The 133,405-nt window shown below is 40.2% G+C and overlaps 7 protein-coding genes across 17 annotated transcripts in view; 4 read left to right on the top strand and 3 right to left on the bottom strand.

Annotated features, from left to right (window-relative positions):
* The first annotated feature begins 16,631 nt into the window (after nt 1-16,631).
* Nucleotides 16,632-40,862, top strand: LOC137283674 (uncharacterized). 4 transcript variants are annotated; one of them, XM_067815318.1, is made up of 2 exons: nt 16,632-17,054; nt 38,324-40,862. In XM_067815318.1, exon 2 carries the CDS (start codon nt 38,392-38,394, stop codon nt 39,274-39,276), a length of 885 nt encoding a protein of 294 aa, XP_067671419.1. In that variant the 5' UTR covers nt 16,632-17,054; nt 38,324-38,391; the 3' UTR covers nt 39,277-40,862. The 4 variants fall into 4 exon arrangements, with proteins under 4 accessions (XP_067671419.1, XP_067671421.1, XP_067671418.1 ...); XM_067815320.1 differs by lacking the exon at nt 16,632-17,054 and adding an exon at nt 31,360-31,426; XM_067815317.1 differs by lacking the exon at nt 16,632-17,054 and adding an exon at nt 34,203-34,482.
* LOC137283673 (uncharacterized) lies at nt 17,434-31,317 on the bottom strand. 4 transcript variants are annotated; one of them, XM_067815316.1, is made up of 13 exons: nt 30,911-31,317; nt 30,208-30,331; nt 28,826-28,924; nt 28,641-28,706; nt 28,136-28,201; nt 27,264-27,355; nt 26,539-26,636; nt 26,085-26,272; nt 24,700-24,774; nt 22,923-23,042; nt 22,588-22,719; nt 20,174-20,304; nt 17,434-19,266 (listed from the first exon to the last, which is right to left on the bottom strand). In XM_067815316.1, exons 1-13 carry the CDS (start codon nt 31,021-31,023, stop codon nt 19,158-19,160), a joined length of 1,413 nt encoding a protein of 470 aa, XP_067671417.1. In that variant the 5' UTR covers nt 31,024-31,317; the 3' UTR covers nt 17,434-19,157. The 4 variants fall into 4 exon arrangements, with proteins under 4 accessions (XP_067671417.1, XP_067671414.1, XP_067671415.1 ...); XM_067815313.1 differs by having other exon boundaries at nt 26,539-26,648; nt 27,264-27,385; nt 30,911-31,254; XM_067815314.1 differs by having other exon boundaries at nt 27,264-27,385; nt 30,911-31,254.
* Nucleotides 40,863-65,098: 24,236 nt separating the features above from the next.
* LOC137283411 (uncharacterized) lies at nt 65,099-72,986 on the top strand. The gene is made up of 2 exons (XM_067814884.1): nt 65,099-65,982; nt 72,413-72,986. The coding sequence occupies exons 1-2, from the start codon at nt 65,099-65,101 to the stop codon at nt 72,984-72,986; spliced, it is 1,458 nt and encodes a 485-aa protein (XP_067670985.1).
* Nucleotides 72,987-79,545: 6,559 nt separating this feature from the next.
* LOC137284566 (high-affinity choline transporter 1-like) lies at nt 79,546-94,826 on the top strand. 4 transcript variants are annotated; one of them, XM_067816413.1, is made up of 10 exons: nt 79,730-79,873; nt 80,338-80,407; nt 87,445-87,635; nt 87,961-88,068; nt 88,988-89,143; nt 89,652-89,800; nt 90,019-90,165; nt 90,927-91,056; nt 92,285-92,502; nt 93,825-94,821. In XM_067816413.1, exons 3-10 carry the CDS (start codon nt 87,473-87,475, stop codon nt 94,383-94,385), a joined length of 1,632 nt encoding a protein of 543 aa, XP_067672514.1. In that variant the 5' UTR covers nt 79,730-79,873; nt 80,338-80,407; nt 87,445-87,472; the 3' UTR covers nt 94,386-94,821. The 4 variants fall into 4 exon arrangements, with proteins under 4 accessions (XP_067672512.1, XP_067672514.1, XP_067672511.1 ...); XM_067816412.1 differs by lacking the exons at nt 79,730-79,873; nt 80,338-80,407 and adding exons at nt 81,993-82,072; nt 85,651-85,762 and having other exon boundaries at nt 93,825-94,826; XM_067816411.1 differs by lacking the exon at nt 80,338-80,407 and having other exon boundaries at nt 79,546-79,873.
* Nucleotides 94,827-96,523: 1,697 nt separating this feature from the next.
* LOC137284567 (high-affinity choline transporter 1-like) lies at nt 96,524-113,532 on the top strand. Of its 2 annotated transcripts, XM_067816415.1 has the most exons (9): nt 96,524-96,601; nt 97,075-97,250; nt 97,688-97,795; nt 99,230-99,385; nt 99,705-99,853; nt 100,611-100,757; nt 111,961-112,090; nt 112,298-112,515; nt 112,727-113,532. In XM_067816415.1, exons 2-9 carry the CDS (start codon nt 97,088-97,090, stop codon nt 113,279-113,281), a joined length of 1,626 nt encoding a protein of 541 aa, XP_067672516.1. In that variant the 5' UTR covers nt 96,524-96,601; nt 97,075-97,087; the 3' UTR covers nt 113,282-113,532. The 2 variants fall into 2 exon arrangements, with proteins under 2 accessions (XP_067672516.1, XP_067672517.1); XM_067816416.1 differs by having other exon boundaries at nt 96,524-97,250; nt 112,727-113,519.
* Nucleotides 113,533-116,792: 3,260 nt separating this feature from the next.
* Nucleotides 116,793-122,496, bottom strand: LOC137284626 (high-affinity choline transporter 1-like). The gene is made up of 8 exons (XM_067816517.1): nt 122,334-122,496; nt 120,740-120,847; nt 119,635-119,790; nt 119,119-119,267; nt 118,465-118,611; nt 117,817-117,946; nt 117,449-117,666; nt 116,793-117,353 (listed from the first exon to the last, which is right to left on the bottom strand). Exons 1-8 carry the CDS (start codon nt 122,494-122,496, stop codon nt 116,793-116,795), a joined length of 1,632 nt encoding a protein of 543 aa, XP_067672618.1.
* A 10,151-nt stretch (nt 122,497-132,647) lies between these two features.
* LOC137284230 (high-affinity choline transporter 1-like) overlaps nt 132,648-133,405 on the bottom strand; it is a 19,539-nt gene continuing 18,781 nt past the window's right edge. Inside the window, exon 9 of the mRNA XM_067815962.1 lies at nt 132,648-133,405. This exon is cut by the window's right edge and continues 186 nt beyond it. Coding sequence (XP_067672063.1) covers nt 133,031-133,405 — 375 coding nt within the window. The 3' untranslated portion in view covers nt 132,648-133,030.

Here is a 133,405-nt window from a genome sequence, read left to right as displayed (position 1 = left end):
GGCATGCTGTCTAAGCTGGATTATTTCTTCAGTTCTGACGAGTGCCAGTTTAGACAGTTTCCACTGTATTCGATATCTGAGGATACTTGTATGGGATTACTACTACCGTCTAAAGTCATTCTTCCACATTTCCATTTTGTAACCAGTAATAAGTATTGCAATGTCAGATAGAAACATTTTCTGTGACTGAAATAACGGTTATGCCATTTGATTGTGATGTCATGGTAAACAATGAAATCACAATGGTCTATAAAACATAGTGATACAATTACATTGCATTGACATCTAGATCACTTGATCTTATCCAGGTCATGTATCCAGGGGAGGCATGGTTTGGATCATAACATGTACTTTCTATAGGTATCCATGGTGTCGGAGACAATATAAGATTAGTATTGTATGTACAGGTAGATCTTTCCAAAGACGTATTTAGTTTTCTTGTATTCCTCATTGTGGTGCCTATTTCCTTCCCAGGTGTATATATACCAGGCCTGTATTAATGTAGTATTTACAGTTGTAGGCCAGCCACAGTCCTTGAGGTGATGACTCTAGCAACACAATACCTCAGTAATCCTCCAAGACAATCTTCTTCATCAAACATATAGCTGGAATACTGCTGAGCACGGCTTAAAACAGAACTCACTCACTCACCTCTCATCAGTGACCCCTGCAAACAGGCCACGACATGAGTTAGAGGTTTTATGAGTGCTTCCAGCACTGCTGATTTCTCATGTGCCATGTATTTGGTTTATGTTGTATATTTGAAATATGACTCTTATGAATACAAATTGACAGTGATTTATGTAGACTGTCAGGGCTTTATAGGAGACAGTGAAATGGGGGAAGGTTAATGTCATTTTCCCACCATCTTGGTGCTGTCTCTGTCAGAAGGGGTGTTGGGGTAGCCAAGTGTTTAAAGTGTTGGCTCATCATGCCGAGGACCTGGGTTCGATTCCCCACATGGGTACAATATGTAAAACCCATTTCTGGTGGCCCCTGCCATGATATTGCTGGAATATTGCTGAAAGTGATGTTAAACCACTCACTCTCACACTCTCTATCAAATGCAAGTGCTAATCTGAAGGACTATAGTTTTATGATTGCCCTGGGATGTGATCCCTTCCTGACACAATTTGAAGAGTGCCATTTCAGTTTTACAATGTCTGTTATGGCAAGTATTTGCTGTGAGTCTACACACATTTGTTCCCCTTGTGATGGTGTTTGGAAATGGAATCCTCTTTAGAATATTTGTTCCAGAGTAATGATGATGCAATTACAAAAAAACAAGCTTTTTTTCATAACCAGGAATATTATGTACAAGACTCATTTGACAGCCATGGCACTGCAGGAAGAGATTACTCCAAGCAAGTGAGGTGACAGGTACAAGATTTAGCACGACTGTATTTCAACTTGAATTCTGTTTAATAGAAGATTTATTTACTAGACTGACAGATTTGAAATATCATTGACATATTTTCATGATATTTATTGTCTTACATATCTCTCCTAAGTTATGCCTCCAGATCTGATCAGTGTAATGAATAAACATAGCTTTCACTTACATGCTGTGTTAAATTGGTGTCTGTAGTGATCACAGATTTGTCTACAGTTAACACTGAGTGAGCGATGAGTGAAGGTGCAAGTTAGTGTTTGTCATGGAGGTTACCTAGACTGCTTCCTCACCTGGCCCAGGTTGTGAAGTCTAATCTTGGGGACAACAGACATCACATTGCTGAAAGGGTCCAGAAATCTCTGCGTACTCTCTCCCCTAAGTTCAACCTTCAAAATAAGGTATAAATATTCAAGTCTGGGCCAGACAACCCAGTGATCAACAGTATGAGCATTGTGCAAAACATTTGTTAGGAACCTGAGAATTTGAGATAGTTAGTCGCATGTATTGACAAACTTTGGCTGCTGAAGAACAGTTCTAGCCTGTATCTTCATGGGTTTCTCAGCAGGAGATAGAGTGTGTGACATGAGATCAGAAGGTGCTTGTTCCATGCACTAACTACATCATGTCAAACAATAATTAAAAAGAGGCTACTTGCTCAGCAGTATGGTATTTCAGTGAACTAGTAACACCTGATTGATTGGACCCTCTGTATTATGTCAGTAATGTGATGTGTCTAGCAGGTAGATCTGATAGACACAGAGGGTCAGATCTCCATGTAGGACGCACATCGAAGTTCACAGCAGTTTCCACAACACAGACGTGTCTGCAGATCCAGCACCAACCTTAGCAGAAGGGCGAGATGCTCTACTGTAAACATGCCATATCTGTAGAGACTGTTAGCACTGATTTGTATACAACCCTTGTCTGAACAACTCACATTAAAACCTGATGCATACCGCCTGTAACTGAAGGTTGTATATCCGTGCCACGAACACTGTGCTTGAACGATGTCTTTTCTCACTTTTCACATACCTGCCTGATCTGTGTGCCCATCACAGCTGTAAGCTGGAGGAATGTACGGTAACAACTTCACATTTGATCACCATGGTAGCTGTGTTTTTGAATACAGTCAGTCATATTCCGCATATGTACATGTTTTAATGAATAAAAGGTCATTTTAAATTCTGGTCTAAACAGTTCTTTACACAGTATCACAAAACCCAATGGATACGATCACGAGCCACAATGGCGCCAAACACAAAGTTCATAGTAGCAGTAGTTGCGCTTCAGTTTTCCGAGCTTTTCGGAGATGACATTGCTATTAAAATTAATTGCTATTAAAATTTACATTTCTTCACATGACAACACGCAGACTTACAGAAAATACACGCCAGTAAGTGACTGGCATGTCTAACTCTTTGAGGTCCAACCTTTATGTCGCTGATGATTTACACATTAAGCACACGGCTCCAGGCGACATGTGAAGAAGCACGCCGTTCATGACCTGCAAGACGAAGGGAGACAACAACCTTGACGTCTAACTGACATGATGCAATCTCATGGCGCATGCCGAACACTTGCGAAGAGAAAGGATAGTTTGACTTTCTCTGGTACCGTCATACCAAGGCTGCGGACTTCTGGTCTAGGGGAACGTCGTTCGATCACACAGAGGTAATGATGTGGTCTCCAGTTGTGGTTCATATAATCACAATAATCATTATTTGAGAACTGTGTAACGGTAATGTTCGTGGCGTAGTCATGGTGACCATGCATCCTCTCCGGCACATGTTTTGGTCTCATGTATAAAAGTGGCCGTGCTTGACTAATGCCCGTTTGTACATATCCATGCTTTGAGAAGAATCATACTGCTCCAACACATCAAAGAATATTGGAATATACCAGAAGTAGTATGTATACATGAGATATTCATTTGATAAGATATTGTGTTATATTAGGAAAACCAGATATATGGATGTCAACTTCTTTATTGCTGATAAAACAACGATTCGGAGCGTATCATCAGGTGATGAAGGAGCAAGCATACGGTCCGAAACATTGTATTATTCGAAACGTTGTGTTATCCAAAACATTGTTTTATCCACAATAAAGAAGTTGACATCCATAAATCTGGCCTTTCTTATGCTTTCCACTTCTAAATGCCCTTCAAGGATTTAATTGTGTTATATTATTCAGGTATTATTCAGGTACACCGACTAAGGGGGTAGGCTGATAATCATAAGAGAGTGACGTGAAGACTTGCTGCATGTTAATCACCTGTGAGCGAGCACCACCAAGTTAGATCCCCAAGTTATGGCTCCCACACCTCCGCGTTAACGCCACCTAATACGCCGAGATCAGTTCCATGGAAGCTCCCACACCTCCACGCTAACGCCACCTAATACGCCGAGATCAGTTCCATGGAAAACGTTCTAGTCGACGTCGGTGGACATTCTGTCATCCATCCATTATTCCTCTAGAAGTCATGTTCCATCATTGAACCCGACTCACAGCCAGTCCAAGCCTGTACCACGTTGCTCTATCGCATATGTTTTCGTCGGTGAAAACGTCCCCAAACAAGGACAAAAGTCGCTCTTGGTGGTTCCTCATTGTGTTGTATGATACCTTCCTCCAACCAGGTACATGTCCCGTAGGCCCTGTGGGAACAACATGTCGATGACGAAGATGTAGCGAACATGTGCAAAGATGACGACGTTTGATTTACCACTTCTCAGAAGTTCCCACTTCACTGAGTTGAATTGAGGCATGTTTACCGGTCCCACAAACGAGATATAGTTGTCTTCTGGTATGTTAAAGTGACGTGCAACTGTAGGTTCAAGACTGCCTATGACGATTTTCATGCTTCCGACAACTCGACAAATGAATCACTAAATGTTCACAAATGTTTGACCTGTAATGTGATCTCATTGTCACTAAACATGACTACCACAACTTGTTGCACATTTCTCTTTTAATTTCCTTTCAGTTACATACTTGTGTTGCTTTAACACATGGTGTATAAAGCAAGAAAGTTTTAAAGCAAGAAAGTTTTAAAACTACTGCGTTCCTGAATCACACCAGTTAACGAGCGTGTCCCAGTCTTCTTATGAAAGAGGCATCATGGCTGATGCGCACGGTTATCATAAAGTCAACATATTCAAAATAGAATCCAATATTCTGATGTTTTCCCTACCCGCCTACATCTCGGCGAATTTTCTCGAGAAATGTGTAAAACAAGAAATGAAAGTAATGTGAATGTGTATTGCAGATGTACCATGCGACGTTCAAGGTCAGCTTGGGCTGCCGTCAATACAGGGCTTGTGAGGGATGATGCACGTTCAGTCTACTGAAGACAAAGGTTACGTACTGACTTAATTACCCTGAACAAGTGCTTCCGTTAGACGTGCCGGTAAACATCATGGTGTATCGTCGTGAACATAACTCGGCCGAGGTGGGCGACAAATTGATCGGTTCTTATGGTCATATAGTTTTGATTAATTGCGTTCAGTCAGTGAGAGATTTCTGAATCTTGGTGCACATACACTAAAGATTGAATATTGACTAAAGACGTTTGCGTGCTTGTGTATATATATGCACGCGCTAGAGAGTGCATGTGAATGCGTTTCTGAGTTCGTGATTGTGCATGTGTTAGCGTGCTTGTATGCACCTGTGTGATCGTGCGTGTGTGCATGTGTGCGTATGTGTATATTTGAGTGCGCGAGCATGCCTGCTTGAGCCTGTGTGGGTAAGTGTGTGCATGTGAAATTCTCACACGCAAAGTTATGCCAGTGTGCAGATTGTGGGACTGTTGGTGTGCGTTTCGTGTGCGTGTTTGTGAGTTTTTGTGTGTGTGTGTGTGTTTCAGCGTGTGTGTGTGTGTGTGTGTGTGTGTGTGTTTTTCAGCGTGTGTGTGTGTGTTTGTGTGTGTGTGTGTGTGTGTGTGTGTGTGACTGCAGGTGCGCTGCTGCACGGGATGTTATAAATCAGGGGAGATAATCCACAACAGGTGCTTCATGCTGTTCACACCGGAAATTCACGCATGACCTGAGTTGCCCCGTGTCCCATTACTCTGTCATATGTACGCCATGAAAGTTTGGGCAAGTATTTTCAAGTCTGAATTTTAACACGAGGGCATGTAACGCTGAAAGCTGCCATGAAGGTATATACTGTCACTGATGGGGGTCGTAGAACTGATACTGAGTTAAAAAAGAAACTTCACAAAATGTAATTTTTGAAAATAATGAATATTTTTTCTCTGATGATACACCTATGTATCCGAAACAGGATCCCTATCTTTCGACTCAAGAAAGACGTTAGCAAAACCCACTCAAACCCATCCATTGGTCGTGCAAATGACGTTAGTGCCAAATCAGGTTTTGCACGTTCAGTCGATCATGTGATCTTCGCATCGACGTTTTCTTCATTTGCACGTGTTTGCATTGGCCTCAAGAATTAAAAAAACTCGTTTAAACCACAGTTCTAACGGTACTTTAAATGCCACGATTGTCAAATGTGCAACGTGAGCGTGCCGTTGGCATGTTGCAAGCGGGAAGATCAGTTATTGACGTCGCAAGAGCAAAGGGATGCAGCCGTCGCACTGTGTATGACAGGCGAGGTCGTCTACAGCAAACTTGCACTACTTCTGATCGCCCAATGTCGGGTCGTCCACGTGTGACGTCACGAGCAGAAGACCACCAAATCGTCCTACGTCACTTATGTGGCAGATTTCTGCCGGCTACACGAACCAGGGCTGAGATGTTTAGAGGTCGACTGTCCTCACAGACCAGTCGAAATCGGTTGCCAGTCTCCATTAATTATTACTGCGGTAGTTGTAATTGGGTCACAATATTTAAGGTTTTAGTGTTGGTTATTATGGGCCACCTTTCCTACAGAGAGTTATTTAAGCGGCACGTCTCTAAGGCAGTACTTTAGAGTTACCTCCCTTTGAAAATCATGTAAACATATATACATACACACATCCATCCATACATGCATGCATACCTACCTACCTACCTACCTACATACTTACATGCTAGTTGCCGTGTAGATATGCATTATACATGGTGTGTGTGTGTGCGCGCGCGTGTATCCACACGGCAACTACATACATACACACACACACATACATACATATATATATATACATACACACACATACACACTCACATATATCCACATGGCAAATAAAATATTTACAAAAACAAACATGAAATGTATTTAACAAAATGTTATTAACATTTTCAACAGTAGCCCCGAACAATTCATCAGTTTCAATATAATTCTAGTGCTGAGGCACACGGTCATTCTAGGCACACCTACGTATACATGTGTTCTCAAGGGTCGGAGACAGGCAAGTTGGTGCTGGCAGCAGCCACGTTATGAATCGTGTATCCTGCGCTCAGAACAACCTGTCAGAAATTGTGGCAAGGAATGGGACGCTCATCATGGACGTGTGTGCATCTGGCAGCGACCCTCCTTCTTCTCCTAACGGGACGTTACAGGAGATATACCTCATGTTCTCTTTCTTACACAACCTATCTCCGAGCTACACGTGTTAGCCGTTAACTGCGGGAAGGTTTTTCACTCATGAGGCAAGCGATTATACACAGCAGTCGTGGACATGTGATTGATAATCCAGAGGGTGAATGGCGTTGAAATTCTTATGATTTCATGGCTCTCTAGGACCATTCCACGACCTTTTTCATTGAAACGCTGTAATTAAACCTTTTGCAAAAACAACATCCCTAGAAAATACAGCTTCCGGACACTCCCCCAACCAGCCGTCTCCCCCTGCGCAAACATATGTGGTTTTCCATTTTAACTAATTGGATTCTGCATTGCCCATGTATCAAGTAATAAGGCTTGTTTGAATTGATCGTATCTGCCATCTGCATAACGGAACATAGTGTGTGAATGAGAGACGGGGCGGGTTCGGATCCATCTATTGGTTCTGTTGTGATTACGTTAGAAGCATGGAAATTTCAACAGAGCCTTTACTTAACCATCTAGTCTGTCTCACAGTCCCTGAACCGCATTATTTTCTCGACTGCCAAACCCTCCCTGCAATGCTAAAACCTTGAATGAAGCACATTTCCCCAGGTTCTGAATCTCTGAATCAGATCAAATGGGTTAATTTGTTACAATCAAACTTGCATTTTCGGAAACAAGGCATTAGTCTGCTAACCACCCATCTGCATGTGAATAGCGAATTATTCTTGGAAAGGAAAGTGTAATCATCGAACGCCTCGGGAAGAGCGGATTATATGGGGTACGCCGTCAAGCTACACAGAAAACATGTGGGGAAAAAACCTCAAAACATTTGAGGGATGTTACATGTACACTGACATTTCCGCAATCTCTAAGTAATTATTTCATAACAGATTTTACAATCGACTTTCTTGATAAAAGGATATGATTTGGGCTTTATGAGATTCTTCACTGTTTAAATGTCCTTGTATGACTGATAAGGACGAAATTGCTGATCAAGAACCTAATCAGCTGAGATTAGTGGATGAAGATCGGAATTAACGTTTCTGTTGTTACATTCGCGAAACACCATTTTGAATGTCTTCCCGTTCAGAGAAGCGTATTCGCAAAAACTACAAGCATGTGCCACCAGTTGCTGCTAAATGACAACGCTGGCATCGAGCAGCACACCAGTCTGTGACACCATGTGGAGGAAACTTACCTTCATGTTAAAATGGTGTCAGGGGCAGCATGGAGGTCGTTCTCAGACACTTGACTAGGTCAGAACTGCGTTTAGTTAACCCAATTTCCATACACATCAACAAGACTTCACATAAATCCTTCTCTTTTTATATTTTCGTGAGGTTATTTTATCTTTGGAATCAGTAAGAATACTCCACACTTAATGAAATGCGTCATGTGAGGATTAAAATTTTAGGTGAAAAACGTATGACTTTTTCCTTTTTCCTTCGTTATGGTATGATGGCATAATTAATAGTGTAGCAAGCTGTGAGCTTGAGTGTGGATGATGTATGGTGTAAGATGGTGGGCCGATCAGAGTAGAAAGACAGACACCTTCTAGACACATTCACCAAGCGGAGACTGCAATGCCCCCTCAGTCACATATCTTCTCGGAGTCACATAAGCGTTATCGCGTTCAGCCATCTGTACCTGAACATGGCGAACAAGATCTGGGTTCTCTCTATTCATCCAATTCTGGGGACACCATCCCGGTGTTATAGACACCAGGTGCTATGTGGCGACATACGCCAATATTGAGGTACAGGAAGTGGTGCAAGGAATAATTGCGACTCAACCAGTTTGGCTCTACACTTTGGGAGAGAAAGAGAGAGAGAGAGAGAGAGAGAGAGAGAGAGAGAGAGAGAGAGAGAGAGAGAGAGAGAGAGAGAGAGAGAGAGAGAGAGAGAGAGAGAGAGAGAGGGCCTATATATCTGTGTTAGTGACTACAGAGTGGTGACAACTATCGACATCGTGCCGTGTCGTGTCCATAACTGAAGGTAACCTGAATACACCTTCACTGTAGATGAAGTGAGTAAGTACAGACACCTTCACTGCATGTAACTGAAGAATAGCAATAGTCGGGTTCGATACACATAAACACCAAAAGAACTTGTCTCCAGCTGAATATGCATGCAGGTTTTCGTGCAGGTTGCTGTACAGGTTCTGTTCTGATGCCATGCAAACGCTGCCTTGGTCAAACACAACTGACCAATGAGGTTCACCATGAAGACAGTTAAGTGTACATTGCACCTGCAGCGTTCCGAGCGTTGCTTCTGTGTTACGGTGTTCAACAACACACTGACTTCCACATGGCCGGCCCTGTACCACTTTACACTATTACACGCTTATTAGAGATCGCTGTTCACCCACCACCATCCTAATCGGCATCCTCCACAGTGAAGTAACGGTATGCTTGAGTATCTGGCAGGAACAGTTGGGCGTATATTCTTTGGAATTGGGGTTAGAATAGCATCAAGCAACCTCTGTTGGATAAACAGATCACAGCAACCTCTATTGGATAAATAGGCAACAGCAACCTCTGTTGGATAAACAGTCCAGAGCAACCCCTTGGTTAGAATATTCCCTGGTAACCTTTGTTAGATAAATAGTCCTCAGCAACCTGTGTTCGTGAGAATAGCCACAGGAAAACCCTGTTGTATAAATAGCCAGAGACAACCTCTGTTGGATAAATAGCCGTACACAACCTCTGTTGGATAAATAGTTACACAAAACCTCTGTTGGATAAATAGTCCTACTCAACGCTTGTTGGATAAATAGCCCACTGCAACATGCTTTGATTAGAATCAACCTTCGCTAACGAAAAAGGCTCAAAGCAACCTGTGGTTGGTAAGAACATTCCCCATCAACCAGTCCTGCTTAGAATAGCTCACAACAACCTGTCCTGCTTAGAATAGCTCACAACAACCTAATCAGGTTAGAACAGCCTTCAGAAAACTTGTGTTAGTTGAAAGTGGCCACCTAATGGGTCGACTGGTAGGGCTCATGGACATGGTTGATGATATGTCAACGTTTCCGACTGCGTAGTTCACAACATCAATCCTGTCACTTATAGGCTGTCGTCATAACGCTACAAGATAAACACACTGTCATATGCACGCAAGCGCTCACGACACTAGTCTCATACGTATACATTCAATGAGTTTAAAAGAACATTACAGATCACTTTCCATGAGATATAATCCAATAAGGGGTTCACAGAAAGGCAACGACACGTGGAACCCATTGGGAGCACGTTTGCTAGATGGTGCAAGTCAGCCATAGAATGAACCGACGTATGGCAGACAGTAACCTTCACGGCATGCACACTTGCTTGTGTTTGTGTTTCGTTTGGGTGAAAAACAAGTACACGTTGCAGAGCAGCTATCCTCCGACGATGTTTCACATGTTCATCAGGCCCAGACATGCGATACTCACTTCTTGTAAACACAGGAATAGTTCCGTACATTGACATGGAGCCACCGGCAACACATTCTCTGCATTATTAATCCCTTTTGCACCAAGGCTTAATTGTGTGAATCGGACTGCCTCAGCCCTCTCTACTGGAGAGCGGATACGGGGGCGCTGGGTAGCCTAGTGGTTAAAACGTTCGCTCGTCACGCCGAAGTCTCTGGTTCGATTCCCTACATGGGCACAATGTGTGAAGCCCGTTTCTAGTGTCCCCTACCGTGCTACTGCTGGAATATTGCTAAAGGCGGCGTGAAATCAAACTCACATGAGAGAGGGTACTCAGTCTGATGTTATCTGTTTTCGTATATTTATCCGTTGCTAGGTCTGGGTAATTTTGTTTGTTTGTTTGATTTATAGAAATCAGCTCTATGCAAGCTATACGTGCAGCGATCTGTGTATAATTGAATCTGAACCAGACAATCCAGTGACTGACATCAAGTACATCGATCCTGACTTTTGGCATATCATGACAATAAGTCACTTAGTGTGACCACCCGATCCATTAAACCGTCCATAACAACAAGCATCGGTTGCTAGGCTCCTGCTACATCCTTACATGGAATCCTCCCGGGTAGTCCGTCCATAGACATTGACTGTGTTTTACCAGGGATACTCTACAACAGGGATAGGTCACTCGCTTGCTTTCTTTACCATTTGTACTAATTAACGTGTGCCTCATCATGCTCCAACGCACACAGTGGCTTAACTCGTTCCCAGCGCTACTTCAGCTGTGTTTAACAGAACTTCAGCCGGTTTATTGTATCAGTCGGAATTTACAATGAATGAATGGATGAATTATAGTAAGAATTAAGAGCAAGAATTCTGTGAATGAATGAAAGGAAGAAACACAATAAAAGAAAGAAGTAGGTGAATGAGTGAAAGAATAAATGATACACCCGACCTTCCCTTCCAAAACATGTTAAAGAACACAAAAGTATCGCGAGAACACATGCGTTAAGTCCAGCTGTCCTTTTTAAAAATCTTCTTTGAGACATTTTTGTTTACATTAGTAATTAATTAAGATATCTTATTCCAAATGGGGAATGGAATGGACATTAACAGAATGTTAACTGACACTGTCACACACACCTCAAAAACAGAAAGTGTAAAACTGTCACAAAGCGTCCTAAACACCTTTCCAGTTTTGTCAAATAAGGAGATCAACAAGAAAGAAAGCACTAATGGAACTATAACCCTCAAGCATCACATGCATCAATGACGGATCAGATCAGATCAGATATGCGATATGTCATATTTTTCTCACACCTCACATACACCTTAATTTTTTTTTTTAGATTATGACACTATGACTATTACTTGCAAACACATTTCCCATAAAAGTATATTCCCCCTCATAAGAATTAAAGGTGTATGTGAAAGATGCTTTTGAAGTAATAACTAGAAACACCCAAACAACGGCGAGTAGTATTTCAATGGCGGCTCAGATCACATCAGCGATATGTCACTTTTTCACCCCCCACCATTTAAGACTCAATCTTAAATACTACGCTGCCGCCATATTGGCTACAGCGCTTACGTAACGACTCGAGACATACGTATGCGTTCCGGGTCTTTTCCGGGAGTTTCTTCTCCCAGTAGGCTCCCTGGTTTTACGTGAGGTAAAGTCACTGTAACTTCAAAGTCTCGAAACAATGAGAAATTCAAGTTTCACTCAATCCATTCAAACCCACTAGGGTCGTCTGCTAACGCATTTCTGGGTGCGTATCCATTTCTCATTTGCTAAGTATGTTCTTCGCGCGTAGAGTTAATAAGTCTGGCCAATAAATACTCACTAACCGATTTTTTTGGTCGCAAGACTCAAAGTTCGATGTGCTGGAAACTTATGAGCGTTGGTTCCAACAACAGTTTTAATTTTGTCACCTCCTTCAACGCACGATGGTTTTACCAGTGTGGACAAGAATTGCACCATTCAGAACCCCCCTTCAACTCGCAACTTAAGTGCACGATCTACGCCTTCACTACAGGCTGACACATCTGCAGCAGATGAATCTGAGCCGGTCACACAGGTTCGAATCCCTGTTTGTTACAAAGTGTGAAACCTATGTGTGATGTTCCCGTGGTGATAAACCTCGGGTGCTGCTGTGAGAGACGTAAATCTCACAACGAGATCCGACTTCCGCCTGCTCTGTGAACAGACTGTGATGGGTCGGCTGTAACACGACCGGCTGATGAGCAGACGATAGGCGCTATTCAGACAGAAAACCTCAGCGTAACTGTACGTACACCGCTGATTGATTCCTACGGTGCAGGTGTTAGAGGTACAAGTAATGTGTTGTGTAATCACTTGCTATTGGCCACGTAATCGTGTTTATTACGCTTTAATTCTAAAGTTTCCGCTCACAGCTTGTGTTCGCTAACGAGCCAGGCCTGGATTGACTTGAAACGTACATGAAGTCTATGAAATATGGTTTTACCCAATACATTTATCTTGTCTGTAAACTTAATATTTTTCATGCTGCTGATTTGGCTAGACTTGATTTTTGTACCCTAGTTTTCTTTTCTTGTGAAAGAATTACACTTCATACACATCGACATTTTGTGTTAGGGTCCTCAAGGGAGTCACTGAACATAACTACATGGTACACCCTATCAAAGTGCTTACGACGGCACTACAAGAGCAAAATTTACCGACTAAATTTATACACAGCATTGTGTTCTGAAATTGAGATTTAAAACTTATTTAGCGTGGATTCTTCGTGATGTCTTAACTTAGAACACGAAATAAGTTTAATGCTGCCATTACGTTTGGATTAGAGGCCATGTGGCAAGGTATCATATTGCAAAATTCATGCCATTGTGGAACAGAGGCAGTTTTTACTAGTTTAGTCTCCGGTCACTCATACGCAGTGGAGAAATATGTATGTGGCATAGTGGAAAGACATACCCCCTCCCCCCTTAAAACCTGGGAACATGGAACGACACGAGTTTAAGGTCTGTATTATTTTAGATATCAAGAAACACAAACCAAATTTGGTAGGCTGTCACTAATTTGAACTACAACTGATCTACTAGCCTTGCACCATCGCCTAACTGAATATATGTATGTATGTATGTATGTATGTATGTATGTATGTATGTATGTATGTATGTATGTATGTATGTTATATAATTATATACTCACCGCTGAATGAAACGCAAAATTCATCAACATCTACCGTCATGTAAATCCACAGTGTTGAATAGGTTTCTCAGTTGTAACTGATTTCATTAAGACGACAAGGGAAAGTTTTTCACAAGATGTTTGCCACAGGCACAACATATATGACGTCACACATTATTAAAATATGAACTCAACTGTTTTCATTTCAGAGACAGGCCGTGAAGTTAGAATTGCATTCTTTGCATGGTGTTCTTGCTTTTACGATGCTACTTAAGGAATGGATATTGCCCAACAGTGAGCAAGCCAGGTGGTGGCGAACGTCACAGAGCAATGGGGAATGTTTGGAGCATCCAACGCGTCCCCAGGCGTTATGGAACAGGTCAGTTAGTCCATCCATCTACAGACTGCTGGACCGCTATGAACACCGTTGCTGACCATTCTCGTTGCCGCAATTGACAGTGGCAGAACAGCGTCTTCTGAAAGACATTTTTGTATCGATACCGCAGACGACAGAATGAGAATATGGCGTCGTGAACGTGAAAGATTCTCAGCATCCTGTGTTTTGGAGAGATATCGTTGGGCAGTGCCTTCCCTCATGTTTTGCAGTACCATAAGCTGTGGACGTCATGTAATCTTTCAGAACAATGGGCAAGGTCGCGTTCAGGGAGTTACAGCGCAACGTTACATCGACGAAGTGTTGATAACAGTAATTTTTTGCTCAAAGACGTCAACGTGTTTTTCAGCAGGATAATGCGAAAGCGCACACAGCAAGACTGACACAGACGTTCCAACAGAACAACAACATCCAGACCATGGATTGGCCAGCTGTAAGCCCGGATTTGAATCTTGCCGAACCCCTCTGAGATGAGATGGAAAGACAAATTCACCTACGACGGGTACGTCCAGTTAACTTACAACTGCAACGGAGTGTTGTTGACGCTTACATCATTCACAGGAGGTTCAGTCAACGTCTCTTCAACAACACGGGGAGGAGATGTGCCGTTGATGCCAGTGGAGGTCACACCCGTTACTGACGTTAACGTTTGCTTCCCATTTAAGGACAATACCTAAAGGCATGCGTTATGTGGTTTCCATATTGACTGACTGGATTTTCATGTCATGTGGAGAATATATAACACTATTCACATTGTTTATGACGGTGAGGCAAGTCTAAATAAGCTAGTTGGCGCTCAACTCAGTCACTGACTTGTGCGTTTAATTTGTGACAAAAGACATGGGAACCCCGTAATTCTCAGAATGTTAGATTATAATGTGGATCGAGTGGTCACAATTCTAGTGATTGTGTGCACCAGCATTCCCCCCCCCCCCCCCCCCCACACACACACACACACACACACACACTGTTTGCCAGTGGATTACCTGAGCAGATTGCTGTGGTGTAGCTCAAATATTGCTGACTGAGGGGTGTGACAACACTCGTGCACTCTCTGCTGCAGTGAACTCTGGTAGTGAACTCTCTTAAAACTACATTATATCAAGCAAAACAACTTCTCACAGATTTTACAGACGCTTTTCGCAGTATGATGTTTCATTTATGATTCTATGGTACTCGTAAACGCCGCACAAAACAATCCAATGTGTGTCATCACGAGCGACGATCTACGTACGTAGGATATGACGACACAAGCTAAAATATCAGCTTAGGTAAGTGTATGAAACCCTTGCCGGGGTGAAACCGTCCACCGTCTACTTCCACATGGATGAAGCATCTATCTGGGTCTACCGCATAAATCCACACCGGTGAAGCATTTAGCTGGGTCTGCTGTCTGCTTTAAAATAGGTGAAGCATCTAGCTGGGTCTGACGTCTACTTTCAAATGTGCGAAGCATCTACCTGGGTCTACAGTCTACTTCAACAATGGTTTACCTTGGTCTACAGTTTACTTCCACATGGGTGAAGCATCTAGCTCTGTCTGCCGTCTACTTCAACAAGGGTTTACCTGGATCTACAGTTTACTTCCACATGGCTGAAGCATCTACCTGGGTCTACAGTCTACTTCCACACGGATCAAGCACCTAGCTGGGTCTGCCGTCTACTGCAAGGGTGAACCATATACTTTGGTGTAGTTTAGGAGGTCAAATAGGTTTTAAACTTTCATTTATTGTACCACCAGGTACATGATTAGGATGATATGGACTCAAATCAAAATATTCATGTGTGTTGTGTTAAAGCTGTGTCGAAGGTTTTACTTGTCTATATATCCTGTTTATTCAGATCGTTCGAGCACTCAGTGTGCGTTTCAATGGAAGGCTACAGCAGCACGTCCTGACCTACAAGCATACATCAGCGCCGTCTAGTGGCATATGAATCCCATTAAGATACTTCATATCTTGAGATAATATTTCGTTTGAAGGTGTTTAGCTACATATTGTCAGCATGTGTCCTTCAGACATAGAAGTAATGGATAGTGTTGGTATAACCCATATAACCCACACTGTCCAAACACAGAACACAAGGAACAAAAACAAAACCAAAGACAAAAAAATTAACGTAAATCTAACACAGAAAGCAACAAACAGTTGTTAACTGCTGTCTCTCAAATACTATCTGGTGGATCAGGTTTTGCAGAGATCATATATCGGTGTACAGTACCCTGTTTTGTAACAAACCTACATTCATGTAGCGGATTTCTATAGTAAAGTGCATTGCCTGTATCGATCAAGTGCGTTACATGTTTATTTACCTAATGCTGACAATTTCGAGTACTGCCAAATGTAGTTAGTTTGTAATCAGAACTATGGGGGTATTGTTGTAAAATATAGTTGTTGTTTCTTGATTCGATCACTAAAACATTGCAAGTCTCATTAAAGTGGAGCTACAAAGTCTCCTGTTCTCTTTTATTGACATTCCAGAGACAAATTCTAAACTTATAAGTGCACAGGGCCAAACGAAGTAGGCCAAATATCTGCTTCTGATAAAAGCTGACCCCATACTAGCTGCTCTAGATACACACATTGCCTGTGTATGTGTACTCTGTGAGATACACGTTCACATACAACGGCAAAGACACATGTTCATGCAGTCTAGTGCTGTTTATAGTTCCCCAGCATACGTGTCACTGTGTGTGTACATAACTGCAACAGTGAGGGGAGAAGGAAACAGACCGTGTTTTCTCAAGTTGAAGTTTTATATTGGTTTGTTTGTGTTTAAAAATAGCTAGCGTCCTGGTTCCGTTTTTACCATCTGGTCTGAAACTTGAGGAGTTAAATCCAGACCAAGCACAGAAATATGCCTAACACAGACCCAGCCTTCTATATTGATCTGAACTCCTCTATAGTGCAAACACCATATACCCTTCTTTCACCCTGAACCTAGATGCTTGTCGTCTACTGTTTCAACCAATCACCTGGCTTCCTTACAACACATGCCGATAACTGTTAATTGAGGTCATAATGACTTCTCCCCATTTGAGTGTTATAATGAGGTGTTTTATATGCCATGAAGATAAACTCTTCAGAAGCTAGCATCATCTTCATGCTTCTTGAAGCTGATCCTGCCAGACATGGTCCGGTACTCCAGGAACAGCGATGTTGTCTCAGACCTGCTGGATGAAACAGAGACTTCAAGGTGAGTAATACAGGGGCCATTAGTGCACATCTTTGTAATGAAAGGCGAGACATGGGTGTGATGGTGCCAGCCAGCCAGTGTCTCTGTTTGTTTTCAAAGGGGGCTGGTTGTAAGTCTTGGCTTTGTTGTGAGAAATTCCCTGACGAATATTACAAGATGGAGGCTAGTTTCACCTTGATCACCTTTCACGACCATTCGCTTATGAAACTTCAGGAAAAGTTCAGATTTTCTCTCGATTTCCTTTACTGTGCATGTGTTAACAAATATTTCATGGACAGTTAGTTACAAGAATGGTTTCATTCTTAAACCAAACACACTATTTGTTACTTTACGTCTACAATACTATCATGATCAAAGTCATGGACAGTGAAGTCAGTAATGTAAATATATGATTTTATTGCACATATTTCTGTCAGTCAACATTTCATCACAGTTATTAATTCTTGAGGTGCTGACACATTCAATAACTTCCTTATGTACAATGTTGTATTTTGTGCACTGTACAAATACATGCAAACCTACTCCATGATTGCAATACAGAATAACACAGAGTATCTCATAATGGTGCACTCGTGTATACTGACAATCAGTCTTCTCATGACCAAAGTATACATTAGACTTAAAGCTATCAAGGGAATATCTGAACTCAAAATATGTTGGGAAAATTGAACATATTAGAAAACGCTTGACAAGATGACTGATTGATATGACATCAATATATGATAACAATCTCAAAGTGTATCCCCTCTATACCCTGTACTAATACACTTAAAGTATTTCATTACTGGGGGCATTGAAGAAAATATGTCTTTAAAAAAATTCTTAAAGAAAGGAATAATGGTGATTCTGACTGTTGAAAACAAAACTGCCTGCTCATAACAAACAAAAAACGTGATCCTTTGAAAGAAGTATATATAGGCTCATTGTTATAATCAAGATGGAATGGTGTTTTAGAGATGACACTGAAAATATTATTGATATCCAGCCTTCACAGAACATCCAATGGTCTGTAAGTACAAATGAACCCACTTCTTGAATCAAACCTTTGAATCATGCTAGGTTATTATGATATTGATACACATCTAGTATCTACATTTATGAACAGACCTGGTTTCAAGATAAAAAGTCTTATCTGATAACTTGCACCTGTCAGTGAATCCGATGTGTGTTTTTATTGAATGTTTTACTTTATCTTGAGGCATTAATGATAAGAAACTCACAAAAGTACTGGGTGACCTCATGTTTGCCATAGTAGAACATAGTAGGACATGCTTGGAAGCAGCCAAACAGCATCAGGAGGCAGTCAGATATTGCTTCATGCCCCTTCATCTGCTGTTCTTTACTATATCAGGACCTGAGGCGGGGTTGGATATGTTCATCGGACACACAGTAGATGCTTTACTGGTGTTGCATAAATAATATTTATTCTTATTGCATTCAATTTGTGGTGTCATTTGTAGTGTATAGGTACTGATGTCATAGTGTATAGGAGAGCTGGAGTGAGTGAGTAAGTTTGGTTTCATGCCACTTTCAGCATAAATGGGGTTATCCATGTAGTGAATTGAACTTATGTCTTTGGTGTGATGAGCAAAGACATGAACCACTAGGCTACCAAGATGAACATAAAACCCGTCGTTATTACGCCTTCAATAGAAGAGACAATATGTTGAAGATAATTGTTTTCTGTGTAGTGTTCGTGCACACATACGCACATGAAAAGTCTTTCTTAAAAAGTCCTTGCATTTGGTTTTGCAATATAAAAATGCACTGAGCTTCCAAGGAATTTGCTTGGGGCTAACTAAATCCATTAATCTGGAACATACGATAGACTTGATACTGAGGTAAACTGAACAATACTATACTGGTAGCTGTCAGGCACCTCACTGAGGGGCAAGGAAGTTCTGGTTCAAATATCATAAACCATGTTGGGATATAACCTTTCCTATGTAACTATACAGTAACCATTGTTAAAAAAAATACATTATTTTACTTTAGATGAAAATTTCAAGTTCATCTTCAAAGTTATGTTGTTGATACAAGCACATTCACAAATGTCTGAAAATAAAGCAGCACAATGTATCCTCAAGGGCCCTGTGAGGTCTGCTAAAATGGTCTTGTCAGTGCTGCAGCCTGTGTCGTCAGTGTCGCTTGTATAGAGTCCAGGAGGCCTTGAACCTTTCCCAACCCCTCCAAGAGATCCATAGCTCCGTCTCTGGGGACAAAACGTCTCAAGTCTGTATCATGATACACAAGGATGTATCCAGACTTGCTCAGAGGCTGATATTCAGGTCCTGAGATCTGTGGCTCTCGTCAGTCTTGTCCTGGCCTGTTACACTCACCTCATATCTGTTGGGTTCTGTGACACTTACTTCATTAGCTGTCTGATCTGTGACCCTCATCTCAAGAGCTGCTGATATCTGTGGCTCATGAGGTGAGAGACACAGAACCCAACAGTACAACTGAAACCGTTGGGTACAATGTGTGAAGCCCATTTCTGGTGTTCCATGCCATGATATTGCTGGAATATAAAAGCGGTGTACAATCCAACACACTATACTCACCTCATGAGTTGCTGAGATCTGTTCTACTCACCTGATGAGTTGCTGACATCTGTTCTACTCACCTGATGAGTTGATGAGATCTGTTCTACTCACCTGATGAGTTGCTGTGATCTGTTCTACTCACCTCATGAGCTGCTGAGATCTGTTCTACTCACCTCATGAGTTGCTGTGATCTGTTCTACTCACCTCATGAGTTGCTGAGATCTGTTCTACTCACCTCATGAGTTGCTGAGATCTGTTCTACTCACCTCATGAGTTGCTGTGATCTGTTCTACTCACCTCATGAGTTGCTGAGATCTGTTCTACTCACCTCATGAGCTGCTGTGATCTGTTCTACTCACCTCATGAGCTGCTGAGATCTGTTCTACTCACCTCATGAGTTGCTGAGATCTGTTCTACTCACCTCATGAGTTGCTGTGATCTGTTCTACTCACCTCATGAGTTGCTGTGATCTGTTCTACTCACCTCATGAGCTGCTGAGATCTGTTCTACTCACCTCATGAGCTGCTGAGATCTGTTCTACTCACTTCATGAGCTACTGTGATCTGTTCTACTCACCTCATGAGCTCCGCTGTTGTCTGAGAGGGACTGTAAGACAGCAGGGACAGTATTGCTCTCATCCCATGTATTCGGATGATGGGGTTGGTGGACTTCACACATGTCTGTACAATATCAGATACATAGGGCACCTGCAATACAATACATGTTAATGCAATTTTGAATAATGTAAGGTTTGTTCTAAATATATGATACTAATGATCTGCACACATAATAATATTAGGATTGGGTACCATGAAAATTTTAGTACCGTGGTATGCCAAGGTTTTTGTTCAAGTACCATGGTATTTACCATCATATATCAAGGTTTGTGTTCAAATATCATGGTATATCATGGTTAATGTTTAAGTACCACAGTATATCACGGTTTATGTTCAAGTACCACGGTATATCAAGGTTTGTGTTCATGTACCACAGTATATCAAGGTTTGTGTTCAAGTACCACGGTATATCAAGGTTTGTGTTCATGCAGTCTAAGTAAACTTAGTCTCAGTGTATTTCATTACACTCCACCACTGAGTCTAACAAAACCTAGGAGAAGGTCACATCAGGTAACCTTTGAGCGACCAATGACCGTCCAATCAAACGCGAGACGGTTAAATAGATTTAACCAATCAGAAAATGGCTACTATTTAGGGATCGGAGCGACTTTCAAAATATCCAGGCCACTGACACAGATGTCTCCACAAACAAAAATCTGCATATAACAGTTATTTGACCTGCAGTATATACGCTTTGGGGTTTCTGTTGACATGGTTACCATTAGCTATTATTTCTGCAAGATAACATCCTTCAATATTGCCAAAACACCATTTTCGGTGACTGTTTACTGTTGTCATGGTTGTACGTATGTCGTGTGAATCACTCGGAAGCGAATGCATGCTAAATATTCAGAATCATTGGGGTACGAACCTTTCCGAAAAAAAGTTCAAAAGGTATGTGTGATTGTGCACCTTTGCGATTTGGTAAGCTGTGTTCTGATTGGTCAATCTCAAAGGTTACTGGACGCGACCTCCCATAAGGTTTTGTTAGACTCAGTGGTGAAGTGTAACGACAAGTACTGAGGATAAGTTTACTTAGACTGCTGTTCATGTACCACAGTATATCAAGGTTTGTGTTCATGTACCACAGTATATCAAGGTTTGTGTTCATGTACCATAGTATATCAAGGTTTGTGTTCATGTACCACAGTATATCAAGGTTTGTGTTCATGTACCACAGTATATCAAGGTTTGTGTACATGTACCACAGTATATCAAGGTTTGTGTTCATGTACCACAGTATATCAAGGTTTGTGTTCATGTACCACAGTATATCAAGGTTTGTGTTCATGTACCACACGTATACCATGCTGCAGTTGTTCATGCAAATTTGTTTTACTATTTCACTATTTAATTTTAAATCCAAACGAAAATATTTGTTTGTGGATTTGTAAGGGCAGAAATGTTGCATCTTTTTTATTCTTAAACAAACACCAAATTCATTTCAAAATAATCCAATCAGATTTATTATTCAAATTTCCTCTCCTGTTCTGAAATACATGTGGTATAATTGTGTCACTTATTTCCCTCCTATTGGGAACGATTCACAGTTCAATAAATAAATACTTACTTTTGGTAATCCCTCTTACAAGCCCAGGCAAAGTGTTCTGTGGCTTCTTTTGGTTAATGTGTAAACTTGTATTTCTAGTACCAACCACATGCTTTTCTGATGCATATTCACTTTGAGCAATAGGGTGATGACGGTGTGACTGTATAATTCCAACATAACCACACTTGGTACAAGAACACTGCAAAGCTTGCTTTCCATTAGCTCTCTTTTTGAGTCCAAACTTCTGCCATATATCACCTTTTGCTTCTTTATTTGGCACAACTTCATAGTTATGTCCTGCCTTTTGTAACATACCAAGTTGTAGCAACATGCTTAGTTAAACCATTCCCATATTAAAAATCATCATCTGGATGGTTGGGCTTTCAGTGTATTGAGAGTAGTTTCTTCATTCAGTCTACTTTGGAAAGTGGCATTTTAAAAAAAACCATATGAAAAACTAGTGAGATCATAAATGTTTTTAGCAAAAATCTTGTCAAAAGAAAAGAGTGTTTTCTTTGAATGACAAAAAAACCCCACAGTTTTCTGTGGGCTTCCGCAGTACGTACCGATTCACAGAAAAAACACATGGTTTACCAGAAAACCGGTAAAGCTGCTGATCTCCAGTTAATATAATCTTCTTATCATATAATGTCATACGATAAGGTAATTTAGAAATGACAAAGAATATGTACCTCAGTGAACTGTTCCCTTTACAGTTGTATGCTAAATGTTTTCTTCTAGCTTTTGACTTGTCACCTACACAGTGTCCTAGACTATTGCGATGAACATGATGATGAAGTCTGAGGAGAATATTGCCACTGTACCAGTTTGTCAGTGTTCTGCTTGAACTTTGAGAAGTTCGCGATGGCACGACCAAGATGTATCTTGAGATCTGAGTTGCTGGGGGAGTTCTGTAGAAGTTGGCACACACGCACCATCAGATTCTGCAGGCTGCTCTGAAGAAAAATTCAAACCCCATTCAATCCTCCCACCTCCCCAATACCTGACTATAGATCAGAAGGGTGGTGGCCTGTCGACATCTTTCATATACTTAATTACCGCCTTGACTTTCGTTAGAGACTTAAGTCTTGCCAACATATTTTAGATTTCGAACGTTGATTTGCACAACAAATTTACAATGCTAAACACCCTGACTTACCTGGTCCTCAGAGCTTGTTGCTAGGTTTGCGATGAGACACACAGCATTACACAGAATCTGGTCATCGGTTGGGTGACTGCTTAGGGCCTTCAGTAGACTGCATCCCGAACTGAAATCTTCCTGGAAATAAAGTTTGTCATCATCCATGAGACTATAATGGATGGAAATACCTCTGGGACATTTACAAATCACATGCATGACTGTGAGAAATCACACAACCAAAACACACAAGCATTTTCCTCAGATCTTAGGGTTGTTGTTATTTTTGTGTGGAGCAATATGTCCTTTTGGTTTGAGATGTGAAATAACCTGAGTGATGTCACATTCCGAAATGATATCATGCATTATATGCAAACACCCAGAAATCTGTTGAAATATCAACAACAAACTGCCTGCATAGTATGATGATAATCTACCTGCATTATGTGATATGATCTACCAGTACAACATCATGGTCACCTACCCATACAAAACCAATGTCATGATAACCTGCCTGTACAATATGATGGTAACCTACCCTTACAATGTCACCACAACCTGCCTGTACAATATGACAATAACCTACCCGTATAATGCCGTAATAACCTGCCTGTACAATGTGATAACAACCTACCCATACAATGTCATGATAACCTGCCTGTACAATATGATAATAACCTACCCATACAATGTCATGATAACCTGCCTGTACAATGTGATAACAACCTACCCATACAATGTCATGATAACCTGCCTGTACAATATGATGATAACCTACCCTTACAATGTCACGACAACCTGCCTGTACAATATGATAATAACCTACCCATACAATATCACAATGACCTGCCTGTACAATATGACAATAACCTACCCGTATAATGCCATAATAACCTGCCTGTACAATGTGATAACAACCTACCCATACAATGTCATGATAACCTGCCTGTACAATATGATAATAACCTACCCATACAATATCACAATGACCTGCCTGTACAATGTGATGAAAACCTACCCATATGATGCCATGATAACCTGCCTGTACAATGTGATAACAACCTACCCATACAATGTCATGATAACCTGCCTGTACAATATGATGATAACCTACCCTTACAATGTCACGACAACCTGCCTGTACAATATGACAATAACCTACCCGTATAATGCCATAATAACCTGCCTGTACAATGTGATAACAACCTACCGATACAATGTCATGATAACCTGCCTGTACAATATGATAATAACCTACCCATACAATATCACAATGACCTGCCTGTACAATGTGATGATAACCTACCCATATGATGCCATGATAACCTGCCTGTAGAATGTGATAACAACCTACCCATACAATGTCATGATAACCTGCCTGTACAATGTGATGATAACCTACCCATATGATGCCATGATAACCTGCCTGTACAATGTGATAACAACCTACCCATACAATTTCATGATAACCTGCCTGTACAATATGATGATAACCTACCCATACAATGTCACAATGACCTACCTGCGATGCGATGATAACTTACCCATGCAATGTCACGATGACCTACTTTTACAAACTGAATAATGCCAGGATAACCTCTTCCCTGAACAATATTATGATGACCTACCCATACAATGTCACAATGACCTACCTTTACAATTTGATGAAGATCTAACTGTGCTATGTCACGATGACCTACTTTTACAAACTGATGATGACCTACCTGTATGATGTCATGATGGCCAGCCTAACTGCATAATATGATGATGACCTACCTGAACAGCCAGGATGACCTACCTGCACAATGCGATGTCGGTGCCATTCAGTGCCATTGGAGAGATGAGCCAGTATTTTGAGGGCCATCGCCTGTGCCTGTAACATCAAGGTACATATGTTGCAGGCTCTCTGTCAACCTATCAGGGTTTTATATCTCACAGGACAATATGAAATACTGGTCTTTGTATTTTTCTTGTCATGGTTTGTTGATTAGGTATCTGATATAGGATTCAACAATTTAATGTGTCTGCAGAGTTATTGCTTGTGAGCTGCCTCCTACTCACTCGTACAGTACCAGGAACAAGTCAAGACTAACGCTCGGTCCCCGAATATATATATTTTTGATAGTAACACATAAACCCAATCAAATTGGAAAGGAACCGAAGTGAGTTGGGAGTCAACCTGACTTGTTTCATCTACTGCTTTAGCATTGCAGGGAGGGAATGGCAGTAGGGGAAATAAGATGGTTCAGGGACTGAAAGACAGACCAGGAACATGTCTGTGATCGTGCTATACGCATTTTTGATATTAGTAAATGTATCCTGTGTGGATCAACTGGGATGAGAGAGGTTTTAACACTGCTATATATCTCGATAGTATCAGTGCTGAGTGTTACAGCTCTTGACTCTGAGATAATCTTATGATGGTGATATCTGATATCAAACCTGATAAGATGCTGCGTACACTACCATCAGGAGAGTTAGTAGCCAGGGTCATGAAGATACTTTAGCAGTCGTAGTTGTCTGATGTAGGTACCACGTTTACAAACACATGTACATATATCGGAAATTCAGTCATAAGAGACTACAATTCGAATTTGAAGTTTTTGTGAAATGAGTTGAACAGACTACTATATGACAAGTTTTCATGACAGTCCCACTTAGGAATGTTGTGTGCCAACAATAAGGTTGTCCATGTGGGACTGGCAGAGTGATTCATTTGTGAAGGTACCATCAGCAAAACTGATTGGAATAATTCACGGTTCACACGTTTGTGAAAAAACAATTTTGTGTGGTATCGGGTCAGCTCAACCCTTGACTTTAGATAGAAAGCAGCTTCATCATAAATGGAGTCCCCACTGCTTCATGACCATGGAGATCTGGGTCAGAACTGATCTTCAGCAACCCATCCTTGTCATAAAATTTGACTAATGTGATCAGTTGGTCTGACTTGGTTGACACATGTCACATTGCTTACATTGATGCTCATGTTGTTGATCATTGGTTGGATTGTCTGGTCCATGTTTGACCACAGGAATACAACAAACCAAAAACCTCAGCTTGATTCATATTAACAGTAGAATAAATCAACATCCCAAACACACCATACACAGGGGAAACTGTATCCTGTCAGATGAAAGACATGGTTGTGAGGCTGTATAGGTATCTGTGTCACTTGGTACTAACCTGCTTGTCTGATGATGCCGTCAAGGCCAGTATCCGGGGTAAGGCATTCCGTGAGGATTCTACTATTGCATCATGGGTATTGGGGTGCTCCACAATAAGGCTGAGTGTGCTGAGGGCCAGGAGTGCCAGGGTTGGGGACTGGTAGGTACACATTGTCAGCACTGGTTGGAGGGCGCCATCGTCCAGGGCTGTCAATGATATACAGAGGTCATCATCTAGTCATCTTGTCAAGGCATGCCTCTGATCACTGGGTTTGATCTAGTTTACACTTCTTTCATCTATATTGTCATATAGTATTCAAGTGTTTATTGCACACATCTATTCATTTCATTCAAGGCTTTTGTCTGATCATGGTGTTTTGGTGGCTTGTCTAGTCATGGCATGCAAGTGGCCATTGCATTTGTCTAGTCATGGCACATGGCACTTGTCAAATGTTACTAACACTAATAATTACCTTTTTTCTTGAGTTCTGGTGATTTACAGAAGATCATGAGGGAACTTATCCCATCAGTCAGGATCTGTTCATCTGCCTCATGTAGTCGAGACAGGGTGCTGTCAAGACAACTAGACATCAGTTAAAGTGACAGTCACATGCGACACTGTCAGCCAAGATCTGGATCAGGGTAGTCATTATGATAGATGTAACTTGAGGATGATGTCAATGGATAAATGAAATGTCATACAGCTTCATATTGCCCACAGAGGCGTTATTACTTCCAGGAATTCTGACTTCCTGCTGATTGGCTAGTTTTGTCACATGCTCATTTATGCTCACTATTTGCAAAGCATAAACCCAAACCAGCACTGTATCCTGACAACACAGTGCCACCAGCACTCCTCCATTGTTCATGATATCACAGTCACATGTAACATATCTTTCACACTATCTGTTCACTGAGTTCATGAGTGCACCTATCAGACAAAACACTATAGGCAATAAATACATGATATAACCCACTTGCAAGTTATAATTCCCACAGCAGTGGTCTGAATTTTGAGCCAGGAAGATTCTTGAATTACATGTAACTTGTAGCTTGTCCTTGTTGGTAGTAGTTACTGGTACAGACACGAGTTGTACATCTCGTGTCTGGTACATCTAGATATGTCACAATCTACCAAACCTTCCCTGAACAAGTTAGTATTTTGGTAAAAGGATGACTACGACCTTGTACCAAATACCTGCAGATGACCTTGATGGCACCAGCAGCTGCCAGTTCCTGATGCAGGGGTTGATGGGTGACCAATGCCTGGAGACCAGACATGACAGATCTCTGAAACACATGGGCTGACATGACAGATCCCTGAAACACAAGGACTGACATGACAGATCTCTGAGACAGAAGGACTGACAAGTCAGAACTTTGAAACACATTGACTGACATCACAGGTCTCTGAAACACATGGACTGACAAGACAAATCTCTGAAACACAAAGGCTGACCTTACAGATCTCTGAGACACAAGGACTGACATCTCAGATCTCTGAAACAGAAGGACTGACATGTCAGAACTTGTAAACACATTGACCTGACATCATAGATCTCTGAAACACATGCACTGGCGTCACAGATCTATTGAATTACACAAAATAGTACATATATTGACATTTACAGAAACTGATTTTGCTCTGAACAGAGCTAATAATGCCAACAGATATCTCCATGTAAAAGCATAGAGTAAAGATATTTCTGTCCAGGTGGCACATACGGTATTTGGTGACAAACCTATTGTTGAATAACTGTGATCAAATTATCACTCCTCATCTACCATTATCCTTTTCTTACTCATCTTGTGTTCTCTAACTTATACATGTTTGTCGCAACACAGATAGGACAGACAAAGCCATTGTAACGTCCAGACTAGAAGGTCTAATTATGAAAAAGTTTCTTGTAGTCAGGTTATGACATCTTGAACAAACACAAACATGATGGATTACACTAACACAAAAGACAACATGCTTAATACTAAGCTTATCTATCCCCCCACTTCCTCCTACCACCCCCATCCACCGTCTGAGTGCAGTCCTTGGTGTCCCTGATGTGAGCTACTCACTAGGATCTGGACATTTTCTGTCTGTGCCAGGACGATGAGAGATTGGATACCGCCAAGCTCCACCACCTGGAACAAGTGGGAATATGTAGTCGATGGAAGCGTGGATGGTGAGGATGGAAATGCTAGTGTCAGTGTTGGTGTGGATGAAGGTGTTGGTTTTCATGTGGTGAGGTTGATGGATTGATTTGAGTGTGGTATTGAGTGTGTCACTATGTAGATGTGCACATGCATGTAGGGTGTGGGTTGTGTAGTGTTGGGAGGGTCTGGGGTACATGTGTTGAGAAGGAGGGGGTTGAGATGTAGGGATTGAGTTGGGGGAGAGTTTTTTCCAAGGATGTACATGATCTCATATAGAGATGAACATTTGAAATTTCAGGTTCCCACTGTTGGGTCCACATAACATGTCAGAACATCACCTGTTGTATCTAAAACACATATAGTTTATGTTCTAGCTGTGAATCATCTTTATTTAGAATGGCAGTGAGATTATATGGAACTGACTTACCCTTTTAATGAAAGTATGATCTTTGCATCTTTCATTGAGACCATTTGCAGATTCCAACTGAAATTGCTGAAACAAAGATTGTTTAAGATCCTTAAAATCCTTACACTACATGAAATACATTAATGATTAGTTAACTTTATAAAAAGAAATTTACAGTGACAATCTGTCCAGTGTAGACAACTCACATGCATTTGTGACCTGGCCTTGGTGATGAGCTGGGTGACAGGTGCGCAGTCATCACAGACTCGTTCAGGTTCCTCAATACCCAGCTGAGGCAGCGGAATCTGGTGACAGCAAACAGTTATCTTACCAATGGCATGAAAATAAGACAGACAAAAAAATTAAATTTAGTCAGCAAAATATCCATCTTTGAAAATTAATGATAAGAACCCACTAAGGTGTGTATTTGAGGAACAAAATTATACTGTACAAACAGAAATAATTAAATGCTATGAGATGGCACAGTGTATTGTCATCTAAATCTGTAAGCCTTCTGACTTCCATATCTTCTCATCCCTGTTTTGCCTTTAAACAAAAAAGACTTATACGGTAAAAAAGAGGTCACCTGAAAACTAGAAGTGGCCTAAATCATTGAAGTTTTGTGTGTATTTATGTGAAGCAAAACATTGTTGCAATGTGGTGATCACTCATGATCATATGTGATCTCATGTCATGTGTATATCAAGCAAAATGCACGATGGAAAGTGTATGATAAAATAATACTGAAACCTACTAAATAAACCTGACACATGGCTGCAACTATAGTTAATGCGCTGTTAAGCAAAATATGTTTTTCATGATACAACAAAGCACATCAATAATCACTTTCTAAATGAACAATCCTATCAGACATACAGTGTAAAAGAATAATTGTATTTCTATCATTATATATACTGTCAAGATTTTTTCCAGATATAATTCTAGAATTATTAAAAAACTTAAATGATATTCACTGAAGTATTGTTTAAACAGCATTGAACACACCTCACGCCCATAACCCTTCTTTGAAGCAGCAGAGTACACGGTAACAAAACACAGGTTTAAGGGAAGACAAGTTTTAGTGGAACCAGGTGTTCAAAGAGATAGGTATTAGTGGGAAGAGGTTTGTAGTAGTGGGACAGGTGGGAAGAGGTTTGTAGTAGTGGGACAGGTGCTGGTATGATATTTGGAGACAGGTGTCAGGCAGACAGGTGCTAGTGGGGGACGTGTCATGGGGAGACAGGTACTAATAGGAAAGTGGGAGACGTGTGTCATGGAGAGGCAGGTGTTAGTGGGCGAGAGGTATTTGGGGAGACAGGTGTGAGGGGATGGTACAAGACAGTTGTGAGGTGAGGACAGTTATTAAAGAGTCAGGTGTTAGTGGGAGATAGTTATTAGTGTGAGACAGATTCAGGGGAGACAGGGGTTAGAGGGAGACAAGTGTTAGGTGGGGATAGGTGTTAGATGGAGGCAGACAGCAGGGGAGACAAGTGATGAAGGAGACAGGAATTATAGGGAAACGGGTGTCACGGTTAGACAGGTGTTAGTGGGAGACAGACGTCAAGGGAGACAAGTACAATTTACCTACCCTTTCATTGCAGCATTTCTTACACAGGACTCGTCCACACTGGCGACAGTGGTGTTTGCGGCGTATTTGGTTGAATTTGTTATTACAGAGGACACAGGTAGACACCTGATTGTCTTCAATCCACCTGTAGACATTTTACAAACATAATAACATAGGTATTACGTATTACTGGTTGTTGAATAGCAGATATGATTCAGCAGTTACATCAATATCACCCTACTCCCTAAGGCTGTGTGGTAGCCTAGTGGTTAAAGTGTTCACTTGTTTTGATTCTGGAAATGGATACAATGTGTGAAACCCATTTCTGGTGTCCCTTGCCATGATATTGCTGGAATAGAGGCGTAAAACCATACTCACTCCACCCTACCCCCACACCACCATTTGACACACTAATTAAATGATCAGTCTCCAACATATTTAAAACTGATAATAAATTTTCATTTATCCTTTAATTTACAAATTCAAATTGATCTTACAGGTCAAAATTTATCTGGATAATATTTGATCAGACATTTTTCTTGCATTTCTTTTACAGATAATATCAATCCGAGAAAGTTGTAGCAAATACTTTGTATATTGTAATCTGCATACATAAGATACGTTTAAAAAAAATAAGAATACACTACAAGAATAATACAAACTTCAGTGCTGTACATATTAATTTTTGACAGATTGATGATTTAATTTAATCTCAGTGACAAACCTTGCTTTTGTCAGAATGAACTTAGGTGACTGGTAGACGTCTGGTACTCCATCAACTCGGGCTGGGTAGACGTCCTGTCCTTCTAGCTTGATACGGCAACCCAGCAGAGACATTGTGTGACAGAGACACCCACTGTTAGATCAGGCCAACTGTCTCTTGTGACAAACACGACATATCCAGTACCACCCTTCCTTTGCTCCGGTTAATAGCATGGATCTAACTAGACTTGTATATAGTGGTATGGCCTCGTTTTACAACGTCAATCGACTATTCGCTATACGATCTTTGTACTATTTGCAAGTCAAACAATGGTCCTATTGGACCCGTAACTGATGCACTAGTATGAGATAACTGATACATATCGATGATAAAACTCACATGGTCGCGAAGAGTTGAGGGGGTGTGTCAAAAACAGAAGACGGGGTTGTCTCCCTTTAACGCGACCGCTTGACAGAGGAGACCATGAGATTATATGGGTTCTGGCACTCACAACCTGTGCTTGAGGTCGACTGATATGTATGTATATATGAGGTCGACTTATTTATACATTCTTTGTAAGCATGTTTATGCCGTTTGTATACGTCTGTTCACCCAGTACAGGATTTGGCCCTGTGGTGCTTAACCGTGTAATACGGATCCCACTAAGTATCAAGTGTCAAGTATATAGCAAGTTTGAAAGCCGGTTAATTATCGGGATTACAAATGTTCTGCCTTACAATTCTTTACACAAATTATGAGGAACTGTTTGGTTAGGTTTGTAAACCATTAACGATTTACACTGTCATGAAAAGGAAGTCCCCCCACCACCAACTTTCTGATTGATGTAGTGATCAAGGTCCGTCATATATACTGCGACTGATGTACGTAAAGCTTTTACATTTTGTGCTTGTACCCTCCCTTCAAGTCGTGGAAATGCATTGTATGATTAACTAAATGACGATTGGACACACGCCGGTGAACACACCAAAGTACAATCGATTTCGCATTTCTTTTCGTTTCACTGAGGTATGAATCGAAAAACCCATGTGCAAACGGCGTGAACTCTATGCTTAAGAGGTTAACCCAGGCAAGCGAGGAAAAAAGGCAAGCGTTTCTTTAAGGATTAGTCTTTTAATATCTTCTCGACTTTCTAACGGTTCGATTACTTACAAATTACTTACAAATTGAGAACACCGGCGCTGTTGTAATCTAACATTCTTTATGGATAACAACTTCTTTATTACATATGATGCGACGTTTCGACTCTTGCTTGACAACGGTATAAGGATCCATACCGAAACATCGCATCATTTGTAATAAAGAGGTTGTTATCCATAAAGAATCTTACCCTCTTATGTAATCGATTGATTTATGGCCACCCCTGCTAACGCCATGTCCGTGATATCAAAAGTACTACATGGAGCTGTGTAATGCATTCCTCAGTGTACAGAACAAGGGTCGAAAGCGCCGACCTTCACGCGGTCTGCATTCACATTATGTAAGCTCAAATTCAGTTCATGATTGAACTCACGCAGAGTAAAAATAACTTATTAGATTATTTTATGCAAAGCGACGCGAAATAGAGTGTTCTTTCTACGTGACATCATTTGCTTATTGGCATCTCAGAATGACGTCATCACATTACGACATATGACGTCATTGTTGGACGTGTGTTGTTGCGACGAAGGAAGATGGGCAGCTTACGACTGATGATTACACTTTTAGTGTTTTCTATTGTTGTCCTCGTAGGGTTCGCCATCGGTTTGTTGGTTGCCGATCATGCCGATTCCAACATTAACCCCGATACGATTGGTGTTTCGTCTCTTTTCATAGTAATGGCGGTGCTGCAGATTGCGTTTGCAGTGTTCGTGATAAAGAAAAGAAGCAATTTAAGTTCTGACACGTTGGAACTACGAATGAGTGATATTGTTGTCACAGAGACAGGTTTTCCTCCTGACGTTATGGCGGATCCAGAGATAAAGGTAAGGATAGGCTCCTGTGGTTAGTTCGGGTAATTTTATTTACAAGTTGATGTCTGGCGCCATCGCGATTTTCTCCCCGGATGTTGATCACTTTACATCCGGGTGTTTGTCAAAGTGGCGTGTTTCTATTTCTTATAGAAGAATTCACATACTTTATCGTACTTATTGAAGCTACTTGAGTACGTGTGTTTCCCGAAGTCAAATTAATAAGTGTTTAAAGAGTGTGTACTTTTGATGATAACTTATTTTTACGACTATAATGGAAATTTATTGAATTAAGACGTTTTATATATGTTACAGTTCGCTTATGACATCAGTCAGTTCGTGAAATGACTAAAGGGTCAGCCATTTGGCATAATATTTGGAAACAACAATCTATATACTTCAGTCATTTCATGAAATTTTACTTAACTCCAAAGTAGATCACAAGTTCATCACTTATTGTTACTAACAGTTAAAACTATTGTGGCAGCGACTGTTGTATTTCACTTTGACTTTGGATCTTTTACACCTGTTAGTTTGAATCTTGTTGTGTCCAGAGCAGTCCACCACATATAGATGAAATGAAATTTCACGTAATGACTGATTTCATAATCTGACTGTAACATAATTAATTTAAAGAAGTTAATAAAGAACGCCAAATGCTTTCATGTTTAAACCGTTAATCTAGGATAGTCTGATCATTTAAATTAAAGTGAACGAAATGGGTGTGGTTTGGAATCACAATTTAAGTTCCCTGACTTGTTTTGAGTAGATCTAGCAGATATCGTGTAAATCGTGCAAGTAACAGCAGTGTTGTATGGACAGAGTATTTGATGTAGAATCTACTTTGAGTTAATTACCTTTTCATTGAGTTATCAAAATCGAAGTACATTTTAGATATAGCTGATACATACAACGCCAGATTACGTAATGTCCATTATGTATTTTTCACAGATTTGATATTAACAGTTTGCGAGTGATAAAGGTTAAAAGCAACAACAACAAAAACGAAGGCAAGAACTAACAAAAACAAGCAAATCCAGAACGTTGTATTTTGTATACTAGTAATGTTTTGCCAACAACCTGTATATCTACCTGTTGGAGTTTGGGGCTCTATTATACTCGGTTATTTTACATTCACCCATTATAATTGATTACTTTTGACTAATGAAATGCTTTATTTTCATTTGTAAGTATCTATTTACCTGAACTAATTTGACTACTATTATTTAATACTACTAGTATTAAATTACGATGTTGGTATGACTAGGGTCTGTATTTATGTCGACTACACGCGAACACTCTGCGCCATCCAACTCACGCCTTGCAGCGCGTGACGACTCATGCGTGACGTCGTTCACTCACGTGACGTGGTAAGACGAGTGTGCTGATCTTCTAGTATTGTTTACCTGCGTTCCAACAGCCGAGGTCGGCAGTAGGTTGTACCCATGACCACTCGCGAGACTGACCCACATATACCCTGGGAGTAATCTTATACAGTACCACAGCGCTACTAATAATCGATAGCAATCATTAGAGGATACTGGCCTGAAACACGCTGGCGACACTCACAGCCAGTCAATGTGTTTTGTGCTGTGGATAGCGACGAAACCCCTCGAATCATGTAAGGTAAGATTCGGGCAATCGTCACATTAACACACATCTGTTTGTCTTTAACTATGATTGTAATGTAGTTGTTGAGTTGGGAACTTAGCTTGAACCAAGCTAGTTGAAACACGGCATGATTAGGTCACAATCGTGACCATAGGTTTTACTATCGTTTGTGTATGTTTACTGAAACAAACACTGCTTTCTACCAGCGGCAGTGCTGAGTCATGTTTATATACATCAGTGTCTTAGCTCAGCAGCAATATCTCTGTCACATGCCAACAAAATGTCACTACCGGGATTGTTCACTTGTTATCACAACATAGCCAACCAGACGTCTTGGTGTCTCAGTCCGTGATGTCGGCAACATTCAGGTTTGAGCTGGTTATTCGGAACGGTATTCATTATGGTCTGTCAGACCGACTAAAGGACCATAGCGATAGAGTATTATAATTAAAGCAAATGGTCATTGAATACTCGTGCCTTTAGGCAGCGTTTACTGCCACCATTGAGAGACTGCTAGGAGACCGTACAACTCTCTCCCATACTCCTTGTAAGGGAATCGATTTAGGCTCTGGGAGGTCAAGTCAGGAATAGCACATCACGCAAGGTTTTTGTGTAGTTGTTTATGTGAACTATACATTTCCCCCCCTGAAAGTAGTAGTTAGAAATCTAAATACAAGCTGATATCCTTCACTTAGATATTGTCTTAAGGCCTTTGTTATAAAAAGAATACTATTAATAACTATGATGTCTGCAGTTGACTTTTGTCGTTCTTTCAAAGCAACGTTTAACGTTTTCGTCTGATTCGTCTGAATAACAAGTTAGATTAACAGAGTGAGGAACAAAACAAAAATACCAAATCATTCCATTTTTCACAACTATCTTGACCTCTAATTTTACCCATGTCATTTCTGTATATAATGCCTTATTGAATGATCATACCAACGGGGAAGTGATCGCTGCAGTTGCAATTTGTAAGTGCAAGAAAAAATACTTGATGTATAGACTGTTGATTTCAACAAGGATGCATCAAGCAAATTTGTGTTTTCCCCACTGCAAAGGGAATTAAATAAAATGAACATAACACATTTTGAAAAAAACGTGATTAAATATTTTTTCTTATCTTGTGGGATATAAAACTGAGAGCATGTATCGAGTTTTAAAAGCTTCCTTCAGAAAATAATACACTTAACGGTTTAACAGTACCGCGTTGACGTAATCCATAACAAAAGAGTAAATAACGAACCCGATCATCCACTTAACTGTCTTGTTAAATAATAACATTGCCTGATCTAAGTGCAGTTAGATATCAGGCAGAGGAACCATTATGTAATTTGTCCAGATGCCTCAAGTAATTTATGTGTTTAGTTTTTGCTTTTATTTATCCTGCGATATTTGCTGATTTATTGAATTGAACAGATTGCATTGTTGAGGGTTAGGTTATTGGGTGGGTATATGCAGTGTGCGATCGTTCTGTTTTCAAAACAGCATATGGTTGTACTAGCAACAGTATCGAAGCGCTATAGACATCAGATTAACGGTCTGCGATACTGCATATTGATTAATAATTCATACTGTTTGCTCAATATACAGCTGCTTCTCCAGATAATAGGGCCCTCAAGAGATGCTAGCTAAAAAGTTGCTCCATGTCATATTTATCTCGTCAGCAGAAAACATCCCTATTGACTGAAGCTATTGATAATATGTCTCATCTGACAAATATACAAGCAGATTACTGAAATGTGTTTTTGGACACACTGTTAACATTTGACTAGAACTCCCCACAGAGTTTCATAATGCCAAACAGTGTAGTAATCATCCGTTAATGGAAGCCATTTATGTATGCTGTGGGACACCCGCGTGCTTCAGCATGACGCCATGTGATTAAAAAAACGGGTTTGGCGCTCTGACTCTAGAGGTTCATATGGGGGTTGCGGGTGCGCACGCACTCATTTGTGTCATGCGTCTTACGTCGACTAGTCTATCGCCAATACAAATCAGTTTACTAATAGTCAGATACTACGTTTGTTTACGATGCATCTTCCCATTCAACGAATGATCTCTTATGGCGCTACGTTATTTACTGAGTCACCGAGCCAGCCTAATGTTCTCAGATCCCTTGGACCATGCATCATAAATAGAGATGAGGCTCACGGTATCGTGGTGTCATACCCTTTACCTGCCACTCAAACAGGGTTGTATTGCGAACAAAGTCACATGCGTTTGGAGAAACCACATGTAGCCTGTATTTACTTGTGAACAGGATCGAACCCTGGACCTTCATGAGGTAGGTTTCTAACTATGTTCAAACATTCACTCTACTACACACCTTGCAGAAATTAGTCTTGTTTGCGACACTGAGATGTGTACAGGACCCTTGATGATGTATTGTCATGACTCACATTGTGTCTCCGGACACGGGTACGGGGGCGGCGGGGTAGCCTAGTGGGTAAAGTGTTTGCTTGTCACGTCGAAGACCCGGGTTCGAATCCCCACATGGGTGCAGTGTGTGAAGCCAATTTCTGGTGTCCGCGGCAGGGATATTGCTGAACTGTTGCTAAAAGCGGCATAAAAATATACTCACTTTAAACTATACACTCGGTGTGAAGGGTGGCTTGTCATTGTCATGTCATCAACCTGACGATGCTGGCACACTAGGTCCCCAGACAACAAAAAAGTACAGCAGGACGGACACATTGACTCACTCACGTTGAGTGTCATTGTACCCTAAAGTGCAGAACGTCCATAATATCAATCTATGATTTGTCTTGCCTGGATTTCATCATCTACAAGTTGCTGACTTGGGCTTTTGATGACTACACCAACCACAAGTGACCACACGGCCAATCAGTGACCGGCCAGATCTAACGTATGAACAGTCAGTCGACGTTCACATGAGCACATAATAATTTAATTATCAAGTTGCTAACCAACCTACACATAGATATTGACCAGTGATAACGTTAATAACAATGATGAAGTGATGACTGTCGATGTTGTATTATTGATGTACTCAATGATAAAACAAAAATAGATGTGATTTGAAAAATGTTGGCGAGACGCCGAGGTGTGTATACAGCTTTGTGTACATAATATTGTATTGCGCCTGCGTGCTCTATATACATAATTCGTGTATAGTCAGCTTTAGGGAGGAGTATCATAGCTCACTGAAAGGCTTGGTGAAAGAGAGAAACGGTGTAAGAAAATCACGAGCGTTCTTGGGGTATACAGTCTCAAGGATAGATACTTGTATGTGGATGACATTGTTTACGTCCAGCAGTGACCTGTGTATGTGAGCATACGTACCATATACTCTCTTGCTGTTATTTGGATGGTATGTAATGCGATGTGATTACGTACACAAATATATACGTGCTCTAATAACCACTTAATGTCTGTATCAGTCAGTAGCTGGAATACGTTACGGCGCTAGTATTTGTAGTGTCAGTGAATTTGTTTAGATAAAAACCCACGTGGTTCAGTGTTATGTGTCCATTCATTTAGAAAACCTGTGTTATCAGGGTTTTATGTGACCTAGGTGTGTGCTTCCAGAACACAGAGACGGACAGAATGAACTCCGCAAAGTATATATTGTGTCCTGAGGGATAAACAATAATATTCTTTGTACCAAATTCTTTACAACAAAATCTGAGATTTCTGTGATTAAAAAAATGCTCAACTGTACGTTCAATGTTCTGCATAATTTCATTACTTTATTGGACGTCAAATGTTCAGTAAGGGCTATGAGGTCTCTGGACCGTTAGTTTTGTAGGTCATGGTAAAACCATGTATGTCTGCAGCATAAGAACAGTCCGCAATGAAAACACATTGATTATATCTGGTTTTCTTTTCATTTCAGGTGACGGCCATTGACTCCCCTAAAGCCGCGTCTTCTGAGCGGAAGTGACGTCAGTAGTTTGCCATGAGATGGGAAAGGAGAAACAACAGCGCTCGGAGTTGCACCGACGTCGACGGCAGAGGAATACCGAAAGGGGGAAGCGTGCCCAGATCCGGAAGGGTCTGGGTGCCTGCATCTTCACTCTTGGGATACCACTAGCTATTGCAGGCTCCATCATTCTCATAGTTGCCAATGTCAAAGAAAACGCTCAAGCTGTCCCACCTTCTTTCCCTGTCCTTGGGCCGGTTCTTCTTACTGTATCCATCATCTTCTTTGCTGCAGGCAGCATCCTCACGGACATGATAAATATCAAACCATGCGTTCAAAGCTGCTTTCCGGATGATCCCAAGGCGTTCTGCTGGAAAAGATGCCCTACGTTATTTTCAGTACTGAGACCCAATGAAGTGACACTGATACACCGGCGGGAGGCGGGCCTTCACGCCCTGCAAACAGAGCCTTCCAAACCAGTGCTTAAAAAACACACCGAGGCCCCCTCTGCCCCACCTGCTCGGAGAGGTGTCAGGTTTTCTGACACCGATGGGGATACGGCACCTGTGAGGATGTCAACATCTTCTGATCTCTCGGATAATGGTAAAGTTGAAAACACTTCCCTTCTGTCTCTGCGACACTGCAAGATTTACCCCAAGGACAGCGAAAAGTGGGGGAGTATGTCTTCTGATCCTGTTGTCAATGAAGAGGGTGTTGAGAATAACGAGGAAGTCTTTACTTTGACAGGAAACAAGACCATGGACAACGACAGTGTGTTTGTATCTCCTAACGATACCGTACATACTACGGATATCGGTAACTCGTGTGATGTGCCAACGGATATTCCAGTCGACCAGAGCCTTCACAGCCAGGATGGGGAACATGAGGTGTTGGTGGTGGGAAATGAACCCCCAGGACAGAGATGAAGGAACCAGACATATATATTATATATTTTTTTAAAGCTGATATTTTAAAGCGTGCTTTCTTTTAGACCGCTTGTTGGAATCCAAAGAAATCTTGTAGCTTTTGAACCTTATGACCAAGAATTCGTTCATGTATCGGATTTAAGATATGCTATTGGAATTTCTGCTCAAGGTTGCCATGGCCATAAGGAAATATACGAAAATTAAGCGTGAAATGACATTTCGTTGAAACGGTCTCCTCTTAAGTTTTGTATCTGAACGACTACTGTAATGTTTTCTGGGGTAATTAACTCTTGGTAAGACTAATAGAGGGGTTATGTGCATTTGAATAACTTAATATTGACGTTTACTCAAACTCGAATTAATCACTATGGGTGGATTCATTTCAGAAAGATATTACTTCCTGCTTTAATTCGGATGTACGTCTATGCTTTCAAACCCATTCCGAATTTATTTCTCTGTACTTCGAAATGGAATGGAATATTTATCCGCGGGTGCGTTCACTGAACAACATTCCATTGTCTACAATATCGACCAGTATCGACCTCTTACCAGTGAACATTAGGTTTAATCAAGGGGTGACCATTTAATGTTGTTGATTATTTTAGGACATTATGTGTTTTATGAAAGGACCAGTCAGTCTTTTGGGATTCCTAATACAGTATTTCTGAGAACATCCAGTAGCTCTAGTCCACTGTTTCATGTCTGCTGTACCGTTCGCCTGACTTTTTCGGGAACGGACATTTTTGTCAAACGAATCCTTCTTCCTCAGATTTTCAAATGGCCCGCTTCTAGCAGATAGGGATATCGTGAATGTCTTCTCTACATTAATTATATACCTCAGTTGTAAAGGTAGACGTACTCAGATTGAAAAACGGGTGATTTTAACCAATGTTGATGTGTATTGGACAGATTTGTCTCGGCAGTCGCTTGTACTGCATACTGCATTTCTGTTTAACTGAATTCGTAATAGTTTGATCTAAAGCCCAATATATTGCAGTTATCCAGTGCCCAGCTGCGCAGAGAGGCCCTATCGTTATGTGCAGCTGCCGTAAACCTGCAAGGAACCTTTGCGGTTCCCCGAGTCGCTACGATGGCTTTGTGCTATGAGACCAAGTTGTAGTTATTTCAGCGAGAAGTAGATTACTGCGTGTAATGGACGTCTTATGATGTGTTACAGTTACAAAGTTGTCGACAGTCGTTAGTGATTAATACGTATATATATTTAGACCATAATATCCATCATGGCTTACAGACTCCATGCCTTACACAGCCTCATTGAGTTATATATCATTATGTTGGTTTTAGTAGATGCTTACCGCATCTTAAACGGGGTCACATCGTTTGCCTCTTGACATGTGTAGCTGTCAACCTGCCTTTACTTAGTCAGCGGTCTCGCAAATATCTGATCTGAGATATCCCACGTGATAAATGGATTATGAATATATATACCCTAGTTTACTGACAGTTTTATTTTTAATATTTTGGAGTTGTGTCCAAGTTGTAAGGATGTGATGTACAATCAGTCATATTTTTCGTGTTGTTTGCACATGAGTGTAAATTTTGTATTAAACACTGTTTTAGTATTGCATATTTGCTTGTCGTTATCTCCCTTTTTAAGATGTTTCTCCCATGTTAAGAATTTGATCCCATGAAGATACAACATCTCTGTGCAGCAAGATTAGGTAGCCTAATGGGTAATGTTAACAACAAGAGAAGGTCCGGTCGATATTCCCGTGGATCCGATCGATATACGATCCCATTACACGTGAATAATTATCAACCATTGACACGAATGCAGGCAATCTGGCTGAAGATAATAACAAGACAAGAAAGAATTGTGATATCGAGTTCCGAGTTGTTTATTGGCGTGTCGGCAACATTCAAGCCATATCGCGGCGAGTTGTAGGCAGCTGAGTTTGGAACAGTCAAGCCTGGGATTGACATCAAAATCATCGATCATCCCAGATGGGATACTAAGACATACATGAACCAAAGCATGACAATCTCTCTAGGGTACATGAAAGTATTTAGAACAATCAAGGATATATGCTGGGCAGGACAGTGGATTCAGCCAGCTGGGTTCTGGCAGGGATGCTGTGTAATGCTGTTGTAGATTATCCGTGGTTCTGGGTTTCTCACCCTGAACTCATCGAACCTACTCAGTATTTGCCATATTTGGCACCGTCTGAATTCCTCTTGTAACCAAACCTGCTAATGTATACCCCATGCAGCTGCAGTTGTTACTCTGTTTTGGTAATGTGTGTCACCTCGTACGTATACGGCTACGGTCAACAAGCACCAAGCACACAAATAATTCGTCCCATACATGCACACTATCAGATAGATTCCCAAAAGTTACGGTTGGTTACATAATGCAGAAAATATACCCATATAACATACGACTGCGTTACAGATAAGCCAACGTTATGCAGGCTTATATAATTTATAACATACGTCCGCGTTACAGACACCTCAACGTTGAGCAGGGTTATATAATTTATAACATACGTCTGCGTTACAGGCAACCAACGTTTCTCATGGTTATATTATTCATATCATACACCTACATTGCAAACACCCCAAAGCCCAGGCGTATACAGACATGCCACATTCAGTCATATAGTGCATCCGACGCACATACAGTTATAGACACAACGGCATCTCAAACAAACATAACTATGGTATAACTCTAAATTGCTACATAGGGGTTACAAAGGTGTTATAGGTGTTGGGATACCCTTTCCAAGTGTATTCATAGTTATTCAAACTGACGAGTTGATCATTCAGGAGAATAACCCCAAATGGACCAGTCATTGTGAGGCTGGCTCTCATCTCAACAAGACCGAGTGAAACACATGCAAATCTAGTTTACTGTGCAAACGAACCAGCCTCATTCAATCTCCTAGATTTACCAGGGAGTAAATATAATTACTCAAACCTGGACCGAAGTCTCCGATTGTTATAAACTCACCAGATGAACTGAAGAAGATTAAGATATATTTTACGGGTGCATCGCTAGATATATCCCGACGTTAGTGATCGTCAGGGGAACAATAATATTACTGAAGTATGAGTACGTGTTCAACTACTGCGGGCGAGACGTAAATAATGCACGCGTCAAAGAAAGAAAGGCAAGGTGCTTTCAGCAGTTCATTTCGATATGATTTTACCGCAATCATGATAAAAACAACTCTGGTTTGAATGTCGTTAATCATGTCGAAGTTTTTTGCGAGCCAGTGCAACCCAAAATGTGTTTGATGACTTTGGTCATAAAAAATGAAAACATACATGAACAATGCATGCAGAAAAAGTTTTCCCACGGATTGCAAGTGGTGCATGTCAGACGTAGGAGATAAACATCATGCGTCAGCCGGAGGTTTCAAATGAAATATTCCCAGGCTTCAAATACTCAATAACAAACGTAAATTGGCCAACACATGATGTTTATCGAAATTGTAAACAAAAGAGTAAACCAAAGGGTTTTACTGTCTGCACTCCTTTACATCGAATACGTGTACAGCGGTGAAGTGTCATCGGCCTACCTTTAGAATACAGCACCACAAACTTTAAAGACACGTCATAATACTACTTTACGTAATTGCATGTGATTTTGTTCAAAAGCACGTTCTTGAAACAATGCCCTATGACGCTGGCATAGCAACAAGGTCGTCAAGCTCAGCGAGTGCGTCTAAGCTCCGCTCATTGATGTTTCATCTCTACCAGCCATGGCATTACAGAAACCCAACGATGTTGAGAGTTTCCAGCAGTATTTCCTGCGGATGCGCAATTTTTCGCAAGCACCCGTTTTAAATATTTGTTCTTTTTTTGGCTAATATGCTCATATTTCTTGGTATTAAGAGGTGCTGAGGTATTATATTTTGTATATTTATATATTTTCTATGTTTAAATTTAGTAAGAATGACTTACATTGGTCACATTGTGCCATGTTTTATTATTCGCAGTTTTGGTCAATGTAAAATAATCTAAATATATTCTGTATTTCGGTTTCAAACGTAACTATTTGGATCAAATGAATTATAACTGTAAACTAATATACGTATATATCTTTGTCATTCAGTAATTTGCAAGGAAATATTTATTTCTCGAAGCGGTAAGAATTCATTACACTGGATACGTCAGCCATTTTCGTGCCGGTTCGGTGAGCGTATTCTATTCATTAGAATTATTCCAGGGTTTAGGTTTAGGGTTAGGGTTAGGGTTTAGGGTTTAGGGTTTAGGGTTTAGGGTTAGGGTAAGGGACCTAATCCAATGTAGTAGGTAAATGCATGAGTTGTTTTCCTTTTCCATTTTAAATACTTTCTTCACAAAGAAAAACGGGAGACCAAAAACGTCATATTTTCGATAATGATTCGAAGTCTAACTCACCAAACATGCCCATGTCTCACTCATTCCTTAGCACGATCCACATTATCCTTACTGTATTCCCTACAACACTTTTCTGTCACGAAAGCACACAATGATTTTTATACAAGCACGCCATTCATGCATGCACCGTGAAATCAACGTCTGACGCCTGATGTCAACAACCGTTTTCAGTTCGAACCATATCGGCTCATTCAACATAGCATGGTATCTTGTAGATTACGGAATAGGACGATCGTGCCAAATGATATCGGGACCATTCGGCAATCGTCAGTAGATTGAAAGCACGAGGCACCAAGTCTACCCGTAACCTTCGTAATTGTCCGGAACCAATTCGACTATTTCCGTTCATTTCCGTGACGTCACAGGAATGACTAGCTAAATTTGCACATTGTGCAACAATGTGTACGTAGCTCAGTCGGTTAGCTGGCGGGCTAACAATCCGAAGGTCGCGGGTTCGCGTCCGACGGGTTCTCACAAACTGGTTGCCTTTCTCACTGACATGTGACCTACGGCTGGGAACGTCCTCACGAGAGGAATTCTAAAGGTGCTTCTTGTCATCAACTGGCCGTTTCATGTCATTCTGACTCTACGTCTCAATATGATTTGAATGACGTCACCACTGTGCATGACGCAAGAAAACAATTGTTTGCGATGTTTCTACGTGTCAATAAGCAGCGAATAGTCTTGCAATTTCCGGGAATCAAATACCATTTGATCATGTTTTTCAACCAATCAGATTACAGAACACGGTTATTTTTGTTTACAATCATGATTTCATTACGAAATTTAAGACATAAACGAAGATCAACAATGCCAAGATAGAATGCTACTGACAGGTATATCGGCACTGGACATTTGGAAGCAGGCGATTCCCAGTCTGTCTTTGATGGACACTTCAACAACCACTACACTACCATATCTCGATTATGACATTCATATACCAGTGTTAATTCGACCCAAGGTCGTCCCAAAAGTGGAAGACCAAGAGTGACCACAGGCGTTTGGTTTAGCGATGAATCGCGTTTCCTCCTGCAATGGCGCGATAGGAGACAATGTAGGGATGGTTGATCAGAGCTAGCTATGATTCAAGTCTATACTACCACTTGTCCGGCTTCCATTTTCACAGAAGTCTCGGTGGCTGAGCGGGCTAAGCGTCTGACTTTGTGTGCTGGCGATTGATGTCTGACTGAGGGTGCGGATTCGAATTCCGAATGGGACTCAACCCAAAAGAAGTACTAGAATTTGTACTTTACTTAGAAAGTGAAATCCCAAATATGACATATGCTGCATAATTCAAATCAGTCTTACAGCAAATCATTACATCCACCAAATCCTGCGACCTCACCTTCTCCCACCTTTTAACCACCAGACGGAAATGTTTCAACACGACAACGCTCGACCCCACACAGTCCATTAACAGGTCCTAACTCACCAATGCAAACGTCAGTGTCCTTCCCTCAGCCTGATCTGAACCCAATGGAACATCTATAGAACGAAATTGATCGATGCGTCCGTAAATGTCACCATCGTTCTCAGACACTTGCAGAGCTCGGAATGGCAAAGAATTTCATAAACAACAATCCGACGACATGTGCAAACCGAAACTAACAATTAGTCTCTAAACTGAACACATATTTCAGAAATAAAGCTCACAGTAATAAAGATAACAAAATCAAAAGAAACCCCGAGACTTCTTAATTTTCAGAAACCGTGGAAATCTCATTCTCTTCCCACAGAGGTTACTTGTCATATCTTCCTACGACTGTGGGAAGAGAATGTGGAAATCTAGACTTCCCTTATTTTCTAGACTTGCTTTGGCTTTCTTGGATGTATTTGCTTCAGGGTCAGTATGACAGATACGTGCAATCCCTTCCAAGGTGGAGTCAAGCAGTGACGGCTGCAAGGGGTGGTGTCACCAGGTTCTGACCTGAACGCTCCATTATTCAGTCATGTGTAGAGCCTGAACTGATGAACTGAGTTAATGCTGAGAATGACAACAGTTGGAATGACAAGTCTTTATGGATGACCAGCTGCTTTATTGTTCAGTAGATACGTACATTGTTTTCAAGCATATCTACAGAGGAGCATCTAAACCAGGACGTCGCCTTGTACAATCATAAAGCCATAAAGACTTGATATTCGCGTCAGTTCCAACTTCTGGAATGCCTCCCATACAGTTCAAATGACAATGAAACATATGTTTATCCGTGTGTCTAATTTCCTTCAGCTATGTTCAATCTGAATCGAATTTCGTACACTTAAAAACGTTTAGTACATTTCCTTGTTTGGGCTTTTTTTTGAAGAGTGTACTAACGGGACAGGGTACAAGTAGTCATCAGTGATGATTCAACATAGTTGACGGGACAAAAGAAACTGGTTGTAGATATAACAGAATAGGTCACCATTCGAACTCGGATCAGAAGAGCGAATTACTCTTGACATATAGAAACGATGTTTTCGGATATTTGCTGTTTTGAGGTATTATGTTTCGATTTTTAATAAGACAGGGAGCATTATTATTCAAATGTTAAATTTATGGAAGAGAAGATGTCAGGTTTCGATGAACATTGTGTTCATGAGTTGGAAGACATGAACTCAACATAATTTATCAGGTCTGAATTCACTATTTTGCAACAGAATCACTAATGACCTACTGTAACAAACATATGAATGGACATTAAGAACATTAAAGAACACCAAATGCATTCGATTACATTTACATTGTTACATTTTGAGATGAGTTTAAAGAGTCTTACTAGTTCTTTTGTTTGATGTAAAACTACTATTTGTTATGCAAGTGAGAAACACACATACACTTATTGGTTTGAATGAATTCGATTTGATTTAGTAGTAACGTCTTCTCTCATGTGACGACCCTCAGAAATATCTGCAATATTGAAATAATACACAATATCACAGTTACAAATAATTGAACAAGACACATTTGAAAAAGGTGACAAATGTTTGCGGAGTCAAATGTCGCCGGAAAACAACTAGGTATACACCGTACATAATATTACCACGAAACGGACTCGTTAATCGTCCCTGATCAATAAGCCTGTTTGGTTTTGCCTGGGCCCGTACAATAAGACGGCGTCATGTGGGACGCCGAACCATCAGAGAGGCATAGATTGGTCATGGATCACACAATTTTCCATATTTCCACTGAAATCTATAAATCGTCAACACCAGGAAATGACAAATCTCGATTACACGTCGAAACATTCAACGTTGGGAGTAAACCGTTATGAATGGATAAATTCAGTGGTGACACCAGGTGTTCACATTCTTATGTGCCAGTCAGCAACCGGAGCATGTTGACTCGTAAATATATCATTTTAACATATTTATGAAAAGTATTCCCATGTGAGGCTCTGATTAATCCATGTATACCTTCCCTTCTCTCGGCAGACGCTCTATCCTCTACAACAGGGAGGTTGCATGAGCGCTTGGACAAATTTGGGGCTTGCAATGCATAATGGCGTGTATCTCCTGTATTGAGTTACTGGGCCTAGATTTTAGAAGCTCTCTTGGCGCTAAGATAGTCGTAAATTAATGTTAATATACGGCACTTAGGACTATCTTAGAGCTAAGAGAGCTTCGAAAATCTGGGCACTGGTCTGGTCCAAAATCGATTATCACCATACCCCTCGAAATAGCCAGAACGTGTCTGACTACGTGGTAAAATAACGCTCCCTCGATTACAGCTGAATGTTTCTTGCTATACCAGTATGTATGCACGAATGTATCACACCTGGAATAAATGCTTTCAAGTGAAATAAGTATCGACAAAATGTAGAAAGTATGCGTTGATCGCAACTCATTGCTGTGCACAAACATTTAGCTGATGTTCCGATCGACGCCAGCAACTAACTCGATCTATTCAGCCGCCTCTCTCGACAAGTCGAGTTTGCTGTCGACCCGACCCTGTCGACCCTACCTCGGTTGTTGCATGAATGTAAATATACAGTGAACACAATCTGTCGACCAAGTCAAGTGCCTGGAAAACAAACTTAATATGTTGTCATGTAGACTCCCCAACCCCTACCCCCTTCCCAAGGTACATGTTTGTTATAATGTTCGGGGTCAGGGTTGCTGCTGAATGGAACTGAATATACGCTGGTTATATCAACACAGGGCCTCACTGTGTTGTGACTAGTCTGGTTCACAGTTCTTGAATCGCGTTATTTTCCCTACTGCCTAGCCCTCACTAAAATCCTAAATGACGCAAGTCTAGATTTCCTCAGGTTCTAAATCACCCAGCTAACTGGGGCTCGTTTTCAATTTAAATGGGTTTATTCGTTATTGTCGATATTATATATATTCAAAGACTATACGTTAGTCTGGAGCTGTGACGGGCACGTCTTGCTGTCGACAGACATTTGTAAAATATACAGCATGTGCTGCTCTGTCAGTCATTGAATACCTTTAGGACGTCCAGTTTTCTAAGCACGAATAATCACCCCAATTCTTCTTCATTATGCATTAGTGTGGCTGTGAGAATTCTGATAATTGTCAACTGAATTTAGACATAGCTTGTACATCACTTATTCTTTAGGACCAGTGGAAGTGTCTGAGATGTTTGAAAGCATGGAAACAGTGCCAAATTAAAGTAATGTTTCAACAAAGATTTCGGCTTAAACTGAGAACAGAATGTAATTGATTTTGTAATGAGCGTGAAATAATAACTAGTCATAAGTTAGTCCAGCACATACAGCTGAATGAGCTTGAAGCTAGTTCGGGTTTCACGCACAAAGCATTGTGAATCACCCCAAGCACTATCTAACCAGTAAAAGCTATAATCTCCAAGCTTGCATTCAGTCTCTGTCATAGATCATTGGGTTTTATGAAAAGAACGTCACAAAGTGAGTGCGACCCGACACAAAGAGTTGTTGAATTTGGACACAAGAAGAGTTCGTTGGCCTGTATGTCGTTACGCCTCCATGACGACGCTATGTAGTGGGAGTAGACATGTCATCACTGGCTGTTCCCAGAGCGGCGTGGGCCAGTTTGCTGGTCGGTAAAGGCACGGTCGATCAATACACAGGTAAACAATCACCAGGTGATTGAGGCAACAACACTCCAACATCGTGGATAACAACAACGCTCGTGGTGGTTCTAGCTGTGCTGAGAAATCATGGGGAGATTCCTAGACTTGAAATACAGAAAAAGTAAGTTGGAAAAGAGCCACACAAGATTTATTATTCATAGATATTGATATTATCCTCAAGCTGTAAATCACACTGAAATTAGACATTGATTTTCATTACCTTTCACGTCTTACGTATGTTGTATGCTTGAAATGAACTGATACAACCACTTAGCGTTGTTTAGTTTTGTAGATGTGTGGGATCTGCCGTTGTGGGTTCCACGCTTGAAAAGGACTTTGGTAACCGCCGTCCTCGGCAAACTGCGCGCACTTCATGTCAGTACTTATGAAATATTCAGGGGTTCTGGTTATATTGGCTGGCGTATCGGTTTTCTGCGCTACGACGTATGCCACTGCTTCCGACACAGGTCTTCCTCCCAAACTGTCTTCAGCAGCGAGGGTCAAGGGACCAGTGCATGTTTTCACGATTACACAGCGAGTGTTGAGGTGATTTTGACTCCCACACCTGTAATGTGCCCAGGATGGGTAGACGTTGTACCGCACGGGATCAGACATGGTGGGATGTAAGGATACCCGTCAGGAGTTGAAGTGGCACCTGTTGCGGCTAGATATTGGATCACCACCCGATGGCCCAGGGTTCCCGCACTTTGACTTGTAACGTCGTGAGTCTTTAGGAATGGAGGGTATGTGGGTGACTGTTCGATGTTGTGCTGGTATTCGTTCGTTGTGGGAATTGTTTCCGAGGACGCTGCTGTTAGTATGAGGATTTCGTCATAACCATATGTCGGTATTCTACTGAGAGATCTCACAGGACGGAAAGCTCAGGTATTTTCGAAATGTAGCTTTGTGTATGATGATGAATATTCACGGTACCAATAACGATGCTCTGAAACAGCGTATATTACTGAGACAGACAGATAGACAAAAGTAAAACATCTGGCCATGCTACAGTCATTCATACATATATGGAACATATGTATTCATATGTATTATACTACACACATTACATCAATTTTACTATACGGGATATAACCCAATACAGACATAAGCTACAATTACTAGCTAAGAACTATCGATTAAGATAGCGTGTTCTTTAGTCAGCACAATTAGAGCGATTATAATCTATAAATCTCTGCCCATAGCACCCAGCTGTACGACTGGGAGAATATCAAAACCAAGAGGATGTGAGTCACTATTAAATGAGCGACTGTCTTGCCTTATTGTGTCACCAGCGGCAAGGGTAGTCATGGCAAGTGTTTATGTGTAAAGATAGGGAATAAGACCTGTTTGAATGGAGGATAGGAACTAATGCTGACATAGTCAGTTTGAGGATAGCTCATAACATAATACCAGTAGCCAGGTCGGTCGGTAAAGGGTCTCTGATGAGGGTGTTAGAGTAGATGCATGGATAAAGCAATACATACATGTGGTGGGCGTAAGGACAGATGCTATAACACATACACAAACGAGGCGAGAATAAGGACAGATGATATAACACATACACAAACGAGGCGAGAATAAGGACAGATGCTATAACACATACACAAACGAGGCGAGAATAAGGACAGATGCTATAACAGATACACAAACGAGGCGAGAATAGGGACAGATGATATAACACATACACAAACGAGGCGAGAATAAGGACAGATGATATAACACATACACAAACGAGGCGAGAATAAGGACAGATGCAAAAACAGATACACAAACGAGGCGAGAATAAGGACAGATGATATAACACATACACAAACGAGGCGAGAATAAGGACAGATGCTATAACACATACACAAACGAGGCGAGAATAAGGACAGATGATATAACACATACACAAACGAGGCGAAAATAAGGACAGATGCTATAACAGATACACAAACGAGGCGAGAATAAGGACAGATGATATAACACATACACAAAGGGGCGAGAATAAGGACAGATGATATGACACATACACAAGCGAGGCGAGAATAAGGACAGATGATATAACACATACACAAACGAGGCGAGAATAAGGACAGATGCTATAACACATACACAAACGAGGCGAGAATAAGGATAGATGATATAACACATACACAAACGGGACGGGAATAAGGACAGATGATATGACACATTACACAGTTATAACCCAATACCCCCATAAAGAGTCTATAATGACATACTTTGTACCACAATACATACATCACGTCAGTCAAAAGCAGGTGACATTTCATACATGTAATATGAGGTAAAGGACGCTCAAACGCATGTGACGTGACGTCATCACATAACCACGACATACCTCTCCTGTAGACACACAAGATGGCACCGACTACATGACACTGCCATGGACGACGACTCTTTTACTGTGACAGCCAGGACCTTTATTTGCGTTTATATTCTATTTAGAAATACCAGACAAAGTTTAGAAATCATTGAATATGTACTTATTTGACCTATTTTTTTAAAAACAAAATTCCACTTATAGTCTATGAAAACAGGAGCACCATATGTAAACGTCAGAAAATAATCGAACTCATTTGGACGCAAAAGGCAAAATAGTGTTGATCAGAATAGTATGTGAAAGGATCACTGAAAACAGCGATAGGACCAGGTGTTCGCACAAAAGGTGCACCTCTGTTCCTCCTCTAATGGTAGCATTCGCTGCAGCAGTTTCCCTGACACCTCCACGTGAACGACTGAGATATAATGTTGAAAAAGTAGACCTTAATATATACTTTGAACAAACTCTATTGGTTGATGCCAGAATGAACACCATTGAATCCCCATATGGTACCCATCGCCACCTAACGGGTTTTCATGGATCTAGTTTTCTGGGAATGCGTTACCAGTGTCCGGTGACGTAAACCGGTGTGGACGTCAACATCCAAGTTAAACACCCACATCAATGCTTGTACTAGAGTATTATGTCCCTTGGAACGCTCTTTACGAGTATCCTATAATGCATCTTGTGATTGAATCCAGTTGGGACTGTCTGATAAACACTCGATACTTATCTTACCGCTGTCACGAAACTGGGATGCAGGTGCGTGCGGCGTAAAATAACAGACAAAGGACCCAGGTTTGTGTATTGTTTACGTTTACCCAATAACACACCAGCAGAGTAAACATTTCTTTAAAGGACACCAATTACCAGGCACATGTCTAGATGGTTGACATAGGGAGATGACCTTAGTAAAGCAAATATGCTACCGACTCTGCGTCAGATTATAATCATAAACCACCCCTTCATATCATAATTGGTCTTGCAGTACTCACGTGTAACAGGACACGCCCGTCCTGTGACCCTAGCTATGTTGTTTGACTTAAGGGGTAATAGAGAGAACAGGTCAGGGTGATCAAGTACACGGTCGAGAAGTCTTACAGGATTTACATGGATCACCTCGCCTCCTACTAACATACATGATTTACATAGATCACCTCGTCTCCCACTAACATACAGGGTTTACATGGATCACCTCGCCTCCCACTGACATACAGGGTTTACATGGTCACCTCGCCTCCCACTAACATACAGGATTTACATGGATCACCTCGCCTCCCACTGACATACAGGATTTACATGGATCACCTGGCCTCCCACTGACATACATGATTTACATGGATCACCTCGCCTCCCACTGACATACAGGATTTACATAGATCACCTCGCCTCCCACTGACATACATCATTTACATGGATCACCTCGCCTCCCACTGACATACATCATTTACATGGATCACCTCGCCTTCCACTAACATGCATGATTTACATGGATCACCTCGCCTCCCACTGACATACAGGGTTTACATGGATCACCTCGCCTCCCACTGACATACAGGATTTACATAGATCACCTCGCCTCCCACTAACATACAGGATTTACATGGATCACCTCGCCTCCCACTGACATACATGATTTACATAGATCACCTCGTCTCCCACTAACATACAGGGTTTACATGGATCACCTCGCCTCCCACTGACATACAGGGTTTACATGGTCACCTCGCCTCCCACTAACATACAGGATTTACATGGATCACCTCGCCTCCCACTGACATACAGGATTTACATGGATCACCTGGCCTCCCACTGACATACATGATTTACATGGATCACCTCGCCTCCCACTGACATACAGGATTTACATAGATCACCTCGCCTCCCACTGACATACATCATTTACATGTATCACCTCGCCTCCCACTGACATACATCATTTACATGGATCACCTCGCCTTCCACTAACATGCATGATTTACATGGATCACCTCGCCTCACACTGACATACAGGGTTTACATGGATCACCTCGCCTCCCACTGACATACAGGATTTACATAGATCACCTCGCTTCCCACTAACATACAGGATTTACATGGATCACCTCGCCTCCCACTGACATACATGATTTACATGGATCACCTCGCCTCCCACTGACATACATGATTTACATGGATCACCTCGCCTCCCACTGACATACATGATTTACATAGATCACCTCGCCTCCCACTGACATACATGATTTACATGGATCACCTCGCCTCCCACTGACATACATGATTTACATGGATCACCTCGCCTCCCACTGACATACAGGATTTACATGGATCACCTCGCCTCCCACTGACATACAGGATTTACATGGATCACCTCGCCTCCCACTGACATACAGGATTTACATGGATCACCTCGCCTCCCACTGACATACAGGATTTACATGGATCACCTCGCCTCCCACTGACATACATGATTTACATGGATCACCTCGCCTCCCACTGACTTACATGATTTACATGGATCACCTCGCCTCCCACCGACATACATCATTTACATGGATCACCACGCCTCCCACTAAGATACATGATTTACATGGATCACCTCGCCTCCCACTGACATACAGGATTTACATAGATCACCTCGCCTCCCACTGACATACAGGATTTACATAGATCACCTCGCTTCCCACTAACATACAGGATTTACATGGATCACCTCGCCTCCCACTGACATACATGATTTACATGGATCACCTCGCCTCCCACTGACATACAGGATTTACATGGATCACCTCGCCTCCCACTGACATACATGATTTACATAGATCACCTCGCCTCCCACTGACATACATGATTTACATAGATCACCTCGCCTCCCACTGACATACATGATTTACATGGATCACCTCGCCTCCCACTGACATACAGGATTTACATGGATCACCTCGCCTCCCACTAACATACAGGATTTACATGGATCACCTCGCCTCCCACTGACATACAGGATTTACATGGATCACCTCGCCTCCCACTGACATACATGATTTACATGGATCACCTCGCCTCCCACTGACATACATGATTTACATGGATCACCTCGCCTCCCACTGACTTACATGATTTACATGGATCACCTCGCCTCCCACCGACATACATCATTTACATGGATCACCACGCCTCCCACTAACATACATGATTTACATGGATCACCTCGCCTCCCACTGACATACAGGATTTACATAGATCACCTCGCCTCCCACTGACCTACATGATTTACATGGATCACCTCGCCTCCCACTGAAATACATGATTTACATAGATCACCTCGCCTCCCACTGACATACAGGATTTACATAGATCACCTCGCCTCCCACTGACATACAGGATTTACATGGATCACCTCGCCTCCCACTGAAATACATGATTTACATGGATCACCTCGCCTCCCACTGACTTACATGATTTACATGGATCACCTCGCCTCCCACCGACATACATGATTTACATGGATCACCACGCCTCCCACTAACATACATGATTTACATGGATCACCTCGCCTCCCACTGACATACAGGATTTACATAGATCACCTCGCCTCCCACTGACGTACATGATTTACATGGATCACCTCGCCTCCCACTGACATGCATAGTTTACACCTAAATGGGCACGAGCACATGCTTTTTTTCTTACAGCCTTGATTTGATCCTAGGCAAACTGAGTGTAGTATCGAGACAATAATGACATACTGTTTAAACATCAATCGTCAAAGGAAGTCTGAGCAGGAACAAGTACTTTCAGTTGTTGCAAACCTTAGTAGAAAATGTTGAAGTTCTGTCTGATAATAATTTGCAACGAACCAAAGATAGGTTTTCTAGCACATCGAGGACTTTGTCCCTACGGGTGTATACGTCTGTCCATCCATCGTGAAAATGAGACCCCATAGATGCAACCTAACCATTGTGAACCGGATATTTCAGTCTGCACTTGTTGGACGATGATATGTACTGTCATGAAATCTTGATCCTTAGGACACTTTGAGTGGTGTATCGCGCATGTGGCATTCTAACAATGAGTTCTAGTTTCCTTCATAACGTCTGTGAAAATACAATCTGTGTCACAGATGGTTTGTATGAAGGATTCATAACTTTGCGAGCTATGTATCAATAAAGTTTCCATCTGTAAGGTAACACTGCCACGGGACGGAAGCCTTCTTTCAAAAGAGAGTATTCCTTGGATATATATCATGAAATCTGAGTTTTGTAAAATCAATGCCACATACTCTAATATGCAATAAACTTTATGACGGAATCTTAATGATTAGTTGAAGCGAAGGGAAACAGTCTATATTTGATCCGTGGAGTAGTAATTTGGTCAATATAAAGATATTAATAATTTAGATCTCTACTGTCAGCGAGTTGGAAGAGCCACTAAAAGACAAGATAGCACTGGGAGCTATGTGAATTGATCACGAAATGTCAGTGATGACGACACATGTTCGCGAATAGGGGAGCACCTGCACTTCGAATGGTTTGAAATATGTCTGTTTGTTGCCTGACGTTACCCATCACCAGCCATGCTACGGCGGTCTGACAAAACAATGATAATAATAATAATAACAATACATAATGTGTCCATTCATATAGCTCCAAACTAGGTATTCTCATAGGGCTAACGGGCAAGGTACAACACCTTAATACCCTGGATAACCCAAACTGCCTGTTAGGCGTTAGAGAATTATAGTTGCATGACGTATTCCCCGGTACCCATTTCCTGCTGGGCGAACAGAGGCAATTTTGAACAAACTCATTTGCCTAAGGTGAGATCACCTGTATCCACCTGCTTCCTTGTCCCCAAACAGGGTCACCCATCCAACACTCTCCGGGCACAACGTTGTTTAAATTCGCCTGACTGTGACCTGAGCTCAATACACCACCACAATCAAGTGACAAATTCAGTGACACCCATTTTCTGACTGTCTTGAAACTAAAAGCAAAATGATATTTCTGAATTACCCCTGCTGTATATATGTTCAGAGCGCTGCTGCCTATACGTAATGGGACATTTGTTGGTGTCAGTTCAATGTCTCGGTCTACTGGCTGACTCTGCATTACTGGTGATGTTGGTGAACTGCTGAGACTCGGGGACTTCAGTGCATCGATAGATACATTGACTCAGTCTAACTAAACATACAACATGGACGCCAAACAATAATCAGTCCCTAATACAAGCAGGAACATATCTATATTGTGCGTTGTTGGAGCAACAGTGAGCGACACAGACAGTAGTGCAGGTTGAGTTGGCAGGCAACATCACACCTAACCACTATTTGATGAGCACAACAATCTACACAACGCTTTGGAGGTTTTTAGGTGCGTCCATGGAGATTACTTAATAGGTATCGACTGTCAAACAGACATACAAATACACATGGCATTCATTCAGTACACACCCCACAGCATTACAGGGTGGCCCACATTCCAATATCGTGGCTGAGTGAGTGACTGACTTAAGTTTTATGCCTCTTTCAGCAATATGCCATCAATTTGAGGCCAGGGAACGAAGATCTTGTTGGCTCAGTGTCTCCTGCCACAAGACAGGGCCTGCTCTTACGTTCACCATGACTTTCATCTCGTGAACAGTGAGTTCATTGTCTTGAAATTACCGTTTCTGCTTTGACAAAAATGATTCTGGACTTAGTGCTGAATATAATAATATGTCTACAATAAACAGCAGCACTGACTGTATGAGTATTGTAAAATGCTAGACTGACAGTGTACAGTGAAATGCTAGACTGATAGTGTACAGTGAAATGCTAGACTGATAGTGTACAGTGAAATGCTAGACTGATAGTGTACAGTGAAATGCTAGATTGGTTGAGTTCAGTTTTACGCCACACTCAGCTATATTACAAGTATATATAGCTAAAATGGATAGAATTGTCATGAAAACGACCGCTCGTTATCAGAAATGAGCGGTCCACTGTTAACTTGATAACGCCCGCAAAATGCTTGACGACGGGCCATTATCAAGCCCGTTGTTAGGTGACGTCATATGTAGCTCAGCTGTTGAAGTTCAATCACCTACGGCTCGAATGAACTTGGGTTCATTATTGACCATATATCTGGCTCACAATCGTCACATGTGCCTGTGCCATTATGCACTTTCCTGCCTGTGCCAACCATAACAACTGTACCATAAATGACAAAATACAGCAAAGAAAATATCAACTTGAAGTCTAACGTTGTTGATGACTGAAAACAATGGCGGCTGGTAGTATGAGCAAAGGTCAAGGTCGAATGTCGTCACTCTCAATAGTGACGTGATCTGTGTTGTTCTATGACGTTTCTATATTTGCAAAATGTGTGTCAGTGACCTTCGTCGCTTTGTTGTTGGCAGTAAATGCTTTTAAACCGATGCCACTGTTTTTTATTCTTATTGTATTAAAAATTCTATTCACTTTAGCTATAATAACGGTAACGCTATTTTTCAGGGCATTATCATTTGCAGAAGCCCTCGGTCTTTTCAACTGCCCTCCTTCGTCGGGCAGTTAATGAAAGACCTCGAGCTTCTGCAAATGATAATGCCCTGAAAAATAGCGTTACCCTTATAATAGCGGCGGTCCGTAAATACTTGAGTCAGGACAAGACAATGCAGTGATCAACCGCATGATCAATGACAATTCTATGACAATTCTATGACAATTCATGTAAACAGGGACCAGCTTTGTCTTCGTGTTGCTATGGTTTCATGGTAATTCCATCAAGTTATATACACCGAAACCTCTGATGTTTTACTCACCACTCTACAACTGGTATTTTGGAATTTGGCTTGTGCAGCTGGGTTTGTCATAGGCTGCACCTGGTGCAAGTAGGATTGCAATTTTTGAATTCAGCCCTGCATACTCTCTTGGAAATATTAAGACCATGCAATTGTTACCTACCGTTTTGTCGATTACAGCATGTAACATGTGACCTGTACCTTGAAACAATGTGCGGCACCCGTGGCGAGCCACCTCCTCGTGGTGGGTGCTGGGTAACGCCAAGAGCTCGCCGACATCCCCGTAGTGGACCCGGGAGGATATTTGGTCCACCAACCCGTTTGCCGTGGGTTGCAGCCCTGTGTCGGCGGAGGAGGGGATCCTGGTGGTTGAGAGCAATAGGAGCTTGCAACCGTGTTCCTGTTGCTCAATACACCACTTCGGCCCTGACTTCGCCTAGACGGGTGGTCGAATAGGCCCGGTTCGACCAATCGGCTGGTCATGCCAAGCCCTGTGCATGGGGCATTATTATATTTATCAATGCACATATATCATTTGGAATCGTTGTAAATTTGGACTTGACTATATAATCTAAAACATTTTGAATTTGAAGTATGTTGTTCTGTAATTTGCCTAGAGTCCTATGCCAGAAGGCGGTGGCTCATGGGCCAATCTGGTAGAATTATTAATCTCTTAATTCTTCTGCTGGAGTATATCATCCGGGTATCCTTGGTGCTGCAAGCTGGAGGCCCGCTTGCTTTAGCATTGTCCTTGTGATACTCCATGGTGGGTGGGGAGCTCGGATGATGAATCATATGACACCAATCATGGCTTATGAAATACCCCCCAAAAAAACCAAACGTCCACTTGAAATTGATCCCGTTGATACTTCTCATAGACCGTCTCTATCGATTGAGTATTGGCCACGTTTCCTCGTTATTGAGACTCCGGACAAGACACCATTGAAGTTGAACCCTTTCGCAGTATCTAAGGGCATTCAAGGTATTGCTGGGGATGTCAAGAACATTAGACGCTTGCGTTCGGGTGCATTACTAATAGAGTGTGGCAAGAAACAGCAGACAACCAATCTGATGAACATTGAATCTTTTGTGGGCATTCCGGTCACGGTCTCTGCTCACAAGACCTTGAACACAAGTAAAGGTATCGTCAGAGATCGTGATCGGTTGTTTGCTGACATGTCCGAGCTTGATATAGCATGCGAAATGAAGGATCAAGGTGTGCTGTATGTGAAGCGCTTTTCCACCCGAAAAAACAATGAAACAATCCAAACAAATACCTATCTGTTTTCTTTTTCATTGCCAAATGCTCCCAAATCAGTAAAGGCGGGTTACTGCAATATCCAAGTTGAAACCTACATCCCCAACCCGCTCAGGTGTTTTAAATGTCAGAAATATGGACACGGTGTATCTACCTGCACATTGTCTGTTGTGTGTGCTCACTGTGGTGAGAAGACACACACAACAGAAGATTGTGACAGTGACTTTAAAAAATGCACTAACTGCTCTGGCGACCATTCATCTTCGTCAAAACAGTGTCCAATATGGAAAGAGCAAATGGCGATTAACAAAATAAAGTTCACCCAAAATATCTCTTTTTCTGAGGCAAAGAAACTGGTGAAGAGATCTGACCTTCTAGAAAGTTATGCTACAGTAGCAAAATCATCATCTGAATCCAACTCTAAAATAACAAAATCATCCACAGGATGCCAAACTACCTTGACTTGGGTCAGTTCCGACTCCCCACAGGTTTTATACCCTGCTATATCATCCCAGACTGAGGAATCACTTCCTACTACATCAAAGTCCTCTGATCATAAGTCATCTTCACAGTCACGCTCTGAGTCTCATTCAACAGCTGATAGACAACAAATTGTTAAAACTAAACCCAAACCTAAGTCTGATGCTTCAAAGCAACAAAGTGGCAGAGCTCCTAAGGGGTCACAAAATAAAATTCAATTGTTTAATAAATATGGGTCTCTTGAAGATATGGACGTTTCTGAAAACGTCCATTCTAGGGCACATAGCTTGTCGCCCTCCAAAAGAGTGCGGGGTAGATCCCCCAAAAATCCCCCCAAAAGATAGTTTATTCCAACAATATTGTACAATGGAACTGCAGAGGTTTGAGGACTAATTTACATGAATTACAGCTATTAGTCCAAGATTTCACACCTTCAGCGTTATGTCTCCAAGAGACATATTTAAAACAAACAGATGCATTTGACCTTCGCCATTTTAATGCATATCATTCTTTTTCACCTCCGGGTGATAGAGCCACTGGCGGGTCATCCGTTCTAGTCAGACAAAACGTTATTCAAAGCCCTGTATCACTTAATACTAATATGCAGGCTGTTGCTGTGAGAATTACTTTACATGTAGCGTTTACGCTATGCTCGCTGTATATTTCGCCGTCTTCGACGTTTGCCAAAACTGATCTGCAAGCTCTCTATGACCAACTCCCGAAGCCCTGTATTATAATGGGAGATTTAAATGGGCACAACCCTCTCTGGGGTAGTGTAAATATAAACGCTAAAGGTAAGTTGTTGGAGGACTTCTGTTCTGACAACGATTTATGTATTTATAATGATGGCTCCAATACGTATTTACACCCTGGGACAGGGACCTATTCTGCTCTTGACCTGTCACTCACAAATTCAGAACTACTTAATGAATTCGAATGGTCAGTCCATGATGACCTCTGTGGAAGTGACCATTTTCCTACTATATTAAAAGCTGTAACTCCATCCGATGTTCCTCCATCATCAAGACGGAATTTTAAAGAGGCTAACTGGACTTTATATGAAACACTGTGTGCTGAAAAGCTTAAACCTGAACGTTTTACTGACGTTCCTGATGCTATTAAATGTTTTTCTGATGAATTGAACTCCATAGCTGATGAGTGTATACCAAAGTCCTCTGCAGTTCCACACATAAGAAAACCATGGTTCAACGATGAATGCAAACAAGCTAGGAAGGCAAGGAAAAAAGCAGAACATTATTTCCGTCGCCATCCTATGGTGCATAATTTGAATAAATTTAAAATTTTAAATGCTAAAGCACGGCGTACTTTTAAACAGAACAAACGCCAATCTTGGCAAAATTATGTATCTAAAATAAATTCTCGGACACCCATGTCCAAGGTATGGAATATGGTCCAGAAAATTAAAGGTAAAGGTACTAAATCTACTGTCAATCATCTTAAACATGGAGATCAAGTACTTACCGATAAATCAGATATCGCAAATAAACTGGGTGAAACCCTTGCTAAACACTCTTCCTCTTCTAATTATTTACCTAAATTCCAGCAGTATCAAAAACAACAAGAAAAGAAAACTATTAATTTCAACTCAGATAATGGGGAAGATTATAATGAAACTTTTTCTATTCATGAGCTCCATACTGCTCTTGATCAAGCTCATGATACTGCTACAGGAGCTGATAACATACATTATCAACTCCTGAAGCACTTACCAGAATCCTGCCTAGAAACTCTCCTAAATATTTTTGATGATATTTGGACATCGGGTAACTTTCCTTCATCATGGCGTGACGCCATAGTAGTACCCATACCTAAACCTGGACGTGATCATACCGATCCATCCAATTATCGTCCGATTTCGTTAACTAGCTGTGTTTGCAAGACCATGGAACGCATGATAAATAATCGACTTGTTTGGTACTTGGAAACAAATAACCTTATAACTGATATACAGTGTGGTTTCCGTAAAAACAGAAGTACTGTCGATCACTTAGTGCGACTGGAATCATTTGTTAAAAATGCACTGATTAATAATCAACATGCTGTGTCTATCTTTTTTGATCTTGAGAAGGCATATGACACAACCTGGAAATATGGTATTTTAAGAGATTTACATGACTTCGGCTTGCGAGGTCGTTTGCCTCAATTTATTGCCAACTTTTTAAATAACAGACAGTTTCAAGTTCGAGTGGGTTCTACCCTGTCTGATCATTACAATCAGGATCAGGGTGTTCCACAAGGCAGTATTCTGTCTGTCACACTTTTTAGCATCAAGATAAATAGTTTATCAAAAGTTTTAAACGATTCAATTGATGGATCGTTATTTGTGGATGATTTTAATATTTCCTGTCGTGGGAAAAATATGCATACCATTGAACGGCAACTGCAGCTTTGTTTAAACAAAATAAATAAATGGTGTCTTGAAAACGGCTTCAAATTTTCTAAATCGAAAACTAACTGCATACATTTTTGTCGTAGATATAAACCCCATAAAGATCCTGAACTGTCTCTAGATGGGACGCCCATTAAAGTTGTGAAGGAAGCCAAGTTCTTGGGTCTAATCTTTGATTCACATTTAACTTTTTTACCACATATTAAATCACTTAAAACTAAATGCCTGAAAGCACTTGACTTGTTGAAAGTTGTTTCAAATTCAAAATGGGGAGGGGATCAAGCTACCCTTCTCCATCTCTATCGATCACTAGTTCGTTCTAAACTTGATTATGGCTCAATCGTTTACGGGGGAGCCTGCAAAAGCAATCTTAAACTTCTTGATCCTGTCCATCATCAAGGTCTGAGACTTTGTCTTGGATCTTTTAGAACTTCACCTATTGACAGTCTCTATGTTGAGGCTGATGAACCTTCTCTTGAGCAGCGCCGTATAAAGTTAGCTTTACAATACATAACTAAATTATACTCTAATCATTCTAACCCTGCATATAACTGTGTTTTCAATCCCCTTTATGAGGATTTATACAACAAAAAGTCTTCTCTTGTCCCGCCTCTGGGACATAGAATTACACCTTTTCTTTCTGCTGCTGGGATTGAGCTGGAAAACATAGCTCCCTCCCGTCTTCTTTCTTCTCCTCCCTGGCAGTTGGTCAGGCCTCAAGTAGACCTAACATTGACCACATTTAAAAAATCAGAGACTAATGAATTACAATATAAGCAAAAATATAATCAATTAAAACATAAATATAGCAATTATAAATCCTTATTTACAGATGGGTCCAAGGATGGTGGCGCTGTGGCTTGTGCCACTGTCATTGGATCCAGAACAATATCTTCTCGATTACCAGTTAGTAGTTCTATTTTTACAGCTGAAGCTAACGCCATATTAACAGCTCTCAAATATATTCAAAGACACCCTAAACGTAAACAATATATAATCTATTCAGACTCTCTTTCTTGTCTCCAGGCGATTAAAAATTTATCATGTAAACATCCACTTTTAATTGACATTATTGAATTGTATAATAATCTTGCTACTGGCCAATACGACATCGTCTTCTGTTGGTTACCCAGCCATGTAGGCATTTCAGGGAACACAATGGCCGATCTTGCTGCCAAGGCAGCACTCAACAAATCTGTGACACCGCTTCTTATTCCCTACAGTGATTACAAAGCCACCATTAGATCTTATATCCGTGATCTGATGCAAAAGAAGTGGGACACCCAAGTGGGTATAAATAAATTACATGAGATAAAACCTTACATTGGTTATACCCACTTGGGTTGTCAATCCAGATTTGAAGAGGTCATACTACGACGATGTCGTATTGGCCACACTAGATATACTCATGCATACCTGTTGAAAGGTGAGGATCCTCGATTTTGCATCCCTTGTGATGAGAGAGTCACGGTCAAGCATATTCTGCTTGACTGTGTTGAATTCTCCATCACAAGGGATAAATATTTTACAGTTAAAACAATGAAGGATCTTTTTACCAACGTTAATTCTCATTTTATTATAGGTTTTTTAAAAGAAATTGATTTTTTGGGTGAATTTTGAATAGTATGTTTCTGTAAATAGATGTATTTTAATGATTGGTAGTTTGAATTAGTAACTTGAATTGTTGGTGGCTGTACCCTCAAAGGGGGTTGAAGTATTGTAAAATTATTGTCCTCCTGAGAGGGTACGTAAGTCCACAAACATTCACAGTAAATGTAAGTCTGCCAGGTCTTTGAATGTCATTTAGAAGTGAAAATACATAAGAATGAAGATTTTTATGGATATCAACTTCTTTATGAGAGAACACAACGTTTCGGAGTTAATGCTTACTCCTTCATCAGGTGACCTGATGAAGGAGTAAGCATTAACTCCGAAACGTTGTGTTCTCTCATAAAGAAGTTGATATCCATAAAAATCTTCATTCTTAAGTCTGCCAGGTTTTTAATTGTAGTATTCATGTTGTTTTAATTTTGGCTAACCTTTCGTACAATCGCCAGCAGCTGAGGGGATGATGTAAATCCAACTAGGGTCCATGCAGGTAGCAAAGGTACTGTAAGTCCCCATGGTCCCTAGTGTGGTGATCTACCTTCAGTTGTTGGCGATCTATAGTCTGTTTTTATTATGTATTGTCTAAATAGTGCTATTAGTTTTAACTTTCCATACTAGTTTTACTTAAAACTGTGATATGCTAGTTGTTTTACTGTCCTCCGTTGACAGATTTTTCCATATGCATATATTTAATTTAAATGTTCTCGTCACGATATGGCTGAGATATTGCCCATGTGACGTTAAACATTAACTCACTCACTGAGACAATGTGCAAATAATCTTAATAAAAAACAAACCCAAAACAACCCATCCACCATCACTGCCAAACCCATCCTTGTCCTGTTCCTCAGCCCTCTACCCTTACCCCCAACAGGGCCTCTTGTATGTATTCTCACGTAAAAATTGTGCTCTCTGGTGACAATAAACTATTTACTGATATCATTGCACAGTATGTGGATATACTGTGGGAAGCATAAACTGTAAAATGTTGAATGTGAAAAGGAAGGTAGAATATTTTCTTTCTAAATGGGTTTGAACAAAGGGGTAACTGATTTATTAATATTAATTTCAAACCGGATTGATGTTCTGGTATTCGTCGTTATCGTACTTAAATTGATCTTTCAGAATTACTTAGTAGTAATTCAATCCGTCATATGGAATGGCTAATGAAACTTGGTCCATTATCTTTTGAATGTTGTCTTGAAGCATGGCGACTTTCGTGACACAGATTTATAATCTAGTTCCTCTTAGACATCTGCGTTGATGGTCATCAATCACATTTTGTGATAAACATCAATTTGACGCTTCCCTTGATCTTGCAAGGCCAAATGTAAAGCTGGTACCTGTAGTGTGAAGACGGTGCCTAGAGAAACCGGCTCATTAATGATTCATTTCTCTATTTTCAGAGAGGTCATGCAACGTGAAACTGGAAATGCCATTCCTCGGCCAGAATGCACAGAACATAATCAACCTTCATTTCTCACGATGTAAAGAAGGAACACCTTAGACCTACCCCTTCCTTTTTTCAGTATGGCGTCCAATAGGGACCAAATGGGTCTGAAAAGGCTGCGCAATGACGAGATAAAGTCTTTGTTGGGTCCCTGTATGATAAGCTTCGCCATACCCCTGTTGATACCAGGGTTGACCATAACTCTTGTGGCCTTCAGTGATGAGACTGGATTTTCGAAATATGGAGCTCTGCACATTGTGGGCATCCTTATATTATCAACAGCGTGTGTGTTGTTGGTAGTCGGGTGTGTTATCAAGTGTACGTGGAAGTCTAAAGTATTTCCTATGATGCAAGTTGCTTCTCACAAAGTAACAACTCATGAAAAGCCAAAACAAGTTGTAGGCGTGACCTTAACTAGAGATCGATTACCTCCCTTGAACGGTCCACTTCCAGGAGGATCTTCGATGCTACGTGACCAAATTCCTAAAACGGAAAAGAGAGTCCCGCCGTGGAGGTTATCTGGGACAGATTCAGGGAGTGATTCTGGTGACATAACAGGTTCTGTCTCGGAAGACAATATATACTCCTCGCGGTCGGAGAAGAGTAAGTTACACTGGCTTCCTTCTAACAATTTCATGATGGAACCATCCAATAACAACACCGATAAAACTAAATCGGATAGAAAAGAAACAACTATTTTGATAGAAAATACAGACTCTGGTAAGTCATATGGCGTAACAAACACTACGACTGCTCTTCAGGATCCCAATGCAAATACGAAGTTTAGCACAGAGGATGATGGACAATTAACTAAAGCTGCGCTAGCGTGTCCTTCCTACACAAACATGCTGCATAACGGCGGACAACATGGGATACAAGAGGAAACCAGTCAGGTATCTCCAGACGAAGAGACCCGAATGCGGAAGCCTGTGAGTGGCTGGGTGTCAAGACAGTCTGACGCCAAGTATGTATGCAGTTGTATTTTCTTCTCTTTATTGTCAAAGTATATTAAGGGACAAGACACTTTCTTCATCTTAAAGAAATTACCTAGAAAAAAACCACTGTCAGTTTGGGGCATATGTATTTGAATCATTCTCCAATGGTGATTGCAGCAGGCCACACAGAAACTAAATCAAGTACATTATCAAAAATACAAATAAAATCCAAAACAAAAACATCCAAGACTTGTTAATATTTCATCCATAAAACAAACACGTGAGCATAAGATAAATGTCAAATGATTTTTCCAGTGGTCCTACAGATTTCTACCTTGAAACTGAATACAAGTGGTGATGATAGGAAAGATCTTTAAAGTTCTGAAATGTATACACCAATGTCTACAGTTATGGAATATTGCCCTTGTTATACTGGGTAGTACACCAACTGGGTAGTTTTATGTCCCTCTGCTTTCTACGGTTTATAAGTGAAATGTCCATTTCTCATATTCCGATATAGGCCAGTACCGGGATGTGACCATCTTCACTGAAGCATATGCTGGTTGACATTGCAACATTACAATCCTGATATCAAGTTATAGTGGTTTACATTTAGATATGGCAATTCCCACTGTAAGATATGGTGTTGGTGTCGGAATTCTGTTAACGCTGAATCGTTTAAATCTGAAGTTTATAACTACAAGAAGATGTATTAATTATTCGTTTCGAACCCACATAACCGCTGACCATACTTTGGGGCTCTTTTCTTACAAATGTTGAATGATTACATTGTTATTGTTATGTGAAGTGGAATATCCGCTCTAGACCTGTGATCAAACTGAGCAATAGTTGTGGATTACCATGTAATGCAGCCTTGTACGTATGACAACTGGGTGTATTTCCATATTAACATACAAAACTACAAGCATAAAATCACATACAGACTCTTTGTAAAATATAGTTCTGATTAACTGATAATCATCTGAGTACTAACTAGCCATGTTTGATGGTATAACGGGGCACTTTTAAGTACACTTTCTTTTAAGTAGATCTATCTATCTATCTTTATCTATCTATCTATCTATCTACCTATCTGTCTGTCTATGTATCTATCTATCTATCTATCTATCTATGGATGCATATATGTCTTGTGGATGTTTCACACACACACACATACACTCGCAAGCGCTCACACACACACACACACACGGACACACACGGACAGAGAGACATACTAAAACACAGGCGCACACACATGTTCCTCTCCTCTTCGCTAAACCTCTTTATCGTTTACAATGTTCCGCTATACGCTATTATTAAGTGAACTTAACAGAATATTCAATTAGAGATGTACAGATCGAACCAGCTTATTGTAAATGTTATGAGTTTTAAGGTCTTAAAAAGTGTTGAAGATTCCGTTGATTGTGTTGTAATTCAGTACAAAGCCAAAGATTACCATGGCAACAAAACTGCCAACACATAAGAACGCCAAACAAACGAAACACCATACAAATCAAACATTCAAACAACCAAGATCAAATATAAAACATTAACGTAAGAAACAACGTTTTGGTTCGAAGAAACATTTAGCTAACCTGATTAGTACTTTGGTCGTGAGGAGAAAGGCGTTCACATGAAGAATAATAATGAGTCAGGGAGAAATACTGTCTAAAGATGTGCAATCCATGAATGAGCCCATAAAATCTCACAGCTGAGTGAAAACAGAGTAGGACAGGAGATGTGTTATCTATACACTCCACATTTAGATGTTGTCAGTGAATATAGCATGTATATTATGAATAATTTAATGGAGAAATTAACTTTCATTTGAATATATATATCATCGTTTGTATATTCCCATAGGTTATCTTTGTGAAATACACTTTTCATGAATATTTCTAATTTCTAAATAGAAACCAACCAGCGATGGCTATCGGTTTTAACGGTAGATATGCTTCAGTGTCAGAAATAAGATAAAGATCATATTTATGGTCATCAAACAGACGATGTGGTGGTATGTGTGCATGTCAATGATAATATATGTGCATGTGTCAGTGATGCCATGTGTGGGTGCATCTATGATGGTATGTGTCGATGTATCTGTGAAGGTATGTGTGGGTGCATCTGTGATGATTTATGCGGATGTATCTGTGATGATTTATGCGGATGTATCTGTGATTGTTTGTGTGGGTGCATCTGTGATGGTATGTGTGGGTGCATCTGTGATGGTATGTGTGGGTGTATCTGTGATAGTATGTGTGGGTGTATCTGTGATGGTGTGTTTGGGTGTATCTGTGATGGTATGTGTGGGTGTATCTGTGATGGTGTGTTTGGGTGTATCTGTGATGGTATGTTTGGGTGTATCTGTGATGGTATGTGTGGGTGCATCTGTGATGGTGTGTTTGGGTGTATCTGTGATGGTATGTGTGGGTGTATCTGTGATGGTATGTGTGGGTGTATCTGTGATGGTGTGTTTGGGTGTATCTGTGATGGTATGTGTGGGTGTATCTGTGATGGTATGTGTGGGTGTATCTGTCATGGTGTGTTTGGGTGTATCTGTGATGGTATGTGTGGGTGTATCTGTGATGGTATGTGTGGGTGTATCTGTGATGGTGTGTTTGGGTGTATCTGTGGTGGTATGTGTGGGTATATCTGTGATGGTGACGGATTACCGACTTGTTGAACTTAAGAAAAAGTACATTGTTTTCACAAAATCATAATTTTATAAATACACCGACTTCATTATATTTCATAAGACAGACATGCATCCGTACAGGTACAGTAACTGAATGCTTCATTATTACCTTTATCAATATTTGTCAAATATTTGATGATGAAATGTATCCGGGTATGCTATATGGATCAGAAATGTGCGGCAACAACAAATATTTACACTACCCCCTATCTAGTCGGTTGGCAAGAGAACCAACTAGATAGGATGTCTATGAAGAAGATTCTGTGGGGCAAGTTATCTCATACCCTGTTTCGTGCAAATATTAGACATCAAGGCCAGCCAATAAACAGTCTCGGTTTTCTGCCGAGATCTCTGAAACTCATTGAAACCACCAAGGTGTTCGCGAAAGAGGTAAGCATGCCCCGCTCCGTCTTCGATATCTGCAGGGTATACGGTCCGATGAATCTCCACCATACCGTGGCTGCATCTTCGACTCGATCCGGTAATTCAGTTGCCTCCCTTGGCAACTGGGTGTATTTCCATATTAACATACAAAACTACAAGCATAAAATCACATACAGACTCTTTGTAAAATATAGTTCTGATTAACTGATAATCATCTGAGTACTAACTAGCCATGTTTGATGGTATAACGGGGCACTTTTAAGTACACTTTCTTTTAAGTAGATCTATCTATCTATCTTTATCTATCTATCTATCTATCTACCTATCTGTCTGTCTATGTATCTATCTATCTATCTATCTATCTATGGATGCATATATGTCTTGTGGATGTTTCACACACACACATACACTCGCAAGCGCTCACACACACACACACACACGGACACACACGGACAGAGAGACATACTAAAACACAGGCGCACACACATGTTCCTCTCCTCTTCGCTAAACCTCTTTATCGTTTACAATGTTCCGCTATACGCTATTATTAAGTGAACTTAACAGAATATTCAATTAGAGATGTACAGATCGAACCAGCTTATTGTAAATGTTATGAGTTTTAAGGTCTTAAAAAGTGTTGAAGATTCCGTTGATTGTGTTGTAATTCAGTACAAAGCCAAAGATTACCATGGCAACAAAACTGCCAACACATAAGAACGCCAAACAAACGAAACACCATACAAATCAAACATTCAAACAACCAAGATCAAATATAAAACATTAACGTAAGAAACAACGTTTTGGTTCGAAGAAACATTTAGCTAACCTGATTAGTACTTTGGTCGTGAGGAGAAAGGCGTTCACATGAAGAATAATAATGAGTCAGGGAGAAATACTGTCTAAAGATGTGCAATCCATGAATGAGCCCATAAAATCTCACAGCTGAGTGAAAACAGAGTAGGACAGGAGATGTGTTATCTATACACTCCACATTTAGATGTTGTCAGTGAATATAGCATGTATATTATGAATAATTTAATGGAGAAATTAACTTTCATTTGAATATATATATCATCGTTTGTATATTCCCATAGGTTATCTTTGTGAAATACACTTTTCATGAATATTTCTAATTTCTAAATAGAAACCAACCAGCGATGGCTATCGGTTTTAACGGTAGATATGCTTCAGTGTCAGAAATAAGATAAAGATCATATTTATGGTCATCAAACAGACGATGTGGTGGTATGTGTGCATGTCAATGATAATATATGTGCATGTGTCAGTGATGCCATGTGTGGGTGCATCTATGATGGTATGTGTCGATGTATCTGTGAAGGTATGTGTGGGTGCATCTGTGATGATTTATGCGGATGTATCTGTGATGATTTATGCGGATGTATCTGTGATTGTTTGTGTGGGTGCATCTGTGATGGTATGTGTGGGTGCATCTGTGATGGTATGTGTGGGTGTATCTGTGATAGTATGTGTGGGTGTATCTGTGATGGTGTGTTTGGGTGTATCTGTGATGGTATGTGTGGGTGTATCTGTGATGGTGTGTTTGGGTGTATCTGTGATGGTATGTTTGGGTGTATCTGTGATGGTATGTGTGGGTGCATCTGTGATGGTGTGTTTGGGTGTATCTGTGATGGTATGTGTGGGTGTATCTGTGATGGTATGTGTGGGTGTATCTGTGATGGTGTGTTTGGGTGTATCTGTGATGGTATGTGTGGGTGTATCTGTGATGGTATGTGTGGGTGTATCTGTCATGGTGTGTTTGGGTGTATCTGTGATGGTATGTGTGGGTGTATCTGTGATGGTATGTGTGGGTGTATCTGTGATGGTGTGTTTGGGTGTATCTGTGGTGGTATGTGTGGGTATATCTGTGATGGTGACGGATTACCGACTTGTTGAACTTAAGAAAAAGTACATTGTTTTCACAAAATCATAATTTTATAAATACACCGACTTCATTATATTTCATAAGACAGACATGCATCCGTACAGGTACAGTAACTGAATGCTTCATTATTACCTTTATCAATATTTGTCAAATATTTGATGATGAAATGTATCCGGGTATGCTATATGGATCAGAAATGTGCGGCAACAACAAATATTTACACTACCCCCTATCTAGTCGGTTGGCAAGAGAACCAACTAGATAGGATGTCTATGAAGAAGATTCTGTGGGGCAAGTTATCTCATACCCTGTTTCGTGCAAATATTAGACATCAAGGCCAGCCAATAAACAGTCTCGGTTTTCTGCCGAGATCTCTGAAACTCATTGAAACCACCAAGGTGTTCGCGAAAGAGGTAAGCATGCCCCGCTCCGTCTTCGATATCTGCAGGGTATACGGTCCGATGAATCTCCACCATACCGTGGCTGCATCTTCGACTCGATCCGGTAATTCAGTTGCCTCCCTTGGCTGGCTTTTTATCCAATCAGGTGACAGTACCAATCACCACGCACTTTCCCTTTTTGAATTATCGAACCGATTAATCATGGCAAGACAGTTCATTCAGAAGAACTCTGAAAGAGGTAGGAGTTCTTGCATAATTTTTTTAAAGTTTCGGACCTGACAGTTTTGTCTGCACTATTTTCTGCGAGCAAATGTCCATAGTTGCCACCGCTATCTTTGTTGCCACTGGCTAGCTCGGTTGTAACGGTGACTTATCTGACTGGTTCGTGCGAGAATGCGGAGCCAGCAATGCGAGGTAACAAATTATCGGGCCTAGCCGAAGATGCATCCACGTTATAGTGGAAATATATCAGAACGTATACTCTGTAGATATCAAGGATGGTCAGGCTCTATCGGTATGTCATTTCGTGTCATGACGTGTAGGTTACAGGTGACTGCACAATGTCGGATGCAAGTTTTGCCACACATACTAAACAGCAAAAACAGCAAAAGAAACGCCACTTTCCAAAAAAAATGAAATCTCATACAAGTAAGCGTTCATGTTTATGTCTTCTATTCAAAAACTTAAGATAAAAATGTGTTTCTTTTGCTGTTCAGTATATTATCTGTACAACGAATGACAATAAAATGATAATGTTTTGATATCATGCTAGTACATTGTATTAACACACGGTATATTTTCCGTGAAAGTTAAAACAAGTCTCCAGCAACCCGTACTTGCGGAAAGAGGCGACCTTCCTGATCGAGGTGTCATTTTCACCAGAGACCATAAAAAGTACCTGTTTACAGTGACGGGGTTGATGCGTCATCGCTTCCCTATAACGTAAATAGATGTTCAAGCTAATGATTAAGATATCAATGACTTGATCGCCGTCATAGGGCTACCTTTTTTTGCTGAATCTGGCGTGAAACAACAAGGGAAAAACTAATAGCTTTATCACCACATTGTCTTTCTAGGCTGATGGGGGCTGCCAAGATTTCATCCGAAACGCTCTCCCACTCGGAATCCTCAGAGGTTACAGACGACCGTGATGCTGATGACGACGATGACGACGCAACACTTACTGAAGCTTCCAGAAACTGCAGTACTGTGCCGGAGATAGCTGATCTTGACCGAGATGATACTGTAGAGGTCGATAGGTTTAACAATGTATGGAGAGGGGAAAGTCAGAACTCTGTTGAAATATCCAGCGTGTTGTCTCAAGAGGAATACTCCGAGGAGTCTCTGTCAGTTGTGTCCAAGGATCAGTTGGAGATCGCCGAGCCGAGCGGGTCTAGGGGCAGAGCGTCCACCGACAGCGCTATGGAGAGCGGAGGTGACCACTCCAGGGCTCTTTCACACAGGGTCAGTGACAGAGTGGAGACAAATGGTCGGTTGATGGAGGATCTTGAGGGTGGGGATGAACGACCCGGACCTCCGTCCCGTAGAGTTAGTGACAGAGTTGAGGCCACAGGTCGGCTAGGGGACAGTCTGGAGGGTGTTCAGTCCCGTCCTCTGCCCCGCAGGGTCAGTGACACAAGCTTCCGGTGATGTCTGAAGAGGAGACAACTCCCGTAACTTAATGCTACATATTTACGCCTACCTCAGGGCAGCACTCAGTGTGTACAATGAGTGGACAATGAACTATGATGCTACCTTGTACATGTCGATTTCAGGGCAGCGGTCGCAAACTACAATGAGCTGCCTAAGTTCTGACCGTACAATGTACACTGACGATATCTACTGGTCCCTTCTCAGGGCAGAGTTCCAGGCTTTTGCTATGCTTCAGGACGTCCTCTTGACGTGTGGGTGTATTTGTTGTGCTTTCACAAACTAGCAGTATTACTTACAACGACACCGCTGTGATACGCAAATCATAGGACAGATTTACCTATTTATCTGTCAACAGATTCTCGTGTTTTATGCCTCACCTTCTTTATACATACTTGTGAAACCAGTGTTATTCATGTACATGCAAAGCAAAGAATATTTTTGTGTATTCAAGATATTTACATCATTCTCATCTTGCCACAAATCAAAGCTATTTGTCTACTGTTAATGACAGATTAGACACACTGAACCCGGGCAATCAGGACCATGTGTCATGACAATTTCATAAACATGGTTTTAAGAATATGAGTTAAACAACATTATGTTATAGGTATCTTAGGTTCAAAAAGGAACATTGTGAAGAACAATACTTAACTGGTCGTGACGAAATGTTCGAGATGATCAGACATTCGAGATGATCAGACATTCGAGATGATCAGACATTCAAATAAAACTATCACTATATATGACCTCTAATTCAATGACGGAAGTAACAAAAAGAGACACTGAAGTTTTACTTCCGTGTTTACTTACATGTATATTATACATATTGTTGTGAAATATTGATAACTGGTATGCATCTGTTCAGTTCTGTTTCCCGATTCTGACACCATTTCTAACATCTGACATTATAATCCCCTCTACACATCCAAAGATTGATATGTAACATCTTTCACTAGTGCCAGTTGTACATATCTACTTTACGAGTGACAACTCATGCGATCCATAGATTGTGAATCGAGTGTGGTGTCATATATCAGTAACTGCACCATTTTAGTATTTAGCCATCATGATGTATACTCCTAGGCCAAATGAAGAGATAGCATCAAAATAAAGTAATATGATACATCCAGCCTTATCACCCATACTGCATATCTTGACCAAGTTGAACACCAGTGCTTGGCACCATCCATTAGACAATGTGATCAATGCTCACTCCACCGGTTTGTCTATGAACATGTGGACACTGTTTCAACAGTGGACTGAACCCAGCTAGTTTTTAGTAACCCGATACCCCCTGTAGCTAGTTCCACAAGAAGAAGAATTTTTCGAGGGTGGGAGTTGTCATACTAATTACTGAATAACACGTTTAGGATTGCCGAGAGATCCTAAGAGACAGGGACTTTTCTAGCATTTGGAATAGGGCTATATCCTGATCTTTATATAAGGTGTTGCGTTACGGAAATTGTTTGAATATTTTTATTATGCGATATCAGTTCTAGAAGTAGTAATGCCGCAATGAAATAAGACACTGTTCAAGGTTACAGTGCTTGAGGGGACCTTCCCAGATTTCATAGGGTGAAATATGTTTATCTTCATTAACATATTTACACTGTGACAAATCTATCTATCTATAGAAGTTACTAATAGTCAGCAGAGTTTTGGGCGAGCAGAAACTGTACCAATGTGAGAGGCGTAAGTCAAGTACAAGCAGAGTGAGATCATTAACGTGTTTATCGGTATCTCATAATATGCTAACTGTGTGATAAATTTACATATCCTTATTATGTATTACCCAAAGACTGGTCTATTGACGCGGCTTGGTGCCATGGATAATATCAACACAGGTTTTATAAAGCTGATGAATAGACAGATATTTCTGTAGTTTGCACAATGTAGCATACGAGATTTTATTTTGAACATGTTTATGCGGATGAAGATTTCGTGTTAGAGATATTTATTAAATTTAATAAAAATATCGATCGTAGCATTTGTGACAAATATCAGAAGGTTATTCCGGAAGGCTTGTCTGTATTGTTCAGCGAAAGTCTCTCCCAGTGGCAGTTGTGATTGAATTCTTGGGTATCTTTATAACTTTGCACATCCATAGGTCATTTTCGCATATGACATTAACGTCAAAGCGTCCATTGCTCCGACACCACTGAGGATTGATACCAATAATACTTGATGTAAATGTCTGCAGAATCTTCACTCCTTTATTATATCTATGTCGAGCAATGCAGGAGTGATAGTACTAAACAAGTCGTTCACTGGTCACGAGCGGGATATGGACTGATGCACCCTGTATGCTAACATAAATAAACACAGAGGCTGAATCAACCCATGGGCCCCGAGGGACAACGTATTTATCTTACAGAACACATTATTGTTAATTTGGAAGGTGTTGAAACACGGGTATTATGTCATAATAAGTACCAGATGCAAATGATATACGTGTCTTGACAGATCATACGTAACATTTTATATCCTGAATGCTCATACGCATATGAACAACCATTGTCAACACACGTACGTTTATGTTGTGCTGTCTACAGAACGTACATCCTGCTAACACCCAAAGAGCTTATACGTTTACATCGTTACTGTATATACCCTGTATACAGTTTAAAACATATGTACTAATATATGCCTGTAGAACTCTGAGTACGTACAAAGAGGGCATGCGTCAGTACCGTTAAATGTGATGTTACGAGTTATATCCTTGTATAAACCCGTGGGAAGCAATACACGGTTCAGGTTTGTTACGCAAAGGCATTGTATATTCTGTTATGACATAAATACTTCAGAGAAGGAACAATTTCGAATAAAAATGTAAACACTTATTTTGTGTTTTCTTAGTTACTTATTAAAGTTTATATACATGTATCCATAATAAAGAAGACCTTACAGTTTTGCTGTTCGTAGTCCAACATTCAGGAACATTTGTTACCAAAAGTTCCAAACTGTAAATACTTTGAACTTTGGTTTTACGCCGCTTTAGCAATACTCCTGTATTTCCAGAAATAGGCTTCACACATTGTACCCATGAAGGGAATCGAACCCAGACCTTCACAGTTACGAGCTTTTAACCACTAGGCTACCCCACCATCCCGAACGAACAAGAACTTGCAGAGTTACGTTGTCTAATGTTTTGAACGCCAACACTATTTGGAAACTGTAAGACTGATACAAACAACGTGTGTCGTACAATTAAATCGTTCCAGGTTACACGGTGACTCGGTCTGAGCGCGGGCACACACACGGCAGACGGCAAGTAGGCCCGGTGCATACTAAACGTTGACATGCATTTATATGAAATACGGAATGTTAACTGACTTGAATATGGGTTCTACAGAAAGGGATAAATAGAAAACGGTGTATTAGATGTGTCCTGCTGGGAAACATTGAGAAGTATTACATGAAACATTGTGCTCTTCTCAGCGCTGGTTCCTCCATCACGCTACTGGGAGATGGGCCGCTGCTCGCTATAGAGGCTGATGCTCGGAGTTCCTCGGTTACTGGGAGAGGTGGTTTTACTAATCTTTTGGTACTGTTCAAGCAAATGGCCTGCCTCAAAGGAGTCCTGAAGCCTGTATAAAACTGCATATCAACACCAATATTTCTGTGGAAGATACTAAAACCTGCCATGCCGAATTATAACTGACTGGAACACTTCCTCTGACTTACTCGAACTGATCTCGCTGTAGCATTCTTTAACGGTGTCAATAAACCCGTTTTCATAATCATGAAATAAAACTCAAATAATGATATTCTCAGCTAAAATAGAACCCATCCGACTAAATAATGAGCATGTGCCCAGGAATCACTAATAATCAGTGGTAACAGTGGTGTTTGTCATCCTGGTCGTATCCTGGGAATGTGCACATTGTAGCTGTATACATCAGGTAAGGTAGCTATGTATACATCAAACAGAGAATGTACACACTATAGCTGTATACATCAGACAAGATAGCTATGTATACACCAAACAGTGAATTGAAGAGTGGAAACAATTACGTATCGCAGTTAAATAATGCTTTAACGTGGCAGACTTAACGACAATTAACACATCAGCCAACTCTCAAAAGCAATCCTGTAGAAACATTTCTCACATTGTAGAAACATTTCTCACCAGGCAGTCGTCTCATTAGCATTGCCCGGCAGAACTAGGGCCAACTACAGGATGTTATGTAACAGCCACATCGAAAGAGAACAACTTTGGATAGCTTGTCTTCAAGAGAGTAGTGGTATGAGCATTATCAAGACAGTCTATATACGTATCAACCTTATAACAGTATACTGATTCCGAACTGCCGTCTGTCCTTCTGTCCTTGTAACTCTAATGTGAGCATTCAAGAATTGTATGGACGTGAATATAGACCAAAGTTTTAAACATTTTGTTTCAAGTTGCACCTGTCAGGGAATTGTGAACATAAAAACCAAGAACCATGTTCAGCTATCTTAGCCCTGCCACGGGTCGCACTGATAACATCGGATATACTAGGTATCAGAGACCGATATCTCTTGTGCTGAGCAGACCGAGTTTGGCTAACATATCCAAGGTGTAATACGTGTGTTTGTTTACGGTTGTGTTATATCGTGACATCCCTGCTCATAGTCACGTGTATCACGCGCAAACACGGTGGAACACAAGTCATGCAGCTAATCTGCTTCAGAGTGAATGCCAGACATCTCTAATGGCATCAATAAAATAAATCATACAGTTCTAGCAAGAAACATCAAGCTCTCAATAACAACCATACCGCCAGCCTAATGAGGTACTACAATCGAGGTAAAGCAATGATTACACGATGCCATTTAGAAAGTGGTCATATGCAACATGTGTCATATTTGGAATTTCACTTTCTTAGTAAAGTACAAATTCTAGCACTTTTTTTTGTTGAATCCCATCCGGGATTCGAACCCGCACCCTCAGAGCCAGCACACAAAGTCAGCCGTCTAGCCCACTCAGCCACCGCGACTTCCACAAAAATGACAGTCGGCTAACTGGTAGTCTAGACTGCGTACTTTGTGTACTCCTCTGATGAGTGTAAATTGGCACGGTTCCCACGGCCGAAAGCTATGGTTACATGATGCCATTTAAAAAGTGGTCAAATGCAACATATGTCATATTTGGGATTTCACTTTCTTAGTAAAGTACAAATTCTAGTACCTTTTTGGTTGAATCCTATCCGGGAGGTAAAGCAAGTTCGTAATACCAACCTTACCGCCAGCCTAATGAGGTAGTACAATCGAGGTAAAGCAAGTTTGCAATAGCAACCTTTTCCAATTACGACAAATAGTGATAGAATTATCTGAGGCAGCTGGGATATGTGTAAATAGGGGAGTCAGTCACAAATCACCCTGTGAGTGTCTGCACAGGGTAACTAGTTTTCTATCTTCCACCATGGTAACCATATGGTAGCTTTAACTATTGTATCTTTACTGTAACTACTGGTAATACACGGAAGTTTATGTTGAAACTACATTGGTGTACTTGTCAAATATTCTGCTGACGAAATATTATATCAGTTCGGTTTCATTCTATTACAATGGTCACCTTTAACACGAGTTGTGTCAGAATGTATGGCGTTTGATACGAAATGTATGCGTTGCCAAATCAGCCACTATCAAATGTAGGCGCCAACCTCTTTCCACATTTCATTTGAAAAAAACATTCGATTGTGAAATCGCCTTGAACCGCTGTGTAATAGAGAAAAGTTGTAACATATTTTTACACTTAAATGAAGTTTCGACTGAACGTAAAGGCGATTGTGCGATTTCCACTACTTGTGCCGGGTTTTTCTGTATCAGTCAACAACAACAACAACCACAACAACAACAACAACAACAACAACTAAAAAAACCCCAAAAAAGAACCCCAAAAAACAAAACAAAAACAACAACAACAAACCAAAAGTACAGAACGTATGGCACAAGTCCAAATCGTGAACAACATCTGGCATCAAGTCACTGAGACGGACGTCTAGAAGTGTCCTCAACAGATCCACCATGAAAGGTACTGAAAGCCCTACTGAGGTGTTGAATGTTGTCAACCTTATCGACCACTGTTGCAGAAGGAGTCACGTGATATTTTATAGAACTTAGCTGGAAGAACATGCATGATGTCAGCTGCAAACCCAAAATGCGGGAAGCGATGGACTTTCACTTAAGTCAGGCAGTCTTGTATGGTGACTGACTAATATGGTGGCTGAATGGGGCATCTCTTCCTTTCACCGAAGCCACCCGCATCTAACGTCACAAGCCCACCACACCAAGGGCGGCGTAAATTGCAACTCACTTAATGTGATAGGGTGTTGCAGTCATTTTATTTTAGGTTTATGATTGGGATGTGGTTGAATGTATGGTATAAGGTTGTCTTAGTGCTGACCAGTGGTCGTGATGAAATCACCTGGAAAAGACTGAGAAACTACGAATGGCGATTGAACCCCCCTTTTGTAGTTGATCATGTGCAGGCAGGACTGAATTGTGGGTAATATCGTTTTCTCGTTGTATCACTTTCTCGCGCAATGATATCACTTTCTCGTCTCGCGTTATCGCTTTCTCGTCTCGTGCTATAGCTTTCTCGTCTCGTGCTATTGCTTTCTGGTCTCCGAATTTTAAGGCGAATAAGCGATAGCCCAAATCAGCCACCATAGTCTGATGCTTGATGTTTTTTGTCACATTGCTTCTCTATAAATAGTACAGATGTGAACCAAACCACACAGCATAACTGGGCCTCCCTTTCTGTTCACGGTGGCTTTTCAGTGAGATTTAGAAATATGCGATGCTCCCTTCTTCTGAATGGTGAAATCAAGCAACTAACAGAAGTTGGATGAGAGCGAGAGCGTGTTCAGCGGTGTACCAGTGTAGGACCCACATCCCAGGTAGATATACTTACGTCTGTTTGATAAAAACATTTGCCGTATATAATATTATTACCCGCTTCACGCATGGACATTACATTTTCAAAGTTTCGACGAACAAGAGAGCAGTCATTGCGTTTTATGTGTACCGTGTTCCTATTCTGTGTACCGTTGTGTACCGTGTTGCTATTTTGTGTACCGTTGTGTACTGTGTTGCTATTTTGTCTACCGCTGTGTACCGTGTTCCTATTCTGTGTACCGTTGTGTACCGTGTTGCTATTTTGTGTACCGTGTTGCTATTTTGTGTACCGTTGTGTACCATGTTGCTATTTTGTGTACCGTTGTGTACCATGTTGCTATTTTGTGTACCCCTGTGTACCGTGTTGCTATTTTGAAGTTTTAGTGGAATAGTTATGGAGATATTTTTACATGATACATTTTGAGCTCAGGAGGCAACATAAATTATACCATTCTGATATTTACAGGACCTGAATGCAAGCACGTGTGTGGAAAAAAAATGACTGATTGATCTGGTTGGTTCTTCCTATTTCATCTGTAAGGTTCATTTTCATTTATAATTATACTCTGTCGAATGTAATCGAGTTTTCAAAACAAAGTGTATGTGATAGTATTGAACAAGTAAACAAACTTCTCAAACCACACGGCCTACAAAAGGACCGCCATTTATTGACTGGCGTATACGCAACAAACACCAATGTACACTGTAGCTGTATACCCCAGTCAGGGGAACTGTGTACATTGTAGCTGTATACACCAGACATGGGAACTGTATACATTGTAGCTGTATACACCAGTCAGAGGAACTGTATACATTGTAACTTTATACACCAGACATGGGAACTGTGTACATTGTAGCTGTATACACCAGACATGGGAACTGTGTACATTGTAACTGTATACACCAGTCATGGGAACTGTGTACATTGTAACTTTATACACCAGACATGGGAACTGCATATATTGTAGCTGGATACACAAGACATGGGAACTGCATATATTGTAACTGTATGCACGAGTCAGGTGAACTGTGTACATTGTAACTGTATACCCCAGTCAGGGGAACTGTGTGCATTGTAGACGTATACACTAGACAGGAGAAAAGTGTACATAGTAACTGTATACACCAGTCATGGGGACTGTGTACAATGTAGCTGTATACACCAGACATGGGAACTGTGTACATTGTAGCTGTATACACCAGACATGGGAACTGTGTACATTGTAGCTGTATACACCAGACATGGGAACTGCATATATTGAAGCTGTATGCACGAGTCAGGTGAACTGTGTATATTGTAACTGTATACACGAGACATGGGAACTGTGTACATTGTAGACGTATACACCAGACAGGGGAAATGTGTACATTGGAGCTGTATACACCAGTCAGGGGAACTGTGTACATTGTAACTGTATACACCAGACATGGGGACTGTGTACATTGTAACTGTATACACCAGACAGGAGAAAAGTGTACATTGTAACTGTATACACCAGTTATGGGGACTGAGTACATTGTAACTGTATACACCAGACATGGGAACTGCATATATTGTAGCTGTATGCACGAGTCAGGTGAACTGTGTACATTGTAACTGTATACACCAGTCAGGGGAACTGTGTACATTGTAGCTGTATACACCAGACATGGGAACTCCATATATTGTAGCTGTATACACTAGGCATGGAAACTGGATATATTGTACCTGTATACCCCAGTCAGGGGAACTGTGTACGTTGTAGCTTTATACAAGTGTACACATTCTTGCTGTATATACAGCAGGCAGGGGAACTGTGTACATTGTAGCTGTATACACCAGACAGGGATCCATGTACACTGTAGCTGTATACACCAGACATGGGAAGTCCATACATTGTCGCTGTATACACCAGACAGGGGTCTATGTACACTGTAGCTGTAGACACCAGACAGGGGACTGTGTACATTGTATATGTATACACCAGACAGGGGAACCTTGTGTAGTTGTATGTATCAAATGCAGAATGGAGAATTATCGCAGTGAAGCACGTCGCCGTCGTCACAAGTGTACGCATATCATGCTGATTCAATGTTCAGCAGTCTTGCTTGTTTAGATAGTCTACTTTAGCCTGTGATATGAGGGAATGGGCCGTGGCAGGTCAAGGTAGCCTCTGTATTCATGTCCTAGTTCGACCCCGTCTTCAACTGGAACTATATGGGTAAGAAAGCTTTATCATTACATTTGCAATATACACAATGTGAAATACACCTTCTGCCCATATCACAGTTCATGTTTGGAGTGGTGTTTTGTCTTGATTTAGAGGTATTTGACGTCTTATTGTGTTACTCTCTCTTGAGTATACGTTTAGCGAACGATGCAGCCCCATAGCTAGGTCCCCAATACAGGAAACATGATATATGTCGGCGTGTTAATCTCCTACACATTTTCTCACGCTTTTAACATTGGTCGCGACAGCCAGGTCAGTGTTCTCGTTAGGTACGCAGGAACGTAAACGAGCGATAGACAACAGTACGAAACAGTACATAGTAAAGTTCATCAATATAATATACTAGTAGTTATTTTTATCATGCACATATCAGCAGTATTTCGGCTCACCACTGTTGCATAGTCCCTCGTATCTACATTCAGCAATAAATACAAGTTGGTAGTAAATGAATGTTCAGATGTAAGACTGAAAACATGCCATCGTTGAAAGAGTACTCTACAGGTAACTTTTCCACACTGAATAATAACGTTTTTTCATCATATCATATCATATACTACCAAATATTACATCATACCATATACCGTATTATGCGTCATATCACACCATGTCATGTCATGTCATGTCATGTCTCATAGCATAGCATAGCATAGCATAGCATAGCATAGCATAGCATAGCATAGCATAGCATAGCATAGCATAGCATAGCATAGCATAGCATAGCATAGCAAATAACAATATAAATAATTTCTATTCGTTATTATGCTTATTTCGTAGAGACAATGCCTGGCAGGTAAAGGTTGACAACTTACAGATAAGGACATTGTCATCAAGACTCATTATCAAAGAAAATGTCGCCCTGTCAGGATATTCATAATAATATGTTGGGACATGTGTTTCTCTTAACTCCCAATGCAATGGGCAAAAAGGAAGTGATATTCATCTTCTACACAATTTAGATCACAAATTGTACAAATTCTACTTTCTCTTATTATTTTATGACATTCCCCTGTTTCGATTGCCTTATCATGTGAAGAACACCTAAACCGAGCAAATGCCTTTCGAAATTTCTTTACATTTAGTGAAAACTGATACTTTTCTCACTATATATGGGATTTAAACATTCTATAACAGAAACATTTACTTGACAACGACAGTGCTGCAATCCATTCTTGTGTATATATGCCTTTGAGTTACATTATTCACAAAATTTGCATGGAGGTCAACATGCTGACTTGGCCAAAAATATATATATGCCCAAAAACCTATTGCATTTAACACTTCTCGAATGTTAGTCTTCCAGTCATCCGGTTAGTCTTCCCATTGTGATCGTACATTAACAACATATCATAACACTGTCTAGGGTATCTATCAAATGGGATATTTAACAGACGTATCCAATATTTTATTACTTTTAATATTTTATGTGTAAGGGAAATCTTCCACAATCTCCATATACCACAGTATTAGGAGTACTTGCTTTCAGTCCTAATAGTTTCTTGCAAGTATATAAATGTATTTTTTTTGCTTACGTCAAAATGATTGAAACCCCATGTCTCGGAACCATACCATAGAATAGAAAGGATTTTCGTGTCAGATATTTTGAAATAGGAATGGTGATCAATATCTACGAGTTTGTGAATGCTTTTGAGAACCCCAATAAGTACCTTTCTGGCTTGTGTGGCACAACATTTAGCATGTGCTAAAAAGCAGAATCATATCATCAACAAACAACAAATAGGGGTGTAGCTGGATACCACGGTTACCATTCTGTTGTATTATCACAGCAAATTCATTAATAAACATTGAGAACAGGAATGGACTCAAAATGCAGCCTTGTCAAAGCCCTACATTGCAATTGAAGGTATTTGAGATTTCATGATTATTTCTTATGCAAACTTTCACATTGTCATATGTCTTCTGTAGCAATCTACACATCTTAGCGCTAATACCATGTTTTTGAATTACCCCCAAAGTATTTCCCGCTGTATTGAACGACAAACAAAGCATACATTTTCTCTCCCTTTGCATTTAGACACTTTTGAACAATTGAATTTAGTGTAAAGATGTTATCAATAGTGATGTCGCATGCCGGCTTGGGATTCATCTATTTTATCCAAAGTATTTGCCCCAAAAGTCAGTCTCGTATTGATGATATAGACAAAAACCTTTCTCAATATGCTTTACTGTCATCAACATTATTAATGTTCCTGCTTTTATGAATTGGAATAATAACTCCAATAGTCCAAGACGATGGGAAGTTACCGCTCTCTAAAGTAGCACTGAAAATTAACTCAAAGTAAGGCAATAGAATATCTTCAGAGTGCCTAATATATTCAGGCAAAATATCATCAACACCTGCTGCTTTATTTACCTTTAAGTGTCTTATACTATCAATAACTTCTTGTCTGGTAATAGGTGAATCTAGAATATCGTTAGTCAATAAGTCAAGGTCAGTTGGTGTGCCTGTATGTACATTAGTGCTCTCGTTGCCAGCGCTTATCCTCGGCTACATCATTGCAAAATTGACGTAAACAATTGTTTGAAATGTTCAAACCACTCACGTGTACTGATATCACATTTAGTAGACCCAGTTTCTAGTTTTGTCTGTTTTTGTTTATGGTAATCTATTCCTTTCTGCTTACACTTAGCGTTATTTAGGTTTCTAACTAGATGATACTCATCTAAGTCTGTTTGTCTGTATAAATTCTGAACTGATTTAATTTCCGGCAACGCTCAGCTTTCAAACGCCTACATTCACTACCAAACCATGGACAGCTCTTCCTAAATTATCTCTGTGTCAGTTTTCGTTTCACACCCATTGCAGCTGAGCACAAAGCCTCTACAATATATTCTATACTCTGATTGATATCACAAAAGGCAGTATCACTAAAGTTAGTCCGGGCATTAAGTCAATGTTGAAAAGGTACCCGGTGGGTACGCGGGTATGTTCTCAACCTTACACCGGCAAGGCTACAACATAGCTCAGTAAACATTCCAACTGTGCTCTGGTGGACGTTACAAGGATAATTTCTGAATGGACACATATGTAGTAAACTATGTCCTACGGTATTATCTGTTGAGACTTGTGCCATCTCAACATCTTTTCAGGGTTCATTCTCGTCTTATGACTGTGAAATGGATTTTATTGCTTGTGTAATTGTGTAAGGTATGTACATAGTTATCACATTGAACAAACGATGTAGCTTGTAAAACTGGCATAAAAATCTCCCGATAGCATTCTACAAATGAGCACCGAGTACAATACCTTTTGCACGACCATTTTCTGATAGTGCTTCAAATATGACCTTTTATTTTTAACAACTGTAACTTCCTTTGTATACTTTATGTTTTATTTATGAATGGGAACTAATGCGACAACGCGACATTTTCAAATGTCAAAGGGTATGGCCTTTCCACACACTTGTAAGCTAATTTGCACATTTTAGATGGGGCCACATATACTGACCATAAACATGTCCGTTTTTCTCATTGTCATATCCTGTTTGCGTAGACTGATCTTTTTAATGGCCTGTCAATGTGTTGTCTGATCCAGACCACATTATTCACAGATTATCGATTTTGACTACATGGGGCACGACACCACTAGAAACGGCCACATAAACTGTAGTAATTGACTGAAACATAACAGACACACGCGAACCGGTCTTGCATTTTACGGCGGTGAGTAGTTCTAACGATTCATAATTACATAACATATGAAATTTGAAGGTAAATAGAGATCCCTGTGTCTAAAATATTCAAACAGGTATAAACAGCAGAGACCATATGATATCTATTATCTGGTATCTGTAAAAAGTGAGACGATGGCGACTGCCAGTGGCGTCCGTATGTTTTAGTTCTTCAGTATAACGCAGACGGTATGAAAGAGTGTGAGTTAAACTCACCCCTCTATAAGTATGCTTGGCTGTGAATATTTATATTGTGTATATTGCACTGGTGTGAATTTTCTTGAATATACACATGCGCATTAATCAAGGAAGAAACACTTGTAATTAAGTACGACAACACCTCACAACGTGTACATACTTTTGAAACGCCATTTCGTGTATTTAAAATGCTAACTGTAACATGTTTTACTTTAACAAAATTATTGCAATGTGAGACGAATACACAAAGATATGGATATCAACAATGCCGGAAAGCAAGGCCACCAATGGCTTCTGCTGTGTTGTGTTGTGGATGCATGAGCCACAAATGGTGACCAGTACTCAGTGAACCACCCCTAGTATGGATAAACAGCTGTCAATCTGGCGTCCGCTTCTCAGCGCCGAAATTCTCTCTTGTCATTCTGAACAAGAGGATCCTTAACTCGGACTTGACGTCCAAGATAGGCATAAATATTTTCAATCGGGTTTTATATCGGGTCTCCTGCCGGACCATGTCCTGTCACCCAGGAGTGGTTTTCCTTGAACCAATACCGCGAGAGACATTTCTGTCCATTCCTGTCTGGGAGCAAGGTACGTCCCCTCATTCTGATGGTACTGTTGAAGTCAGACTTCCCTCTACTTTCCATTGTCAGCGGAGTTCTTCGGCATGTGATTAAGGGTCATTGTTCTTCCGGGTCTTGGACGATCTTTTACTTAACCATTGACTTCTTCACAAGCCGATCCCCAAGTTAGGGCCGAAACTGCGACGGGGCATCAATGCGTCATGCGTACTTTCTGAAAGTCTACGTCATGCCAGTGAATTCCTTTGGATCAGTTCAGAAAACTGTAGCGGACGAACTGCAACTACACAATTTTTACACCAAGTGGCATGATGTGAAACTAAGAATGCTTTGTGTTTCAACTTCAACCTTTCGAGACAGTTCCTTGTCTCTTCTTCACTTCACCCGAAGAAGAGACTAGAAACTGTCTCGAAACGTTGTGAGCTTGTATAATAAAGAAGTTGAACCATAAAACATTTTTAGTTTGATTCCACCAACTTCTTTGAAACAAGAACTGGCTTGATGTGAACATGCAACACACAGCTTTTGAGAGAATGTGTGATGGATGATGGGGCCTGGTCGCCTGTTTATTTAAACGTTGGTTTGACAATTGCCATTGGATGCAGGTGATGCTTAATTCATGCTCGTTTGTACCTAGCAACATAACATCAACTGACTTGTCATATCCAAGCCAGCTTCCTTTACACGGACTTTCGGACCGTTGTATGCACGAACTTTTAGCATGACAAACCACATCATCATAACGCAAAGACTGACGTTGTAGAATGCAAATTTAAACATCAACAAACACAGCATAGTACTTGTACAGATTCTGGACATTCCGTCACAGAGGGAACTTCCCTGATGTTTCCCGTGTAGTTATAATAGCTGTGACATATTTTTTTTGTTTCGACAGTTGACACAAATACATTAACTGCGTCATCATGGCCCTGAACATCCCTGGTCTCATCTCCGTCATCGTGTTCTACATCCTCATCCTCGTCATCGGCATCATCGCCGCCAGGAAGAGCAGAAACAATAATGCCGAAGACTCATTCGTGGCCAATAGAAGCATTGGGCTGTGGCTGTCGTTCTTTACACTTACAGGTTTGCACAGATACTACACTCACTTCATGTGTATGAGTTTTATGCCAATAACAACCGTTGGTATTTCCTTTCATTTTATCCTACAAACTATTTTACTTAACTTTCGACAGAGACATTCTTTATTCCCATTTAATAAGATTCCCACAATACAAGAGGATTTCCAAATGGAATGGCATGTCTGATTACCGTTATCAATCGCTGAAGGTTACTAATATCCACATGGTTTGATCCAGTTGATACTGTAACGTATGCTTGAACTCCCACGAAAGTAAACATGTTTCGTTTGTTCTAACGTGACTGATGATTTACTGTCTCACGTCCTCAGCAACCAATGTTGGCGGAGGCTACCTCAACGGCACAGCGGAAGCGATGGCATACAGCGGCCTCCTCTGGACCAATGTTCCTGTATTGTACTGCATCTCAATCACCATTGGTACGATGAACCATTGAACCACATCAGTAAGATAAACCAACGAACCACATTAGTAAGATGAACAAAGAACCAAATTGGTAAGAGGGACTAATACACCACATTGATAGGATGAATCACGTTGGAAAGATGAACCTAGGGTCAACATTGGTAAGATGAATTTTTAATTCGTAAGATGAACGTATGAACCAGATTGATAAGATGGACCTATGAACCACATTGAGAAGATAAATCACATTTGTTCAGATGAACCTATGAACCATATTGTTAAGGGGAACTAATACTCCACACACATTCAGTGCATAGTCAAGTATCACCTTTTCTTGAATAGGGATGTTGTTACAAAATATTCTTTGAAGAAAGTTGTTGGAGAAAAGTATTCATGTTAGCTCATTCCCACAGCTTGACAAACAGATGTCCCTGAAGTGTTGCTACCATTATATTGGACACAGTTCACGATGAAAAGCCGCTGACATTTCGATTGCAGCACACATACATAGCTGTAGTGGCTTCTGACTGAACGGATGCTTATACGGGTGTTTGCCTTATGTACGTAGAAATCAAACCTATGCCGCTGAACCAGTGGCGTGAATACCGCAAATACTTGCACAGTCAAGGCATCAATCCCAGCAGCACTGGAACATATAACACGATCCAAAACATTGACGTAATTCATTCAAAATAAAGCTCACACTACCGTGAAACATTTGCAGTATGCAAAAAAAAAAAAAAAAAAAAAAAAAAAAACAGAAAAAAGAAAAAGAGAAATGTATGTAGATTTCCGAGTTAATTATAGTTGTTTTCTAGAATCAATACGCTGTGATAAGTTATGTCTTCCACAGCAACAACTCGTTAGTTAATGTTTGGAATGGTTAGCGTAATTTTATTTCAATAAATAAACTGTAGATCAATAAATTTTCAGCTGGAGTGTTCTATGCGCCTAAGATGAGGAGAGGTGGATACATCACTATGTTCGATCCTATCCAGACAAAGATTGGCGATCGTGCTGGGAGCACGCTTTTCTTCCCGCAGCTTATGGGAGATGTTTTCTGGACAGCCGCCATCTTGTCAGCTCTGGGTAAAATCATACAAGTCAAAGTTTAAAGAACATTAATTAAAAGAATTCAAAACATACAAATTAGATGTGGGTGGGAGTGGACAGGTCCGTTTTGCTTTCTGCTTAAAATGGTAGTTACGTTTACCTCCCGAGTGAACGGTCGACCAAGGGCATTATGACAACATTGCTGTGGATAATATAGGTTAACATCGAGGGTGAAATTGGATCATATTGTAGAACAGGAATACTGGTAATACAACAAAGTTTCTCTGCTTGAGTTACAAACTGGTACGGACTAAACATACTGCCTTGGATAATAAAGATTAACATTGAGAGTACACAATATATCTTGGTTAAAAAAAACCCTATTTAACCGTTATAACCGGAGTTTAGAGTATTAGTTATAAAGAATTTGTGATCTCACAGGAGATCAATGCTTGTCTTGTAGAGATGGTACCTGTGGAGCACAACAGGGGTTACATTAAATAATGTTCTGTAACTGAAAGTCCGAAACTTTCCGATGTTATAGGGTCCACCATGTCTCTTATCCTGGACCTGGACCCCGTTCTGTCCATCATCGTGTCCAGCTGTGTGTCTGTGTTCTACACCTTCATAGGAGGGCTGTACTCTGTGGCCTACACTGATGTCATCCAGCTTATCTGTCTTACTCTTGGACTGGTAAAGATATTACACTGTGAAGATATTAATAATAAGAATACTATACCGAAATTGCAGCTCTTGTTGAAATGGACTTAATATTTCAGTCAACAAACATAGTTTCACAGGACCAAGACTGTCCTGCCTGCTTTCCATCTTCTTTTAATCAGTCACTTTATATTAAGCTGGATTGAAATTATTTCGATGTGGAACTACTCAACTGTTTTCATTTTGTTCAGATTGTGTCATGTCCGTTTGCCTTCTTCCACCCATCTGTTGACCTGTCCAGAGTCGAGGACACGTGGGTTGGCGAGATACGCACAAACCAGATAGGTTCTTATGCAGATCTCTGTTTCCAAATCTTATTTGGCGGTCTGCCATGGCAGGTATGTTATACATGCGTTTATACTATCACTTCCAAATCATTTTCGATTATTTATTTCGTGACGTATTAAGCTGACGCTGAAATCACTGAATCCGTCACATATGTCCTTCGTGGAAACCCGAAGGCAGACGACATAACGTGACGTACCCCGACATTGCATAAAGCGGAACGTACGTGTTCAACGTATACACTATACACCGGTCGATAATTTGGTTACAACAAATACGTTGAGAAATAGTATAAATGTTAATTCACACGCGTTTCGAATTGACACAAATGGAAGGTAAGACCGGACCAACTTATGTAATATGCAGAACTCGACTTTCTGGAGTATTTTAACATTAGTAAATGTAAGCTGGGGAAGACGGAATACAGAGATTTAGATCATCAGTTGAAAAAACTTTATTGTTCATTGTGGACAGGCTGAACACTGGAAAGAAACCTTGAGCACACAATAACAAAGGAATTTGTCAGGATGTTTAATAGGTCAACAAATAATGCTATGACTAAAACAAAATATACATGATAATTACTTCTTATTGAACAGAACATTGTGGATAAACAATGAACAGTTTCAAGAGTGTGAAACCACGAAGGCGCAAGCAACCCAGCAATATTTTCACAATTTCTTCAATACAGTTTCATGACGTATCGTCATGTGACTAACCGCTGGTTCAATTGTTTAGTGTGAACGTTACTGATGTTATGTGATTGCGTGCGTATTGTTCTTGTAAATTCAGACAATGAAAATCTGTTTTACAGGTGTTCTACCAGAGAGTTTTGGCTTGCAAGTCACCTAGCATTGCCCGGACAAGTTCTATCCTGGCAGCTGTTTGTAGCTTACTTCTCGCCATTCCCCCAGCGGCTGTTGGGGTAGTTGGAGCCGCCGCAGGTTTCATATTAAAATTCTTATTAATACCGGATTGGTGTGTAAAAATTTGAAATTTCATTACCATGCCGAGTAACTGTGCACAGGACGCGTTGTCCACAAAAAAGCCTGTCTATTCCAATAGCCACTGACATGATGGAAGCCTGCCTGCTTCCAATAGCCAGTGACATGCTGGAATCCATACAGGCTGAGATCACACCCTACGTCAGGTGACAGGTTGAATCATATATGACGCCAAAACGAGTGTATGTATCACCCAGCGGACTAATTCTGTGACGACTATAAACTATAAATTTGCAGAGAGACGTTTAGCAGGGAAAATAAAACGTTTTCTTCACAATACCGTAAACGTTATAGGCTAGGTGACATACTATGAATGATTCATAGAAACTAGCGAGTGTGCTCTGATGTACAACAGCTTTTAACAGTATTCCATTTATGTCAAGACATGACTTTCACGCCCATTCGTCCCTTCACTTCTCAGAAAATCTATTTTTGAGGGTAGTTTTGACTTCATAATTCTTTTGCACATACAGTATAGATTTAAGATGGCAGAAAAAGCCAGTAAAGCATACATTACACGTTCATCCCTGATGAAATTCACGAGAACGGGCATTGTGCTGACAAATAAACCTGACATTCGTCGGAATATTTCGGAATGTTGAGAAATATACTAGCTATCAAAGGAATTTGCCTCACTTAAAGCACTCACTATATGTTATATGCACACACGCAATTCACACACACGCACACTCGCTCGTACACCCCCCCACACACACACACCACAATGTTACATTGATATCGAAGACGAATTTCACCACTAAACTGGAACTGCAAACTTTATGCAGATGAAATGAACAAAGATCATCCATAAAGTTGCTGTAAATATGCAAAGACTATGCATGTGAAACCTGCGATTTGGTGTGAAGCTTGTTCAGAATTCGCGAATTTTTCCACTTTTAATTGAACTTATGGCAGTAATATTTTCAGCGTTACAACTTTAAATAGTATGGAATATGTTTTCAAAATCTAGCTTAGAACAGGTGACTGAAGTCAGTAGCTACATTTACACTAGTGAGTGTGAACTTTTGATGGTATATTTGGAAACTACTAAGTACTTAGCCCTCTTTTTAAACGTCGCGGAATTGTATCCCATGTTTCTGTTTCTGAGCCTGTTCATAACTCATATCATCATATCATATCTCAAACCACAAGCATGTTGTTTTCCCAGATTGGAATACCACGTCCTACGATGGCGAAGTCCCAATACCACAAGAATATCGCAGTTTTATCCTTCCCATGGTGCTCAACTACCTGTGTCCACTTCCGGTGGCAGTGCTGGGACTTGGCGTGGTGGCAGCTGCTGTCATGTCATCTGCCGACTCCTCTGTCCTCTCCAGTGGAACCATCTTTGCGAAGAATATCTACAAAGACGTCATACGTCCACAGGTACAAAAAGAACACATGTCGCCAAAAAGTACACACTGAGTTGGAAAATTAGAGGTATATAACGTGATTATATACCCCTGAATGACTTTGATTAACCAAATCATATAATACCTCTAGCCAAAAGATTCATTTATGTTCCAAGCTTTAAACAACATACGCTCTCCTTTGAGAGATTTCCTAGGCTGTTAAAATATATATGTACAACCTAATATTTTATCGCAAGGAAAAGCAGTAACTTAGACTCCTATATGAGGAAGCAGAAACATTTATCCGCTATTCTGAGACTGAGCACTGAAGCGCTCTTATAATATCAGTTGATAACTCCAATTCAATCTTATCTACGGTCTATAGGAGCTGTCATGATGTTCTATGTATTGTGTCTGTATACCTTGGAAAACCGTACAAAATGTCAGGGATATGGTATTTACAATGCCTGTTATGACCATATTTAGTGTATTTAAGTATTGAAATGGAATAACCCCATAGAATAAATGGGACAAGAAAAAATAAAGAAAAAAGACTAAAACAAAACAGAAAACAACAATCTTCACACCCCCTTCCCCCCTAAATACAAAACAAAACAAAAAGAAAAAACCCAAACAAACAACAACAACAAACAACGAACAAAAACAAACCAAAAACAAACAAACAACAACAAAACAACAACGTGAGATGAACACTCACGCACTTGTTGAAAACCCACTTTATCCAGATATAGGGTTCTGGCGTGATTGTAATTAAACAGTACTTTAGGACACCTTTAACATCAAGTCTGTTTATTATGAATAAGTATGACGTAGAAGATTTGCTTAAAATCCAATATTTTTATGACGTCAGTGCAAAGTTAAGCCACGAATCCTGCAATGCAGATGGGTCAGATGATACTTATGTGGAGTAGCTACTCACGTCATACATGGTAAAGCTACATGGAGGGTACTCATCACATACAAATACAATTTATTGTGCAATACAGATATCTAATGAAGGAAAGAAAAATGAACAACATGGAAACATGAGAAGCAAGTCCTGAAATAAAATATGGGTTTTGTAATGACAAATATGATCATTAAGAAGGCAAACTCCATCAGTCATTGCAAGTTATTCAACCTTATATCATTTGATGTTACTGTGATCGTTCACCATTATAAGAGTAAATATTTATAGTTGCCTTGAAAATCTAAATTATGCCTCTTCTGTGTCTGAATTTTTTTTCTTCTAATTACAGTTAAGGAAATGCCATTTTAAAGTGTATCCTTCATTCATCATAATTGAAATGTAGTATTAGTAGCAACTGATTAGCAAAACCTATTTCTTCACTTTAGGCCAGCGACCGGGAAGTGATGTGGGTCTTGAGAGGTGGTATACTCGTCACTGGTACATTGTCATGCGTCCTAGCCATCATGGTGAAGACGGTATACGGACTATATTACATGTGTTCCGACCTCATGTACGTCATCCTGTTCCCCCAACTCACCTGCGTTCTCTGGATTGGGTTCACCAACACCTACGGCTCCCTCACCGGCTACATCCTCAGCCTCTTTCTGAGAGTTGGGGCTGGAGATGTCCTTCTGGGAATACCACCTCTCATTCACTTCCCATATTATTCAGAAGCTGATGGTCAGTTGTTCCCTTTCAAGACCCTGGCGATGGTAGTCAACTTTGTGGCCACCATATCTGTGTCAGCGTTAACTAGGCATATGTTCCGACGAGGTTGGCTGTCAACAAGATGGGATGTGTTTAATGTGATGAAGAGAGAAGAGGACGCCAAGATAGCTGAAGAGAGAGGAGAAAGCCTGATGATGAAGGAACGAGATGATGGTAACAGAGACCTGGACTACGCACAAAACGAGAAGATGAAACTGAAAGATAACGACATGCAATGATTCCTTTCTTACTCATGACGCAGATCTAGTCTGACCAATGTGTCATTTAGGAATAAATACCAGTAGAGAGCAGCGAGAGAGAAAGGGAGACATGGCCAAGATAGTTTGTATGCAAAGTCTTGTGTATAAACAAGGGCGGTAAGTGTATGTCCCGAGGGCAATTTTCTGTCATGACAGTTAATACTTCAGTGTAGTGGAGTAGTTGACCTCAATTGCATAGGTCCAATGCTTAAACAATGGCGTTTTCCGGAATGTTTCGAATGTTGAACTCAGATACTGACACTGGAAAGTTGCTGAAATGTTGAACTGAGATTGCCCGTAAAGAGAATGATCTCATCATTACCTGCTGCATCCTCTAACTTCTGTTCATCCTGTACTTGACACACATGTTGTCGTAAGCCATGTACTGTGAATATAGTGAGACACTTGTATTCTTGACAATTGTGTTTATGGTTTTCTTTTTTCGTTGAATGTGAATCAAGTACATCTGGACTGCACGTCAGACTCACTGTCAACAGGAGAACAAGTCCAGTAGTCAAACGCCAATCTGGATGCCTTCACTAAGGTCACAATGGCTGCCAGAACAGTGTCACACTGACAGACAGTGTGCTGCCGTCAGTCTGTCATACTGACAGATAATGACTGCCAGGACACTGTCACATTGACAGACAATGGTTGTCAGGACACTATCACACTGAGAGACAATGGTTCACGTCACACTGTCACTCTGTCACACTGACAAACCGTGGCCCCCCGCGACTGCCACAATAACTGAAAATGGCTCCCGGGACTATGTCATACTGGCAGACAAAAGCTGCCATTACAATGTCACACACCAGGCTTTTTCACATAAACCCATCACAGTACCAAAAAATCTTTTCCAACTTCCACCGACAGACGGAACTCTTGATAGTACATCAGTTAAACAGTGAGTGCCTGATTCAGTGGGTAAGTAAGCGAGTGAGCAAACATTTTAAGTCAAATCGGTAATATTTAAAAAAAAATATTGTGACTGCCATAGTTTTATAATAATTAAAAGTAAAGTTTAAACATTTGTCAAGAAAGGACAGCAAAACAACTAGAATATCACAGACGTCATTTTAAAACAAGTAATTAAATCTAAATCTTAAATCTTAACTATGAAGACGATACAGTTTGATAACAGGGTGCACAGTCTGTTTGAGTCAGAAACGGATAGATGAATTGCAAATTTTATCATTGTACAAAACCACATAAATATAAATAGTGCACATGTTTGTCATTTGCTAATACCCCACAGCTTTCTCATATGTGAACATTTTCCGGACTCCAAAAAGTTGTTTAAGAAGCGATCATCACTGAAAACGCAAAAGTTGTTATCTGTCGCGGTGGGATGAAATCGCAGAAAAGAACAGCCAGTCATGGCGTGGGGCATCTCAAAATCTATTCCGAGAGACCCGTCGTTTCCTTGTCTGTCGTAGTGTCATAGTCACGACTTCAAGGGATGACAAGTGGAGCCACAGTTGCCTGTTGTAAGCCATCCCGACACCAGTAACAACCATACTAGGGACCAGTGGGTAAACAGGACATAGATCGCCAGTATGTACCTAAATATAATAAGCTAAAATTACCGCATTTACAGCGTGAACACACGAAATAGGTCAGAGCATCCTGCCAAGCTGTCGACCCACCCTTTGTAAATGTCAGCACCACTTGTTACGAACGCCAAGTTGTGCCACTTCAGTGTCACAAATGTAGCTCTACTAATATTTTGTTTATACTTCAATTAGTCTGGCATAATTTCCTGTTTAGGCGAGAATCAGCTATTTTATCGGCTATTTTTATATTTTGGATTTTAAATAGTCTATTTTGTATATATATTAAAAGACTGAGAAACTTCGATCTTTTCTCCCTTAGACTTATCATTTGGTATTATTTTTCTCGCGCGCGATTCAAACTATTCTTTATTAATTTCAAAAATACATTTGAAATGACGAGGCAAATCGGGAAAATAGGAGTTACTAGAAGCAACTCGACATGTCGAACAAATAACTTGAAATAACAAGAAATTTCGAAAAAGAATTGACACCAAATAAGGCATCATTAAGCTTCCGTAGTTTTTAGCCTGGACATCACGTATAGCTGTCATTAGTGAAACCATTCTGAACATTATCGGACACGCGGGCTGGCGTTAGTATCCCATTTGCAGACGAAATTTCAGGTTTTCGTTAACATTGGTAAGTTTACCTTACAGAACACAGGGCAGGTTACATCAGTATTGCAGATAAGCATGCACTCCGTTTTTTTCACATTTGTACTTTTGCTTCTCCAAAATGCATCAACATGGTAAATAAATTGTTATCAGCTTCCGTTAATCACGTCAGTATTCAGATTGGACTGGCACATCAAGAATACTGTGATCCAACAGTTTTACAGTTCGTTTGTTTGTGATCATGATCTGTGATGTGTCTTCAACCTACTCATGAAGATTCGGGATAGAATTGACCGTCAACACACCCATTTCCTGAGAGGCGACCATAATCATCTGGTGGTCGAGCTCGATGACCTGGTTGATGCATATTGTCGCATCCCAACTGGGGAGATCCATCACGGTCCAGACTCGACTTTTTGCAGACCGTCATTATATCGCTGTAATATTTCTGAGTGTGGCGTTTAACAATCGTCAAACATAAATTCAACATATTGAAAGCAGGTGCGCTGAAATGGCCGTGAACATTCCTGGACTCCTCTGCGTCATTGTGTTCTACATCCTCATCCTCGTCATCGGCATCTTCGCCGCTCGTAAACAAAGGAATAGCAGTGCTGAAGACACATTTGTGGCGAACAGAAGCATGGGACTATGGCTGTCATTCTTTACCCTGTCAGGTACGTCAATATTTCCCATAAATGTACAAATTGGTACAAATTGGTACAAGATGGTACAAATTATGTACTGTTACGAAACGCATTTATTTTATAGTTCAAACTCACATTTAAACACATTACTGTCACTTACAGTAACACACTCCCGAACAGTCATTAGAATTGTAGTTGACTAATACCATTTTCTATGTGTATGCACTGTATGGAAACCCAAGCACTGGGCTCATTGACAGAATGAATGTTATAGGTATCAGAGAACAGTTATTAACATTGGTGAAGCCATTTAACTCCTCCAGTGTGTATATTAACACAGAATAATGTTATAACTGTTTGTCGTTACACATTGTTTTGTATGAATACCCAAAATATATTTACCTCAAATGTCACCATTTTCATGGGATTAGTCATAAAGCTATAATGATATAGAGATACATCTTCAGCAACCAACATCGGGGGAGGCTACATCAACGGCACAGCGGAAGCCATGGCATACAGCGGCCTCATCTGGACCAATGCTCCGATACTCTATTGCGTATCATATGTTATTGGTGAGGAGGATTTAATGACTTTTCCCATCGTATCTACATTCTACACAGCCTGTAAGCTTCAGGAAGAAATTCACAAGTGTATGCTGGATCACCACGTCAAACTCTTCCGCCAAATGTTCCCATTTCCAAAATATGTGAAAGTAAAGCAACGTAATTGTGCATTGTTCAAAGTTTTAAGCTGATTGCTCTTAAGAAATAAAACCGACAATGTGAAACGGCATGCCTGATACATTGCATACAGTGAACGACTGACAATGAATACATAAAGCGTAAGATGACCTATTGTTGATAATGATACAACGTGCCAAGGAAATGATAACTGAATCTTGGTCTCAAGTGGTTATAACTGACAATGTCATAACAATTTGTACAGTTATTGAGATTTTAATTCTGAGATGCATACAAATAGGTGGCTGAGCGAGCGAGAAACCTTATTGTATGAACTGAAAATTTCTACTTTCCTCTTTGACGAGTTAACTGAAGACAGGTGGTGTATGTTCAGTATAGTTTCATAATGTCACTTTACAAAATAGCTCCAAAACCACCGTTTCAAATAATATGAGCATAAAAATTCTTTAAACAGGATCTAAATTTGAATAGTTATATTGAACAAATCGATAATGAGATGAACACATTTATAAGAACTGAAGCACACAGTGTTACGCGTCACCGATTCTACCTATACCACATATAACGGGTTTTCCTTGAAGGCCATTCCTACTTACACAGTGACATACGCACGAAATGAAAGTGAAAGTAACTGGCACTTTATGCAAGTAATTATCATGCATGGCATTATTCTGTATCACAGATAATCGAACATAGTGAAAACATATCAACGATACCACGAAAAGCAAGTTTTTAAAGTAATTAATAGTATTTCTTCGTTTCGTCTCCATTTCATTAATCCATTTGGATGTGTGGCTGAGGAAATCCACAAATGAAGGTGCTAGTTGGAGGCCGGAACTGAATTCAGTGTTTACTTTCCTTAAGGAGCATGTATGGGTCATAAAATGAGACATAAAATGGATTAGGTCATGTTGATGAATGTCCCTCAGTTTATTTTACACACCCCAAGCAGTGCACAAAGTGAAATGGCTCTTAGTCATCAGTAAAACACATACAAACCAAATATAACAGTAGACACAGGTGGCCCGCCACTCACAGGAAGGAGTCTCGGTGTAGCTTGTTGCTCCCAAGGTTCAGGGTCGATTTTGTATCTTGCTCAGTGTGAAACCCTTTCTTAGTCCCCCGACCCTGCCATTACAAGAATATTGTTGCGACATAAATCCATATTCACTCCTATATTCGACAATTCTGACTAGAAAACAGAAATTTACATCCCAGACAACAGCTTACTGTTAAATGAAGAGAGCGGGGTTACAGCGACCTCCATTTCACTTGCATGCTTATATTGTACATATACATCTTCAGCTGGTGTGTTTTACGCACCCAAGATGAGAAGCAGTGGATATATCACAATGCTCGACCCCATTCACCAAAAGCTGGGAGATCTTGCCGGAAGTCTGCTCTTCTTTCCGCAGCTGATGGGTGATATCTTCTGGTCGGCCGCCATCTTGTCAGCTCTGGGTAAGACTGTGATAGCATTTCTACATTTATTTTCAGTATTGGAGGAAAACAAACACTCAAGACAAACGAAGATAATCAGCAAATGGTATTTCTTCATCACTGAGATAACTGACTGGTGAACAAAAATAGAAAAGAACGACTGTCTGTGACAGGGTATCAAATGGGATTTCACATGCATTATGTCGTCTCCTTTCCCACAAAAAGCGACTATTTTCAGTCTAGTACCGTTCGTAAGTTTTCGTAAGTTCAATACTATGCGTATATTTTCTTTTGACTTCGACTCTGTTTGTTTTGACTTCCGGACTGTGCCATGCTTCAGGGTCAACCATGTCAATTATTCTGGATCTGAACCCAGTCTTGTCTGTCATCGTGTCTAGCTGTGTCGCTGTGCTGTACACCTTCATAGGTGGGCTGTACTCTGTGGCCTACACTGATGTCATCCAGCTCATCTGTCTTTGCTTGGGACTGGTAAGGGTATTACAATGCATCTTGCAGGTAAATGTGTAGTATATTATTGATGTCAAGCTTAGGAACACTAACTGGATGTGCATTGATGCATGATATGTATGTATCTGTTAGACTATAATTAGACTATAGATAAGTAATTAGACATAAAACTCTTCATACTGTTATACGAAACTTATCATTAACAGTGTGAAAGTATCCATTCAACTAGGTGAAACTCTTGACGGGGTTGAACCGCCTGTGCGGTGTAAGGAAAAAGATAAGCTTCCAAGGGAAAGGCTGTGTTTCATCCCCTGGTTGCGATAACTAACTCGTAAACCTGCGCACGACATAGAGTCATGTCAACAAGGTCAGGTGGCAAAGGAATATCGATACAGGTTCTGGGTAGGGTAAACAGATTACACCGTGGTTTGGTTTCCAGTTAGCACTATAAAACCAACATTAGCCTAGCAAAGTACGAACTTCCTCAGGTACACGATGGAATAACATTGAACCCCTTATGAATTTATATTTGACATACGTAAAGATAGTTCCCGTTTATTGGGTCGATTTATTATTGAATGTATTCTCATGGTTCCAATAGAGTAATGTTTCAAATATTACATGTATATATTTTGGAGAGGATTCCAACGTAACAATGTCTTGTCAATGTGTACGTCTAATCGCCCTACTATTATTGTCCTTTCATACGAATTATCATGTTTTGATAACACTCAAAGCCATGTTTACATGCTGTAATCGAGGATTCTTTCATTTTGAGGTTGTGTCATGTCCGTTTGCCTTCTTCCACCCCTCTGTCGACATGTCCAGAGTCAAGGACACGTGGCTGGGTGAGCTGCCCACAAATATGATCGGAATATACATTGATTTGTCATGTCAAGTGGTCTTTGGAGGCTTGTCGTGGCAGGTACGTGTTTCATTCTCTGTACGTCAGTAATTGTCACCCAAACTACATTCAGATCGAAATAATAAGGCCTACGCCCATTGTAATCCAACAAATAGCAAGTATAGGTCCTACGAACATACTATTTCAACAGAGCAGCGATGTCACTAGGGAAAGCATATCCTGCCCTACCTGTTTACAAAATAATAATTGTTTTCTGTTGTTTATATTATTTTTCAGTATAGGTTAAGGTCTGGCTATCGCCCTGTAAGAATGTATGGCAATCCCTCTCGGGAGGATCACTCGCTACTGAACTTACACAAAAAGAATGTCAGAATTTATAAGTTATATGTCCATGGGGTGTGAGTGAGTTAATATTGAACGTCACCTCGGCAATATCCATGGGGTGTGAAAATGTACATACAATTTATTGTTGATAAGTGTGACCCTCATCGCATTCAACTGGTTTCTGAAAACGCGAGATAATGTGCTCATCTTGATCATGAGCTTGATCAAATGTCTTGTAAGCACCATATAAGCTTGTTAGGACGATAATTAGTCGTGGACATTAAAATACTGAGACGGAACTAGTCAAGGTCCTCCATGATTTCAGGCGAGGTGTTGATGAATGCAAAGTTGGTATATTAACCCTTCTCGACTGACGGAACTCATTTGGTTCCAGCCGTATCTGCCGTAATTTCTCTGACCAGCATCACGTATGGTGTTCTACAAGGGTCGGTCCTGGGGCCAGTTTTGATCACACATTATATAACAGAGCTCGGAAGAGTAATTGATGAGCACTGTGTCAATAATCGTCAAATTCGCAGATGCTGCACAGGTGTACCCCGTCCCTTACCCCCGACAAGGAACAAACAGCTGTTGCCTCGTCAACCGACCTTATCTAGGTCAGACATGTATCATTTCACACCGCAACACTGACAATACCCGTCAATTCCTGACAACTGACGCAACAACAACACTTGATCTATCATGTCATGAGCAGACTTGACTGGTGTAACTGTGTCTTGGCTGGTTTAACCAAGTCTCAGATGCAGTGAATTAGTGAGTTAATACATATCGTCACATCGGCAATATTTCAGCCATAGTTTAACGAGAACAATCAATTATCATCAATCGGTTTATACACAAAAAAAATGTTGACGAAGGACAGTAAAAATGCTACTGTATCACAGAGAAAGTGAACTGGCAGGTTATACATGAAACGATATCACTATTAGAGAACAAGACAAACATAAAAATGGGCTATAGATCACCAGCAACTAGTGGTAGATCACCATGTTAAAGTCTCAGACACAAAAGCTACAAAGAATAAAGAATGCAATAGCCAGCATGTGACAAGATCCAGGAATGATAATATTTTGTTCAAATTTGGTACCAAGGTGTCGTGGCGAAATTTACCGACACCAGTTGAATATAGTGACTTCGAGATAATTTTCAAGGTCAATGAAAAAGTTGGTTGTGTGTTCAAATGATGAATTTTGTCCAAGTGTGGTACTAAGGTGTCATGACGCGTTTCACCGCCACCAGTTCAATTTAGTGACTGACATAATTTGCATGGTGACAGCAGAAATCTGAGGGTTTTGCCAATAAGCTATTGTTAGCGTGATAACAGAAGAAAGAGTTAATACATTTTGATCCAGTATTATATCAAGGTGTGGGTGATTGAGTTTAGTTTTACGCCGCACTCAGCAATATTACAGCTATATGGCGGCGGCCTGTAAATAATCGAGTCTGGACCAGACAATCCAGTGATCAACAACATGAACATCGATCTGCGCAATTGCGAACCGATGACATGTGTCAACCAAGTCAGCGAGTCTGACCACCCGATCCCTTTAGTCGCCTCGTACGACAAGCAAGTCGCCTTTTATGGCAAGCATGGGTTGCTGAAGGCCTATTCTACCCTGGGACCTTCACGGGTTTATAGATCAAGGTGTATTCGCGGGATTCCCAAATACACCAGTTCATTAGAAAACGTGTGCTCATTTTGAGTTATGCGTTTTATTGGAAGATAACTGCAAGAATAACAAGAATAACTGCAAGAATAACAAGAATAACTGCAGCTTTGTTTAGACAAGAATAATAACTGATGTTTGGAAAACTGATTTAAATTTCCAAAATCCAAAACGAATTGTATCCATGTTTGTCGCAAGTGTAATCCTCACAAACACCCAGACTATTTAGATAACGCACCTATTAAAGTGTTAAAAGAAATGAAATCCTTAGTTTAATGTTTGATGAGCATTTGGCCGTTCGACCTCATACTGAATTGTTAAAAACAAATGCCCGATGGCCCTTTATTTGCTATGAGTTATCTCAAATACAAAATGGTGAACAAAACCCCTCCTCAGACTCAACCGAGTACTTAATTATGGCTCCATTATCTATGTTGGAGCATGAAAAGCATCCTTAAAGTTTTAGATTCTATCCACTATCACGCTCTGAAATTTTGTCTTCGATCTTTTGGTACTTCTCCAATCGACAGTACATATGTCAAGGCAGATGAACCATTTTTAAAACATTGCTGTATCAAATTAGCTTTTGCAGTATTTCCTTAAACATAGTGCCACTGTCATTGGACCCAGAACAATGTTTTCTGGATTGCCCGACAACAGCTCTATCTTTACAGCTAAAGCAAATGCCGTATTTCTAATGCCTTGTCAACATCCAATTTTATTAGTGGATTACATAATGATCTTGCTACTAGCCAGTACAACATAGTACCCGCTTGGTTACCCAGTTATGTTGGAATTTCTGGTGATACAAGGGCCGATGTTGCTGAGGCAGCACTGAACACATTTGTGACACCACACTCAAATCATAACGCTTAAATCTTATATCCAGAAAGAATAAATGGGACACCCATGTAGGTATAAATAAATTGCAGGTCCACCTAACTATACCGGTTCCACCTACATGGATTGTAGGTCAGGATTTCAGGAGGTAATTATGCGACGATGTAGTGTTGGCCATACGCGATATAGACACGGGTACTTATTAAAAGGTCAAGATCCTCCATTTTGTATCCCTTGCGATGAATGAATTATGGTCAAGAACGTCCTGCCTGAGTGCAGTGATGTTTCCCTCCCTATGGATACGTATTTAATTGTAAAAACTGTTAATGATATGTTTTCTACTGTAAAGGTTTATTTAAATATTCATTTTTAATAGTAATAGACTTGTTGAATACATTCTGATTCCTTTTGTAAACAGATAAATATTTTATAATTACTAGTTTAGATTATGACCTGGAATTGTTCAAGGCTGCATCCTCAAGGTGGTTAAAGTACTGTAAAAATATTGTCCTCCCCAGAGGGTACGTAAGTCCGCCAAAACATTTGAAGGGATGATGTTAACCCAACCAGGGTGCATGCAGGAAGCAGATGTACTGTACGTCCCCACTTCTCGTATTGTTGGCAATCTACAACCTGGTTTTCTACTGTCATTTATTGTTAAAGTATTTTAGATGTAACTACAAGTTTTACATTTATATTTGTGGTAAGCTAGATTTTTACTGCCCTTTGCAGATAGGTAAGCATTCTCTATTTTTTGTTCATTTACAAATGTACAACTTTCTTGGTCACGATGTGGCTAAAATACCCCTAGTTAATCAGCGAGCACAGCAAATAGAGAAGCCACATACGTTAAACATTATCCTAGGTTATAAAAATGTATGCATGCTTATATAACCGTATACGTCTGTCGCTTTCCTTGTTACTCATGAGGCTGAACCGCAAGGGGTCGCCACAATAGTTCCGCATAGTCTATTTACATCGTCTACACGGTCTATGTATTTCGACATTTATGACGTCTGAAGACGGCTAGGTTAACATGGCTGGATTAACATGGCTAGGTTAACATGACACGTATCGTAACATACATAAAAAATCTCTATCTTGTATTATATGGCCTTGGCCTGTCTCTCAACATTTTGTTGTTGATCATGTGAGCTAGGTCATGTAACTCGAAACCATCACTGGTAAACACATATTAGATGATCCACGACCTGACAAATGACCCCAATTTGCATACTTGGGAGCGCCCCACAGAACGATCCACTTGAAACAAGAGGGAGATAAATATCGAGAAGTTCATTTTCCCCGTGAATTGTTATAGCACACTCGAAATATGTCCATAATAAAAGACCTGTTGCAAAATTTCACTTCACGTGAATATAATCTTCACACTTGTGTAAAAGTACTGACATCATCATGAGTTACGTTTCGTCAGTTACGTTACACTAACCAAACCACTAACCAAACCACTAACCAAACCACTAACCAAACCACTAACCAAATCACAATCAGCAAAACATTGGTGAGGAACTTTCTCCCATATAATCTGAATGCAACAAGTTGCCATACCTTTCGGGGACGCTCTGCTTCGAGATTTCACACTTGCTTTGATGTTGGCAAAATTCCATTAAACTTTGGTAACTGTTTTCTTGCAATAAATTACATCTGAGCTTAAATCCCATGTATAGATCTTAAATTACACACCGAGATATTATTTTTACGGATCATGAAAAGTTAAGTAATTTATCGTTGTCCATTCTGACTAGGTGAGCAGAGTTGTCAGCATAACATATTTGATGATGTCATCACGTATTTGAGGAACCTATGAATGAGGGTAGAAATGTTTGATTAAGAGTAATCGTATTTATTTTCAATTGCCTCATGTACAATACAACATTTGTACCAGAGAACATGTAAAGACTAACATATGTTTAAAATACGCATTATCAAGCTTTCATGATAACATAGCATATTGGCTGATTTTCGTCACGTATTTGATGCAATTCACAAGTATCTCATAAAATAACGTTTATCAAGCTTAAACGCACACAAAATATAAAACAAATCTATATAGTGTAGATTATATGCCGCAACTGAGATAGGGGAACTACAAAGAACAACCCAGACACATACTAGTGACCAGCTCATCCTGATGAAATCTGTATCAACTTTGATGATGTATATGATAGATATCCCCATTGCGACTGAGGAATCAAAGTGCCAACGTGACACTTTGGAACGTGTGTTGCTGCACTAGCCACAGAATGTTCAGGTTACTGACAACTAACATGAAATGTATGAGGACGAGGGTGACAAGTGTCCAGATGGAGATTAACAGTATAAACTGATTGAAAATGGTGCAAACTGTAATTTACTGTACATAAACAGATACTTGGACATGGTGGAAAGTACTAACTTTAACATGAACTTTGGAAAATTATAAACTTTTGATAAACATAATGTAATTAAAATATTACTACAGGGTCACAACTAACAGATATATGTTTTCTTTTGATGAACATTTGGTAAACATGACGCTGATATAACAACAGGTGTGGTTAAGTGATCAGAGAAAATAACAAAAAGCGCAATCGCGAGTCACTTGATGCAACAATCATTCTCTCTCACTGATTAATGATTAATGCGTTCTTTTTAAATTTGGTCGATTGTTAGTGGCTGTACCCTTGAATGGGGTTCAAGTAGCGAAAAATATTACCCTCCGAAGAGGGTACATAAGACAACATCGTTCTCTGTTTGTTGATCATTGCCACAATTTTAATCGTAGAATGTTTGTAGTTTTAATTTAATCGGTTAAAGTCCCCATGGTCCCTAGCATGATATACCTTCAGTTGCTGGTGATGTATTGCCCGATCTTACATTGTGCTATTTTGAAATGATTTAGCTGTTTACACTCAACTCAGAATAGTTTTTTTTAATGTGTGATAATCTATTCGTTTTGCTCTCCTTCGCTTAAACGCTGTTGTTGAAAAGTATAACCATATAAAAGTCTATATACCTATTCTGAGTACATACCATTTTTGTCGTTACATTATGGCTGAAATATTGCCGATATGACGTAAACTCATTCGCTCACTTGCACATTTCTGATGTTTTTGATGGATGTATTGCAGATCAGTACCAAGTTAAAAATGGGGATCGTGAGGCCTGAACATAGCAAAACAAATTTGCTGTAGGTTGACGACAGATAATATGAAGAAAAAGACAACGTATAAACAGTCGCATTTGTAATCATATTCTGGGTGAGGCTGACTACATTATGAACGGCCTTCGGAGACCACACCCCTCCTCCGTACCCCTAACTCTACAGGTTTTATGTGTGCTGGATATACCCGATAGAGTCCTTCCTCTGTATATGTTGGCAAATCGAATCTCAACAATTTTTTGTCCAAAAAACATGACACAGCTGCAGAGAACAGTTGCAGATTTTATTTCGAATATCATTTTTTTCGTCATATAGTAGGGCTTCCTTGATACTACGAGTATTTTTATGAGTCTGAAGGTCGCCCAGTTCAGTTGGTGTCCGCACATCATCCCAGCGCACCTGGGTACTACTTATAAGCAATAATTGTCAATTCTTTCTAGAGTTATGGGGTTTACAACTTTTACGTTGGCAAAAATCCCTCAGATTTTTGCTGTGACCTTGTCAGTTATTTCAAGGTCACGTGGGACACCCAAGTTGGTATCAATAAACTACATGAAATAAAATCCAACTGTCTGTTAAACCTATAGTCTGGTTCATAATTATTGAGAATTTTTCTTCTTACTTTGAGCTATCCTAACACCTCAACTGATTCACTGATACTTAAAACTAAGTAATGGTATAAGGGAGGTAACTCTTCTTGGCCTACTGAGTATAGTACAATTAGAGTTACCTCCCCTGAATTTGTAGCAGACGTCATTTTCCCCAGCACTGTCAACAATGTCTGTTGAAGATAAAAGAAGGTTGATTTTTGAGTTGTGTAATCAAGGAATTGATGATGTAAATACATTGGCAGAGAGAACAGGAACTCCTCTTTCTACTGTGTATAGGATTAGGAAGAATTTTAAAGAGGGAAAGGATTTGGGGCACCAGAAAGGAGCAGGGAGACCCAGAAAGTTGGACTTCTTAGATCGCGTTCGGCTGGGAATTTTAGCGTCTAAAAAGCAAAGGGCAAGCATCTCCAACATCAGGTATGAAATGATAGAAAGGGGATCAACAGTTGTATCAAAATGTACAGTTAGAAGAAATTTGATTGATCTTGGATGGGAGAAAAAGACTGGGATTCCTTCTCCTCTCATGAAACAAGAACATAAAGACAGGCGTGTTGAGTCGTGTTTGGCACATGAAAACTTTGACTGGGAAAATGTGATTTTTACTGATGAAAGCTCAATATGGGTATATCCCAATAATGTGAAAATATGGACAAAGTCTGCGTCAGCACCGTTGTATCGACGACCTAAATACAGCCCAAAGTTTCATGTATGGGGAGGGATATCCTTATTAGGAACGACCCCGCTGTGTGTGTTTGAGGGAAATCTGACAAGTCAACGCTACACTAACATATTAGATAATTTTCTCCTTCCAAGTGCACATGTGTTTTATGGAAATGACTGGATTTTGCAGCAAGATAATGAGCAGTGGTTTCAGGAGAAAAATGTGACTGCATTACCATTTCCTGCATATAGTCCTGACTTAAATCCCATTGAGAACATTTGGGGGATGATGAAGGAATGTGTGAATCAAAAGGGGTTGACAAAAATTGAAGACATGAAGAGAGAAGTGGTCCGATACTGGGACAGCATAACTCACGAGACACTAACCTCTCTGATAGGAAGTATGCCTACCCGTCTTAGACTGTGCCGTGAAGCTCAAGGAGACTTGATAAAATATTAAATTGTTACCTACACAACATGAAAAGGTCAGTTCACTTTCACAATACATTCAATTTTATCTGATTTGTTCTCGTTTAATAATATGAAATGCTTTAGCTATTCTCAATAATTTTGAACCATACTGTACTTGGGTTGTCAGTCAACATTTGGAGAGGCCATCATCCGACGATGTCGTATCAGTCATACTAGATATATTCAGGCATAGGTGAGGACCCTCCGTTTTGTATCATGTATCCTTTGTGACAAGAGAACCACGGTCTAGCATGTCCCGATTGACTGTGTTGACTTTTTATCCCGAAGCAAGAGTCACTTTTCAGTACTGTTAATTGTCATTTAATTAACGAAAGAAACAGAACCGACAGGCGAAGTCTGATATGACAAGTGCGCTTTTAGTGTTGGTGACTGAAAGTAGAAACTCAACTTGTGAGCGGCTGTACCTTCGAAGGTGGTTGACATAGCGTAAAGTTATTGTCCTCCTAAGAAAGTCCCAAAATATTTGCAGTAACTTTAAGTCTACCAGAATTTCAGTGGCAGAATTTTTGCCATTGTAATGTATGGCTAAATGCAGTATAAACGCCAATGGATGAATGGATGGTGTAAATCCAGCAAGGGTTCATGCAGGTAGAAAAAATAATGGAGCCTAGTATGTTGATCAGCTTTCAGCTGTTGGCTATCTCTAGCCTTTAAATTATGTCGTATTGTCTTCTTTAATGTCAATGTTTTAGTTTCTCATGTTAGTTCTATGTTCGTGTCTGTGATACTCTAGTATGTTTCCTGTCCATCGTCGACTTTTCAAAATGTTTATATTTTATTATATGAATTGTTTTCGACACGATATGGTTGAGATATTGCCGATGTGACGTTAAATAGTAACTCACTCACTCACTCTAGGTCAATACATTCCACTAGTGTCAGTGAATCTCGACATGACACCTTTGTACCAAATTTGAACAAAATCCATCATATCTTTCCTGAGATATCGCTCTAACAAGCTTATATGATGTGAGAAAAGCAACGAAAAACAAACACACGCGCATTCACGAATGATTAAAACAGTTATTACAATTTAAGTAAATATCTATCATATTTTACTAAAATTTACTAAAATTATTACGTGAATTTTTATTACAATTTGCTTATTACAATTTACGCCAATTTGTATTACAATTTGCTGCAATATTACAATCTACGTTTTATTATAATTTACCCATTTCCCTTAGCTTAACTATTGTTGTACCTAAATTTGTGGCCGATCATTTTGAGGTGATTTTTTCATTCAGATTTTGCTGTCGTGCATCAACGTAATGACACAGTGTTGTTCACAGTGTCGGCCTTAAACTAACACCTAGTCTCCGAAATCAATATACAATACTGAAAAAAAACACATTTCATAATAATAATGATAAAAAATAAAACATATGATGAAAAGGAGCCCTGAGACTTTCTTCGAAATCTTTATTCGGTAGTGGCGGTAGTACTTTGGAAAAGTGAATAAGACATGAAATTCATCTTCGATGCTGTAACTATTACGGTATGTCGAAATGATATTAACATTTTCAATATTTTCCCCTTCCTTGCAATACTTACTTTAGAATTGTGCAGAGATATTCTAAATTTGCATTATCTTCTAGATGGTTTACATAGAATTCTATCTGTGTGGTGTATGGAGCCAAAGTCTTGAAACGAGCAAGATATTTTCAGTTTGAAATTTCATCATGCCATGTTTGAGCACACACACCAGTTTCCCGTTGCTTCGGTTGATGAATAAAAAAATCTATATTTCCGACGTCCTGAAAACGTTTGCTGTCAAATATTTGACAGGCAGACTCAAATGATATTGATGAGTATTTTTTGAAAAGACTGTAGATGGGAATGCCGGCTTTACCAGCTTGAGCGGTTGACTCTTACAGTTATTTGTCCATTTTCAGTGATGACGAGAACAGAACTCCAAGATATTTATAATGTGTCGTACATTTTACAGGTTCATCTCCTAAAGACCAGGATTAATGTTTCGAGATTATGCCACCATTTATAAACACAAGTATGCTTATTGCTTATTATAGCAAATTTACTTCAAGTTCCCATTTCCTGCTAAAGGTTGACGATACACAATCAAGTTATTGTAAACCTATGATAATATATGAACATGTCACATCATTGTTTCCAAACAAATGAATCAGACCCTCAATACCATGGTTACACGCACAATAGATTTCACTCACAAGTTCATAGATGTTATAAATAATGGTGCATTTTATTATTAATGTTTACACATGATTTCACAGAGTCCTCACATACTATTGAGGATATTGTATTCTTTCTCATAACACCCGCTGGCAATAGCAGGTAGAAAAGTTTTTGTCTTTAAACAAAATCGAAGGTTTCCTCAATAAAGGTGCGGTAGAGATGACTCTTCGATCTGGATAAGTATTTGTTACAGGGTGTGTCATCAGGCGAATACTTTTCACGGAAGCCAGATTGGGATTCTGCAAGAAGTTTGTTTAGTTCAAACCAGTATCTTAATCGTCGTTGAATAATATATAATAATATATAGTAATATATAATATATATGATAATATACTATAATATATAATAACAGTGAATACTTATCCAATAACACTTAGTAAAGATATTCCACGTTAGTTATTGGGATAATCTACACCTTACTTACATAATGGTATGATAGTTAAGTGTTATTAAATATTAGGTTTATATAGGGAAGTATGTTATTGACAATGTCCGCTGTAAGAATGTCTGCAGGAACCCCATCTTCTCCAGTGGCTTTACTGGTCTTGATTTGTTCAATAGCTTTTGTGATTTCGTGATATGTTATTTCGCAAAATAGGTCCACATTCGATATATTTTCAGAGCAATCATCACATTTATGATTTAGAAGGAGGTCACTGACTTGCTAATCGATGTCATTCATTTTATCGCATTTATCAGTACCTAAAAGTATTTGAATTATTCATGGAATTCATATGGATCAATATCAAATGCACGTTTTTGCACTTGACAAGGACAATTTCACCGTATTCCAGAATGTTTTACAGGGATATTTTCAGCCATCTTTTGTTCATATTCCATCTTTCTGTGTTTTCAGTATTCCTTGACAATGATCATGCAATGATATATTTCTGTAGATTTGTTGTAGACGTGTATTTCCTATATTTGTTTAGGCACTTGTATATTTCAGTCTTGAACATTATACCACATATCTGGCATTGAATTCAGTTCGATATAAGACCTCTAGATCATTCAACTTGTGTAGCTACATGTACATTAAAGTTCCCTTGCTATGGTAACATGTTGACGCTATATAAAATAAGGGGTGTAAAGATACCTTTGGGGATATTATAGAGACTATATACGTACTTCGCTCCCTTTTAAGTTCTTTGTATATATGATTCTATACTAAATGGTCTTTCAGCGAGTATCATTTATGTTCTACAATATTCTATTTTAATGATACTTTGTAGTAGTCACATTGGTAAACCAGATTTACATCTTTCACGCAGGCTTTCTACCAGAGAATTTTGGCTTGCAAGACTCCCAGTATTGCCCGCACAAGTGCGATTCTAGCTGCGATCTGCAGCTTACTTGTATCCATACCTTCGGCAGCTATCGGAGTAGTCGGGGCAGCAGCAGGTCAGGATGTGCATGACATGATGTTGGATTAAATGCCTAAATTTGAAAAGGCTTTCCCTTAAAAGTCGTCCCTGAACTTGGTCAGGTATCATCAAAGTAAGGACGTTTATGACTGAATAAGGACCAGTTGGGATCTTTCTCTCTCTCTCTTTCTCTCATTCAGCATTTAAGGTAAAATAGACTCTTATTACTTTGAGCTTTCTCCAGATTGGAATCAGACAGCATACGAAGGCGAAGTCCCTATACCAACAGAATATCACAGTTTTATCCTTCCCATGGTGCTCAACTACCTGTGTCCACTTCCGGTGGCAGTGCTGGGACTTGGCGTGGTGGCAGCTGCTGTCATGTCATCTGCCGACTCCTCTGTCCTCTCCAGTGGAACCATCTTTGCGAAGAATATCTACAAAGACGTCATACGTCCACAGGTAAAGTGTAAAGAACATGCATGCACGCAGGCACGCAGAGAGACAGACAGACACAAACAAAATCAATACATTGTACCCCTTAATGTAGACAAGATTGTTCGGTTTTTGGTTCTGTCATGCGAGTCATACAGAGTAATATAACATGCTGTGTTCGTGGTGTATTTTAGCAGTAGTGTCTTATATCTAAACACATCCGTTTCCCTTTCTCCAGGCAAGCGACCGAGAAGTGACATGGATCTTGAGAGTTGGTATTCTGGTGACAGGTGTATTGTCGTGTATCATTGCCATCTTTGTTAATTCGGTCTATGGCCTGTTTTACTTGTGCTCCGACCTCATGTACGTCATCCTGTTCCCCCAACTCACCTGCGTTCTCTGGATAGGGTTCACCAACACCTACGGCTCTCTTGCTGGCTTCTTATTCAGTTTCCTCATGAGACTGTCTGGTGGGGACCCTCTGCTCAACATACCGGCTCTTATCCACTACCCATTTTATTCCGAATTTGATGGTCAGTTGTTCCCTTTCAAGACCCTGGCGATGATAGTCAACTTTGTGGCCACCATATCTGTGTCAGCGTTAACTAGGCTTGCGTTCCGACGAAGGTTGCTGCCAATCGGATTAGATTTGCTTAAGGTGATGAAGAGGGACGAGGATGCCAAGAGAGCTGAAGAGCGAGGAGAAAATGTGATGATGAAGGAAAGAGAGGGTGGATACACTGATTTCGCACAAAATAAAAATATGCCACTTCGGGATAATTATTTCCAGTAACTATCAAAATCGTCGTTTGGTTTAACACAGGACCAGTCCCACTCGAAGAGGGGTTCATTGTCAGGTTAAATGATATTCCAATAGCCCAGGCGAATGTTAACAACTGACGTTGTTACACTGAATGAAAGTATTGTCGTGTCAGTGGTGATAATGTAATTCCAATAGCGCCGTCTTAGAAAAAATACCAGTCACTGTTCCGTTTTGTATGTTTTGGTATCAATAAAACTGAATTCGTGTACTTATTTTTAAAACTCATTCGTGGACATCTCCCCATTCTGATTGCACAGGTGTGCATTAATTTACCCTCTGTAATCACTACCTCATGTTTGGATAAAATACTTACCATCTCCTTCACTCATTTCCAAGGATCAAGTGTGTCATTCTTTTCACAATGAAGCATAAGCAGTTCAATACATCAATAGCATCCCGCTGTTCATTTGCGAGATGCGTTCTTGAACCCTCTGTTGCCGAGTGTTTTATCTTATGCGAAGGTAATAAATAATTCACGAACGGTCAAAATTCGATGATGCTTAGGAATGGTTTTGACAAGATGGTCAACTGCGCTGAAGGATATGGTAGCATCTTTATTCAAGGGTTCAAAGCAGTTTGTTGCAGATGCTGACAGTAACAAATAGGAAATCGAATAGGTGTGACATTGCAGTGTTTCTGTAACGGACGTGATTAATAGTGTATTGCTGGATACATGCGGTTCATAATGGAGGGTGACTGAAATACTGACATTACTGTCTAGTAACTCCACCGACGTCATCACTGACGACCTGGCCGTTGGAACTGCAACAGATGCTGACACTTACCGCCTACAAGTTGTCCCAAATCTCTGCCCAAACCATCACGACACGAAATCTTGAAGCGTTTCCTGAATGCGGCCTTGCGTCAATCGTTTCGATAATGTCTACAATTTTGTGGTCAAATGCTCTTTTCGGGTGTATGGCTACTTTGCCGTACAGTTTATGTAAATTGCCACTGGCAGTCGTGTTACCTTGAACAGTTTTGTTCTGAACATTAATCAAAGTTTCGTCAAAGGGATAAACCTCTGTGACTTTCATCCACACTGCCTTTCCTCGCTCATCTACCCATGATGCAAATGATAGACTCTTCAAACTTTGTCTGTTTGTTGTTTAACGCTGCAGTCAGCAATATATCAATTCGGTGGTAGAAAATCGAGTCTGGACTAACCAGTCTAGTGACTGACATCATGAACTCCAGTCTGCGTAATTGGGATGTCTCAACCAAGCTGGAGAGCCTGACCATCCGATACTCTTATTCGCCTCTTACGACTAGGGTTGCTGAAGACCAATTCTAACCCAGGTCTTTATTGTACATAAAACATGATCACAATCACTAACATTTGTTTTAATCTTTATTATGTCTGCTGTTTAGTAAAACTTTATTCCATTAAGTAGGTAAGAATATACTGATATCTTGGCTTTCACAAAAGTCAGGCTCGACTGACAATGCCGAAACAACATAGGCCAGTGTTAAGTGTTGGAGAACTACATCACAATGTACGGATGTTCATTGGAGAACCAGTTATGACGGGCAAACAGCGAACCGTAATTTACGACACAAGGCACTCGATTGGTTCTTGGAATGTGACAGCAGTGGTATATCGGTATCTGTGGACATATGTCCGAACCAAAGTCTGTTCCAAGGTAAATGAACCTGCTGCAAAATAACTGATTGCAACATCATATACTATCCAGACATTTCAACACAATACATTAATAATTAGGATTATTAACACATACGAGTCAACAGTAAACAGTTCTCAGTATTTATAATTTCCAGACAGGGGTGTGGCATCTGCACGGAAATATGATGACAGTTAACAAATGATTTCATTGCTAAAGTGTGACATTGTCAAATGTACAGTTTTACATAATCAAGGATAAAGTTTATGATTAGAAGAAACAACTGAACCAATTGGCAAGCGACCATCTCACCAGGAACAGAGAGAAACATTACCATTGTACAAAAGTGAATCAGAATAGCAACTGGCGAGTCTCTAAGCCCACAAGAACAAGGGAGACCACTCCAAAGGAGTGTGTGAGACGTATTGTAAAAACATACATATAAGAAAAAGTATGTTGCATCAAAAATAATTGATGTATGGACTATAAACGCAACCATATCCACTACTTAAATACCCTCGGACATTTGCGTTGTCTTAGTGAAGCACCAGCCAGGCACAATACACACAGGTACACATCAAGGATGATCCAAGTAGAGAAGTCCTCATCAAGTTTAAAGCACGATTTCACACACTTTCGACAATGTTTTAGCCTATATTATATATCCCGGGTCACATGCACTCACATATGCAATAACAGACCCTACGAATTGCCTGACATTGAAAACTGAAACTGTTCCAGCTTTCAAACAGACAACACTTGCCATTATATGAACGTAAGCATTTGTTGTGTACATTGAAACGCGTTGTTGTCGGGATTTGCCGAACTGTATGTTTTGTGCCAGGCATAACCGTCTGCTTCAGTGGCAAGATTCACAAGATGGAAGATATGAAGGCGAGTTATCTTTGCTCGATAGTTTCTTTTAACTCTTCAAAATACAATTTCAAAAACCTTCAAGTCTTCATTGCTGCCTTTTAAAAATGTTCATAGAGAATCACAGATTAAAATCGCTATTAACCGTCTTTAACGATGGTTTATACTTATTTAGTTACAGTGGTGGAGGCACACCCATGTACATAAACGACCATTTCTAACAGCAAAATATTCTCATACGCTTTGAAGAACCTGTGTTATGATGAATGATATGAAGCATTAGATTTCTATTGATAAGACTGATGTAGAAAATTCACAGTACAGATGCGTGTGTTAGTAATATTTCCACAGAACTACAGAGTTTGAATACATCTCACATGTTCTATTTCATCATATTTACAGATTTTATAACTGTTTACAGAAGTTGGAATGGCTGGTTGATAGTGACAATATATTGGTTAACATCTTGTTAACACAGGAGCTATTGGACGTGTAGGACGCTCCCAGGGTATGAAATAATGCCTTTAAATAGAAGCATCAACACTACCAAACCGTTCTGGTTGTGGTTCTAATGGATAACGTGTATGCCATGAGGGAGTGAGTACTTTAATACTAGTTTTCAAACATTACCGCATACCAACAATTCTATCTATTTTAATTAATGCATGTCGTTATCACTAAGTTTTATCTCCTCATACTGTACGTTGTCTCTGTTGTCTGATACACATCATCTGACATGGAAAATCCAAAAAACACAAGTCAGTATCAAGTTAAATACAGACATTAATTATACGACCTCTGCCTGTGGTTTTAACAGGTTACAAATACATCGAGAAGGAATGAAGTTACCACGCCTTTGTGTTTATGGATTCATATTATGAAGGAGGACACCAACACTGATATCACTAAAGCCATCATCTACTTCCTTCATCATCAGACTTTCTCCTCTCTCTGCAGCTCTCATGACGTCCTCTAATCTCTTTAAGTTATTGCATGTCGTTATCTTTCAGTTTCATCTTCTCGTTTTGTGCGTAGTCCAGGTCTCTGTTACCATCATCTCGTTCCTTCATCATCAGACTTTCTCCTCTCTCTTCGGCTATTTTGGCGTCCTCTTCTCTCTTTATCACATTAAACACATCCCATCTGGTTGACAGCCAACCTCGTCGGAACATATGCCTAGTTAACGCTGACACAGATATAATTCCTGCAAAGTTGACTATCATCGCCAGGGTTTTGACTGGGAACAGTTGGCCATCAGCCTCTGAGTAAAATGGAAAGTGAACAATCGCTGGTATTCCCAGAAGGCCGTCTCCAGCAGCCACTCTCAGAAAGAGGCTAAGGATGTAGCCGGCGAGAGAGCCGTAGGTGTTGGTAAACCCTATCCAGAGAACGCAGGTGAGTTGGGGAAACAGGATGACGTACATGAGGTCGGAGCACAAGTAGAAGAGTCCATATACCGACTTCACCATGATGGCTAGGACGCATGACAATGTACCAGTGACGAGTATACCTCCTCTCAAGATCCAAACCACTTCTCGGTCGCTGGCCTAAAAAGGACATTGATATTAACATTTAGAGTTTAAGATATTTCATAATATAAAACTACGATGCCATATTATACTGACACAATATTCAAAAATACCTGTGGACGTATGACATCTTTGTAGATATTCTTCGCAAAGATGGTTCCACTGGAGAGGACAGAGGAGTCGGCAGATGACATGACAGCAGCTGCCACCACGCCAAGTCCCAGAACTGCCACCGGAAGTGGACACAGGTAGTTGAGCACCATGGGAAGGATAAAACTGTGATATTCTTGTGGTATTGGGATTTCGCCTTCGTATGATGTCGCATTCCAATCTACAAAATGAATTTATAAGTATCTGATACATGTAACGAAAACGAATAACTGTCAATGCCAACTGTGTATGTGCAATTTCATCTTAACGACTTAATGAGTTTGTGGATGACCTCTTAAAGTTGTTGTAAAATTATCATTGACACCCTGACCTGCTGCTGCCCCGACTATTCCGATAGCTGCTGGGGGTATGGCTAGTAGTAAGCTATTAACCGCTGCCACAATGGAACCTGTCCGAGCAACATTGGGTGTTTTGCAAGCCAATATTCTCTGGTAGAAAACCTGGATAAAGAGAGGATGTCAATATTGATATAATGGCCATAGGATCCCAGTTATAACTGATATCAATCTGTATATAGTATCTAATGAAACAGAAAACGCACGATGCATCTTATTCATGCTGGAGGATGAAGCATGAATAGTAGTAGTTTGTCGTAGAAAAGAACAAGGAAGAAAGACACTTGCCAAGACAGACAGAGACCCTTTTGTGGGCAGCTCACTCACACACATATCATGTCGGTCGGTTTGCGACGCTCAAATTCCATTCACATTTAGTCACACTGCCAAATCACACTGATAAGAAAGGATCGAAAGCGTCTGTGTGTTAACAGAACCATTGTACTGCTGGGTTCACGTAATGGTCAAAAACTGCAGTTTATACACAATTGAAGAAACCGCGCACAAGGAGCAACTACACTAGGCTATTTCAACCTTGAGGCTTCCATATTGGACATACTTTCCGGAAATAAGTAGTCGGCGACTATGATTTGATATAGGATGTAAACAAATATCTTGAATACCTGCCATGTTAGACCGCCACCCAAGATTTGACAACAGAGATCTGCATATACACCAATTTTGTTTGTGGGCATTTCACCCAGCCACGTGTCCTGGACTCTGGACACGTCAACAGAGGGATGGAGGAAGGCAAACGGACATGACACAATCTGGAACATATACAACACCCTCAAATATGACAGCAGTGAGTCAGTCTTTGAAAACAAGTCCGCAGGCCAAAGGTAATGGTGGTTGGATATTTCTTGACAACTAAAGTAGGTACCCTTTCAGTTTTTCACTTTTCGCCGCGAAGTTGCTTTTATCTTATCAATCGTTTATCCCAGCCAGTACCATTTGTGTTTTGAGTTACATAACATACTCAATCCACTGTCAGAGGACTGTCACTCTTACACACTGTTGACCATAATCTCTGTGAAATTTTAGTTCCTTCCTAAACCTTTCATGCCTAAATTTATTCCGATTATTAATGTGATGTATATTATTTTCAATATTTTATATATCATGCTACACGTTCCTTTAATTGTGAGACCAAAATGTCTCTTTGGTAAATAATCTTATTCTAGCTAATTCTATTTTTTCACATTAAATAACACCACCGCCCACAAAGACATCTTTACAGTAACAATTTGAGGTTGGTCTTAATATAATATGTTTACCAGTCCCACGATAAGACAGATTAGCTGGATGACATCAGTGTAGGCCACAGAGTAGAGCCCTCCTATAAAGGTGTAGAACACAGCGACGCAGCTGGACACGATGATGGACAGAACGGGGTCCAGGTCCAGGATAAGAGACATGGTGGACCCTGTCACGCACGAGATAAACGATACATATTATCATAGTTGTATATGTTTCACACACATTATTCTTCTGTTCGTATCGACATTATTCATATTTCGGATCATAATTTTTCCTTTGTATGCCTGACCCTCGTGACTGGAAAGCTTAACAAAAGGTGCAAGGACCGACCTCCCACTTGAGATAATCAACACTGGTGTTGATGGCAACATGTCTGCGAGAGGTTGTAATAAGTACTAATTAGGAAATATTAAGTCCTAATTAGGAGATAAAAAGGTTCAGACTGTGGCACTGGGACGTTTCCGTAGATAGGTGAAACTCAATGATAGCAGGTACGTATTTATCATTTAAATTAAGAACTGTAACAGTGTTACCCAGAGCTGACAAGATGGCTGCTGTCCAGAAGACGTCTCCCATGAACTGCGGGAAGAAGAGCAGACTTCCGGCGCGGTCTCCCAGCTTCTTCTGTATTGGGTCAAACATGGTGATATATCTTCCTTTCCTCATCTTAGGCGCATAGAACACTCCAACTGTGAATACATTTCTATTCTGTTGAAAACATGGTTTAAATATAATGTACTGAACAACAGAAATGTTGCAATTTCACTATGTATAATCGTGAATGCCTTTTACAAATAGTAGTTTGAAACTCTACACTTAGAGCAAAGTAGTAGAAGCTACATGATTCTGCTCTCCTTGCGATAAGTTTGCAACAATTACCCACTTTAAATGATGTATGATTGAGAAGAGTACTTGATGAAGCTGCATCTTCCTAACCCGACATTTCTAAATAAATATTTAGTACTTTTATATAATAACTGAAAGCAGAAAGGGTTGGATACTTGGGACGTGGTAAAGTCATGGTATCGAGGATATGTCCCAGACAGATTGTACTGGATCAGCAATGTAAATGTCGTCCTGTCAGGTGAGTCTGCAATTACTCCCTAAGCTGTTTCCTGGTGAGAACAGCTCAGTACAAGCTGATACGTGCCGCAGGAACTGACTGAACAATCAAGGGAAGGCTTGCTCGGATGTTTACTGGTTTACTGCCTGACCTGTGTTTGCAATGTCCGTCGATAGTTTGTTAAGCACTGACTCCATATATCATTAAGCCTCTTAATAAATCTAGGGTAATGCAACTGTTAAATCGTATCGTTTATCTTTATATGTTATATATGTTATAAGCATACATTATATGTCTGCATATTTTTACTGTGTGTTGTTGAAATCCTCCCACACCGGTCATCCGTCCGGGTTAGAATATTGATCTTCAGTTTACCCCTACTTGTTGTCAGAGGCGACTAACGGGATCTGGTGGTCAAGCTTGCTTGGTTGACACATGTCATCGGGTCCTAGTTGCCCAGATCAATGATCATGCTGTTGATCACTGGATTGTCTGGTCCAGGCTCGATTATTTACAGACCGCCGCCATATGGCTGAAATATTGCTGATTCCGACGAAACTCACTCACTCACTCACCAACGACCATGGATAAGCTGTACAAAATGGGAGCATTGGTCCAGATGAGGCCACTGTATGCCATGGCTTCCGCAGTACCGTTAATATAGCCTCCTCCGATGTTGGTTGCTAAAGAGGTGTTAAAATACATCATCATTAATCATCCATAATAAACATTGTAATAATATTTACCACTCACACTTTGATTAGGGTCACAAATATTCACAAGTTTACGTAAACATAGATTTACAATTTGAAATTGTATCCATTTAAAATTTGATACATAATAATAATTAAGTTATCCCCTCTGGAGGCAAACAGACACTTATGCATGATTATCATGGCGCCAATCAACCATCTGCAAATCATCAAACGTATCACTGACAAATACACAACACCTGTAAACAGCAGGCATGGGATCCACAGGATCTGAATAACATACTGAAACCTAGGATCAATGCTTATAATAAGCTTACATATGTAAACCGCATTTGATCCCAGTTCGTAGTTTTCTGCTGAATCCATGATTGTTGATTTTTGGCAAAGTGTCAACAGTATTTTCTGCAGACATGCGAACTACATAGTTTTTCAAACACCAAAATCAAAGATAAGCTTCAATGTCAGGTTGTTTGAAGTCAACATAATGTATAATTATCTGTTTTACTACACAGAACAACTGTATGGTGTTGAAATATAAAATATAAAAAATATCGAAAATAAGGGTAATGTAACCTTTCATCGATTTGTTCTTATGGAGTTGGGCTACAGCCGCTTTAGTCAGCGACTATAGGGATGGAGTGTGTATAGATGGAGTCCATACACGGAGCCAAACTACCATGGTCCAAATTGTCTTCGCATTGTGGCTGAATTACAATATCTCTAAGTCTCAGCTAATTCTCCTAAAAGTCAGTTAGTACTAGGTACTGACGTGGACCAAAACCCGTTATCAGTCATGGTAGACCTTACACATAGCAGTCATGTAAAAGTAGTTCCTGCACATATCAGCCAGAGTACCTGTAGTACCTGCACCTAACTGTCAAGGTAAAATAACACCTGTATGTGGCGTAACTGGTGGTGTAATTGAAGTACAATGCGTGACGGTACAGGTAAGTTGTATCTACATGGTAACTATCAAGGTAACACTGTTACCTAAATGTGAAATGTCTGGACAAGACTGGTACCTGGACCTGATTGACACGTTAACCGAACAGCTGAAAGTGACAGGGTAATAGTACTTACATGTGACTATCAGATCACTGGTAGTACTTACATATGACTATCAGATTACTGGTAGTACTTACATGTGACTATCAGATTACTGGTAGTACTTACATGTGACTATCAGATTACTGGTAGTACTTACATGTGACTATCAGATCACTGGTAGTACTTACATGTGACTATTAGATCACTGGTAGAAGCTACATGTTACTGTCAGATAACTAGTAGAAGCTACATGTTACTGTCAGATAATTGGTAGTACTGATAGGTTACTGTCAGATCACATGTAGTACCTACTACATGTATTAGTCAGAGCTATGCATTCCTCAAATTACATGGTGGTGGTACTTGTTGTCTCCATACCTGCCTAACTGTACCTATGTTGTATACCTACCAGTAAGTGTGAAGGACGCCAACCATAGGCCCATGCTTCTGTTGGCCACGAATGATTCTTCTGCCCTGTTAGATCTGCTTTTCCTGGCGGCGATGATGCCAATGATGAGGATGACGATGTAAAAGACGATGACGGAGATGAGCCCAGGGATGTTCACGGCCATGATGACGTTTCGTTAGGTCGTTATTGTCGTTAAGTCTCTCACACGTTTTCTGCTGAATTTGTAAATAAAGTGATAATCACGAGCACCATTAAACCTGCATGATGCCAGAGTCAGTCTGCTGACGATATCGTACTGTAATTATGCAAGTACAAAGCAAAACCGTCACAAAACGTTCCTCTCTACAACTGCAAGCTCCCCGCGCCGATACCACGAACTTTTAAACATAAGATGTACCTTTTTAAACTTCAAACGTTTACACTCTGTTATTAGTAGGTTTTAGATAAGTTTCAATTTTTGCAAGCTTCTCAGCTCGTTTCATTCTTTTGGTCCGTCCTGATTTCCGACGTAGGTAGACTGGGTTCTGTCGCATAAGTGTCGTGTAGCGCAGCGCAACTAAGCAGGAGAACTAGGAAAAGAAACTGCTGACAAATCTGAAAGCATTGGCGTTAACTTTTGCTACGGCCTTGGGAAATTATGTAGGGGAAAAGACCATACAATGTCCAGTGATTCGAACTACGAAGTTTCTGATCCCATGTCGGACGCCTTGTCCGCATGAACAAAGACGCCGGTACTTGTAAGGATGTCGTGCCTGTGTGCTACATATTGTCATAAACAACTGATAGAAAACCTATGTATTCTGATTCTAGTCACACTTGGTTTGATTGTATATTTGTCAGTGCATGCTTCTGATTGGTCAAACTTACATGAAAATTGTCACAACTACCCCGTCTCCACTACGCCACAATTCCTCTACAAGAGATTGGTAACGTCCATTACAAGATGTCATAGGCTACATTTTAGGGTACCTTGATAACATCCCAAGTTAGAAATGTTTTTTACGGATTTGTTTAACTAAATTCAATTTGAAGGAACATTACAAAACATTTATAATTTTAATGTGTTCATTTAGTCTTGTAACGTTTATGTAGAATCATTATATATCTGGGATTGAATAAACAATAGTGGTAGTTGTGCCTTAATGTCATACAATATGGGTCAGTTCATGACGCTTCAGGGAGTACTATTTCCCAGCTATAATCACTGATCCCGGCAGGTAGTTGGATCGGCAACAAGAGAAGAGAAGTCACTGAGGAGATCTCGTATTCCTGAAGAAATGTATAGTGTCATTCACTGTGCCATGCCATCCCGGTGATCATATAACATGCTGTCGTGGAAGGCATTAACCTAACTGAAATGGAGAGTACAGACAGGACTAATTCACCAAATATATTCAACCAAATTAAGAACTTGACTCTTTCTAAACTGACTCCCACAATGGACGTATTGTGTGCATTGCTATGAGACAGATGTGTATGATAAACATTTGTCTTGGTACATTACATTAAGAGTACTTTGGCATCATTTTACTGATGTCCTCTGACGTTCCATGATCTCAAACACAAACTCTTGGAAGAGAATAAATCAAATGTTGAGTGTGATCTCTCGGGGTGTGCGTGACAGCAATTAGACTGACTGACTGACAGGCGGGGAACACCAGAGATGGACTTCACACATTGAACCAGGTGTAATTGTGTCTTTCAGTGGACAGAAGAACCGGATCTCACTGAACTCGTCAACGATTGTGTGTCCAAGGTCCTGGACTGATTCGTCTGTTGACGAACTCGTCTTCTCCATTCAACCAAAATACCTTCCCGTCTGGGCAAGAAAAAGGTCAAAACTGGTACCGACACGGCATGAGAATCAGTTGCGATCGACCGCAACCATTACGCCGCATCCTGCAACTCGTGGTCAAGCTCACGAACACAACGCTAGACTTGAGGTTCCCGTGCGATAGGACGTGCAGCCCCAAAGATAACCACGTGACTAACAGATCGTTGCATTTCATACTATTTTCACGTTTTACATCGGTTGTAAGACCGTAAACAAAGAGCCTACGTGTTGCTGTGTGACACCACAAGTAGCTAAAACATTTACCCCCTCACAATTACTTCCAGTAACGAGGGTATTAGCTTCTAATTTTGTTGAGTATGGTTGGCGAAATTTGTATGATTAAACATAGGAAATTATGGCAATACGTACAGATAAAAAACGATTAGTAAGATGAGAATTAACTATCGAATCTTGACAAATGTTCCAATTTATGTATCAAGCAATGCGTGAACTTATACCTGTTTTCCGATATTATAATTTTGCTTAAAGCAAACATCTTTGTTACTTGCGTTAAATGAATCTGATTCTGCAAATTTGGCCGGAAACCCAAAGCTCAAATGGTCGTATAAAAACACCTCACCTATCTTACAATCGTAATACAAGAGCGTGTTTCTTAAACTCACTACTCATTATACAACGAAACAAGCATATTTCAATATGATTACTGATGATAATTCAATGGATATGCAACTTCTATACACGTAATATGAATGAAGGTCCGAATAAACTGAGTAGGAATGTGTTGTACTGTATAGTGTGTTTTACTGTTCTTTCAATGGATTTTCGCGAATAGCGAACTACGGATATAACGAACTAATTTCAGTGGTCCCTTGTGGTTCGTTATAAAAGTATTTTACTGTATTTTGCGAAAGGCGCCGTTTCGACATGTATATATAATTTGTAAACATATAACACAGTACTTACATTCGGCTGGATGCAGCTCAGCAACGATCCTAACTAGAACATACCGGTAGGTAACACTGCGAGGTCGAAATTGCTGACATCCTATTTTGAATACCCGCACCAAATGCCCATTGTACATCATGTTACAATGCCATCTCGAGTGTTGGGTGTTCATTCATTGCTTTGAATAGTGACGTTAGGCACTGTCATTAAGCGAACATTCAACTTGTATTCATCTGTTCGCAGTGCCTTTCGGATATTTGTGACTACATATCGTGACTAAAAAACTTTCATAATAAATAAAAGCAAATTATAAAACCGTCTCAACGAAGGACAGTAAAACAACTAGACCATCACAGATTTCAATAATTATTTAAACTTAGTAATTAAATCTAAAACATATAACAATAGATGACAATACAATATACAAACAGGTACTAGTATACAAATGAAAGTACACCACCATACCAGGAACGATGGGCACCTAAGTACATGGACCCTACCTGCATTTACACCATCCCTTCAGATGGTATAATTTTTGGACAATCTAACAATAAATAAAAATAACATATATACTGAGATAAGAAATAGTGGTAAGTTAAAAGTTACAGTAATTGTTTTGGGACTTACATACCCACTCAGGAGGACTATGTTTCACTGTATTTTAACGAGGTACAACCACTAACAATATCAGATGCATATGTTTATTTAACCTACCTGTCATTAAAGATTTACATAACATTAACCACACTTTGTTTAAAAATTTAAATCGTTTAAAATGATAATTTAAGCTAAAAATGCTCCTAGTGCATGGTCTACATCTATCCCTTGTCATAGATTAATGAATACAGTCAAGACATGCATGACCTTGATTTTCGCATCAGAAGGATACAAAACGGAGGATCCTCACCTTTTAACAAATATCTCGTCAAATATGGACTGACAGTCCAGCTACATGTAACGGGTAATTGCTTTTCTTTAATGTAAATGTGTTATATCTTGTGTGTCCCACTTCTGTAATAGATCATTGATAGAAGAGGCATTTTTTGATTCGGAGTATGGAATAAGAAGTGGTGTCACAGATTTGTTGAATGCCACCTTTGCAACAAGATCGGCTATAGTGTAGCCAGAAATTCCAGTTGGCTGGGTAACCAACAGAGGACGATGTCGTTTTGACCAGTAAAAAGTTCATTATATAAACTCTGTCAAAAAAGAAACGCAACCCCTGTCTTCAGATATTAAAAAGTCGTTTGAATAAAGTTATTGCTTCCAAACTAAATTTTATTCAAATGTATTGAAATTATACACGCATGTAGTGAAGATTACCATCCAAACAACAGCATTTTCACGGATATGTATATGTTATTGCTTATTCCGTCACAACGCATGAAATGACCCTGGTGACTTCGCACAAAAACAAATGCACGTGAAAATCATGAAGATGGCAGTTGATGTAGGGGTGTATAAAAGCTCATGTGCTTTCGCATTTTATTCATCCATCCAGTGTTAAAAAGGCCACGATTGAGTGCTGCCGACCGAAATATCGTCATTGGTCGTCTTTAAAGCCGGAGAGAGTTTTGGAACTGTTGCGTCGCACCTAGTGTTCACAAAACCACGGTATCCCGACTTTGGAGCCGCTACAACAACTTCAATTCGACCAATGATCGCCCGAGAAGTGGAAAGTCAAGTATCACCCCCAGTTAGTCTACAGTTGGTACCTGTTGATTTGGTCAAAGGATAAATAAAACAGTTGTTTCAACACAATAACATCACACCCACCCAAAAAAACAAAACAAATCAAACAAAACTGGAGTGACACAAAACAGAGATATAGTCTGTGAGGTTTAATGTTCTGTGACTAGATTTAAGTCAATCTGTAATATATTTGTTATTGGTTTTCTGTCATTCGATGACAGTTTTTGCAAGCATCGTATAAAGGGGATAAAATTTTAATAGGGTTGAAATACTACCTAAATACTTCAAGTACGCCTCACGCCTTGTCTTTGTAACCGCTTTAGAGTGATTTAAATTATTTTGTAAATCCAATTATAGAATATAACTGTTAATTAGGTCCCATCGCTGTGTTTGTTACTTTCACGCCGCTATCTTTGAAGGATTTTCGGCACTTCATCACAGAAAAAGATTTTTTACGACGCTTTGGTCCTAAATGAGGTGAAGGCTGCTGTCATATTATTTTTTAAAATAGAACTTAAAGAAAAAAATGGCAGTGGACCACAAAATTCAGTTCAGAATTGAACATTCAGATTAAAATGAACAAAATGAAATAGAAATTGTTTTGCATTTATGTGAACGTAATGGGGAAAATGTTTTCTATATTGTCAACGATTTTAGACTAATAGGTTAGTGCTGAAAGTCAGTGGACCATGCGCAGTTTGCTCAATGGAGAAGCTCTGGAAGTATATTCTGCCTTATCTATTGATTGGGTTTATGATTATCAAACTGTTTAGAGGACGTATAAATCGGTTCTTGATGCTTACAGGCAGACCTCAAAGTCTGCCAAGAAAAGAGATGGTCCTACTTTCATTACGTTTGCGAGGGGGAAGGAAATTTTGATTGGTGCTAATGGCGAGGTAGATTGTCGTGATTTCCTCCATGATTGAAGATTACAGGTTATTGACAGATATAACATCATACATGGGGCCACGTATGATTAAAACCAGCGGAATGTACATGATATCTACATATTAAAATGAGGATGCACAAGATAATGATACAATTTCTTACCGGAGAGTGCTGTAAGGAACGCACAGAGAACAAGCGGGGTTTTCAGGCAGGAGTTCACAGGTTTAAAACTCAAGCCCGTTAAAGCTTGTTAGAAGTCAAGATCCATTTAGATCGGTTCTAAAGATACTTTTGGTTTTCTTTTACCTTTTTGTCTACATATTGCCAAAACACAAGGCTTATCGATATTCAGATTCCTATTGAGAATATGCTTTGAGTTTGGCACATGAAATTCCTTTGGCAAGTTATTTGGTTGAGTCATTTCCTTGGCGATAATCTGCAACATGATAAGAGTTGAAGAGCTTCAAGTTGATTGTTTCATGAGTACAACCTGTCGCGTGTGTCAAATGGTTGGCAAACCAGATCAGAAACACCATCCACACTATTGAGACTCATTCCAGATATTCATGAGCCTTTCAGCACGTTCAGTATCGGTTCTGTTGATCCTTTGACCATGTCAGGCAACCAGGGTCATCACTATTATGTGAACTTGACACAGCTTCGAGAGTCTGTTCCTTTACGGAAAACTTCCGAGCGGATCAATATCAAGGCGTCAGTGAAGGTCATGACAATGTTTACTCACATTACTCATATGGTACATATATGTGATGTTTGCCAAGTAGCATTCATTCACCCGATTAAGGATACATAGTCTGAAACTTTGTGTTCCTCCTAAGTAACAAGCTAACATCCATAAAATTCACCTCCTTATTGGTATCAGTTCTAAAGGGTATTTTGTTGAGTATTCCATCACAAGGGATAACTACTTTAAATCACGAACTATGAAGGATCTTTTTAGTAATGCTAGTTCTCATTTAATCATTAATTAATAAATTAATTGCGTTTCAAAAAGAATTAGATGTGTTATGTGACTTGTAAATAGATAAATCTTTTAATATTGGAATTTGAATTAGCAGCTAAGATTGCAAGTGGCTGTATCGTCGAAGGGGGTTGAAGTACCGAAAAATTATTGTCCACCTTAGAGGATATGTTAGTCCCCAAACAGATTTAATCTTCCACTTTTTTAGCCGTAGAATATGTGTCATTTTAAATTCTGGTTAATCTTGCATACAGTCGCCAGCATCTGAGAGAATGGTGTAAATCCAGCTAGGGACCATGCAGGTAGCAGAAGTAATGTAAGTCCCCATGGTGATCTAACTTCAGTTGTTGGCGATCTATGGCCTGTTTTTATTTTGTACTGTCCAAATAGTGATAATGTTATTTTTAGGTTTCCACGCTAGTTTTAATACTAACTGTGATAGTCTAGTGGTTTTACTGTCCTTCGTCGACAGGTTCTTCATGATATGAATATGAATATGTATGTATGTATGTATGTATGTATGTATGTATGTATGTATGTATGTATGTATGTATGTATGTATGTATGTATGTATGTATGTATGTATGTATGTATGTATGTATGTATGTGTCACGTATGTTCTCGTCACGATATGGCTGCAATATTGCCTATGTGACGTTAAATCTTAACTGACTCACTCACTCTAAAGGGTATTTAGTGAAGCTGGTAAACAGATAACCTGTGCATTCAATGATAAAACATAAAACTTATCCCATTTATTGACTGATGCATAGTGAGAATTTTGAAAATAATTTTATTTAGCGCTCGCTAGTAATGTTCCTGCTCCCTCAGGTAACACGGATGTGGTATGTCAATAAATAACTCGGATCAGACAATCAAGTGATCGACAGCCTGAGTATCGATCTACGCAGGTGGAATATGATGACAGGCCAACCAGGCCAGCGACTCGGACCATCCGATTCAGTTGTCTAATCCGAATGTCCACGGGAATAAACGTGGCGTCTGTGTTCGCTGTAGGAGGGTGTGTGGTGTGTGCTGTGGGGTGACTGAACAATGTCAGAGAGGTTGACCACCCGACCACGTTAGTCTCCACTTACGACAAGAATAGATTCCAGAATTCAAACTCTGATCTTCACTGGTGTTTGCAGAAAACGTTAAATACTAGTACTACTGGTATGTCATCAGTGCATTAAAGGAACATTTTAACAACAATAATAACAATAAAATTGTTTAGCGAGTTTAGTGCATATAAGTGAGGACTATCAGCACTTGCATGTGTTGTTACACCCCTTTCTGCTGGCACATGAGACCACCTCTTGACAAGACGTTAATACGTGATGAATTGTCGTCACATAGGGAGCATATTTTCAACTTTCCAGATCCTGTATCCAGAGAAGCCTGTAAAATAACTAACATGTTTTCAACTTTTGAACAGTGACAGCTCCGTCAGTAATAAAACTGGTAACACTTGGCTCTTCTGATAATGCAGTAACATATGTTTCTATATGAGGCAACAGGTCACGTTCTGTACCTGTGAGAAAGCTGATAGAGATGGCGCTTGTTGTTCATACTGATCAGAATTATATAAATTTAGCCACGTGATTTACGCCTATGGCAAGAGTTCTACGTCATTCTTCATAGTTCCCAGCTCCTCTGTACCCACGTTTGGCTTTAATCAATTTAAGTTAAAGTAATACGTAAAAGACCCATACTGTTTATTCGGCTTTGTGTTCACAACTTGTCTTTGTGAGCCCCGAGCCATGTGGAGCATAAATTTCATAATTGCTGAATGTGCACTACAATTTCAAAAAGTGATTAAAAATACACCAGCCCTAACAAGTAACGTTTTTGAGGAGGCAAGACGCAAACGTTCCGAAAAGACATGATGGCAGGGGGTTGTGTTTCGTAAAGCTGCTATTAGGACCTCATTACAGAAGCTTGGAAACACTACAGTTAACGTTTTCGAGAGGAAGTTCTGGCTGCGGTTATAGATCCACATTTTGTTCACTTTGCCAATGATCAGATATTCATGGACGACAACGCCAGGCAGTCTGCTGCCGTCATTACTTTTCAGAGAACAATTCCACCGAAACATTACCATGATCAGCCAGGAGCCCCGATATAATATAATATAGCTGGACGCTTGATTCAGTTCAAAATGATACACTGAACCATACACTGTGTGAGAAATGTCAGAGGAATCAGAAGCTTATAATACTATGCTTGTTTGGCAAAATGAGGAGATGTTGCCCGTAGGATGGCTACACGTGATACTAGTGTAGTCACCTGTGGCGGTTCACAAAATACCAGTATTCCATGGACTCAGTACTCGAACTGTTGTCAGTTGCTCTTCAATGTGCTTCGCCGGGTGGCCCTCGAGGACCAAAAACGTGACGACTGCACTGTACACAAGCGCATCCCTATCTGCCGTTTCAGTAAGGGTTTAGTGTGATTAGTCGTCATGCGACCGGAAACTATCGAGAGTTGCATGTCAACATTACGTTTACGTGAATGATATAATCCTTCTTCAGTATCATTTGGCAAAATGAGGAGATGTTGTAAACTCGAGTGATGGCAACACGTGATACTGGTGTGAATAAAAACAGAATCAAAACAAGCACTATGTAAAGACTGTCCGGCAATTTGATTTGACCATACTTTCTTGCTTCGTTGGCGTTCACGTTTTTCTGTAATCTTCTCAGGTTGTTATCATGTTTTAATTTCAATCTGGTTTTTGTTGAGATCAGAGTGAAATGTGTTACAGTTACCATTGTAATCCGTGTAATTTGTCTGCTACTAGACATTTTGAATGGAGGGAACATATATATTTTGGAGTTTCGGAGTTGAATTAATGCAGTTAACATTTTCTTCACTTCTCCGGTACGTGTAAATCATTAACTGTGAACTTATTGGTTTGTAATGACTGGCTTTACTGACTTTATACGAGGAAACACTGAAAAAAGCATCGCATATTTTTGTCATCTGCACATGCGCACTTTGGACATAAAACCCAGAATTATTTCAGATCTATTGATACAGATGATGACCAATATTTAAATGTTTAATGGAAACTTGATCTTCGCTGGATCACTAAGTTAAGACATGGACATACATGTTTGTGAATTGGGTCCTGAAGTCGTGCTGCTGAAGATCCATCAGGCTATGCTCATTCTGTTGGTTATTAATCAAGGACACTTGGCAAATATCAGAGAATCCACCACTGAAAAAGCTGTTCTTTTTTGTTGTCGGCGCTGCAATACTTTGACGTGTTTCTAGGTGATACTTTGCTTTTAGAACAAGAGTAAACTGATCACAATCCATAATCAACTTTTATTTTATTAAAAAACCGAAAAACTACAATCAGGATTGTCTTTTCAGGAATTCGATTCAGACATCACAATACTAGAGTCAAAGACAACGAAATAGTTGATGGATGATTACGACCTGGCTGTAGCCAATGGCTGAGGTTCCTTACCATTCAGCACCTAAATATATAATGTCATATACGTTGATACTCGCCTTTATCTTGAAACTTGTTAAGTTGCCATGTTTATGATTCAGTTATGGTTTACATGCAATAGAAATCGTAGTTTACCACACCGGGCACTCAGCTGACACTCGGAATGCTGACTACGTGATGATTGCGGACTGAGCAGATTATCTGAATCTAAAGACTCCATCCCTGACTATGACCTCTTCTAAATTAACTGCAAAGGCCTGCTGTAGTTTACTGTGTCCGAATACATGGACTGACTGTTGCTAGTGGGGGTGGTTTTGTTTTAGTTGTTATAACACATTCCAACACAATACACTCTTAATTAGTATCATTACAATATACGTGTTGATGTCAACATATACATATAGGTATACCTAGATTGTGTTATGCCATCCAGGAACATGAAAGTTAAAAAATGATAACAATGGTCATGTTTGACATTGTCAAATGGTACACATTAACCATCACCATGTAGTCAGGACGACATGGTATCGACACTACAAATAACATCGCCACTAGCTTCAGAGACCGTCATATAATGACGAGGCAAAGCAAATCTATGCTGCGTTTATGCTTGAATGTATGTGTGCCCGTGCATGATTGTAATGTGGTTTGTGAGTAGTCCCGATCGTCTGACCCTTCGGTCCCACACTTAGCGTCCCTTCATTGTACATGGTTGATATATATAAAACTCGTAAGGCTTGTCAGATTTGTCTAATATAAATTACTTGTCACTGTGGGTTATGACGGAGGACAACCGACAATGCTGTCCTTTTCGGCTATAACGTTTCGCCTTCTCATTTGGTGTGTAGTTTAAGTATCCGTTACAATCATCTCGTTCCTTCATCATCAGACTTTCTCCTCTCTCTGCAGCTCTCATGACGTCCGCTAATCTCTTTAAGTTATTGCATGTCGTTATCTTTCAGTTTCATCTTCTCATTTTGTGCGTAGTCCAGGTCTCTGTTACCATCATCTCGTTCCTTCATCATCAGACTTTCTCCTCTCTTTTCGGCTATCTTGGCGTCCTCTTCCCTCTTTATCACATTAAACACATCCCATCTGGTTGACAGCCACCCTCGTCGAAACATATGCCTAGTTAACGCTGACACAGATATGGTGGCCACAAAGTTGACTATCATTGCCAGTGTCTTGAAAGGGAACAACTGACCATCAGCTTCTGAATAATATGGGAAGTGAATAAGAGGTGGTATTCCCAGAAGGCCGTCTCCAGCAGCCACTCTCAGAAAGAGGCTGAGGATGTAGCCGGCGAGAGAGCC

The sequence above is a fragment of the Haliotis asinina genome, chromosome 5, assembly GCF_037392515.1.
Source record: "Haliotis asinina isolate JCU_RB_2024 chromosome 5, JCU_Hal_asi_v2, whole genome shotgun sequence".
NCBI lineage: Eukaryota > Metazoa > Mollusca > Gastropoda > Lepetellida > Haliotidae > Haliotis > Haliotis asinina.
The sequence above is the reverse complement of the archived record's forward strand: the minus strand, read 5'-3'. Positions and strand labels throughout refer to the sequence as shown.

Bases quoted from the DNA above. Each gene is read 5' to 3' on its own strand.
- LOC137284566 (XM_067816410.1), top strand. From the start codon at position 87,473: ATGGCCCTGAACATCCCTGGTCTCATCTCCGTCATCGTGTTCTACATC. The intron at 87,636-87,960 runs GTTTGCACAGAT...TCACGTCCTCAG, and splicing joins GTCGTTCTTTACACTTACAG to CAACCAATGTTGGCGGAGGC. The intron at 88,069-88,987 runs GTACGATGAACC...ATAAATTTTCAG, and splicing joins CTGCATCTCAATCACCATTG to CTGGAGTGTTCTATGCGCCT.
- LOC137283673 (XM_067815313.1), bottom strand. From the start codon at position 31,023: ATGTCTCTGCTGGGTTGCCGTATCAAGCTAGAAGGACAGGACGTCTAC. The intron at 26,649-27,263 runs GTATTTGGTACA...ACTGATGTCTAG, and splicing joins GCCATCAAGGTCATCTGCAG to TTGTCTTGACAGCACCCTGT. The intron at 24,775-26,084 runs GTTAGTACCAAG...TTGATGTTACAG, and splicing joins CGGCATCATCAGACAAGCAG to GCACAGGCGATGGCCCTCAA.
- LOC137283674 (XM_067815318.1), top strand. From the start codon at position 38,392: ATGGGAAAGGAGAAACAACAGCGCTCGGAGTTGCACCGACGTCGACGG.
- LOC137284626 (XM_067816517.1), bottom strand. From the start codon at position 122,496: ATGGCCGTGAACATCCCTGGGCTCATCTCCGTCATCGTCTTTTACATC. The intron at 117,947-118,464 runs GTATTCAAGATA...CTCTTTATCCAG, and splicing joins GTGGCGGTCTAACATGGCAG to GTTTTCTACCAGAGAATATT. The intron at 117,667-117,816 runs GTCAGGGTGTCA...TTCATTTTGTAG, and splicing joins AATAGTCGGGGCAGCAGCAG to ATTGGAATGCGACATCATAC.
- LOC137283411 (XM_067814884.1), top strand. From the start codon at position 65,099: ATGGCGTCCAATAGGGACCAAATGGGTCTGAAAAGGCTGCGCAATGAC. The intron at 65,983-72,412 runs GTATGTATGCAG...TTGTCTTTCTAG, and splicing joins TCAAGACAGTCTGACGCCAA to GCTGATGGGGGCTGCCAAGA.
- LOC137284567 (XM_067816415.1), top strand. From the start codon at position 97,088: ATGGCCGTGAACATTCCTGGACTCCTCTGCGTCATTGTGTTCTACATC. The intron at 97,251-97,687 runs GTACGTCAATAT...ATACATCTTCAG, and splicing joins GTCATTCTTTACCCTGTCAG to CAACCAACATCGGGGGAGGC. The intron at 99,386-99,704 runs GTAAGACTGTGA...GCCATGCTTCAG, and splicing joins CGCCATCTTGTCAGCTCTGG to GGTCAACCATGTCAATTATT.